Genomic DNA, 122,350 nt, shown 5'->3' on the forward strand with positions numbered 1-122,350 from the left:
AGGTTAAAATTTCACAAATTTTACATCCCCACCAAAGCTTGTCCATTTGCACTAATGCATCACTCCTTCACTATAAGAGCCACTTTCCTCCCTTCCTCCTCACTAAACACAAACCACACTACCACTCCTCCACTTTCCTCCCTTCCCTTTCCTTCCTTGCCGCTACTGCAAACTGTGACGTTGCATCACCACCGCGCTAGCCTCCGTTTCCTTCCCATTTCAAAAGTGGCAAGAGGTTTGTTCTCTCATCTTGCCTTTTGTTTTTCTGTTTCATAATCTTTTCTTCCTAATGCAAGTACTTTTTAATGCTTTTTATTTAATGTGGGGGGGCAAAAGGTGGTGGCTCTGTTTGTTGGTGGGAGTGCAGTAGTTTTGTGGTGAAAAATGCTGAAAAGGTAAGGATGAGAAGAAATTAAAACAATAATTAAAAAACAAAAGGAATAAGCTTAAGTTTCATAAAGAAATGGAGCATAAAGTAAAGAATAAACTTCAATTATAAACTAAAACATAAAGTCCTAACTTTTTTACCTCGTATGTTTCACTTAAATAATCAAAATAGAATTGCAAAAATAACCAATGTCAAAACGCATGCACTAATGGTATCTTACCTTATTAACCTTTAGTCCTATATAACAACACTTGATCACTTAAATGATTTTTTTCTATTTATCGATATTCCAACATCTCTAATAAATAATAAAATTACACGCATTCCATTTGACTCAATAATAAATTCTCAAGAATTTTATATAGGTTCATTAATAATAAAATATTTTAAATTTACATATTAACATAATTATACTTAATAAATTGATGAATTCCGTGTACAAATTCAAAATAACATGTATAAAAAGAGGATTTAATATTAATAAAAAAAATTCTTATTCTATTTTATGATGATAATAATAATTATTATTTTAATTGAGTACTTTAAAAATTCAAGTTATAGCATTTACTATATAATTTATTTTAAAACACGGCTATTATAATGGAGAAGGGTGATTCCATGCAACAACTTTCTTATTTTTCTTAAAACCTTTGAGTAAGTAAGTTGTATGACAGGTTTCTTTTGTAAAAATATCTGTGACAGATATTTGAAATTAGTTTTATTTTTACTTTAATAAATAAAAAAATTGTATTTAGTAAAGTAAATAATTGAAAAAAGTCTTCTAAACCAACTAAACAATTTCTCTAGTCAAAAATAATTTTTACATACATTTTTTTAATATCACGGTTACAAAAGTTATATTTACTATAAATTATATTGTTTTAATGTTTTCTAAATCATTCTTACAAAAAGAATATTTTTTTTTTTTGGGAAAACTGTATTATTTTAATGTTATAAAAATATAAATACAGAAGCTAATAATAATAATAATTATTGCTTGTTATATTAAACAGTAAATAGAAATTTTTATAATTAGTAAAAATTTACAAAGAAATAGAGTTCATTAGTTGGTTGACTAAGCACTTAAACTTTAATCTATACATAGTAAGTTAGGATCACTTAATATTCTACTATGTTTTTCAATGGTAAAAAATATCAATGCAGTCCTTAACTGCATCCCGTTTTGGAATTATAATTAAACAGAAAAAATGTTGGAAAAAGAAAAGTTGAAAATCTTGCTTCAACGTGAAAGTGCTTATATAAAGGAGGAACAGAAGAAGAATGGGTTTATGAGGTTAAAGGGTTTTGTGGTTGTTGCACTCAAACATATTCATCAAACCAAACATGGCCGATAGGATATGCGATTTACCTGACGAAGTTCTATGTCACGTTCTCTCTTTCCTCCCAACCGCCGCCGCCATCGCCACCACCGTCCTCTCCAAGCGCTGGAACGCTCTCTGGCGCACGTGTCCCTCTCTCACCGTCGACGACTCCGACTACATCTCCAACCCAACCAGACAATCCTACTCCCGCTTCGTCCAGTGCGCACACGTGGCAATCCTCTTGCGCGATTGGCATCAGACGGTGCGTTCGTTCCGCCTCAGTTGTCGTTCTTCTCTCTGCAACTACACCAACGTGACCGTGTGGATAAACACGGTGGTGCAAGTAGGGGTTCAGCACCTTGACCTCTGCGTCGGAAACTTGTTCAACTTGCCCAGCGCCGTTCCCACATGCAAAACGCTCGTCGTTCTCAAGCTGGAAAAGTTCTACATTAAGAATATCTCCACCTTTGATTTTCCTCTGCTCAAAATCATGCATCTGAGAAACCTATATTTCTCAGAACACCGAGATTTCGCGCAGCTTGTACGTGCGAGTCCGAATCTCGAGGAATTGGAAGCCGTCGATTTGGTTATTCATTGCCGCAAGGTGAAAGGGAGTTTTGAGTATTTGCCCAAGTTAGTTAGGGCAACTGTTCCGAAAGTCGATGTTCCGTTGGGAGTTGTCAGTAATGTTCAGTTTCTGCGCCTGGATTGGGTAATGAACACGGTGATTAGTGATTTCTCTGTCGTTTGTTTTGCTTAGAAGGAAAATGGGATTTGTTGTTCATCAAATTAACCTTTTTTTTTTTTCCTACAGATGGACGATAAATACAAACACATGGATCCAAACCGCGGGGTTACTGTGTTCCGAAATTTGATTCAGCTTGAATTTGGCTATATGAATTCTATTCAAGACTGGGTCGAGGTTTTCCAAATACTCAAGTGTTGCCCCAGCCTTCAAATTTTTGTCATTGACAAGGTTTGATCAGTTAGCCCTTCAATGGTGATTTCTCTTTCAGTAATTATAGGTTTGTTCATTAAAATTAATTTAGGCTTAATTAGTTTTTTTTTTTTAAGTTACTTAAATTTAGATAATTTCAGTAGAATTTATTTATTTTTTTAATTGAACCCGTGATCTTAGTTTGTCTTAAGACACTGTCAAAAGATATGAATCCACGTATAAAATCTCATATAATGTTTGTTAAAACGGACGGAGTCTTTCAGGGATTTAAAAGTTAATTAATAAACTAATTTGTAAGAAATTTAATTTTTAATTTGTACTTAATTTAATCTGTTACAGGAAAATTAACATGAATGCACATGTTGCATTTTATCCTATGAAAGTGATTGTTGCAAACATTGAACAAATGATCCGAAGGGTTGTCATAGAATTTAGTTTTTCTTTTTTTTTTTGTGATTTCAGATGTATCTTGATCCCTTGCCTCAAGCTAATAGTGAAGGAGCAGATTGGATATATCCAGGATTTGTTCCTGTGGGCATTTCGCTAAACCTTAGAAGATGTTGTTTTAAGAATTACAAAGGTTGGAGAGGTGAATTAGGGTTTGTAGAATATATGATGGGGAATGCAGAACAATTGCAGACCATGTCAATCTGCTGTAACAGTTATGCCAAAGAAGACCAAAAGTTCAAAATGATTAAAGAATTATCTCTGTGCACAAGGCGTTCTGCGAGTTGTAGACTTATATTTGAATAGTTTTACACCTCAACTGCTAGAATTATCAAATTACCAAAACCTTTTCTTGCTGTTGAATGCTTGCAATTTGAGTTGGCAGTTTTTTCACTTCATCTTTCATTTCTAAGCTGGAAAATGTTAGACGTTTCCTTCATTTCTTGGACCATATTATGAAATATTCATTTTTGTGATTAATTGTAATTTGTAATTAATGTTCAATTAAGTACAAAATGAGCTTGGTTGGTGTATCAGTTTTAAGAATTCTACAAAACTAATCGAGATATAAAAAAAATTATGAATAAATTGAATCCAATCGTTCCTACTTTGGTCTATTAGTTTGGGTTTTAAATTGATTTAGGTTGAGTTAACTCATACATTAATTGGTTAGGTTATTTTATAAAATAATAATTATATTTTAAAAAAATAAAGATATTGTGCTGGCTAGTTATATCTATTATAATAAAAATCTTAACATAATTCAGATTCAAGGTAATATAATATATATACTCATCATGACGGACTAAAACATAATTTTCCTTCTTTTCAACTAGTTAGGAGGATTTTCCCGATATGCAACCAAATGAGCTCCGAATCATACACTACCTAAATATGCCTTTCTAAACCCTTACATGTTGATCAAAAGTTTATGAAGGATCTTGAAAAGTTCAAGAAGGATCTTGAATATGGAAGATTTTATTTTATATTGAATTTTCATTATGAAACACTACGTATTATTTACTTACAACTTTCAAGGTTGAATGAGTTTGAAACATGCATATAGGAATGTTTCATGTTAAAATAGAAATCATATGCATCTTGGCTTTGATTGAAAATTAAGTGTTTTTAGAAAATGTTCTAAAAAGAGTTATAAAACAAACTAATTGATTTTAACTTAACATAATTAATTATCATTATCGACATAATCAATTATTGTTAGTATCAACTCATTATTTTTCATTAGTTCGAGTACGTAAAAATGTTGCGTATATTATGTTTAGACAACATTTTTATACTCGGAATCTAATTTAACGTTTCCAAAAGAAAAAAAATGGTATAGTGTAATCAATTATATGATTATCATAGTTTCTTATTGTGTTTTTAATATAGTGAAAAACATTATGAGAAATTATTCCTAAATTTAATTGATTAAGTTTTCTAAAATATTGTATAAATTTTTTTCAATGTTCTATTTGAAAAATAGTAATTATTTTGTAATGTTATTCTTTATACTACAAAAAAAAAATTGATATTTAGTGGGACTTATTCTATTTACGAAACTTCCCACATATTAACATGATTTAGGAGGGTTTGATGGGTTGTCTAATACGATAATAATAATAATAATAGAGATTTCAATTTTTTTTTTTCAGAACTTTATGACATGCACACATTATAATACATTTTTACTAAGGTACGTGAGCGACGACAAAAAGTTTTCGCTTTCTCACTTATATTTCATTTTCAGTTTTCCCAATCACCTTTTTCTCACGTTTTCAGCTTTCATCTTCAAATTAGCTAGCTCCACGTAGTTTCGTTCACATTCTCCTTTGATGTTCATATTTCCAAACCCCAGACACAATTCAAGGTCCCCTTTCTCCTTTGATTGAAAAAGTTAGAAACGTTTTCCAACTGATTGAGCCCAAATACTTGTTTTCAAAAAGTGGAGTGATGGGTAGTTAAAGGTGAGATGGTGGGAGGCCGTTGAAGTGTTTGGAGTGTTCGCCCTTATTAAACTGTAATGCAAATTCTAGAAGAGTGTAAAAACTCCTAAGTTAAAAGAATTTAAATCTAATACAAATTTTAGAAGGGTTAAATATGTTTTTAGTCCCTGAACTATCAAGCGATTTTGGTTTTAGTCCCTGCTCAGAACTTTGATGGTTTTTAGTCCTTATTGTTTTGAAACTCTGAGTAATAGTCCTTAAAATTGGACGGTGTTAAGTTTCAGTGGAGGTGGCAAACGGCGTTGCCACGTGATAACTGATATGCTCTATTCTCTGTCTGCCACGTTGGATGTTTAAGTGTTTGGACTGAGATTAAGTTAGTTAACCACTTCGTAATCTTTTATAAATCAGATCTGAAGAAAGTGGGTTCTTCTGGTGGCTGTCCCTTAGCGATGGCCAAAACGTTGATATTCGTCTACATAGTTGTCGCGGCAGTGCTGCTCTTGTTCCTCTCTCATTCACCGAAGAAGTACTCCGGCCACCGCCGCCGCCGCCTAAAGCTCTGCTCCAACTTCACCCTAGCACCGTCGCGCCACCACGCTGTGGCCTTCGACCCCTTGGTGGCGGAGCTGGAGCGGCACCGGGAGGACAAGGAGTGGGAGAAGGGAAAAGCAGAATTGCATTTAGCGTCTAATGATAGATCCAGATTCAACAACTAATAATGTTGAGTTGTTGAATCATTGTTATCGGTGTATCTGCAAAAGGGATCCATGACAATGAGACATATCACCTTTGGATGGAAAAAAACATGTTAGCGTCTAATGATAGCTTAATTACTGTGTTCTTCATTCTGCCCTAACTAAGCAATTAATTGTTACCTAAACTAAACATCATTACATTCTGGTGGTTTAAATATATGTATTTTTTACTTGTTACGTTGTAGAATTGGTTTTTGTGTTGACGATTTGGTAGAGAGAGAGAAGTAACGACGTTGAGTGAGGATAATAAATTTAAAAGTGACAGAAATACGTCACCTTCGTTTTCAATATGCAATTCTGCTTTTCCCTTCATCCCATTTTTCCAGTAATTGTTTTCAACTACGGAACAGAATAAATCCAATTGTATAAACACGTTTTGAAATTCTCTGAATAGGTTCTACCGAAATTCTGCTTTTCCCTTCTCCCACTCCTTGTCCTCCCGGTGCCGCTCCAGCTCCGCCACCAAGGGGTCGAAGGCCACGGCGTTGTGGCGCGACGGTGCTAGGGTGAAGTTGGAGCGGAGCTTGAGGCGGCGGCGGCGGTGGCCGGAGAGCTTCTTCGGTGAATGAGAGAGGAACAAGAGCAGCACTGCCGCGACAACTATGTAAACGAATATCAACGTTTTGGCCATCGCTAAGGGACAGCCACCAGAAGAACCCACTTTCTTCAGATCTGATTTATAAAAGATTACGAAGTGGTTAACTAACTTAATCTCAATCCAAACACTTAAACATCCAACGTGGCAGACAGAGAATAGAGCATATCAGTGATCACGTGGCAACGCCGTTTGCCACCTCCACTGAAACTTAACACCGTCCAATTTTAAGGACTATTACTTAGAGTTTCAAAACAATAAGGACTAAAAACCATCAAAGTTCTGAGCAGGGACTAAAACCAAAATCGCTTGATAGTTCAGGGACTAAAAACATATTTAACCCATTTTAGAATATTGTAGAGAAGCATAAGATAGAAAGAAAAAATCAAGAATATTTTACATAGGTAAAAGTTTAGGACATTCCACATAAGTTGTGACTAGCATGTTCTAGAATAATTTATATATGGGTCTATAAATACTCATGTATTCTACCATTTGATGCAAGCAAACATCAACAACAATAAGACAACTACAACACTTCTTCCAACTACTACTTCTATATTCTACTATCTCCATATTTTCTCTACATTTCACTATCTCTAAATTTTTTTCTACCCCATCAACTACTTCTTTTACAACCTCAAAACACTATGCAGTGGGTTCTTGGCTTCGATGTTGGAGTCGGTGGCTCTGATGAACACTATAACGGCGGGGGAGTTATAGTCCCTATTTTCTAGCCTTCTAGTGGTCTGTGAAATAACCTAGTAAGTTCACGAAACCCTGACATTTGCATAGGTTTATTGATCATCTGAAAGTTTATTGATAAATGTTTATGTATAAGCGAAAGGTGGTGTTTAAAGATCTATATAAGTTATTAGGCTTAATTACCTACTTAGTCCCCATGTTCGGAGGTAATTTGCTGTTTAGTACCCGGTTTTAAAAATGTAGGCATTTGATACCTATGTTTTGAAATTTGTATCAATTGAATCCTACCCACTTAACGCCGTTATAAATCTAACGTTTTTTCTGACTGTGTATGTGATTTGTGGACGAGCGGTTATGGACGAGCGTTCGCTTCGTTGGACGAGCGTCCTCTTCTGCCTGACTGGGCGTTCGCTTCGCTGGACGAGCGTCCTCTTCTGCCTGACTGGGCGTTCGCTTCGCTGGACGAGCGTCCTCTTCTGCCTCGCTGGACGATCGTCCTCGTCGCTCGTCCACAAACGCTCGTCCACAAATCACATACACAGTCAGAAAAACATTAGATTTATAACGGCGTTAAGTGGGTAGGATTCAATTGATACAAATTTCAAAACATAGGTATCAAATGCCTACATTTTTAAAACCGGGTACTAAACAGCAAATTACCTCCGAACATGGGGACTAAGTAGGTAATTAAGCCAAGTTATTAATATGAAAATTTTAACAATTTTAACGCAATGTTTTTACAGAAATTAATCTGGAAAAGTTATTAATAACATCCAATTCAAGAACATTTGTGTTTGATATTTATGGGGGAATAGTTTGATGGCCATGTATTCTGAGTGGGGATGTTATTATTGCCCATGTAGTCTTGATATTTGTTAGTTTTACGTAGTCTTGGTGTTCATGGTTAGTTTTAATAGGTCTTGATATTTGTTAGATATATTATTTTTATTTTATTTTTATCTTTTATCTTTAGTTATTTTATTATTATTCTTTATTTGTATTTTGAGCTTAGTCCATATTCTTTTATTATAAATAGATACATATTCAACACAAAGGAGATTAATCTTATACATAGTTTTACATTATATTCAGCATGATATCTAGAGTCTAGGGTTCTTTGGAAAAATGTTTGTTGCCCTTGCCCACTACAATCGTCGTCGTTAGAGCCAACGCTGGTGCCATTGTCACTATCAATGTCACTGTCATCGTTGTCAGAGCATCAGTTTCAACCAGCAACCACGGTTTTGCTCATCTCGGCCAAGCGACCACAATGCTGTCAAGATCGCTACCATCATAGTCCAGACACACTTTCACGATCATAGTTTGCTTCTGCCATACTTTCTAGCTGCTCTAGTTGCACACGTGTTGTTGTCTTCAGTGTCAACTACCTTCATTGGACTCATTGCAACCTCTTTCTCTAAATCTAGCATGGTTGTGTTGATTGGGCCTCTTTCAGGTTTTAGGTTTTTACTCTCTCTTGCTTGTTCATGGCTTATGACCTCTCTTCAGTCACTAGTACGTTTGACCCTGTCACTAGTGCATCTTACTTGTCCATATATATTAACTATGTCAATGTTCATTTATCTATTGATAAGTTAGATGACATTAATTATGCGACCTGGGCATCGCACGTTAAAATTTAGCTTAAGGGTCAAGGGTATGTTGATCATATTACTCAGAACGTTACAGTTATTGATTTCACTGCCCGTTGGTTGAAAATTTATGCTCAGTTATGCATTGTTCTCAAGGGTACACTTCACTCTTCTTTAAAACAATTTTTTCATTCCTACGAAACATGTTTTAAAATCTCGGAATATGCCAAATTATTATACACCAATAATATTCAACATCTTTAAGGTTTTTGTCATGATCTTTTCAATGTTGTGACTCTTCGGCATCAAGACTCTGTGGTTGATTATATTTGTAAAATTCATGTTCTGTTTCGTGAATTTAATGAATTATTTTCTCTCTCCAAAAAATAGAGCAATGATCAAAGTTCTTCATGTTATTAGTGTTGCACGACGTTGTTGATGAATATTCTCATATCCGTGATAAGATTTTGGGTTAACTTGTTATTTCCACTTTGACTTCTACTTGTTCTACTCTTTTTCGTATATCTAGTAAACACATCAATGATACACTTGTTTCCTCTACGTTGACATCTCAACATCATGATCGCAATCACTCTCGTAAGTCGAGAAAATGATGTCTCAAGTGTGATCATTGTGACAAGCTAGGCCACAAGATTGACAGGTGTTATGCATTACATGGTCTCCCTCTTAGATATGCTGCTATTGTTCAGACTACTTGATGAAGAAGAGAAATCCTCTACTAGACGTGAATATGCACAATTGAATGAAGGACACAACAAAATTAAGAATTGAAGCAAATGTTTAGTGGAAATGAAGATTGTGGTGTATAGAAGCAGTTTGCCTAAGAAAGATAAACCCTAAATAAGGGAAGAGAGCTAAACCAGGCTTTGGGAGACTCTTTGGCCAATGACTCTTGAAGAAGAGGGGATTGGAGTGATGTCAACATCAGAACTCGTTATCATTCAAAAGTGTCCATTACAAAGCAAGGAGCACTGAATTTATAGATTCATTCATCCTCTAACCATGCCTAGCTACCCTCATGATCATCAAGCATTGTTCACAGATCATAAGACACTAATACAAGCATGTTGTTGGGAAAGGTTGTCCGCTAGCGCTGAGTGAGGGGAAGAAGTCGTTGAGCAAAAGCATTTTGCTAGACTTGAATTGGCCTTTGGAACGTTGGCATTGGACAACCTCTAGTTACTGCTGAGTGTGAGCTCGTTGGGCGTGTAAACAAGCTCGATAGGCGAGTTTTGGTTACTCTATCTCTCTTATTTATAGCCTTCTTTCACCTTATTGAACCTTCCTTTTTGACATACTTCTAGTAAGGGGTCCATTGGCTGGACTCATTCCATCACTACTCCTCCATCCCAATCACCTATTGGAGATCCTCCTTCGTCTGATATTATAGACGACTCTATTATTTTCAATAAATTTCTAAAATGGTATAAGGATCAAGAACCTTCTAGTATGTTTAGTATGTTTATTATGTTGTTTCTTATGTTTAGTAAGAGGTTTATTATGTTATTTATTATGTTTAGTATGTTTAGTAAGAGGATCAATTATTGCTAGCAACATTTAGTTTGTTTATTATGTTGTTTAGGATGAAGTTATATCTGGTCTATTATAGATTTTAAGTAAGTGTGTATTAAGTTGTGATTATGTTTTAGTTTAATTACTTTTATGTTATTATGGTGATTTTTAGAATGAAATGTTTTAATGATATATATTTGAGTATTTTGGTAAAAGTTTGTTATGTCTTTTGTCACAATTAAAGTATTTGAAAGAATATTACAAATAAATATTGTTGACAAAAAAAGATAAACAGCTTAAATGGCAAGATACATTTTCATGTATAAGAGCTTATAATCACTATCAAATTATTGTTTTGAAGAGATTAAAAATAATGCAAACAAAATAAAGTAGGAAACTCACAACATAAATAATACAAACGAAGGTTTTAAATCCCTACAATAAAATAATTGAAAATAACGAGGTTTCAAACCTCCATCAAATAGTAATCACCCATAGGAGAGGTCAAATTATTTCACAAAAAATCCTCCACAAAATAAATCAGATATCATATATCCTCGTAAACCTTCACAAAAAGGGTATGACAAATATATTTGTGAATGTTTAAAAAATCTATACAAATTAATTTGCAAAGTTAAATAAAATCGCACAACTTGAAATAAAAACCTCTGCAGAATATTTTTAAATTTTTTTATTGTAGTGTTGCATACAAGCAAAAGGTGCTCTAAGAAATTGATGTTGTTTCTACTGAATGGGACCGGGGAAAGTTCCTGCTACCTCCGTCCGGAAACACTCCTCCTTCTCCGATCGGTCCTGCTCTTCTCGCACCTCTTCCTCACACCAATGGGTTGACCTGCAGCAAACACTCCGACGCTCAAGTCAGAATGGGCTCTTGCAAGTCTATATTTATCAAATGAACAGAGAGTTTACCTTCTCCTTTGACTGCTATTTATATGATTTTAGAGAATATTTCCCATTAATTTACCTTTTAATGGCTTTCAATGCACACTTTAAATACTCGACAATGACCGTTACCTCATTAACTACACATTCATGAGCATTCAACTGTTGTGTCCAGTCCACAATTTCATACATCTGCCCGATCGGACTCGTTGAGCCTAACATGTCCGATCGGACTTATCAGGCCAGAACACCCGATCGGACATATTAGCCTTGCTTCCACCCGCTCGACCTTATCCAAACCTTCCCGGTCGGTTGCCCGTCCTCGGTAGTAACACAAGTCCCCTAAGCCCTAGCAAAAATACTTTTTGCGTAGGGTTTTGAAGTGACCTCCGTTCGGCCTTTCTCTTTCTCTGTCTAACCAAATCTTTAAGACACTAACACTTGCTCTGGTGAGAACTGTAAAGTCACGACTGTAACTTTTAGGCGAGAAATGTGAAAAAACGAAACGTCTTACCGCCTGAACCGTCAGATTTTGCTGTCACCGAAACGTCACGTCCCTCAAGCCGTCAGATCTCTTGATGTTTGACGCTTCGGATAAACCCTTTGAGTTGGTTGTAATCTTGGTATAAATACCCCTACTTTTACCTTAATTTTTTACTTTAATCTTCTCGCCGTCGCCAGCCTCTCCTTCCTCTGAATCTTCCTCTGCTCCTTTCGTTCTCCACGTCTCAGGTAACCATGTCTTCTGATTTCTCCGGCGACGAGGGTAGGGGGTATGCTGATGATGACATTGCCAGTCCATCTTCTTCTTTGGTTGCTCTTACCGGCACCGGTGCTAGAGCCTCGCCTTCAGGGAATTCCTCCGATCTCCTGGTTGACAGTGATGCTCCTGAGGAAGTTGCCATCCACGTGGACTCAACCGACGCTTGGGATGGGAAACCCCGAGCTTGGCCACCTGTTCCCGGTTATGACTGGGTGCCTCATGAAGTTAGGCAACTTCCCTCTTCTTTTTACGATCGCCAGGCTTTCCGCAATCTAATTAACCACATCTGCCTGGTTAAGTCTGCTGTCGACGCCAGGCATTTCAAGCTAGCCATCTGTCAGAGGACCGAGCGTGTCTGCCACGGTCGAGGCAACTACCCCACTGACTTCTTCTACGTTTATGCCACGATGTTCAAGGATTTGAAGGTTCTTCTGCCCTTCTTTGACTTCCAGATGGGTGTATTGAGAACACTTAACGTGGCTCCCACCTAGCTTCATCCGAACGGTTGGGCCTTCATGCAAGCGTTCTCTGCCATCTGCTCCGGTTTAGCTCTCAAACCGACTCCTGCCGCCTTCCTTTACTTCTTACACGTATAGCCTCACCCGACCAAACCTTGGGTTTCCCTTCGGACGGTTGATGGACAAATTTATGAACACCAAAATATGATGTCACAAACTTGTTTTTCAATCGGCAAGTGTGACCGAATCGTTCAAGTAATAAACTTGGTAAGACCAAGTATCGTTCTTCCCAAAGGACTCACGGCCTAGTTTAGTTGTGTGGTTGTTTGATTAGCTAAGACTTAAAGACGAAATATTTGGATTGTTTATATGCAAAAGACGAAAATTAAATATGTATGCATGAAGTTTTGATCAATGGCAAAAAAAAAAAGATAAACACTTTCAATGAAATATATGTATGAATATGTTGTTGGGGGTCAATTTCATCTTATCCATTCTCATATATTTTAGGAATTCAACATTCAAATCATCATTGTTAATGCCACTCTCTAAGGTACCTTTCAAGAAGGCTTCTCCCTAATCACGAGTTCATACAATTCCTAGCATTCCTAATGATCAGTTCATAAGTGCAGGAGCTTAACGACAACCAATATAATATTGGGAGAAATTCCCCGGATCTAGACTTCCCCGTACGCGCCCGTATCGACAAAACCAATAATCATGCATCGAATGAGTTAAACAATGCAAGCATTACGCAAAGAGGAAAAACCCTAACTAATGATGAAAGAAAGCATAAGTCTTAATTAAAAGATGTAAAAACAGATTCCATATATGAGAGCTTCAAAAGATTACATTGATTCCCCAACAAACATACAGAGTTTAGTTCACCATATTCATGGTGAACCTAGATGAATTACAATGAAAGAATGAAAGATAAAACCCTAAAAAGGTGAAGAGGAAGCCTCAGCATCCAAGATTCTCCTTCAAAGGGGTGGAAGAAAGAGTGTTTACTTCGTTCCAACCAGAGATACAAACCCTAGGAAACCATAAAGCTTATATATTATTCGTAAATTACAGAAAATTAGGTCCAAGCCCATTAAAGTGCCGCTCAGCGGTAAAATACCGCTCAGCGGTAAGTGCGTGTCACGTTTCTTCCCCTCAGCGGCCATTTTGCCCCTCAGCGGTCCTCTCGTGAGCTCCTGAGTGCCGCTCAGCGGTAAACTGCCATTGAGCGGTGACTTCGGCTTCTCCTTTTGCACTTTTTGATGTCTTTTCTGATTCCATATCTCTCCTTCTTCACTTCTTTCACCAAATTCACCTTAAAACCCGCACAAAAACACTGAAATCAAGCATAAACCTATCCAGCTCTCTTATTTATGAAAATATGAAGAAAAGCATGATTTGAAGCTAGTTTCTAAGTATAAAGGTTGCTTTTAGTATCAATTTTAAGCATGAAAATAACAGTTTTTCAACTGTTATCAACGGTCGGGGACAAACATCTCTTAACCCTTTATAACAGCTCCTATAAGGACTTTAAGAATCACTTCTTTAAAGTCGTGCCGACGGAGACCGGATACCAGAGCTTCTGCTTTTCGGCCCAAGAGGCCAAGTTTCCTTTTTACTGGACCCGAGATCCCCGTAAGGTCCTTTCCTGGCCTAAGCCCAAGATGGCCCCCGAGGACCTGGACTTGATCAACCAGCTTTGTCAGCTGCCCCCCAATTCCTCGTTCCGTGTTCTGATCGGTTTCCTAGGCAGCAAAAACCTGCCCTCTAATGTGTTTGGTAAGCTACTCTTGACCGCCTTCTATTGAGCAGCCATTTGAACTTATCTGAATTTTCTTTTGTCTTGCAGATTATCTGTCCAAGATGGATCCCTCAAAGAACAGCACCTTCGCCCGCCTGTTCGCTCAGAGGGGGGCGAAGTAAGGAAACCGGGCGGGAGCTCATCCCCTACCCCGTCCACCGTCGCTCGGCCTGCCACTCCCCATCCAGTGCAACAAGCTTCCAGTCCTCCACCGCCGGTCGAGACTGTGGCCGAGCAAGCTCCTCGCGAGTCCCCCCCGAAGAAGAAGGGGAAACGAAAGGCCGCACGGGAGACTTCGGCCGAGTCTAAACACGCTAAGAGGAGTTTGCCCGACGGGCCTCCTCTCCCTAGTCTGCTGAGTCCAAACTCATGGGTGGCCAAGTGCATCCACTTCGACCTGTTCGCTGAGGAACAAACCCTGGTCAGTGCGATGACCGAAGAAGAGGCCTCTAGTATGGCACTGGAGTTGACCGCGCGGTCGGCTATGTGTTTGTCTTATGCCGCCCAGAAGAGAGCCTCCGCTTCAGCCGAACTTCAAGCTCTTCAAGAGAAGTTTGACTCCACCTTCAAGACCAACCAGGATCTTACCGTTCGGCTGGCCGAGACTGAGCGGATAGCAGCAGAAGACAAGAAAAAAGCTAGCACTCTGTTGGCCGAGGCTCGCACTACTCAGCGCCGTATGCAACGGTCTCTGGACGATGCTAAACTTGACCTCCAGAAAGCCAACTTCTTCCCTCACGAAGATGACGGCCGAGCGGGACTCTCTCCAGGATCGGGTGACAAAGTTGGAGGCCGAAAATAAGCTTCTGGGCGATGAGGTGGTAAACGAGCATGTGCTCGAATTTGACAAGGCCCTCGCCCAATGCAACCTTCTCTTTCAAGTGCCTACCGACGATCCTCGCTTGGATGTCAGCATGATGGTGGTGGATAAGCAACTAGTTCCCATCCACATTCCCCCATCCTCTTCTCCAGTTGCTCAAAATGCTGACCCTGTCGTCGAGGTGGTTGACAAGACCGGTGAAGCTGCAGGCCAATCCTAAGTGTTTAGACTTAGGATTTTACCGCTTTAGAAATTCACTTGTAACAAATGTTGACCGTTAATGAAAAATTCACGTTTCATTTGCCCTTTTGCTTTCTCTGCGTTTATTGCACTTTCCTGCTGCACTTGTCTTTTCGCGCATAGCTTTTTGTTTCATGTTTGGTTCACCTCATAAGGGTTCCGCTCGGTTTAGGTCTTAGGAACTCTCTAGAAGCGTGCCCTAAGACCAAGGTGAGAGTTCACGAAAGAAATCTGCCTCACCCGCTCGGTTTAGGTCTTAGGAGCTCTCTAGAAGCGTGCCCTAAGACCAAGGTGAGAGTTCACGAAAGAAATCTGCCTCACCCACTCGCTTTAGGTCTTAGGAGCTCTCTAGAAGCGTGCCCAAAGACCAAGGTGAGAGTTCACGAAAGAAATCTGCATCACCCGCTCGGTTTAGGTCTTAGGAGCTCTCTAGAAGCGTGCCCTAAGACCAAGGTGAGAGTTCACGAAAGAAATTTGCCTCACCCGCTCGGTTTAGGTCTTAGGAGCTCTCTAGAAGCGTGCCCTAAAACCAAGGTGAGAGTTCACGAAAGAAATCTGCCTCACCCGCTCGGTTTAGGTCTTAGGAGCTCTCTAGAAGCGTGCCCTAAGACCAAGGTGAGAGTTCACGAAAGAAATCTGCCTCACCCGCTCGGTTTAGGTCTTAGGAGCTCTCTAGAAGCGTGCCCTAAGACCAAGGTGAGAGTTCACGAGAGAAATCTCCCTCACCCGCTCGGTTTAGGTCTTAGGAGCTCTCTAGAAGCGTGCCCAAAGACCAAGGTGAGTGTTCACAAAAGAAAGCTGCATCACCCGCTCGGTTTAGGTCTTAGGAGCTCTCTAGAAGCGTGCCCTAAGACCAAGGTGAGAGTTCACGAAAGAAATCTGCCTCACTCGCTCGGTTTAGGTTTTAGGAGCTCTCTAGAAGCGTGCCCTAAGACCAAGGTGATAGTTCACGAGAGAAATCTGCCTCACCCGCTCAGTTTAGGTCTTAGGAGCTCTCTAGAAGCGTGCCCTAAGACCAAGGTGAGAGTTCACGAAAGAAATCTGCCTCACCCGCTCGGTTTAGGTCTTAGGAGCTCTCTAGAAGCGTGCCCTAAGACCAAGGTGATTGTTCACGAGAGAAATCTGCCTCACCCGCTCGGCTGTTAACACATGACGAGAATTTCGTGATAAACAATGTATTATTGATATGAAATAATAAGTACAAAGCTCTTACCTGAAATAAAATTTTAAATGAGACGCGTTCCACGTATTGGGTATAGCCTTTTTGTAAATTCTCTACAACCCTGAAGGGGCCCTCCCAATTTGCAGCTAATTTTCTCGTCGATCGGTTTCGTCGGGCTTCTGCTGTTTTTCTCCACACAAGATCTCCTTCAGTAAATTGTCATGGCTTGACCTTGGTGTTGTAGCGCCTCGCCAATAGTCTCTTTTTAGCCTTCGCTCGGATCATAGCCACCTCTCTTCGCTCGTCCAAAGTGTCAAGCTCCACGCGAAGCTCCTCATTATTATCTCGTAGACTTTGGACTTCCCTTCGAATAGTAGGTTCTCCTACTTCTACCGGTAACATTGTGTCCATTCCGTATGTTAAGTTAAAAGGGGTTTCCCCCGTGGTACCGTGCGGCATGCAGCGATACCCCCATAGGACCTCCTGTAGTTCATCTACCCAGAGACCTTTGGCTTCTCCCAGCCTTTTCTTCAACTCCGAGACTATTACCTTGTTGACCGCTTCCACCTGACCGTTCGTTTGAGGATGCTCCACCGAGCTCGTGACATGCTTAATTCCCAAATTTTTGTAGAATTCACCTAAGCCTTTATCAATGAACTGCCGCCCGTTGTCCGTAACTATGACTTTAGGAATCCCAAATCTGCATATGAGCGTCCACATAAACTTTTGAACCCTTGCGGCCGTGATCGTTGCGAGCGGTTCTGCTTCCACCCACTTAGTGAAGTAACCAATTGCCACTAGTAGGAATTTCTTTTGCGCTCGGCCCACAGGAAAGGGTCCGACTATATCTACTCCCCACTACACGAACGGCCACGGTGACACCAAGCTGTGCAATTCGACCGATGGAAGATTAAGGTTCTTGCCATGCTCTTGACATTTCAAGCACTTCTTCACAAATTCTTTGCAGTCTCTCTCAATCGTTGGCCAAAAATAGCCCGCTCGTATGACCTTGGCACGTAACGCTCGCTGCCCTGTATGCATTCCACACGCCCCTCGTGCAACTCCCTCATCACATACTCGGCTTCCTCCGAGGATATGCACTTCAACAGGGGTGAGGAAAATCCTCGTTTATATAGATCTTCCCCTATTAACAAGTACCGAGCGGCCCTCTTCGCCTCAATCGTCCGGACGTCCACACCGCTCTCCTGCCTCTTAATGATTTCTTTGATGTCTTTTCTCCAATCAGGGCGATCGGAGACCTCATGCACTGCCAGAGAATCTACCGAGGGGTTCATCATAACTTGCCTTATGACCGACGACAAGTTATCCTTCCCCTTACCCTTGGCGAGCTTGGATAAGACGTTCGCCCTCGCATTCTGCTCCCTCGGCACATGTTTAAATTCCACCGTCCGGAACTGCTTCACCAACTCCTTTACCTTGTGAAAATAACGAAGCAGCTGATCATCCCTGGTCTGGAAGCTCTCAGTTAGCTGCCCTACCACCAGTTGGGAATCCGTTCGGCATTTGACCGAAACAGCCCCCAAGTCCTTGGCCAGCTCGAGCCCCGCCAGTACTGCTTCGTACTCGGCCTGATTATTGCTTATCTTGAACCGAAAGACAATTGCCTGCTCCACCATAAAGCCGTCCGGTCCTTCCAACACAATTCCTGCTCCGTCACCAGACTTTTCAGAGGAGCCATCCACGTAGAGGATCCATTCATGATGCCCTGCTTCTTCCCAGGGTAACTCGACCGCAAAGTCGGCCAAATGTTGCCCTCGGATCGACCCTCTTGGTTCAAACTGGAGTCCAAATTCAGACAACTCCACAGACCATCCTACAATTCTCCCGGCCAAATCTGGTTTGCGCAGGATTTTCGCGATCGGGTGGTCTGTTCGAACTACCACCTGATAACTCTAGAAGTATGGCCTTAAGCGTTGTGTTGCTATTACAAGAGCCAAAGCGATCTTCTCGACCCGCTTGTACCTGGTCTCAGCGGGTTGCAAAGTTCGACTGACGAAGTATACAAGCTTGAACTCAGGCTGCTCTTGCACCAAAACCGAGCTGACTGTGTCCTCCGAGACCGCCAGGAAGAGTTGTAACGCATGCCCCTCCTCGGGTCGTCCCATAACTGGTGGGCTGACCAATATGCTTTTAACTTCATTAAAAGCTTGTTCGCACTGGTCGTCCCAATCAGCACCCGTACTCTTCTTCATGATTCTCACTATCGGCTTTATCCGCTCGGCTAACTTTGGAATAAAGCGGGATAATGAAGTCAACCTCCCCACCAGTCTCTGAACCTCCTTCAGCTTCTACGGACTTCTCATCTCCAATATCGTTCTGCACTTGTCGGGGTTCACCTCAATTCCTCTAGTTGTCAACAGGAATCCTAGAAATTTTCCCGCCGGCACCCCGAAAGTACACTTGGTCGGATTAAGGCGCATGTTGTACTTGCGAACTTGGTGGAACACTTTCGCCAGGTCTCTCACATGGTCTTCAACCGAGCGGCTCCTCACCACCATATCATCTACATATACCTCCATGCATCTGCCAATCTGGTCAGCAAAGACCCTATCCATCAGCCGTTGGTAAGTTGCTCCTGCGTTCTTCAACCCGAACGGCATAACATCATAGCAGTAATTCGCCCGCTCGGTGATAAACGCTGTCTTATCGCTGTCCGGGGGAAACATGGGGATCTGATTGTATCCTGAATACGCATCCAGGAAACTTAACACCTGGAACCCTGAAGCCCCGTCCACTAACGCATCAATACTCGGTAGTGGGTACGAATCCTTGGGACAGGCTTTATTCAGATCCGTGAAGTCTGTACACATTCTCCACTGCCCGCTCATCTTCTTCACCATCACAACGTTTGCCAGCCAAATTGTGTACTTGATTTCACGGATGAAATCTGCCTCCAACAACTTCTTCACCTCTACTGCTACTGCCGATCGCTTCTCTTCCCCCAATCTTCTCTTCTTTTGGGCCACCGGTCGGGCCTCTTTAAACAATGCCAGTTTGTGCGACATAACTTTTGGGTGGATTCCTGGCATATCAGCTACAGTCCAAGCAAACAAGTCTTGGTTTTTCTGCAACAAAGTGCCAATTAACTTGGCCTAATCCTCCTCCAACTCACTCCCGATGGTCGTCACTTGCTCTTCCTTCTGCCCGAGGCCGAAGGGCTTTGTCTCTCCCATCGGTTCTATCCGATCGTCAGTATTAGTCCTTGGATATAAGTCTGTCATGGCTACCTCCGATCGTCTTCTCCTCTGCCGGCTGGGTCGATCTGATGACGATGGCTGAACCTTTAACCCCGCCATATAACATTCTCGCGCGATCCTCTGATCGGACCGAACGGTACAGATACTTCCACTATCCAGCAGAAACTTAAGCGTAAGATGGGGTGTGGAAACAATTGCCCCAAATGCGTTCAGACATGGTCGTCCTAACAACACATTATAGGAAGTGTTCGCATCCACCAGCAAGAACCTGGTTTTCACCTCCTTGCTCCGCTCGGTTCCCAGGCATGTTCTGAGATCCACATATCCTCTGGTGTCTACTCTCTCCCACGAAAATCCTACTATCTGCTCGTTGTAGGGAGCGATCAGATCTTCGGATATGTCCATCTGTTGGAATGTTTTCCAGTACAAAATGTTAACAGAGCTGCCCTGGTCCACCAACACCTTTCCCACGCTATATCGGGCAATAACTACCGTTATCACCATCGGCTCATCCTCATTTGGATCGGGAGCGTGGAAATCCTCATCCGTAAACGTGATTGGCGGCATAGAGCGCTTTCTCACATCTACCATGTGGACGCTTTTGAGCTCCCTCAGGTTTCTCTTCCTTGCGGATGCCAATGACCCTCCCGCAAATCCACCCGAGATGGTGTTTATCGTTCCCCGCAGCGATCGGTCATGGCTGCGACTTCTACTCCGCCTGCGGTCGGGACGCCTGTCCTCTCTCCTGTCACTTCTCTCCACCCTAGACCTTCTGGGTGGACTTCTCACCTTTCGTTCCTCCTTGACAAATCTCCTTAGATGACCCGCTCGGATCAATTCTTCCACCTTATCCTTCAACACCGTGCAGTCCTCGGTGTTATGCCCTATGTTTAGGTGATAGGTGCAATGTTTAGTTCCATCTGCTTTAGGTGATGACCAGGAAGGTCTCACCTTTATCAAATCGGCATTCAAGGCTTCCTCCAGCACCCTTGCCCTCAGCATATTCAACGGGGTGTACCGTTCGTACCTACCCCCTTCGGGCCATCTCTAAACTTCTGACCCTTCGGTCGTTCGCCTGGAATGAACGGTTTCTTGCCTTCTTTCTTCTCCTGCCCCGAACTCGTGCCTTGCTCTTGCTGTTGTCTCTGGACCGCCCTCATTTCTTCTATTCTAATAAACCGAGCGGCCCTTTCCTGTAACTCGTCCAGGGTTAATGGGGGCTCTACGAACAAGTTGTCGGCAAACGGGGAAGGCCTCAGCGCGGTAGCCAGAGTACTAATGGTAAACTTCTTGCCTACACCCCGTACTTGCCGAGCGGTCCTATTGAACCTGTCCATGAAGTCCCTAAGACTCTCTCCTTTCTCCTGTTTTATGTTTGTTAACTCTAGATACGTCAGATTTCGCGCTCTACCCGCTGAAAACTGTCGTTCGAACATATCTCTCAAGGTGGCAAAATTGTTAATGGTCCGAGGTCTTAACAAGTGGAACCAAGCCAAAGCTTCTCCTTTTATTGACAAAGAAAAAACTCTGCACCACACATTTTCCCTGGGGGAGTAAATGGCCATCACGTCAACAAACGATCTCAAATGCTCCTCCGGGTCCCCTAAGCCATCATACTTTTCCAAAGCCGGAAACGCTCTATCCGGAATCTGCTCCTCCATGATCACTGCTGTGAACGGATGCAACGCTCTGGCCCGACCGGCCGGGGCCGGACGGTTTGCAGTTCGATGCGAGCCGGCCTCACTGTTCCTCTCCCCGATAATGACTATCAGAATTGGGATCTGTGCCCTCTTCCGAGTCGGACTCGGTTTCTGGCATCTCCACAAACGGCGGTACCTGAGCGCGTGCAAAAGCTAGACGATTAGCTTGCGCCCCTCCGGCCGCATCACACTCGGCCCTAAGGGTTTCAATTTCTGCCTGCATTGCTTCCATTCGCCTCCTCATCTCCTGTAACAAAGCTGCCGGGTCCTGCTCCATCCTTATGATCGTAAAGGTTGTCTTCAACTACCCTCGGCCCCACGGTGGGTGCCAAAATGTTTCTGCTGAATGGGACCCGGGAAAGTTCCTGCTACCTCCATCCGGAAACACTCCTCTTTCTCCAATCGGTCCTCACACCAATGGGTTGACCTGCAGCAAACACTCCGACGCTCAAGTCAGAATGGGCTCTTGCAAGTCTATATTTATCAAATGAACAGAGAGTTTACCTTCTCCTTTGACTGCTATTTATATGATTTCAGAGAATATTTCCCATTAATTTACCTTTTAATGGCTTTCAATGCACACTTTAAATACTCGACAATGACCGTTACCTCATTAACTACACATTCATGAGCATTCAACTGCTGTCTCCAGTCCACAATTTCATACATCTGCCCGATCGGACACGTTGAGCTTAACATGTCCGATCGGACTTATCAGGCCAGAACACCCGATCAAACATATCAGCCTTGCTTCCACCCGCTCGACCTTATCCAAACCTTCCCGGTCGGTTGCCCGTCCTCGATAGTATCAGATGTTATTACATCTTTGAGAATATGTTTTTACCATCAAGGCATTTGATTTTTTTGAAGTTGATTACTTCACTAATTGATCTTAATCTTTGGATATTCATTCAAACTTTTGTGCTTTATTTGACACCTTGTGAGATGTGTTTCAGTAGGTTTCATTTCAAACTCTTGTGTAATCCTACCACGTACGTAAAGTCATCCAAACTTTATGTTCTTTCAAAGGAGGAGCATGCATCTTGATGTACCACAAATTATATTTGTTTTTTCATGTTAACTTCTCAATCTTGGTTGTCTTTGACCATTTTCTTGACCACCTTTCTAAACTTTGAAAGAAAAGAAATAAATAAAACGAACTAATCTTCATCAAGGATCAACCATCTACATATGCAAAATGGAATAGAATCGAAAATCTAACACTCATTTATTGGGTATCCAACCAAGAAAGTCACATAAAAACGAGGAAAGAAACTTGACAAACTAGTGAATGTTGAGCATAAATGTATGAGGAAAGATCCAAAGATACAATGTGACGAGAATAATGAAAAGAAACGATATATTTGTAAACTTGTTCTTGATAAACATATGCAAGAACAAAATACAGTTATTACACAAATTGTATAGATAGAACACGCTTCAAATAAAAGAATAAATTATAGAGGTGAATTATACGAATTATAAAGTATGTATTAATCTAACTCTCAAAATATTCATGAGGCTAGATTATATGTAGAATAATTATAACGTGACTAAGTATATTACAAAATAATAGAAAGCCTAACTAAATAAATCGAGTATGTCTAATAATAATAAAGATCATATGTTAAGGCTTGAAATGAAAGAGACAAGCTTTGTAAGTAGTCTATTAGATGCTCAACAAGACACATGTCATTCTAATGCAGATGGCACACAATCTCAACAATTACTTTCAATATGGCAACAACATTTGCTTTAATATAAACATATACATTTTATGATCACATACTATGAATATAATTTGCTCTTGTTTTATTAATATAATGGTTTAACTATTTAAACTCAAATATTGCCAATGCAAAGTTAGCATATAATATTAGTGTAATCAACTCGACTTGTAAAACTTACTCTCTTAAAAAATATAAAATGCTTGGAGCTTGTATCATTTACCATCACAATTTGATATAATGTTTTTTAATAAAATCAAATAACCAAGTGACTAAATAAATCACGAAAAGCAAATTTCATTCTAACACAACTAATATTAAAAAAAAGTGAAAATTGCTGAACTAGTATGTTTGTCTTTAAATAATGTTTATATGGTATTCATAAGAAACTATTTATAAGAAAATTCAACAAGACTAACTCTCTAAATAGCTCACATTACACTATTTTATCAAATTATATTATCTCCACATATTGTAGAAAATGTTTTCTTCAATTTCATACATGTAAAAAAGGAACATACAAAATGAAACTTTATAACAAGATAAAGTACCATTCAAATTTATCCATTTATCTTTCGAAGTCATCAAAGTATTGACTCGTGTATTCTCACAAAGGATCTAATGGAGAAAAACCAACTTTTTATTATAGTGTTTTCAACTAATGTTTTCAATACAAGAAAAAAAAAACATGTTCAAAACGAGATGTATTATAAATCATAACAAGTTTAATATAGTAGATATCATGTTAACCAAAAGGCTACCAACTTTTGCTACATAAACTAAAAGATCAATACACTAGTGCAAAAACAGCGTATAACGTCACGCGTTCAACATTGAACCACTCAATAACCAACGTTAAAAATGACCGATAACATTTTTGTAAATAAATGCAATTATTAAACGTCGTTTGGAACTGTAATTCGACGTAAAAGGATATAAAACGTCGAATGCCCCAGCGTTAGACGTTAAAAGGTTAGTGAATTCAATAAAAATTTGAGCCGAAGATTGAAAATTCATTCACTTTATCTTAGCGCGCGAGACCCTCTTCTCTGCTCAATTTTTTCTCGAACGAAGTTTGATGACCATCAGATATAATCTTTCTTTCATTTTATACAAATGCATGTTAATTTACTACTTTATTTATGATTTTCATTTGTTTTAACCGATTATTTTCGTGTTCTTGTCCTTCATAGGCGCATTTTGCTTTCTCTCTCACTTGTGGCAACACTTTATTCCGATGAACTAAGGTTAGTTTTCGTTTTGAAGAACTTATTTGTTGTTATTTTTTGTTGAACTTGTTTCACTACAATAAAAGTACGTATCAGCGAAGGCTTATTACCGAGGGGCTTTGCCCTACGCTAATGCCTGCGATGTTTTAAGTTCAAAAATTTGAGTATTTGTTGCTCAAATTCCCCAAATTTCTCAAAAGCAGAACTATCTCCCTTATTCGTTGAACTCACTCTTGGCTTAGGGTTGCAACTTTGGTGGCAATCAGCCGGTTCGACGCTGCGGTTTGACGGCACGAGTTTGGTGGTGTAGACGCTGACGGAGGTTCGTTGCTGGGTGGCGCTCTTCCATTCCCTACTCTCTGTTTGAAGCGGTTCGTTGGTTTGAAGCTTGACGTTCTCGCCCTAAGGCAGTTTGAAGCGGTTGCTGTTGTGGACGCTGACGACGGTTCGTTGGTGGTTGGTTTGTGGCTAGGTTCGTGTTTTGATCCTTGTGAGTGTTGCGACAGTAATGGGGGTTGTTGGAGGTTGGCGTGTCGAGGGCGTTGCAGTGAAGTGGTGTTGGTTTGGCGACTTAGTTTGGGGTTGGGTGGTCGATGTTGTTGTCGGAGATGTCAAGGCGGAGAAGGAGGCGACGGGAGGATATTTGCTGCGGAATCTCGCCAGAGAAGTCATTGTGGGAGAGATAGAGGAGTTTGAGCGATTTTCGTGGAGGTCGAGGAAGCAGAGGTACACTAGTGGGGAGAGAGAATCAATTGGACCACGGAGGTTGAGGGAAGGGAGGAAGAGGCCCACCACTCTGCCGCTTGGGTTCCCTTCTCATATGTCTCCTTTTATGGATTCATTCGAAGCTTCGAATGATTTGTTTCACTCGTATTTTTTTTTGTTTGGATCTTTCTGTTATTTGAATCTTAGGGTTCCTCTCCTTATGATTATTATCCTTGATTGGATGCTTATGATCATCTGTAAAGCTCAAATTTTTATATGATCGATGTACTTGTGGCTGATTTACTTAAGTAGGTTACAACATCCGGAGGCAGTTCGCCTTTGTGGATTGCGACATTCTTTGTTCCCTTTGGATGATAGTTTTTGGATTTTTCATGGATGTTTTTTTATTAAAAGATGGTGTGGGATTCGTTCTCGTGTTTTCCTCTGTTATTTGATATCTTGATTTTGTTTGGTACTTTTTTTTCTTCTCTTTTTAATTCTTGGATGACATTTGGTTGGAGTTTTCTGTATTCCACTACTTTAAGGAAATTTATGCAACCTCGTTGTAGCTAAATGTTTCAAGGTCATATGTTCCTTGTCTATACAATTTTAACCCATTCTGATGAAAGGTAACTTATTCTGCTTCTATGAGGGAAGTTTAGTTTCTTTCTGATGACATTACCACTCTTGTGTCACTAGATGAATAATTTCTTGCAAAGTATTCTTGAATTTGTTATTCCTTAAGAAGATTTGTGTGTTACAGTTGGCCTAATATGCTGTTGTATGCTATGTTAATTTAGGGTTTTTGGTTTTGTAGTTTTAATTGAGCTTTGTGCATTTGTTGATTCTTTGGGTTATGCTCTTAGTTTTAAGGCTTACTTTTTCATGGGTTAATTGGTTTATGTTTATCTTGTCCAGGTTATGCTACTGATTCTAAAGAAAACAGCCTTATTCATGAAATTCCTGCAACTGTTGCGGCTGTTAAAAATCCTTCTTCTAAAAGTATATATGATGAACACAACCACGAGCGATTTGCTCATGGTGATCCAATCAAAAGGGCATTTGCCTACTTTGTCCTAACTGGTGTAACATCCCAAAATACAGTAATCACCATATAATAGAATTAATTACATTAAACAGTTAAGCAATGCAGTCTTACGCTAAAATTGAGGTCCAAAAGCCGAACGGCTTAAAGTACAGGACTAAATACATATTACAGATGTATTGAAAATTCAGAACGAACGGTTTTACAAAAATCAATAACCGAACGTCAAAACTAAAAACAACTAACTATCAACTAAACAACCGGACGCTCTATGGCTCGGCTTTAACTTCCACGTCGACCAAGTTCTCCTCTTCAAGAACATCCTCCAAAATAGCCTCGCCTTCTGCTCACATCCACACGGATGATCATTGCAACGACAGGACGAACGTACAAGGACAACAGACAACACAAGGAAAACGAAGGGTAAGCTTATGTAATTTAATTCATACATCAACATTTAACTTAAACATTACAAACAACACACAAGCATATAGTTCAACATGTATAATCATACTAAATCTATCACTAGACAGACCGTCCGGACTGTATGAATCTGTGTAGCTACAGGCGTCCTTGCACCCGAGTGATGTAGTAACTGGGATACACTCAACAGCTGCCACTCGAGGTTAGCCCTATCCAAAGTACCCCTAAGGACTAGGACCTTCTGCCGTTCCCACACATGACTTACCCCCTCTATGTGAGGATGAGTACTCACGGAACATCAGGATGGACTGCCAGCATTAGCATAACCACAGTCATACTTTACCAAATCCAATATTCAATATATATGAGTCGTTCCTCCCTGGAACGCTCGTCCAAAATCCATAATCGTATAATCAATCCATATCATAATCACCCTTTAAAATCTTATACTCTATTATCATTTTCATCTATAGTTTCAAAGACATAAAATAACGAACGTTCAGCCCTCTGAAGAACGAGGACGAACGATAAGAAAATGGACTGAATGAACTAAGAAATATGTAACGGACGTTACTTTCTACGCGGCCAGTTAAATGAACTAACTCGTTTGAATTTACACTGGTACTTAGAGAAAATTTTATTATGAAGACCTTAGACCGAATCCAATGTAAGAAGAAGAGCCAAGAATATTTAGAACTATCTTTGGAGTAATTCGCATACGGAAGTCCGATGCCAGTAAATGACCGAACATGGAAAAATATATTATTACAGTTGAACGAACGCTATTTTATCAAGGTTTACTATACAATAATACGAGCGCTTGGTATAAGACCGAGCACTATTTAGGACGAACGCTAGGTGTAAGACCGAGCGCTACTTATGACGAAGGCTTGGTATAAGACCGAGCGTTACTAATTTTAAAGTATAAGGATAGAAATGTATTATTACTTTATTTTAGATATACGGGTACCACTAGGCTGAGCCGAACGCTCAAACATAGTATTTTACAGGACGTTCGTTCTCGATCAGAATTCCTTCCAAATGAAAGAATTCCTTTTTAGGCACTTTTCTAGAAAACCGAACGGTATAAGACCGTTCGATGACGAACGTATATTATCATAGTGAGGATTTCATATTTCAGCTTTTCATCTATTTCTAATCTCAAGTTTCAACATATCAGCTCATACTTTATAACTTCATATCAAATATAAATTTACAAACTTTATACGATTCACATTTATCAACCATCAGCATACATGTCAACCAACACATACCATATTCATTCATTATAACAGCGATCGTTCATAAAACATACAGTATCAATTAAATCAAATAAGCTTCCCTTACCTGGATTCGTGACTGAAACGTCCTAACATATGTTCTTGGTTTGTCCACTACAACTTCTACCCTCAAGGTCACTCAACTCTTGTGAACTAAAACAATTTACAGAATCAAGATTTGATTCAGACAAAGTGAATGCATGCAACCAGGTTTGGTTTTGCATGAAACCTAAGAACAAAAGACTAAGGGAAGAAACTTACCAGCTTCAAACTTGAACTTGTTCGGTTTAATGGAAAGCTTATGACGTCGGGATCTCTTCTACGGTCTCTGAAATTTGATCGGAGAAAAGGAAAATGAGTTACGGTAGAGAGAAGATGGAAATGTTCTAGAGAGAAGAAGGAGAAAATGGATATTCAGAATTTTGGGGAGGAAGACGGTGCGTGCAGAAGAGTGTGGCAGGTTTTTTTCAGAAATCATTTTTGTTTGCCCCACACGAACGTCTTTTCCTTTGTAGTACTTGGTGCGGCTGTCTTCCACACGAACTGGTTGCAACTCCAGCGTTCGGTCTTGGTGAAGTTGAACGTCTTCCAACTCCAATATATGAGAAGGGTTGGCTATGTACTTCCGGAGTTGGGAAACATGAAAGACTGGGTGAAGGTTCGACAGTTGAGGTGGTAAAGCTAGTTCATACGCCACTGATCCAACCTTTCTCAGAATTTGGTAAGGTCCGACAAACTTGGGAGGTAGCTTCTTTGGACGAACGGCTCTGCCTACCCCAGTGATCGGATTTAGTTGAAGGAACACATGATCTCCTGAGGCGAACTCCAAGGGTCTTCTTCGTCTATCCGCATAGGACTTCTGTCTGCTAAGTGACGTCTTCAATCTTTCTTGTATTAGCTTCACCTTCTCAGTCGTTTGCTGGATAAGTTCGGGTCCAGTTAGCACGTTCTCTCCTTCTTGGAACCAACAAAGTGGCGTTCGGCACTTCCTACCATAGAGAGCTTCAAACGGCGCCATTCCGATGCTAGACTGAAAACTGTTGTTGTACGTGAATTCTACTAGCGGCAAGACTTCATCCCAAGCGCCTAAGTGATCTAGGACGCACGTCCTCAGTAAATCTTCGAGCGTTTGGATGGTCCGTTCAGACTGGCCGTCCGTCTGAGGGTGATAAGCTGAACTCATCTGCAGCTTGCTTCCCAATTCTCCTTGCAAAGATTGCCAAAACCGAGATGTGAATCTCGTGTCTCGGTCAGAAATGATGCTTGAAGGGACTCCATGCAAACGAACAATCTCCTTGATGTACAACTTAGCTAAGTTGGTCATCGACATCTTCAAGTTGACTGCCAGGAAGTGGGCGCTCTTCGTTAGCCGATCTACGATCACCCAAATTGAATCATGATTTCTGACCGTGCGGGGTAGATGGGTTACGAAATCCATGGAGATGTTGTCCCACTTCCATTTAGGAATCTCCAACTGCTGAAGCAAACCGCCTGGTCTCTGGTGTTCAGCCTTTGCTCGTTGACAAGTCAGACATGATGCCATAAAACGAGCGACATCATTCTTCATTCCAGGCCACCAGAATGATTGTCGGAGGTCTTGATACATCTTAGTCATACCAGGTTGTATGCTAAGACGACTGTGATGCCCTTCCTCCAAAACAATCCGCTTCAAATCTCCATCGTTTGGAACGCACGTCCTACCCATGTAACGTAATAGGTCGTCCGTTCCAGTATTGAATCCTTTAGCTTGATCTGAACCGAGCGTGTTCAAAATTTTTACCAGGTCTTCATCCTCTCGTTGCTTCATCTTGATTCGGTCAAAAACGTTACTAGATATTCTAAGGTTACAGCATTTGATGTTGTTCGGTTCCAACTCGAACTGCAACCTTAGATCTCTAAAGCTCTCCACTAGACTGAGTTCTTTCACCATCATAACCGAGACATGAACTGGTTTTCTGCTTAGGGCGTCCGCCACTACATTAGCTTTTCCCGGATGATAAAGCAGTTCAAAGTCATAATCTTTTAAGAACTCCAGCCAACGTCTCTGCCTCATGTTCAACTCTTTCTGATCAAATAGATATTTGAGGCTCTTGTGATCACTGAAGACTTGGAATGTGGATCCATACAAGAAATGCCTCCAAATCTTCAGGGCGAAGACGACCGCTGCCAACTCCAGGTCGTGCGTAGGATAGTTTCTCTCGTGAATCTTCAACTGACGAGACGCATACGCTACCGCTCGCTTCTCTTGCATCAGCACACAACCCAAACCTTGGTGAGAAGCATCGCAGTATACCTCGAACGGTTTGGCTGTGTCTGGAATAATCAAAACTGGAGCGCTCGTCAATTTCACTTTCAACTCCTGGAAGCTCGCTTCACACCGATCGGTCCATGCGAACGGCTGATCTTTCCGGGTCAACTGAGTTAGCGGAGCCACTATCTTAGCAAATCCTTCAATAAAACGTCTGTAGTAGCCCGCAAGCCCCACAAAGCTACGAACCTCAGTGACCGAACGGGGACTCTCCCATTCCAATACCGCTCGTACCTTAGTTGGATCTACCGAGATACCTCCAGCCGATACCACGTGCCCCAAAAACTGAACTTCCTTCATCCAGAACTCACATTTTGATAACTTGGCGTACAACTTCTTCTCCCTCAGTACGCCAAGTACAATTCTCAAGTGTTCCTCATGTTCGTCCTGGGTTTTGGAGTAGATGAGAATATCATCTATGAAGACGACCACAAACTTGTCCAAGTACGGCCTGAAGATGCGATTCATATATTCCATGAACACTGCTGGGGCGTTCGTTACTCCGAATGGCATCACCACGTACTCATAATGTCCATAACGAGATCTGAATGCTGTCTTCTGGATGTCTTCCTCCTTAACTCTGATTTGATGATATCCAGATCTCAAATCAATTTTCGAGAACATTGTGGCCCCATGTAGTTGATCTAACAAATCATCTATCATTGGTAATGGGTACTTGTTCTTAATGGTCAGCTTGTTTAATTGCCTATAATCTATACACAGCCGAGAGCTGCCATCTTTCTTCTTCACTAAGAGTACAGGCGCTCCCCAGGGTGATACGCTCGGCCTGATGAATTGCTTATCCATCAATTCTTCAATCTGCGTTTTAAGTTCAACCAACTCAGCAGGCGACATTCGATAAGGCTGAACAGAGATGGGTGCTGCCATCGTCACCAAATTAATGGTGAATTCAACTTCACGAGGAGGGGGAAGTCCAGGTATTTCTTCCGGAAAAACGTTCGGGAATTCATCCACAACCGATCGTCCCTTATTGTCACTACTGGACGATCGTTCTTGCTCCAATCTTCCGAATTCCTGATCTTCGTGCGTCATAATCAGGAAACAGCTGGCGCCCTCCATAATGTCTTCTTTCAGTTGGTCGAGCGTCACTGATAATTCTTCTTCTTCTTCATCCGGAAAAATTAACTTCTTCTTACCACAGTCTATGAGAATGCGATTGGTAGCCAACCAATCCATTCCTAAAATCACTTCTAACTCCTTTAAAGGTAAATAGATCAAGTTCACCTTATAACTACGCCCCTCAACCACAATAGGACCTCTAATGCATACAGTAGACGTCCTAATCTCTCCAGCCGTTGGGGTTGACACCACCAAGTCGAACTGCATCTCCCTCTCAATTATTCCCAATTTTTCAACACACGCCTTCGAGATGAAGGAGTGAGTCGCCCCAGAATCAAACAGCACACGACATGATATTCCATACAGCAAGCATTCACCAATGATAAGATTACCTGAGCTTGTTGCTTCCGCTCCAGTTATAGCATACACTCGTCCCACTGCTTGAGCTCTGCCACCTCTCGGTTGATTCCTTCCAGTATTTGGTGGCCTCATCACTACACGTCCACCCATGTTGCACTCATTCTCCAAGTGCCCATTCCGTCCACAACGGGTGCAGTGTTTTCCTCCCACTAACTGAGGACATGACGAACGGTAGTGTGGTCCTCCACATTGGAAACAAGTAACGTTTCCGTGCTGCCCAGACTGTCCGGCAGGAACCAATGCTTGAGACCCGCTTGCATTAGATGGTTGATTTGGACGAGCGTAAGGGATTCTCCTCTGATTAACGTTGCCTCTTGATACGGTTGGCCCCCTAACTACCTGTTGTTGCTTCTTGTGTCGTTCCGCTTCTGCCATATTCTTCTCTAATACCTTGGCTCTCTCAACCATAGCGGGAAATGACCGGATGCATAAACTGGAAATCAATACCTTCAGATCACTCCGCAGTCCGTTCTCAAACTTCCTACACTGCCACTCTTCACTGGTGGCCATCGTATTGAAACGGACGAGATGCTTGAATTTGTTGGTATACTCCGATATAGACATCCCACCTTGTACCAGCTGAAGAAATTCTACCTCCTTTGCAAAACTGACGCTGTCAGGGAAATATTCTTCATAAAATTTGCTCCGAAACACTTCCCACGTGATGGGATTTTGGGCGTCCGTCAAAATGGCTCTCATGCTCGCCCACCAATGGCTTGCTTCTCCGGTCAGCAAGTACTCAGTGAACGCCAACCTGTTTTCATCCGGGCATCTCTTGGCGTTGAAAATCCTCTCCATGTCTCTTAGCCACTGATCTGCCTCATCAGGGAGGCACTTCCCACTGAATTTGGCCGGATGGTGTTGCAGAAAACTCTCCAAGCTCCACTCGGTTGGATGGTTAGCGTTGGAAGAGGACGCTCCTGGTGTGCCTCTGGTGGCAGCGATAATTTCCATCAACTGCCTCTGGGTTGCCTCAGAGTTGGCGCGAGCGGCCTTCAAACTCTGTAGAGCAGCTGCGTTCAGCTCCATTAATGTAGTGTTTTGTTGTTGTAGTCTATCAATTACTGATTCCAACAACCTAGTGTTGTTGAGCGCATCAGGTTCATTGGGCTGTGGTGGAGGAGGGAGTCTAGGTGCCATTTGTTCTCTGGAAACAGAGAAAAACGAGCGTTAGTCATGTTCAAAGAGTTGAAAAATTAACTCATTAAACACACAGCAAAAACATAGTGCACTCATAACCTATAGTGTCCTTAAAAGAACAAAACTGCTCTGATACCACCAATGTAACATCCCAAAATACAGTAATCACCATATAATAGAATTAATTACATTAAACAGTTAAGCAATGCAGTCTTACGCTAAAATTGAGGTCCAAAAGCTGAACGGCTTAAAGTACACGACTAAATACATATTACAGATGTATTGAAAATTCAGAACGAACGATTTTACAAAAATCAATAATCGAACGTCAAAACTAAAAACAACTAACTATCAACTAAACAGCCGGACGCTCTATGGCTCGGCTTTAACTTCCACGTCGACCAAGTTCTCCTCTTCAAGAACATCCTCCAAAATAGCCTCGCCTTCTGCTCACATCCACAAGGATGATCATTGCAACGACAGGACGAACGTACAAGGACAACAGACAACACAAGGAAAACGAAGGGTAAGCTTATGTAATTTAATTCATACATCAACATTTAACTTAAACATTACAAACAACACACAAGCATATAGTTCAACATGTATAATCATACTAAATCTATCACTAGACAGACCGTCCGGACTGTATGAATCTGTGTAGCTACAGGCGTCCTTGCACCCGAGTGATGTAGAAACTGGGATACACTCAACAGCTGCCACTCGAGGTTAGCCCTATCCAAAGTACCCCTAAGGACTAGGACCTCTTGCCGTTCCCACACATGACTTACCCCCTCTACGTGAGGATGAGTACTCACGGAACATCAGGATGGACTGCCAGCATTAGCATAACCACAGTCATACTTTACCAAATCCAATATTCAATATATATGAGTCGTTCCTCCCTGGAACGCTCGTCCAAAATCCATAATCGTATAATCAATCCATATCATAATCACCCTTTAAAATCTTATACTCTATTATCATTTTCATCTTTAGTTTCAAAGACATAAAATAACGAACGTTCAGCCCTCTGAAGAACGAGGACGAACGATAAGAAAATGGACTGAATGAACTAAGAAATCTGTAACGGACGTTACTTTCTACGCGGTCAGTTAAATGAACTAACTCGTTTGAATTTACACTGGTACTTAGAGAAAATTTTATTATGAAGACCTTAGACCGAATCCAATGTAAGAAGAAGAGCCAAGAATATTTAGAACTATCTTTGGAGTAATTCGCATACGGAAGTCCGATGCCAGTAAATGACCGAACATGGAAAAATATATTATTACAGTTGAACGAACGCTATTTTATCAAGGTTTACTATACAATAATACGAGCGCTTGGTATAAGACTGAGCACTATTTAGGACGAACGCTAGGTGTATGACCGAGCGCTACTTATGACGAACGCTTGGTATAAGACCGAGCGTTACTAATTTTAAAGTATAAGGATAGAAATGTATTATTACTTTATTTTAGATATACGGGTACTACTAGGCTGAGCCGAACGCTCAAACATAGTATTTTACAGGACGTTCCTTCTCGATCAGAATTCCTTCCAAATGAAAGAATTCCTTTTTAGGCACTTTACTAGAAAACCGAACAGTATAAGACCGTTTGATGACGAACGTATATTATCATAGTGAGGATTTCATATTTCAGCTTTTCATCTATTTCTAATCTCAAGTTTCAACATATCAGCTCATACTTTATAACTTCATATCAAATATAAATTTACAAACTTTATACGATTCACATTAATCATCCATACTTATCAACCATCAGCATATATGTCAACCAACACATACCATATTCATTCATTATAACAGCGATCGTTCATAAAACATACAGTATCAATTAAATCAAATAAGCTTCCCTTACCTGGATTCGTGACTGAAACGTCCTAACGTATGTTCTTGGTTCGTCCACTACAACTTTTACCCTCAAGGTCACTCAACTCTTGTGAACTAAAACAATTTACAGAATCAAGATTTGATTCAGACAAAGTGAATGCATGCAACCAGGTTTGGTTTTGCATGAAACCTAAGAACGAAAGACTAAGGGAAGAAACTTACCAGCTTCAAACTTGAACTTGTTCGGTTTAATGGAAAGCTTAGGATGTCGGGATCTCTTCTACGGTCTCTGAAATTTGATCGGAGAAAAGGAAAATGAGTTACGGTAGAGAGAAGATGGAAATGTTCTAGAGAGAAGAAGGAGAAAATGGATATTCAGAATTTTGGGGAGGAAGACGGTGCGTGCAGAAGAGTGTGGCAGGTTTTTTTCAGAAATCATTTTTGTTTGCCCCACATCCAAACGGTCGTGCGCTCTTCTGTTGACACCTGCCCTCCACTTACTGACTTCAGAATGTTCCATTTTGACACTTGGCAAGGGTGCGTTAGAGTTTGTGAGTGCGTTTTTAAGGCACCTGAGCAGGGTTTTGGGAGTAATTAATGGGATTTGACAGGTGGGGTCTTGGATTTAATTTTCCAGGTCTTACAACTGGTGTTAGGTTTGTTTATGCCTCCTTGATTCGTCTCCTTGTCCTCAAGTTTGTGCTCAGCATGTCAGCAAGTAAGGATGTTCTTGCCCTGGCTTCACTTGAAGTTGATCTCTCCAGCATTGAGCCAAGCACTATTGTGACTGTTAAGTGGCGTGGAAAACCAGTATTCATCAAGCGCAGAACAAAAGATGATATTAAGCTGGCAAATAGTGTTGATATTGCATCTCTTCGTGATCCCCAGCAGGATGCTAAGAGAGTAAAGAACCCTGAGTGGCTTATTGTGATTGTGGTGTGCACACATCTGGGTTGCATTCCCTTGCCAAATGCTGGTTACTTTGGCAGATGGTTTTGTCCATGCCATGGTTCCCATTACGATATTTCTGGCAAAATTAGGAAGGGACCGACACTATACAATCTAGAGGTACCACGAACATTATACCCTTAATGTTAGCCTTTCGTTGAAAATTTAATGCTTTCACTAAGAAAACACTCATTGCCTTGCACAACACTAGGTGATTTCTCCTAAAAGTGTAAGCAGTGTTGTTCTTGATGCACTAAAGGCATGCAAGCTACTGAGTGTTGTTGCAATTGCTTTGTCAAATTGTTCAAGGTAACTATTGTTCCTTGTTTTTTAATGTTTAATTAGTTGAGAAATTTACAATAACTTGTGTGCATGGGCACATCTATTTTGCATTTGCATTTTATGTCTGACTACTATCAATTACTAAAGTGCTACTTGTTAGGATATTTGGGTTTATGTAGTCTCTTTTATCTTAAATAAATTACACTTGCGCCCTCAGTATTTATTTGAAATAAAGTTTCTCACATTCTTCCTGGTTCCAATCCTCTTCACTTGAAAACAAAATGGACATCTCAAAGTTCAATAAATTGACTATGCTTGGTGTGTTTAATTTGAAAAGAAGGGTGGGAGTTTAGATGGAGTGAGAAGGAAAACGTGGCATGATTGAAGAAGGAAAATGTGGCATGATTTGGTATATATGTGTTTAACTTCTCTCTGTTCAAAGTTTTACATTGATAAAAATAAAAAAATTTATGATAGATAAGGAAAACAAAACTCGTATATATATATATATATATATATATATATATATATATATATATATATATATATATATATATATATATATATATATATATATATATATATATATATATATTAAGTCTCAAGGTTTTATTAAAAATTGTATTAGGTCTCTTTTCACTACTGAAAATGATTAACTAATTTTTTATTCCAAAATCATGTGATTGGAGTAAAGTTGTTTGGATTTTTATTTGATGAACTTAAAGTTTCATAATCTTTAACAGGTTCTGCTACTAATAAAGTATTATATATTACATTATGTTCTTATAATTATTTTGGTATTAATAAACGTATAATAAACGAAAAAAAAATTAAAGCTATAGATTTTGGTATTAATTAAAATGTTGAAGGATTTGGGAACACTTTTACTTTCTCTTTTTATATAAGTGAGTTTTTTTGGTGCAGATGTTGCAATTTGGCTACAAGGAAGGGATGAAACACTTGTTTTATAAAAGGATGGGAAGGATTTAACAAGTCTTCAATTACTTTCCAAAATGTCACAGGTTTTTCAGAGCCCAAATCAGCTGGGTCTCTTTGAAGATAATCATATATCATTGTACTTTCCCTATAACAATGAAAATGATGCAATGGAATTAGCTTTGTCTTTGCAGAAGTTGGTGCTGAGAAACTTCGAAATGTGCATAGTGTAATGCCTTTTGAGCTGTTTTCTTATTTAGAAGTAGAATTTAAATGCTTTTCCTATGTACTGAAGTGTAAGAAGTTGTAGTGTTGTGGCAGCAAGTATCTTATGTAAAACACTACAAATATATTATGCAATATCATTTGATATCTTGTTTTCAACTATCCTTCTCCAGTAAAAATATCAGTGGTTAGTTTGATTTGATGTCATGAAAAATTTCATAATCTAAACTAGTGGAAGGAAAATAGGGCCTCTGTGCTTCGGTAATTATAGAAGGCTTTTGCTCTTCGGTAATTACCGACGGCCTTTGCCCTTTCATAATTACCGAAAGTCTTTGGCCTTTGGTAATTACCGAAAGTCTTTGGCCTTTGGTAATTACCGAAGGCTTTTGCCCTTCGGTAATTACCGAAGAGCAAAGGTCGTCGGTAATGGTTAGTGACAAACGATTTATCGACGGTCAATTGGTCGTCCCTAATCCGTCGATAATAGGCATTATCGACGGCTTTTTTGCTGTTTCCGATGGACGTGGGCCGTCGATAATGCCCTTTGTTTTTGTAGTGTTTGTTGTTGTTGTTTGGTTGAACTTGTTTGTTGTTGTTGTTTGATTGAACTTGTTTGTTGTTTGTCATTGTTGTTTATTGTTGATATTATATTACACGTTCATAGTTCATGATTTACAAAATACCAAAAACTGAAATTTGTTGTTTTTTTGCTTTACAAGTCTCATAGAGTTGTAAAAAAGATTACAATTAATTAAAAATATAAAAAAAAATTATTAACGTCGTTTATTGATAAAATTCGACATCAATTTAATGTCTCCCGATATGACGTCGTTCTCAAATTCGACGTGAAAGGCCCAAAATATTCGATGTTGTACGCTGTTTTTGTACTAGTGATACTCCATTCCCAACAGTTTTATTCAAAAGATTATATATAGAAGGTTTGTCATGCATAACTAAATAACAATTATATATAAATTGCCAACATATATTATGTGTGTCCTTATCCAAATTTGTTTAAGTGCTAGATTATAGAAATGTCTTACATGACATATAATATTGTTCTTTCCTTATAAAACCATCACTTTGTTAAATATTTCTTTCACTAAAAATTTTAATTTGTATTCCTTATAACAACTCCTTTGTTGATATTTTGGCTATTAAGTAGTTCGGGAATATTTTTCAGAAGAAAAAAACCATTATGTGGAAAGGGGATTCCGGAAGGGATAAGTCATTGTCTAGAAAATGGATTTTTGAAGTCTGCTTTTAAAAATAATTCTAAAAACATATTTTTTGCTGAAAACAATATTTCGGAATATACTTTTTACCTGCATATAACCAACGTCAAAACACAGCAAAAAATGAAGCTCTTGCATATCATACTAAATGATTTAACAAGAAAAATTATTGAATAGAGTTATGAACAGAGAAAACTATTGCGGTTAACTTTGTCCTCTTATTCAGAAAAGAGATCACTACTCATTCCCTTTTGAATGTTTAATATTGATAAACATATTTTCATTTCATTTTTGTAAAAAGAATAAAAATATTCTAACAAATTACACATCTTCTAGATTTGAGCATATTGCAGAATATTGAGTAGTTTCCAAGAAGAACTGCATTGATATACCAACTAATTAAAAATCAACCAGAAATTAGTAAACTAGTCATAATGAACCTGTTAGCTCTTAGTTGGACCAGAAAATTACATTCCAAAGTAAATCAGATCATGTAAGTTTATTTTAAACAATTCACATCTCCAACTTGTTTAGTCAATATAAACATGATGTTGTCATTCTGATTTATCATTTTATGCATAAGTGAAATTAAGAAAAACAACACGCACAAAATTTCAAATTGGAATTTAAACTTAATAAATTTGTTACCATCATGCTCATAATTTAGTGCTTACTCATTTCATTTCTATGATTTTATCAAAATTGGTATTAAGAAACTAAATGCTTTGCAACTATTATGGGTTGATGCTAACGTCTTTTCGTGGGAGATTCCTTGTTGTTTTTTTTAGTTTTGAAATTATTGTAGACTTTAGTTTTTTACAAATTTAATAACAATCAGAAGGGAAAAGCTATAACACAATCCTCCAATAAAAAGTCATCATCAATATCATCAATTATTTTGTTATTAAAGTGAAAAACAAATGAATGAACAGAGCAAGAATAACAAATAGCGGTATCGCGGGTTGCAATGTGTGGGTGAGAGAGAGGATGGAGATGAGAGAGAAACAAATGGGATAAGTAAGGAAGGTAGATTAAGGTAGATTAATGTTAGGTGGGTGTTTCTGATTTTTTTAATTAGAACTACTATAGGGATGACAAACAGAAGGTTGGAGTGAGAAAAATGAAAAAGAAAAGATTTAGAGGAATGAGGCATGTGAGGTGAGTAAGGATTTGGGGTTTCTTGTTTGTCTGTTTTTAGTTTTGAGAATTGAAATTATCCAAATACCCTTGACCTTAAACCTTAGAATCCATAATATATGAAAGTATTTTTGTCTACTAAAATCAGGTACACATTGCTAAAATATATCAATTGAAAACAATCGTATGCAATGCTTATGCATCTATATATATATATATATGTGTGTGTGTGTTTTATTAACATACAAAAACTTTTATATATATATATAAAAGATATATATATTATATATATGTTCGTATATATATACTAAAAAAAAGTTTTTGTATGTTAATAAAACATATATATATATATATATATATATATATATATATATATATATATATATATATATATATATATATATATATATATATAGGGTTTGTTAACATACAAAAACTTTTTTTAGTTGGTACATTTTAGCAAAGTGTATCGGGATTTAGTAGACAAAAATACTTTCATATATTATGAATTCTAAGTTTTAAGGTCAAGGGAATTTGAATAATTTTATTTCCTCAAACCCTTACTCACTTCCCTCATTTCTCTCAACCATTTCTCTTTCATCTCTCTCACTTTAACATTTTCTTTGTCATCCTTACGGTAGCCCCAAGTGAAAAAATCAGAAACACTCGCCCCGTTAAATAATTTGTCTTTGTAAAGAGTTGAGTCATTGGCATATTCACCTTCAGCCAAAGGTTCATTCAATATCTCTTCAATTTCATCATCTTCACTAACCTCTCTAATTTCATCATTTGCAGATGTTGAATCATCATTTCTAAAAAAAACCTCTAGGCCAATTACCAATTCTTTCGGATGTTATTATGCTTGTGAAAACTAGATAAAATTATATAAGACAAAAATTATAAAATGAAAACTCATTATAAAATCATTTTTTGTAAGAAATTGTTTAACGAGTGTTTCTGATTTTTTCCAGGCCAATTACCAATTCCTTTGATGTCATTATGCTTGTGAAAATTAGATAAAATTAGATAATACAAAAATTATAAAATGAAAACTCATTATAAAATCATTTTTTGTAAGAAATTGTTTAACAATGAGTATTTCTGATTTTTTTCCAAGTCAATTATCAATTCTTTCATATGTCATTATGCTTGTGAAAATTAGATAAAATTATATAAGACCAAAAATATAAAATCAAAACTCATTATAAAATCATTTTTTGTAACATTGTTTAACAGTCGTGTTTCTGATTTTTTCAGTTGGGACTACCATAAGATGACAGAGAAAATGTTGGAGTGAGAGATGAAAGAGAAAGGGTTGAGAGGAATAAGGGAGGTGAGTAAGGGTTTTGGGATTTCTTGGTTTTTTTTTAGTTTTAAGAATGAAAATTATTCAAATACCCTTAACCTTAAAACTTAGAATCCATAATATATGATCATATTTTTGTTTATTAAAACTCGGTACACATTACTAAAATGTACCAACTAAAAAAATAGACATACGCAAGTTAGCAAACTCATATATATATATATATATATATTTGTGTGTGTGTGTGTGTGTACATGTATAGATGTGTGTACATGTACATGCATACATGTATACATGTGTGTATATGTGTACATGTACATGTATACATGTGTGTGTGTGTTACACACACACACATGTATACATGTACATGTACACACATGTATACATGTTGTCAAAACTAAAAATCTTAAATTCCTACCACTCAGTTCCACTTGGTTCCACCTTACCGCTCGGTTCTCCATTCCATCACTTGGGTCTACCTTTCACTGATCGGTCCAATCTTCCACCGCTTAACTGTCATATCTCAATCCTAACTACCACCGCCTCACTACTCAACCGCTTCCCGTTATTTTCCTTTCTTCTGTATATATATAGGCATTGACTTATATCTTTTTGTAATAATTCCTACATTCATTAGAAATATACACATTTTCTCTTCTTCATGGCTTTCAATACTTTTCTCTATGAGTGTGAATATGAAGACAATATTTTGCCTCTCACTATTGCGATACCTCTATGATGGTATCATAGCTCTTCCTTTGAAGATCTTTGTTGCGCACATCAGATTGTGGTTTCTACTTCTTCTTCTTTCGCTTTCATGAGGGTTTTTCTTCTTCTCTTTTTTACTCTTCTGCCATGGCTAACGAACATAATCAGCCTTCAAGCTTTTTGTATCTTCACCCCAGCAAGAGTCCAGCCACCTCCTTGGTCTCACCCCTTCTTGATTCAACCAATTATCACGCATGGAGCAAATCCATGGCGAATGCGTTGAGCGCAAAGAACAAATCTCAATTCATCGATGGAATTGTTGAAGAGTCACCTCGTGGAGATTCCTCTCACAACGCCTAGAAAAGATGCAACAACATGATGGTTTCTTGGTTGGTCCACTCGGTGTCACCAGAAATCAGGCATAGCATTCTTTGGATGATGGAAGATGCTTAAGCAATTGGAAAGATCTCAAATCAAGATTCTTCCAGGAAGATTTGTTGTGCATCTCCGAGCCGTAAAGAGATACCTCTTTCCTAAAGCAAGGAACATCCACCGTCACTGAGTTTTATTTTAAATTGCGCATCATATGAGATGAGCTGGAGAATTTTCGCCCTGATCCAACATGCACATGTTACGTCCAGTGTTCCTGCAAAATGTTAAGAATTTATTATGTTAAGAATTTAAATTTATATTTAAGAAAATCTTAATACTATTATGTAGTTATAGTGTTTGTGTCTTGTGTAAGTATCATATGGCAGTTTTCATGGAGTTTTCTACTTAACGACATTGCTGATAGTTAAGGTGGAGAAGAGGAGGAAGAAACATTACTTTATTGAGGAAGGTGAGTACAGAGAAAAAAGCAATGGAAGAAATAAAATATAAAGAAAGATAGAAAAAAATATTCTAGACCATTCGATTAAAAAGGAAAATATCTTGTGGTTGACAAACCATCTTCCACGATTGGGGCTTTCCCATTTTTTTTTTCAATTATACCTCTAATTTAACGTTTAATGAATTTACATAATGTATTTATTTTGATATAAAAATAAAAAGGTAAAAAAATATAATTATTTTATTAGGATTAAAAGTATTTATCGAATTCTTTTTATTTCTACGTAAAAACATTAAAAGAGAAAAACAAATATAGAGATAATAGAAATCTTAATTTACATTACTATATATATTTAATCTTTTACATTTTTATGTTGCCATTCTATCCCATTTGAATGTAAAATTAAAAGTCATAAGTTTGCATATTTATTTTCATATATTTAGTTCTAAATGAAACAAAAGTAATTAATCGCTACCACGGCATGAAAATCTTTGTCAATCGAATGCATTTTCTATCATAAGGAGTAAATTAGATAGGAAATGACAAAATAATAATCTCTCTACAAACTAATATATACACTATTTGATTTGTCTACATCTATGTAATACTTAAAAAAATCTAATATATCTATTTCTTTAATTAATGCTTCTTAAATTATTAAGTAGGTGTAAAACAAAAAATAGAATATCCATGTATCATTACCCAGTTGTAGTAATAATAAGACGCCACTTATCTATATTGATAAATATAGAGCATATATATTTTATAACCATTTTTTTAAGTAAATTAGTTGTGATCATTATTTTTTGTCCGTGTTTTCTCTATGAAATATAAAATAAAACATTACTTAACACTAGTCCCTTTGTTTATGGCTATAATAAAGTTGTGAAGGCTGTATTATGAAGAGATCGATTACAAGAGGATCATCCCGCAAAGTTGGGAGAGATGTGCTTCCCCATGAAATTCGTTTTTCTATCCAAAACCCAACATTCTCTTCCACAACACACTCTCTTCTTTATCTCTCCCCTTCACACCATGCATCCCAATTTGCAATTTTACTCAACATACAATACAAGGTCACAAATCATAACATCCATTACAGCTACAACGACATCATCAACAACATTACTGCATTCTTTATCATCACAAAAGCAATGACATTGTGAGTCCCTCCCCCACCATCACCACCACCACCACCCTTTCTATTGAATCCTTTCTTAATTTCTCATTTCTAATCACTTTTTCATTCATCTATATATCATTCTGTTCCTCTTCATATTACTCACTGTTTTTCATTTGCAGGAATAAACTAATCAATTAATTCACAAATAGCACTGTTTGTATAGAGCTGCGACCTCTCTCTCTCAGTTTGCACGGGGACCAATCCAAGGTTTATTCTCTCTCTGTTTTTTTTTTTCATTACAATTTGCCCTGCCCAGAAAACGATTGAACATACAAAAAAAACGTTTCTATGCTGTTTCGTTTTGTCTTTCTTTCATTTTCCATGAAAAAGACTGTTTTACGGAGAAAAAAATGTTGACACATTACCCATCTAAGCACCATTAAACAGAAAGTTGCATTTCTCTGGAGATGGAATAGAACCCTAAAAATGTAAATCCAATATGCATGCATTAAGAATGCGAAGTTTCTCCTTCCACTATAATTAATAAGTATGGAAGAGTAGATGCGTACCTGAATCAAATTGAAGCATAGGTGTTTGTGTTATTGTTTGATAGAATTCGTAACGAACAAAATTGTGTGTTAGTGGGAAACATATTTGTGTGTATGTGTGTGATAGAAGGTCGCCGGAGGGTAACACTACATGAAGAAATGTCAGGTTCCGATAGCAGCCGAGCCCGTGTGCTAGCCGGCTTGACCCTCGACGACGTGTTAGCGAACCAGAAGAGACCTTCCTCGACGCCGCCCAGGGAACCACCACCGCCTAAGAACCGAACCCTTCTTGACATCATCAAAGACGACGAGTCCAACAAAAAGGATCGCAGGTATATATTAAAGCTCCTTAGTTCTTCTTTTCCTTAGCTTTAAAATTTTTTCTCCATCTAAGTATATTTTCTTAATTTGTTTAAGAAATTATATACTTTAAATTTTTAATTTGTCTATGATCTAAATTCATTTCATTCTCTTGGAGAAATTTGTTTGTGTTATGATGGTACGAGAGAGGGGCCTTAATTTTAAAATACTTAAATTTGTCTTAAAATGTTAAGACTCTATAATTAATAAATAACAATGTGTTTGGATAATTTTTTATTAATATTTATAGGAATAGAAAATAAAATAGTTGTTTTCAAAAATTAAAAATAAACTTATGTGTGAGCTAATGTATATGGATTTTTCTTCAAAAACTAGTTCTTAAAAAAAAAACTGTAATTGCAGATCTTGGAAAGCCTTCAAGGACAAGCTTAGGCTAAAGCGCGCAGGGTCTGCCTGGATATCCACAATTCATATCCCTACTTCGGATGTTCCTATTCCTAACCCGAATAGTAGAATCTTTACCCAGTTTGGTCGCCGTAACTCGGTCCGATTCCCCACTCAGACTACAACTCCGACTCAGTCTCTGACTCAGACTCCAACTCCGACTCAGACTCCATCTCCAACTCAGTCCGACTCGGACATGTCATCGCACTACATGACTCACCAGGTCGAGGACCTCAACCCCGCCACCGAAGACTCCGGTCCTCCGGCCACCGCACCCCCGGCAATCCGCCCCACGTTTAGCCGCCGCGGCTCCACCCGCTTCACCGGCGAAACCGCCGACAACAACACCGCCGGGACCCTGCGGCCGCAGCTCTCGTTGCGGAGTTCGGCCAACATGCCGACGGCAGAGCCGTACCGGCGGGGGAGGGTGGTGACCTTCCGCGACAGCTTCGACGACGAGGATGGGGAGGAGGACGGGGAGAAGCCGGGGGAGGGGAGGGCGCTGTCAGCGAGGGAGGCGGTTGCGGCGCAGGAGGCGTCGGAAGCGGCGGCGCAGGAGGCGGAGGCGGAGGAGGAGCAGGCGCCGGTGATGATGTCGCTGATGGACTTGTTAGAGGAGACTGACAGGGAAATGGGGCTTGAAGGATCAAGGTATATATTGAGTGATGAGGAAGATTTTGATGAGGATGCAGATGATGACGGTGAAGATGGAGATGGAGGGGGTTCCATGGAGCACACTTGCTGTATTTGCATGGTCAGGCATAAGGCTGCTTCTTTTATACCATGTGGCCACACTTTCTGCAGGATGTGTTCAAGGGAGCTTATGGTTAGCAGAGGGAATTGCCCACTCTGCAACAATTTCATTTTGGAGATTCTTGAAATTTTTTAACTTTTCTTTTTAATAATTTCTAACAATTTGTTGATTTTCTTTTTCTTTTTCTTTTTTTAACTTTTTTCTGTTAATTTTTCTGATTTATTGTTAATGTTGTTAATTTTGTTGTTATTATTATTATTATTTTGTCTGTTTCTCCCCTTTTGAGGTGTGAATTGCAGTGCTCACCTTATTTCTTTCCATGCGTAGAGATGAAGTTTTCTTATAGTTTGTTGCTGTGCTTCACTGGATCATATTTTTTCTTCTGTATACGATAGAAGATATGTAATCTCTGAGATTTTGTTAATGTAATTTTTCCCATTAGAGTCAAGTAATTTATCATACAGAAGAATTTCTATATTTCTTGCTTTTTCCATTCATGAATGGAGCTGAAGATTTGCCGTTGATTTATGATCCTGACTTGCTTATATTGCTTATATATTTTTAAATCCCATAAGTGATGAGAATGGAGATTGGAAAAGACATTAGACCTCAACTTTCTTGTAAGTTTCTATACAAGGACTAGATTGCTTTTTGTTACCAACCTTTCCACGTTATATATTGGCGATATTTCCAAACGTTAGGAACATATATATCATCATTGCTGGAGCTGTAGCCTGCAGGGAATTCAAATATCTGAACTTCAAAATCCAATAAAAGTAATTCAAAAATTCTAATTCAAATTTAACTCCCATTTGTTTAGATTATATTGCATTTCAGTCGAGTGTGCATAGTATTAGCAGCATGACATTGCAACCCCCTATTGGATCAAGGTTGAAATGGGAATTTGAACAGAGTTTCAAATTTTTTCACAAATAATCCTTAAAAAAAGAATTTGAAAATTTTTCCCAAATAATACTAGACGTTGTTTGTAAGAATTAAACTGTATGTACACAGGCTTAAATGCCTAATGATTTTTTCAGGCTTAAATACCTAATGATTTTTTAAAACATTTAAAAATACAATAAAAGATAACATATCAAAACTCATTTTTATACCGATTCACTTAATTTGAGTTGTGTTTATTTTTTTTTTCTTTTAACCATTCTTAGAGAGTTTTATTAACTTTAACAATTTATCTCGAATTAAACAAATTAAGTATTTTAAATCACTATTGATTATCCAAAAATAACAATGTGTTTTTAAAACAAGTACAGATGAAAAGTTTTCTTATAGAAGATATGATCGATACACAATGTAGATATGAGAAGATTTGTTACAAAGATATTTTCTCAAAGTTAGACGACACACTATCAAAAACAAAGAATTTTGATAGAATAAGAGTATGTGTAATTAATTCCTTGTTTTCTTCTTCATGCGGTCTTCAATTTATAAGCAATTTAAAAAAAAATGTTACTCTGGACCATTGACTTTGAGAGAGTTGTTTTAGTCTTTAATTAGTTGTCAAATGCTATTGTGCTTTTACAAAGGATATCGATGTACGAATTGGTAAAAAACATTGAATAAACATTCCTAGAATGTCTTTATATCTCTTAACATTCTACTAAATATAGCATTTGTCCTTAAAGGAATTGCACAAATAAAAAGAGATATTATGCAACAAACAAAAAATTATATTCGTACATTAGATCTAAAACATTAGATGTTTAGTATAATGTTTAGCGTAATCAGTGTACTATAATGTTTAGCATAATTTGTTTATCATATTATTTAAAGTGATTTGTTTTCTATGTGGTTTAAGATATTATTGTAGAGTTATCCTAAACAATCTTTTAAATAGACATTGTTTCAAAATAAAGAATCTTTAAAAATATTGTCTTAACAAAAATACCTATGCATTTTTTGTTGTAGAAGCTGACAATAAAAGAACAAAGATCATGAACATAGGATTTTCCGAAGCGTGTAGATCACTGTCCGTAAGGACTTATCCGCAGAATTGCGCAAGCCCCCAGGATACAACAAGAACTTCTCATAATTTCTAAGGATCACAAAACTAGCAAGGATCTCTAAAAAAAGTACAAAATAAACCCAGAATAATTTTAGAAAAAGAAGAAAAGAGAAAGAATGAAACTAATAGAAGAGAGAATGAGAGAAGAGTGGTTTCTAATGATGTATTTTGGAGTAAATGAAGTTCTCTATTTATAGAGCATGAAAAGGAGTAATCCAAGGAAAAAAAATCTTGAGGAAGAAGCTTCCCGAAACTAATTACGTGCCTTGCGAATGAGCGAAACCACTCTTTGAACGTGGATGATCCCGAGCGAGACTTGCGGATGAGTGGTTTTGACCACTTGGAGTTGCAACATTCCAATGTTTCTTGCGGAACATGAACAACTAAACCAGCTTAGATATTTTTCAATATTAGTATAACAACACTATAGCACTCCTTTTTATAACAATCGCCCACATATTTTTCAATATACACGCTCAATATTCATGAGTACTCTAGAGATCATGCCAAGATCTCATGCAAGCGACACCACTTGACACTCATATAGGTGATTTCATCAAGTGTATGCTGCAAATCATACACCACCCGTAAGGGATATGAAGCCATGCGTGGGTGTTTTTCTTAGCAGACTTTTGTATCTATCACATGCATGCCCCAGTGATTCTTCCATGCCCTGCTTAAATGAAGATATCTCTTGCTTGCCTTTTGTCACCTTTGATTGTGGAAAGTACTTGTTCAAAAACTTTGTTACCACTGCTTCCCACTCTGTGAAACTTCCTTCTGGAAAAGAGTTCAACCAAAGCTTAGCATTGCCTCCCAATGAGAAAGGAAACAAACTAAGTTTGATTGCTTCGTCTGGCACCCCATTGATTTTCACTGTGTTGCAAATTTCATTAAATGTAGTAAGGTGCTCATATGGGCTTTCATGAGATAACCCATTAAATTGATTACTCTTCACCAGTTGGATCAGTGCTGGTTTGACCTCCATATTGGCTGCATTGACTCTAGGTCTAGCTATGCTATTAAAGTGTTGAGGTCCAGCTATGTTGGTGTAATCAGCAAGAGTTCTTCTGATATTATTATTCTCCATATTTTCTGTGCTATTGTCAGAACCTTGTGGTGATGGTTGCAACAGAGTTTCCGGATGAGGGAAAAGTTCTCTAGATGTTCTGATTCTTCTCCTCCGTCTACTGTCTTCTAATCCTTCAAGCAGAGGTTCTGTTGTTTTCTTGCTCCTAGTTCGAATTGCCTCCTGCATACACAAGAACACAAAACCCTAGAAAAGATTTGGTTAGCACAAAAAGATATAAGAGAAGATATAATATTCAGAAAATAATAAAAAAATAAAAAACAGAAAAATAAAATAAAAATTCGAAATTTAAAAATAAAATAAAAAAGTAAGTCAAAGATAATTAATAATCACACAAATTAACCAGTTAAACCACGAGTCCCCGGCAACGGCGCCAAAAACTTGATGGACAAATTTATGAACACCAAAATATGATGTCACAAACTTGTTTTCAATCGGCAAGTATGACCGAATCGTTCAAGTAATAAACTTAGTTAGACCAAGTATCGTTCTTCCCAAAGGACTCACGGCCTAGTTTAGTTATGTGATTTCTTAATTAACTAAGACTTACAACCGAATTAATTGGGGTTTAAAATGCAAGACAAAAAATAAATATGTATGCATGAATTTTGATCAATGGCAAAAAGCAAAAGATAAACACTTTCAATGAAATTTATGTATGGATATGTTGTTGGGGGTCAATTTCATCTTATCCACTCTCATATATTTTAGGAATTCAACAATCAAATCACCATTGTTAATGCCACTCTCTAATGTACCTTTCTAGAAGGCTTCTCCCTAATCACGAGTTCATACAATTCCTAGCATTCCTAATGATCAGTTCATAAGTGCAGGAGCTTAACGACAACCAATATAAAATTGGGAGAAATTCCCCGGATCTAGACTTCCCCGTACGTGCCCGTATCGACAAAACCAATAATCATGCATCGAATGAGTTAAACAATGCAAGCATTAAGCAAAGAGGAAAAACCCTAACTAATGATGAAAGAAAGCATAAGTCTTAATTAAAAGATGTAAAAACAGATTCCATATATGAGAGTTTCACAAGATTACATTGATTCCCCAACAAACATACAGAGTTTAGTTCACCATATTCATGGTGAACCTAGATGAATTACAATGAAAGAATGAAAGAATAAACCCTAAAAAGGTGAAGAGGAAGCCTCAGCATCCAAGATCCTCCTTCAAAGGGGTGGAAGAGAGAGTGCTTTCTTCGTTCCAGCCAGAGATGCCTAACCCTAGGAAACCCTAAAGCTTATATATCATTCGTAAATTACAAAAAGTCAAGTCCAAGCCCATTAAAGTGCCGCTCAGCGGTAAAATACCGCTCAACGGTGAGTACGTGACTTGTTTTCTCCCCTCAGCGGCCATTTTGCCCCTCAGCGGACCTCACGTGACTTCCAGAGTGCCGCTCAGCGGTAAACTACCGCTCAGCGGTGAGTGCGTGACTTGTTTTCTCCCCTCAGCGGCCATTTTGCCCCTCAGCGGACCTCCCGCAAGCTCCTGAGTGCCGCTCAGCGGTAAACTACCGCTGAGCGGTGACTTCGGCTTCTCCTTTTTGCACTTTTTGTTGTCTTTTCTGATTTCATCTCTCTCCTTCTTCACTTCTTTCACCAAATTCACCTTAAAACCTGCACAAAAACACTGAAATCAAGCATAAACCTGTCCAGCTCTCTTATTTCTAAAAACATGAAGAAAAGCATGATTTCAAGCTAGTTTCTAAGTGTAAAGGTTGCTTTTAGTGTCAATTTTAATCATGAAAATAACAGTTTTTCAACTGTTATCACAACCCCAAACTTAGAACTTTGCTTGTCCTCAAGCAAACAAGATGTAACTCTATCTTCAACCAATTCATATGATGATTCACTCATTCTAAAAATCCTCTTTTTCAAGATAAGTAACAACTTCACTCAAACTTATGACCAAGAGTTCAATCAAGATGTGCACATGCTTTAGTGTTCACAAAGTCATTTAAATTCCAACAAATGCTATTTTCATGAATGATCAATCAATTAAGCATGGATGTTCATGTGTTCATGTAATATTTCCTCACTAAGTCAAGTGTTTCACTCACACTCAAGTGTATAAAAGATGATCACTCATTCACTCTACTATCACAATGTCACATAAATCAACTTTGCCTTTCATTTTACCACAATCAAAAACATTCACAAGCATGCATCATCACAAGGACTTTTCTATGGCTTATAACGTGGCTGGGCTAACAAGAAAATTAGTTTTTCTAGATCACAAAACCCTTGAGTTAAGAGAATCATACAACACAATCATCTTATTCTTTCCCAACTTTCTTTTGCCTTTGCATTGAGCTTTGCTTCTTTTTCTTTTCTTTTCTTTTTCTTTGCTATTCTTACTTTTTAGCTCTTAGCTCAATGCTTTTCATGTTTTCCCAACAACCCCAAACTTGAACACTTAACAATACCACACAAGATCTTCTACTTAACTCAAGGTAAAGATTTTCAACTAAAGGTTTTCAGTGTATATTCAAGGCTAAGGGTTCAAAGGATAGAACACACAGTGTTCTCTTTTAGTGGGCTAATTTTATGAATTTGGCCAATAAAAAGGTTTTCAACAAATGGCCTTGATCACATGATGCAAAACAAGCAATTGATTCAATCATAGAAAACCTGGGCAAAACCATTCATGCTTTCAAAGTAATAGCATTCAACAATAACAACTCTGGAGCTCAAAACCTCACATATAAGCTCATTCACATTTGACATACACATCCTGCTTAATTTCACAATCACAATCATGATATCCTGCATTTGTTCACAAAGCTTGTGAATCACCTGTATAAGCATTTTAATGTGCACATTATCTCAACATCAATCAATCATAAGCATCATTCAGAATTACTTATCACAAAATCACAGTTAATAGCAAACCATCATAACAAACCAGGTTTCAAATAAAGTACATCAAACCCTAATCTAAAAACAGAAAATACTTACAAAACACTGGGTTGCCTTCCAGTGAGCGCTTGTTTAACGTCACGAGCCTGACCCAAACTTTCAAGGATCAACCAACAACATCATTGTGGAAAATTGTTGCACCTCTCCCCCTAGATAAGGTTTGAGACGTTGACCATTCACCACCCAACTTCTTTGTGGATCAGTAGCAACTGGATTAAATATTTCAATTGCTCCATGCGGATGCACTTCTTTTATCACATATGGTCCTGACCATTTTGACTTCAGCTTCCCAGGAAATATCTTCAATCTTGAATTGAACAATAATACCTGTTGTCCTGGATTGAAAACTCTGTTCACCAACTTTCTGTCATGATAAAATTTAATTTTGTCTTTGTAAGCCTTGGATGAATCATATGCATGTAATTGCATTTCTTCAAGCTCCAAAATCTGCCGTTTGCGTGTGCATTTAGTTTCATAAGGATCGAAATTCAAGAATTTCAAAGCCCATAATGCTTTATGCTCCAATTCTACAGGTAAATGGCATGCTTTCCCATAGACTAATTGAAATGGTGATAATCCCATAGACGTCTTCATTGCTGTCCTATAAGCCCAAAGAGCATCATCCAATTTGAGAGACCAATCCTTTCTTGATGAAGTCACTGTTTTTTCTAGGATCCGTTTTATCTTCCTGTTAGATACCTCAGCTTGTCCATTGGTTTGTGGATGATAAGGTGCAGCTACTTTATGTTTTACTCCATAGTGTTTGAGTACTTTCTCTAGCTGATAATTGCAAAAATGAGATCCTCCATCACTGATCAACACTCTTGGAGTGCCAAAACGTGAGAATATCTGCCTCTTCAGGAATTTAATTACCGTGCTAGCATCATTTTTAGGACAAGCTAATGCTTCCACCCATTTACTCACATAATCCACTGCTACCAGAATATATTCATTGTTGAAAGATGGAGGGAAGGGTCCAACAAAGTCAATACCCCAACAATCAAAAACCTCAACCTCTAAAATACCTTGTAAAGGCATCTCATGACGTTTAGTGATTGTCCCTGCTCTTTGACATTTGTCACAATTTTTAGCATGATTATGAGCATCTTTAAACAAAGTTGGCCAATAAAATCCTGATTGAAGGACTTTTGCTGCTGTTCTTTCTCCATTAAAATGTCCTCCATAAGGTGAATCATGACAATGCCAGAGAATTCCTTCTGCTTCTTCATTTGTAACACATCTCCTCAGAAGATTATCTGCTCCAATTTTGAACAAATAAGGATCATCCCAAACAAACTGCTTGGCATCATGCAAAAATTTCTTTCTTTGTTGCCAAGTTAAGTCTTCCGGCATGACCCTTGCAGCTTTGAAATTAGCCATATCAGCAAACCAGGGTCTCTGCTGAATATACATGAGTGATTCATCTGAAAAAGATTCCCAGATTTCAGACTCCTTGCTAGTGACTTCATTATTGACTAACCGTGACAAATGATCAGCAATTAAGTTTTCACTTCCTTTCTTATCACGGATATCTACATCAAATTCTTGCAATAGTAAAACCCATCTAATCAGACGTGGCTTAGAATCTGGTTTTGTCAACAAATATTTGATAGCTGCATGATCTGTATAGACAGTTACCTTGGACCCAATAAGATAAGGTCTAAATTTCTCTAGAGCATACACAATAGCAAGAAATTCTTTTTCGGTTGTAGCATAATTCAATTGAGCATCATTCAGAACCTTGCTAGCATAATAAATTGGATGAAACTTTTGTTCTTTCCGCTGGCCAAGGACAACTCCTATTGCATAATCACTTGCATTACACATTAATTCAAAGTTTTGATTCCAATCTGGTGCTACAATTACTGGAGCTGACACTAACTTCTTCTTCAATGTGTCAAAAGCTTTCAAACAATCTTCATTCATCACAAAAGGTGCATCCTTAATCAAAAGATTACTCAATGGTTTAGCAATTTTTGAAAAATCCTTGATGAATCTTCTATAAAACCCAGCATGACCAAGAAAACTTCTAATCCCCTTTACATTTGTTGGTGGAGGTAGTTTCTCAATGACTTCTACTTTAGCTTTGTCTACCTCAATTCCTTTAGCAGAGATTTTATGCCCCAATACAATTCCTTCAGTTACCATGAAATGACATTTTTCCCAATTCAAAACAAGATTTGTCTGAACACATCTTTTGAGGACAGTGTTCAAATTAGCCAAACATCTTTGGAAAGAATTTCCAAAAACTGAGAAATCATCCATGAATACTTCAATGCATTTTTCTAAAAGATCCGCAAAAATTGCCTGCATACACCTCTGAAACGTAGCTGGAGCCTTACATAATCCAAAAGTCATCTTTCTATACGCAAAGATACCAAAAGGACAAGTAAAAGCCGTCTTCTCCTGGTCTTTTGGATCCACCACAATTTGATTATATCCAGAATATCCATCTAGAAAACAATAGAAAGCCTGCCCTGATAACCTTTCTAGCATCTGATCCATGAAAGGAAGAGGAAAATGATCTTTCCTAGTAGCTTTATTCAGCTTCCTGTAATCAATGCACATACGCCAACCAGTAATTATCCGAGTAGGAATAAGTTCATTCTTATCATTATAAATTACTGTCATCCCACCTTTCTTTGGAACCACCTGTACTGGACTCACCCATTCACTGTCAGAGATTGGATAGATGATACCAGCTTCTAACAGTTTCAACACTTCTTTTCTGACAACCTCCTTCATAACAGGATTTAACCTTCTTTGTGGTTGAGCACTTGGTTTATAATCTTCTTCCATAAAAATTTTGTGCATGCAGTAAGTTGGGCTAATACCTTTGAGGTCTGATATTGACCACCCAATTGCTTCTTTGTTGGCTTTCAGAATTTCTATCAATTGCTCTTCTTCTTGTAGAGATAAAGAGTTATTGATGATGACTGGCTTTGTTCCATCTTCTTCTAGAAACACATATTTCAGATGTGATGGCAATCTTTTTAATTCTGGTGTCTGTGTTTTGACTGTTCCTTCCTTATCAATTATTTCAAATATTGGATCTTCCTCTGGACTCTTTTTCAATGTTTCCAAATCCATCAGACATTCATCAATCAATTTCTCTTCTTCTTCATCTAAATCTTCACATGCATCAATGAGAGTTTTTTCCAATGGACAAATATTTCGCACCATCCTTTCTTGCACCATACAAACTTTGTCAAGTTCATCAAATTGAAAACATGCTTTGTCATCATTTGGATATGTCATGGCCTTGGATACGTCAAAAGTGACTTCTTCATCATCAACTCTCAATTTAAGCTTACCATTCTCTACATCAATCAAAACTCTAGCAGTCTTCATAAAAGGTCTCCCAAGAATAAGAGGAACATCACTAGTTCCTTCCATCTCCATCACAATAAAATCCACTGGGAATACAAATTTGTCAACCTTCACTAGAACATCTTCAACCACTCCATATGGATACTTAAGAGACCTGTCCGCCAATTGAAGAGCCATTCTCGTTGGTTTAATTTCCAGCCCCTGAATTGTTTTGCACATGGATAGCGGCATTAGATTAATGCTAGCTCCCAAATCAATCAATGCTCTTCCAACTTTCACATCTCCTATGGTGCATGGAATAGTGAAGCTTCCTGGATCTTTAAGTTTAGGAGGTAGTTTCTGTATGATTGCACTGCAGTTGCCCTGTATATTGATAGTTTCCTTCTCAATATACTTGTGTTTCTTTGTGAGGAGTTCCTTCAAAAATTTCGCATATGCTGGCATCTGTTGCAATGCTTCAGAGAATGGTATAGTGATCTCCAACTTCTTAAACAATTCCATGAATCTTTCCAACTGCTTTTCTTTCTCCTTCCTTGAATAACTCTTTGGATAAGGAAGTGGCTTTTCATACTCTTTTTCTTTCTGTCTCTCCTCTCTCTCTTCTCTCTCTTTTTTTTTCTCCTCTCCTCTTCTTCTTTTTCCTTTTTCTCTCTCTCAACTCTTTCTTTCCACTCACATGTTTCTTTTTCACTCTCATTCTCATTTTCTTTCTCTTCTCTTTCTTTTTGTCTCTCCTCTAACACTCTACCACTTCTAGTCACAACAGTTTTACACTCCTTTCCAAGATTATCATGTTTCATCTCGTCAACTATTCTCTCAACATAAACCTCCATTTTTTTAAATGCAACATCCACATTATGACAATAAGACGCATTCGTCTTCAAGAATCTTTGGAAAGTCTCTTCAAGCTTTGTTGTTTTCTCAACTGGAGTAAATTGCATCTGCCATTTTGGTTGTTGCACTTGAACCATTGAGACCTGTTGTATTTCCTGTGGTATTTGAGAAAGTTTCATAGTTACTTCTTCAAGCTGTTGAGAGATAATTCTATTTTGAATAAGCAAAGCCTCATTTAATTGTAACAACTCCTTCTGACTAAAATCTCCTTTTTCAATGTTGAGTTCATTGTCATTAATAGCCATATTTTCAATAATTTCAGTTGCTTCCTCTGGAGTTTTCCATTTAATGTTTCCTCCTGCTGAGGCATGAAGCATCATCTTAGCTTGTGAACCAAGACCTCCAAGGAAAATTAGGACTACTTCTTCTTCTTTGAAGCCATGCGTGGGTGTTTTTCTTAGCAGACTTTTGTATCTATCCCATGCATGCCCCAGTGATTCTTCCATGCCCTGCTTAAATGAAGATATCTCTTGCTTGCCTTTTGTCACCTTTGATTGTGGAAAGTACTTGTTCAAAAACTTTGTTACCACTGCTTCCCACTCTGTGAAACTTCCTTCTGGAAAAGAGTTCAACCAAAGCTTAGCATTGCCTCCCAATGAGAAAGGAAACAAACTAAGTTTGATTGCTTCGTCTGGCACCCCATTGATTTTCACTGTGTTGCAAATTTCATTAAATGTAGTAAGGTGCTCATATGGGCTTTCATGAGATAACCCATTAAATTGATTACTCTTCACCAGTTGGATCAGTGCTGGTTTGACCTCTATATTGGCTGCATTGACTCTAGGTCTAGCTATGCTATTAAAGTGTTGAGGTCCAGCTATGTTGGTGTAATCAGCAAGAGTTCTTCTGATATTATTATTCTCCATATTTTCTGTGCTATTGTCAGAACCTTGTGGTGATGGTTGCAACAGAGTTTCCGGAGGAGGGAAAAGTTCTCTAGATGTTCTGATTCTTCTCCTCCGTCTACTGTCTTCTAATCCTTCAAGCAGAGGTTCTGTTGTTTTCTTGCTCCTAGTTCGAATTGCCTCCTGCATACACAAGAACACAAAACCCTAGAAAAGATTTGGTTAGCACAAAAAGATATAAGAGAAGATATAATATTCAGAAAATAATAAAAAAATAAAAAACAGAAAAATAAAATAAAAATTCGAAATTTAAAAATAAAATAAAAAAAATAAGTCAAAGATAATTAATAATCACACAAATTAACCAGTTAAACCACGAGTCCCCGGCAACGGCGCCAAAAACTTGATGGACAAATTTATGAACACCAAAATATGATGTCACAAACTTGTTTTCAATCGGCAAGTATGACCGAATCGTTCAAGTAATAAACTTAGTTAGACCAAGTATCGTTCTTCCCAAAGGACTCACGGCCTAGTTTAGTTATGTGATTTCTTAATTAACTAAGACTTACAACCGAATTAATTGGGGTTTAAAATGCAAGACAAAAAATAAATATGTATGCATGAATTTTGATCAATGGCAAAAAGCAAAAGATAAACACTTTCAATGAAATTTATGTATGGATATGTTGTTGGGGGTCAATTTCATCTTATCCACTCTCATATATTTTAGGAATTCAACAATCAAATCACCATTGTTAATGCCACTCTCTAATGTACCTTTCTAGAAGGCTTCTCCCTAATCACGAGTTCATACAATTCCTAGCATTCCTAATGATCAGTTCATAAGTGAAGGAGCTTAACGACAACCAATATAAAATTGGGAGAAATTCCCCGGATCTAGACTTCCCCGTACGTGCCCGTATCGACAAAACCAATAATCATGCATCGAATGAGTTAAACAATGCAAGCATTAAGCAAAGAGGAAAAACCCTAACTAATGATGAAAGAAAGCATAAGTCTTAATTAAAAGATGTAAAACCAGATTCCATATATGAGAGTTTCACAAGATTACATTGATTCCCCAACAAACATACAGAGTTTAGTTCACCATATTCATGGTGAACCTAGATGAATTACAATGAAAGAATGAAAGAATAAACCCTAAAAAGGTGAAGAGGAAGCCTCAGCATCCAAGATCCTCCTTCAAAGGGGTGGAAGAGAGAGTGCTTTCTTCGTTCCAGCCAGAGATGCCTAACCCTAGGAAACCCTAAAGCTTATATATCATTCGTAAATTACAAAAAGTCAAGTCCAAGCCCATTAAAGTGCCGCTCAGCGGTAAAATACCGCTCAACGGTGAGTACGTGACTTGTTTTCTCCCCTCAGCGGCCATTTTGCCCCTAAGCGGACCTCACGTGACTTCCAGAGTGCCGCTCAGCGGTAAACTACCGCTCAGCGGTGAGTGCGTGACTTGTTTTCTCCCCTCAGCGGCCATTTTGCCCCTCAGCGGACCTCCCGCAAGCTCCTGAGTGCCGCTCAGCGGTAAACTACCGCTGAGCGGTGACTTCGGCTTCTCCTTTTTGCACTTTTTGTTGTCTTTTCTGATTTCATCTCTCTCCTTCTTCACTTCTTTCACCAAATTCACCTTAAAACCTGCACAAAAACACTGAAATCAAGCATAAACCTGTCCAGCTCTCTTATTTCTAAAAACATGAAGAAAAGCATGATTTCAAGCTAGTTTCTAAGTGTAAAGGTTGCTTTTAGTGTCAATTTTAATCATGAAAATAACAGTTTTTCAACTGTTATCAGTTACCATCACTTGTTTGTTAGTTAGTGGCTTAAGTCTCGTTCCCCTCGATTTTCTAAGATCATATTTCTTTCCAAGGGTTTTGTCAGAGGATCTGCTAGATTCCATTTCGACTTCATATAGTCAATGAAAATAGTTTCACTCTTTAGTAGCTACTTCACCAAATTGTGTCTCAATTGTATATGTCTACTCTTTAGCTATAGCTATTGCCGATTGGCAATCACAGTGTATTGACATTGATGGGGTTGGTTTCATTCCTAGTGGAATGTTTGCTAAGAAGTTTTTCAACCACTCAGTCTCACTATCAATCATCTCAAAAGCGACAAACTCATATTTCATTGTTGATCTTGCAATTATTTCATTGTCTGGCTGATCTCCATATAATCGCATCACGTCCAAGTGTGAATACATAACCACTAGTAGATTTTGTGTCATCTGAATATCAGAGATCTAGTTAGCATCACTATACCCTTTTGGTACAGCGGGAAGTCCAGTATATTCAATGGCATAATCCATTGAACCTCTTAAGTATCTCATAAGCCTGGAAAGTACATCCCAATGTTCTTGATTTGGACATTGAGTGTACCTACTCGGTCTACCTACTACATAAGCAATATATGATCTAGAAAAGCTCATCAAGTGTAGTAAGCTCCCAATTATATAGGCAAATTGAGACTGACATATAGATTCTCCTCTATTTTTCATTAATTTAGAGTTAGCATCATAAAGGATACTCACAAGCTTGAAATCATAATATCCAAACTTCTTAAGAAGTTTCTCAATGTATTGTTCTTGGGATAGAAATATATTATCTCCCTTCCTTATGATTCTAACACCTAAAATTACATTGGCTTCACTCATGTTTTTCATTTCAAAGTTCGATCCTAGAAACAGTTTAGTTCTAGCAACAATTTCATTGAATGTACCATAAATTAACATGTAATCCACATACAAACATATAATGACACAATCACCATTTTCAAATTTAGAGTACACACATTTATCAGCATCATTAGGTGAAAAACCATCACATAGCAATACATTATCAAGTTTTTCATGTCATTGTTTTGGTGCTTGTTTCAACCCATACAAAGATTTTAAAAGTTTAAATACTTTATTCGCTTGACCAGGTACAACACACCCTTAAGGTTGAGTCATATAAATGTCCTCCTCCAAATCACCATTCAAAAAGACAATTTTAACATCCATTTGGTGTATCATTAGCATATGGATGGCTGCTAAGACTAACAATACTCGAATAGATGAAATCCTAGTCATAAGGGGTAAAAGTGTCAAAATAATCTATGTTGGGTTTTTGAGTAAAACACTTTGCTACTAACCTTGACTTATACTTCTCTATAGAACCATCAGAATGATACTTTTTCTTAAAGATTCATTTACAACCAATGGATTTTGCTTCTTTAGGCAAATCTACTAAGGTCCAAGTATTATTTTTCTGAATTGATTTAATTTCAGTCTTAATGGCTTTATCCCATTGTTTTGCATCAGGAGCATTAATAGCTTCTACAAAGCTACTTAGATTATTATCAACTAGATAGGTATAGAAATCATTATCAAATGAAGTTTCCTTCCTCTATCTTTTACTGCTTCTTAATTCCTCACACAAGGCATCACTATTATTATTATCTACAGGTTGAGACGTCTCACTAACCTTTAAAGGAAAAACATGTTCAAAAACCTCAACAATTTTCGTCTTCATTATAGAATTACTTTCAAGTATATCACTTTTAAGAACTAGAAACCTATAGGCAACACTATGTTCAGCATAGCCTAAGAACATGCAATCAGAGAGGTTTTAGAGCCTACTTTCCTTTTCTTAGGATCAGGTAACATCACCTTAGCTAGGCACCCCCATACTCTTATATATTTAAGGTTAGGTTAATAACCTCTCCATAGCTCATAAGGAGTTCTACCAGTTTTCTTATGAGGTATTTTATTTTGTAAAAAACATGCAGTAACAAAGGCTTCTCCCCAAAGGTTATCAGGTGCACTAGAACTAATAAGCATCACATTCATCATCTCCTTAAGAGTCTTATTCTTTCTCTCAGCTACTCCATTAGACACAGGTGAATATGGTGAGGTTACTTCATGGATCTTACCTTCTTTAACACAAAAGTCATTAAATAACACATACTCACCACCTCTATCTGATCTAATCCTCTTAATTTTCTTATTCAATTGATTTTCTACTTCTGCTTTATAGGTTAGAAACACATTAAAGGCTTCATCTTTATGTTTGATTAAATACACTTTAGTGTATCTAAAATAATTATCTATAAAAGTTACAAAATAACTTTTACCTCCTCTAGATATGGTTTGTATTAAATGAGTTAGATAACTATGAATTAGCCCTAACAATTCAATTTGACAATCTACAGAATAACATGTTTTCTTGGTTATTTTAGATTCTATACATATATCACATTTACTACTCTGTTTATCATGCATATTAATTAATCCTAGTCGTTGTAATTTCATAACATACGAAGAATTCAAATGTCCTAATCTAGCATGTCATATATCATATGAGTCAACAATATAAGCAGAAGAAGAGGATTCATTAATATTTTAAAAAATTTTAAGTACAAAGAGACCTTGATCACAATATCTCTTCTCCACAAAAACATTATTTTTTGTCATTATAATTTTGTCAGACTCAAATGACACTTTAACCCCACTTTTCCTAGTAGTGCTATAGAGATTAAATTAACTCTTATTCATTGTACATGTAGCACATCACTCAAGGTCAGAGTTTTTATAGATGTGAGTTTGAGAATAACTTTCCTTTTTCCCATAACAGGAATGGTCTTGGAATCACCAAGGTAAACGTGTTATTTTCCATCCCCTACACTAGTGTAAGAGGTAAAAACACTTCTGTTTGCACAGATATGCCTGGTAGCACCAGAGTCTCACCCACTTGCTCACATTGGTTATCAGATTTACTTGAGAAATAATCGCGCAATAATGTCATCTCCTTCTGTTATATTTTCCCTATGATGATTGTCGTTTCTTGCTTTACGCCTGCACTGTGGTGCATAATGGCCCAACTTCCCACATACGAAGCAATTTCCTTTCTTCTTAAAGGTGGAGTTAGATGTGTTGGGACGAGACTTTTGAAAATAATTTTTTCCATAGTGATTAGGTTTATGTTCGTACCTTTTTGGAGCAGGTCTGTCTTTTACCATGTTTGCTTTTGCAGACAAAGCTTTGGCCCTCACAACAACACACTCTTTCATGTTGGTATCTTCAATAATTATGTCAGTGATCAGCTCTAAAAGTGACATTTACTTGTGTTTGTGTTTCAGTTGTTGCTTGTAATCAGTCCAGGAAGGCGGTAGTTTCTCGATTGGAAGCTCTAAAACAAATTCATCTAGTAGAAGAACATTCTCCGTTTTGATATCTTCGAGCAACTTGTGGTACTCATTAATTTGTGACTTTATGTCATTGTCTTCAACCATTTTCCAGAGATAGTAAGTCCCAATAATGAACCTTTGTCTGACAATACCATCAACAATGTATTTGAGAATTAATGAATCACAAATGTCTTTCGCTTCCTTATAGGAACAATACACATCGAACAAATCGTTAGAGAGTGCACTAAGTAAAGTATGTCAGCATATCTTGTTTGCATGAACATAATCTTCAACTTGTTTCAAATTTTGAGGGAGACTAGAGTTAGGTTTTGAAAATGAAAGAGCAAAGACTTCATACATGTCTAAGAGGGTTGACACACGTTCTTGCCAACGTCGAAAATTCTGACCAAAGAAGACTTCAATTTTTTATACATCCGAAAAAGGTTTCGAGAAGACCGTCTGCGTTTCGAAAATAATATTTTGATTCTCTGGATTGAGTTGTTATTATCAGCCACAAATCCTTAAGATTGTTGTAGAAGATGAGAATAAAAGAATAAAGATCACGAACAAAGGATTTCCTAAGGATCATTGTTTTTAAGAACTTATCTGCAGTGTATTGCATAAGCCCCCAAGATACAACATGAACTTCTCAGAATTTCTGACGATCCCAGAACTAAGAAGGATCTCTAAAAAAAAGTATAAAATAAATCCAAAAAATATTTAGGAAAAGAAGAAAAGAGAAATAATGAAACTAATAGAAGAGAGAATGAGAGAAGAGTGATTTCTGATGATGATGTATATTGAAGTAAATAAAGTGCTTATTTATAGTATGAAAAGGAGTGATCCAAGAAAAAAAAATCTTGCGGAAAAAGCTTCTCGAAACTGATTTCGTGTCTTGGAGATGAACGAAACACTCTTTGAACATGAATGATCCAGAGCGAGACTTGCGGATGAGTGGTTTTGACCACTTGGAGTTGCGACCTTCCAACATTTCTTGAGGAACGTGAACAACCAAACCAACTTAGATATTTTCCAATATCAATATAACGGCAGCGTAGGCACTCTTTTTTATAACATTTTTCACTTTCATTTTATCAAAATACTGAGGATTTACGTTACTTTTTGTTAAACATTCTGAACATTGATCGTTACCAAAAAAGAGTGTTGACCTACGAGTGCTAGGTAGCATATGTTAATGCTAGTGACATTTAGCGCACTTTGTGGTTTCCACAGAGGTTAATATTCAGCTGTTGTGACATATTCATTAATTACACCAAATGAACTCCTTGTGCCTCTTAAATCGAAGTAGTAAAATCTCCGCACACACTCCGAGGAACAGCACATATATCAGGTTGTCTCACTATGTAAATTTGATCCCCAACTTCCTTGTACGAGTCCTGATTACGATACCAAGTCCACAAAGCCCACGTTTCATTTTTGACCTGCATGACACATTGAAACACCACAGATGAGTGAAAATTCTGATACTTTCTTCAGCCAATTTGCGGTTCCACAAGCTAGTAACGCAAATGCCCTAAGAGGTCAAAAAATTAAAAAAATATATACAATTTGCAACTATTTGACTCCTCTAAAGTGAGGGAAGTACATTTTAGAATATAAAGTACAATAATAACCCTTTATTAAATATAAATTGTTGAGATTGTATTTATCTTCAAATTTTGTATAGTGTATATGATTTTATCGTATTACTAAACAGTTGATTATCCGATCAATGATTGTGAGTATGCTTTATTCAGAAAGTTTATATATTTTTCATTTAAAAGAAACCAAATCCAGTGTAATACAATTTTGAAAGGTTGTATAATCTCAGAAGTGTTATTTAGCTTTAGCAACACAGTAGCATTCTAGCGTAACAAACGTGATATAAAAAAGCTTTATACGTGTAACTATCCACCAGTTCATTAATGTTTAGTACGCACAACTGCTAGTATGGATTTATTGAATATAAATGAAACTTGTACCACCATGCTTGGGGTGAGGTAGGAAAGGAGTGGTACCTCTAAAATCCCATAGCCAAAGCTAGTTTCTCTGAAAGCACTGTAATCTGGCTGGTGATCCCAACAGAACTCACTCTCTTGGTCAAATGTAAAATTTGTTGCACAAAAGCCACCCATAAAATGATCAGGAGTACTTAATGGATCAGGACAATGACCAGGCTCGTCTGCAAATTTGATTGCCATCTTCTCTCTGTTACCCCCATCCCCAACTGCAATATGCACAGGACCACAGGGATTTAAACTGTAATTGTAAACCCGATTGGACCTCTCATAAGCATGAACCTGTAATTCAATTTAAGTAAAAAGCATAAGCTTAGGCTTAATTCATATATGTTTGACTAAGCACACGTGCATATATGCGTTAAGCAGATCAGACAATACGTATTCCAATTTGATTCAGAAAAAACAATCATTAATCATTTGATAACCAGATATTCAGATTGCTTTTATTTAATTATTATATGCTGCAATACGAACACAGGTTAAGCTTTTAGAATGTAAAAGAACAAACCAAAATTGATTATCGTCATTTAATTTATTAGGACTAAGGATGACTCACATGTCCATTAAATACTATATCCACACCATGCGAGTATAACAGGTTTTCCATCTCCACCCTCATGCACTCTGCTTCTTTATAATGAACTTCATAAGAACTATACCATGGTGGATGCCAAGTAGCTATAAGCCAGGGAGTTATTGATCTATCAACACTTGCCAGATCCCTCTCCAGCCATTTGTATTGTTCACCTGCCATAGTAATAAGCATCGCAGGTAACACGCAGCAGGAAATAAACGAGTCAACAGCACTTGAATTGATTACAATGTAAATTTTAAACACATTCAAGCACCATTTAATTGTTCTATCCACTATCACTGATAATTTATACTTGCCTATATTTCTACATCTTATATCTTCTCCTTGTTCGCTTTGATTGTAACTTGTAATAACAAAATCACATTGCTGCACTTTCAAATTTTAGGCCATGTGTTAGGCTTCTTTTGATTGAATTTCTGAATCAAGGCAAGAGTATTAGACAAGAAAATTTTCTTCCACATTCAGGTTAAAATGTGCTTGTCATTCATATCATACAAAATACATGGTCAATCAAAGTAGTTTTACTAGTAGTAGTACGTAAGTGGATCCAAATATATGACAAACTCAAATTACATTCCACATTCTTGAGAAGCAGGGGTAAAATGAAGTTTCACAAGGGTCATCCTCTTAGCTCGTTATCTTTTCATTTTCAGTTGTATTTACTCGGATGGTCCAAGTTTAAAAGTAACGTACAATGAAGTTTCACGAGGGTCATTCTCTTGGCTCGTTGTCTTTTCATTTTAAGTTGCAGTATCTAATCTGGTGGTGCTAGCTTAAAAGTAATTGGCCCACTAGTGTTGACAATTAACGGATAGGAACTTGGGTATTATGGGTACTCAAGTCCCACATCAAATAGCATGGCTCTGGTACAGTATTTAAGTATTTGGTTCATCTTCTTTTACTGGTTAACATTTCTTGCAATATTGTATCTGATCTGTTGTCTCTCGAACAAGGACTGAAAAGTGTGCCTACTGAATCAATAATACTAAGAAGTGACAAATCAATAAATCAATTAAAACAAAATTGACATCACCGTGTAAAGGGGTAGAACAAGGAAATACCGTTTTTATAATAATTAATATAAGCTCCGAGCATAATAAAATGAATGCCCCCAGCATTGAAAGAGTAGTATAATGTGGATAAAGATCCACTTTCTTCAGAGGGGAATGCAAACCTAGAACTGTAGGCTACAAATGTCTTGTTATCGGCCTGTTCTTCTGTTTCATGATTTCCTTCTACCACCATTATTGGAACTTTAGAAATTAGGTTTTGCATAAACCTGGAATCATTCAGTTATGGTACCATAAGAAGATATAATATAAAATATAATGTCACGGTGTTCTTTTGTCAGCCTTAAACTATTGTCTTGAAATTATACAATTTGTCTACGTACCTTCCCCAATAGTCCCATCGAGGCTGGTATGATTCATGTATAGGACTTTGTGGAAACGTGCATTTATAACAGTCCGCGCCAGTTCCATTTGTGAGATACAGATTCGCATAGGATACATCACCAATCAATAGAAGAAGATCAGGTTCATTATTAGTCAGGTGACCTATGGTAGTAGTTGTATTATAAGTGAGACCAAGATCTCCTACTATAGCTACTTTGCCAGGGTAGCTATGTGGACCAGAAATTGGCATGGTCCTGAAATAGTTTATATCACTCATGGCTTGGAGTGAAGGATCTCCACATTGATAATAGTACAGTGTGCTTGGTTCCAATCCTACATATACAGTAAAAAGTACAGTAACATATAGTAGTTGTATTTAAGTAAGAGCACGCGAAACTTGCATACAATTAGTTCAAGAAAAATGGACAAAGTTCTTTGAATAACATAATACACAGGGTGTATAGACAACACATTACTATAATTTGACATAAAAACACTGAAATAGAAACAATGATATGGACAGTCCCTAAAATTGAACTCTTTCTAGGAAAGAAATGGGGAAAAAATATCACCTATGAGTCGAACGTGATGGATAATTCCAGAAGTGTAATTCCGAAGGCCATCGAAAGGATAGAGCTGGTTGTAGATGAGAGATTCACCTCTAGCTTCATGCACTAAATCAAATCTTGAAGTTCCATATTGGACGACACTTGCGACAGTCTTTGGGTCTAAAGGCTTGATGTCGAAACCAATTTGAAACTCCCCTGTTATTATCATATCACCATCAAGAAAACCATCATGAATTACACCACCCTTGGATTAAAAATATCCAAACCCAATTTACTTCATGTTCAATTGACTTATTATGTGTGTTTCGAATTCGCGTTATATGACTCAAAATCACACAAAAATACAAGCTAACATGATCTTAGATGAAAACCCACATTAAATTCTTCTCAAAAAGTTGATTCTACCCTAAGAACTGATTTCAATGTTAAACAGATTTAGATAGCCTTTGAACTGGATAAACTAAACGTATACTCAACTATACTACGAACTTCTTATTATGATAGCATTCAAACATAAATTACACACCTAAAATCAATTATACTCGCGATCATGAACTGCTTTAGACTCTTTTGCAGGTCGAATTCGTCCCTAGACTTCTTCATTTATCATGATTTAAAATCATAGCTATATTACTATATATAGTCTATCCCGAGATACCTGTAATCCATGAGATCCAAACAGAGTCATGGGTGGTGGAGAGAGACAGAGAGATCTGTTCGGGCTGGAAACCCTGAACGCGGCGGCGAACGCGGGGATCGGAGGGCGGCAAGTCGACGGCGCCGAGCAAGGAGCGGTCGAAGGGAACGGTGACAGGATGAAAGGGACCTTCGAGAGTGGAGGGAACGCGGCAGTAAGCGAAAGCTGCTAGGAGATTGAGCAGCAGAAGAAAAGAGCGATTGAAATGAAGAAAGGAAAAAGCAATTGAGGACATTGCAGAATCGAAAGGCTGAACGAGTTTCCATCGGCCAGAAGGAATGTGATAATATTTGTAATGGTGTTGAGTGTGGGGAAGAGTCAGAACGTGGTAGGAGCGGAATATTTCGGAACTGGGAGTGAAGTACTTCTGATATTTCAGTTAAAAGTAAAGAGCAGTGTAAACAGCTTAGAATATTTGTTGTATGCAACATGTTTTGTTTGAAAGCAGTTTCGTACACCTCCCGATTTTTATCTTGGACCTCTAAAACATTAAAAGTGTCATTATCAACTTGTGCACCTCTAAAATACTAAAAGTATCAGCGAAAGCCAATTAAAAAATTTATTTAATCGGTATTTGAATACAGTTAAGGTTTTTTTCTTTTTTTTTTCTTTTTATTTGTTAATATTATTATTAATAATAATAAAACATATTAAAAATATTAAAATTTAGTATTTTAAATTAAAAAACTAAATTAAGAAATTATTTATTTAAATTTCATAATAAAAAATTATTGTTTTAATATAATAAATATTTAATTAATTTAATATTTTTCATACAATTAAATATATATTAATATTTTAATTTATAAAATATTATTTATTAAAATAAATAAATAAATAATATTATAAAATTAAAAACAAAAAAACCTTTAGAAAAAAATATGTTAACCGTATCTACAGTTAACACATTCAATTTGAATTATTCAATGCTAACCGTATTTGAAAATATTATTAACATATCTTTTTCAACTTTTTTTTTAATTTGTATTATGTTTTTCTTAAATAAATAATATTTTAATTTAAAATATTAAATTTATTTTTTAATTTTTTAATATTATTATTTTTTTATTATGATTATTAAATAAAAAAAAGTTAAAGAAAAATTAAAAGAAAAAATTCTTAAACGAAAGGCGGTTAAAGGTTTTATCGTTTTTTAAATTTTATATATTTTATTTATTTTTTTATTATTATTATAATTATTATTAATATTATTATTATTATTTTTAATTACTATTATTATTTTTAATTATTATTATTATTATTTTTAATTATTATTTTTTATTATTATTATTAAATAAAAAAAGTAAAAAAAAAATTTGAACGCCTGTAAATTTCTTATTGGCTTTCGAATAAGTAAATTTTTTGAACGTCGGTGAATATATTTTTGATATTTTGAAGTACAGGATAAAAATTTAATTTGAAGTGTAGGAGGAACCGCTTCTTGTTTGATGTATATTAACTAAATTAACAATATATTAATATTATTATTTTAATAAGCACTAGTGTCAATACTAACTATTTCTATAATATTATATTAGTATGTATACTTACCAATTAATATTTGAGTAGAGACCAAATAAGATTTATGTTTACAATGTGTTTGAACTTTTCTTTAATATATAAAAATATTGGAATCGTGAATGGTATGTTTATAACATTGATATTTGGGTTAAATATGTTTTTAGTCCCTAAATTATTGGCCGTTTCTGGTTTTCGTCCCTCTTCCAAAGTAAGGTACAATTTGGTCCTCATTCTTTAGAAAAACGTTCGTTTTAGTCCTCAAAATTTTGTTTTTAGTCCTCAAAACGTTCGTTTTTTCGACTAAAACGAACGTTTTTTAAAGATTGAGGACCAAATTGTACCTTACTTTGGAAGAGGGACGAAAACCAAAAACGGTCAATAGTTTAGGGACTAAAAACATATTTAACCCTTGATATTTATAATATCTCATTTTAATATTATAAAACTATTAAAATAAACATTACATATATGATGATAGAACAAAAACTACATATTTCTGATGAACAAATTTTTCTATTTGAAGAATAAAAGAAACTATCTATATTGTTATTTCACTCTCGACCTCACGTTGAGACAACTAAAACAATGTTCTCCGTAAGCTCACATCATTCAAGGTGATCATCGCAAAAGAGAAAACACAGAGAGACAAACAACACAAAATTAAGGTAAGCTAGAGTAAACAACAACATTATAAAACAATTATTAAATTAATCATGAAATACAATTTCAATACAAGGAATCACACACATAATACACATTTAACTATCAATAGACTTGACTCATGCAGATATAATATGAATGTCGAGTTACAGTGGTTCATGCACTTATGGTGACGTCCAACAATACCAATTCAAATCCAAATTCAAACACCAACCTATGTCATCCACAAGGTTAGTCTGTCAACACCTATGTCCCTGACTGGCGACCATATATAAACTAGGACCTTCTGCTACTCTCTACCACATAACAATCTATCTCTACTTGAGATTGAGGTTATTCAGAGCGTTAGAATAAACCCCGGATTAACTTCATACATTCATACAACAACAATAATGCAAGGCACCACTATGTAACCCCTCTACGAGGATCATGGAATTACGTCTGTTACTATGCACTTGCACGCAACCGATCGGTATTGGTATATCAGCTTCTCAGCTGGTCGGTCTCGGCAAGCCTCTTGTCGTTCGGTCTCGACAGTTGTTGAGCAGATTTAATGCACAAATAAATGTGATAACGGCTACCGTTAAACAATTAAGGTTTGCATTAATGACCATTAAGAGGTAAATTAATTTAGATTCCTTTAAACTCTATAAATAAGGGTTAGGTTTGAGGTAAAGTCAGATTCAACTGATACTACAATACGTCCTATTAGGACTTTAATATCTAACTGTAACAAACAGTTCATAAAACCACTCCTAACTTGAGCGTCAGAGTGTCTTTTGCAGGTACCTCCCCTCTTTTACAACCGAGCGGCCAATATTGAAGGTGACCGATCGGTCTAAACTGGAAGAAGACAAGCGAAGCGCACCAGTCGAAGGTTAGTGTCTCGGTCTCACAATTCACACCGAAACATTTTGGCGCCCACCGTGGGGCCGAGAGCAAGCTGAAGACACCCAATGGTGACCACAAGAAATATGGGGGAGCAGAGCACCAGAGATTTAATAAGAGAGTTACAAGCCTAGATTGAGGCATAGGCGCAGACTATACAAGCGCACGCGCATGCGCAGCAAGAGATGCGACGGAGGCATGAGGAGGAGATGAGGGCGCTAAGGGCCGAACGGGAACCTCCCGAGCGGTCCGCCTCGAATCGGGAGAATGCTAATGAGGCAAGTCATAATCACATCAACTCGAACAGTCGGGCTAGAAGGGAACCAACACCCCTGCAGACCGTTCGGCCTATCAGTTTATTGCCCTTCACGGCGACCATCATGCAAACCCCAATGCCAGAAAAGACTCCCCCCGTGTTGGATAAGTATGATGGTTCGGCTGATCCAGATAATCACTTAAGGACGTTCGGTAATGCAATGACATTCTATACAGACAGCGACCCGGTCATGTGCAGAGCCTTCTCGTTATCACTTAAGGAAGAGGCATTGGAATGGTATAACACTCTTCCTCCCAACACAGTGGATTGCTTCGCTACTGTGGAAAACCTCTTTAGGAGACAATACGCATCCAATCGGAAACAGGAGGTAACACCAGCGGATTTGGTAAATACTAAGCAGGAGAAAGGAGAAACTTTGAAGGCTTTTATGAAGAGGTATACTGAAACCTCACGACGGGTTAGAGAGATAGATCAATCTTTTATTATCAATATGCCTTCATGTATGAGACCAGGATATTTTGCGGAAAAATTGTATGCACGACCGCCAAAAACTATGGAGGAGCTACAGGAGCGAGCAGCTGAGTTCATCCGTATGGAGGAAATGCGATTGTCACAAAGGAAACGACAGCAAGAGGCTGATGTGGGCGGAAGTAGAAAGGATGGCAAACGATCGTTCGACAATAACGAAAAGAATAGGGAGTTTCCCCGGCCATTCAAATTTCACCATTATACAACCCTCAATGCACCTAGGGCAAAAGTTCTCGAAGAAGCCCTTAGCACAGAACTTCTCACACCCCGAAGGAAACCATCTCCAAGAAACGCAGATGAAAGGAAGAGTTGCCGGTACCATCAAAACCGTGGACATACTATAGAAGACTGCATCACGTTAAAAAATGAAATAGAAAATCTTATCCGGGCGGGACATCCCCGTAGGTTTATAAAGGAAGCAAGATACAGCCTCCCCAAGGAAGGATATTCGCGAAGAAGTCCCGAGCGGGCGAATAGGAAAGACGAGCGAGGGCGGGGCTATAGTCGCAGTCCCAGTCGTCATCGGGAACGGTCGGTTCGTGGATTTATCAACTAAGGAGAAACCTCCAAAACTCTATTAATGTCATGGTTATATTTTGTTTCACTTGATTTAGACTTTTGTTATTGTCCTACGCTTTCATTATGGAATAAATAAGGCCAAGTACTTGGTGCCCAATCAATCGTTCCCAAACGTTGCTAAAGAAGTGCATATCCAGCGAAAAAAGTCTCTATAAAGAGTCTGAAGAAAAAGACCGAGCGGTAAATCCCGCTCGGTCGAGAGGTAAACCCTCTCGTCAAAATTGAAGATAAAGACCAAGAGGTTAATTCCTCTATAAATATTTGAAGACCGAGCGGTAAATCCCACTCGGCGAAGAGGTAAATTCCTCTATAAAGATATGAAGACCGAGCGATAAATCCCGCTCGGCGAAGAGGTAAATTCCTCTATATAAAGATTTGAAGACCGAGCGGTAAATCCCGCTCGGCGAAGAGGTAAATTCCTCTATAAAGATTTGAAGACCGAGCGGTAAATCCCACTCGGCGAAGAGGTAAATTCCTCTATAAAGATATGAAGACCGAGCGGTAAAACCCGCTCGGCGAAGAGGTAAATTCCTCTATAAAGATTTGAAGACCGAGCGGTAAATCCCACTCGGCGAAGAGGTAAATTCCTCTATAAAGATATGAAGACCGAGCGGTAAATTCCACTCGGCGAAGAGGTAAATTCCTCTATAAAGATATGAAGACCGAGCGGTAAATTCCACTCGGTGAAGAGGTAAATTCCTCTATAAAGATTTGAAGACAGAGCGGTAAATTCCACTCGGCGAAGAGGTAAATTCCTCTATAAAGATTCAAAGACCGAGCGGTAAATCCCACTCGACGAAGAGGTAAATTCCTCTATAAAGAATTGCAAACCGAGCGGTAAAACCCGCTAGGCGAAAAGTACAGGTAACAGGATCCGGCAAATCACAACCGAGAGGTAAATCCCTCTTGTCAAAGTTGAAAACAAAGACCGAGTGGTAAATCCCACTCGGCTGAGAGGTAAAACCCTCTCGTCAAAGATGAAGCCAAAGACTGAGAGGAAAATCTTTCTCAACCGAACGGTTTTTCCTCTCATCAACCGGGAAGCTCTTATAACAAGGACTATCAAGTACGCAGCCAGATTCAATACATGAAATCGTTCGGCCTAAAAAGGATATAACGACTTGAAGCACATGGAGAACAATATGTTCAATACAACGAGAACAATCTCCCTGAAACTCATAAGTCCTATAGTTAACCGTTCGACTAAAGCCGAACGATTAACTCGGACTTGGGGGGCTTATGTTACTATGCACTTGCACGCAACCGATCAGTATTGGTATATCAGCTTCTCAGCCGGTCGGTCTCGGCAAGCCTCTTGTCGTTCGGTCTCGACAGTTGTTGAGCAGATTTAATGCACAAATAAATGTGATAACGGCTACCGTTAAACAATTAAGGTTTGCATTAATGACCATTAAGAGGTAAATTAATTTAGATTCCTTTAAACTCTATAAATAAGGGTTAGGTTTGAGGTAAAGTCAGATTCAACTGATACTACAATACGCCTATTAGGACTTCAATATCTAACTGTAACAAACAGTTCATAAAACCACTCCTAACTTGAGCGTCGGAGTGTCTTTTGCAGGTACCTCCCCTCTTTTACAACCGAGCGGCCAATATTGAAGGTGACCGATCAGTCTAAACTGGAAGAAGACAAGCGAAGCGCACTAGTCGAAGGTTAGTGTCTCGGTCTCACAATTCACACCGAAACAACGTCCATCAATTATCCAATTCATTCACAAACTACTCATCACAATATTAATATACATCATTTTCATTCTCATATACATCATATATATATATATATATATATATATATATATATATATATATATATATATCCATTTAGTTCCACATTGCATACCAAAACATGAGACTGTTGATCATATATTAAAGAATTAGAAACACACCTACAAATCATCAAAAATCACAAAATAACACAATTTTCTTCATAGCATCTTGATACCCAAAGTAGGCAAGGAAAATGGCTTGGAAACCCTCACCAATAGCTCTAAAACGGTACAAAACCCCTAAAACGACCTAAAGAATGTCCAAAACTGATACCCGGAACCTCAGATTTGGTATTTCCAAAACTTGAAAAAGAAACCAAAATTGGTGCGGTAGCTTTCAACGCGCAGAAGCTACCCTTCAATGCCAGAGCCACTAGAATGGTGGCGCTCAACGCCAAAAAACTACCCCTCAACGCCATATCAGTTGATAAGGCACTATTTTTATGGACTTTGACACACTTGAGACTTGTTCTAATGATCAAATGAATTCCTTACACACTAAAATTGATGCAAAAACATATTTAGAATTAAAAAAAAGTACCCATTTGATTATTAGACCCAAAATTAGGTGCATTAAGTCCATTTGACAGCTCCACAAGTACCTAAACTCAAAACAACACTTACTAATCCTATGTCAGTTTACCAACTGCATAACCAAGTCTAATTATGCTTTTTAGCACCTCCAACACCTTAGTTTCCTTCCAAACTTGTTACCATAAAGCTAAAGAGCATAAATTTTGATGATGTCTTAAAGTCAAGTCTTAAGTGCTCTTGTTACAGGAAGATATTCATGAAGACTTGTTTTTATATTAAAGCTTTGTATTTTAGTATATTGAGACTCTCATTCTAACATACAAAGAATAAAAAGTAAAGTGTATTTTTGAAATTTTTGTCTACAGTGTGTGATGATAAGTTTTCTAGGGTTTGCGGAACCCTTGTGCTATGGCTTTGAGAACTTGACGCATTGGCATAGAACGAGAACTTTCACTAGAGTGTGATTGAGTATTGTTGTTGTTGTTGAGTTGAAAGCTTGTCATCCTTTGTGAAGATTCAAAGGAGGTATTCATCCTTTGTGAAGATTCAAAGGAGGTGTTCATCCTTTGTGAAGATTCAAAGGAGGTGGTCATCCTTTGTGAAGCATTCGGAGGAGGTGTTCATCCTTTGTGGATTACAGGAGAAATGGGTTTCATCTTTTGGGGGGTAACAAGAGAGGTGTTCTAGCCTTCAACTTGTTTATTTTCTTTATGATTGTAACAGTTTGTTGGTTTATGCTAATGAAGCATTAATTCTCAGTTGAGATTAACAACTGGATGTAGGATCTATTTGACCTGAATCAGGATAAAAATTACTTGTGCAATTTTCTCTCTTCCTTACTCTTTTAATTTGTTTAAATTGTTTTAAGGAATTTATATTTACTTTGAGAAAATTATTAAAAGAACGATTTGCGATAAGAAACCAATTCACCCCCTCTTGGTTTGTTGAACGTGTTAATCATTCCGCTACATCACTCTGACACTTGCTATTTCAAAATCTCACCATACAAAACCTCATTTTTTACCAAAAACACTTAACCACTCATCCTATAAACAACATTAATCATTCTACACTAAACTTTTCTCATTTGACAAGTTAGACAAGTCCTAATATGTCTCCTAATACACTCCCAACTATCAAATACAGTCCCCACTTCCTATCTCAAATTCTCATTAGTCAAAACCTCTTTTTTACATTAAATATACCTCCAACTTCAACAATAACCCCCTTACATGTTTCATACCAGATTTCATTCAATTAAACAATGCTAACAAGTCTAAAATAACCTCATAACAACATTCAAACAGTTCCTTCATCACTTCAACACCTACTTTTAAAATTCACCTATCAAAACCCCTATTTTAACCTTAAAACCTAAGCAGAAGAACACTTCTTTAAACCAATCACTTTGCATTCACTTCCAAGCATTAAAATAACTTCATTACACATAATCAATACAATTTTAAATATCACAAACATACAATTCCAACATACCAACAAAACATGTTCAAATCATCAACTACATATAATCTTTATAAACCCAAACATATATAGAAATTTCTCAAAATTTAACTACTATACACAAAGATACAAATTCTTATAATATAATCACAAACTAAAACAAAAGTTATAGCTTCCCTTACCTAAGAAAACTTCTGCAGCTCTGAAAACTCCAATCGTTGTTTCCACTGCAAGAAATTCCTAGAAAGGTCTGCAAATCACCGATTGGTGATTGAAGACAATTTTTAGAACCTCGATTGAACCAAGAATCAAGGGGAAAACACTTTTGACACATGCAAAATAAATTTCCTTGCATGATCAAGAACCGAGATTAAAAGGAGAAAAGAGATAGAAACTTACCTGCTCTATGACACAAAATGATCGGCTAGAAATGTAGACATCGTCGCCGTGATCAATTAGACACCTCCTAATTGTTAAAGAGATGACTTATGAGTCAAAACTCTTAGAGAGAAGATAAAGAATTCTAGATAAGTAGTTTCTAGAAAAATGATATGTTTTAACATAATGAAACTCGTTTATAACAAAATTATTTATAATAAAACTATTTAATATTAAAATAACCGAGTCTCACTATTTTTAGACTACCACCACTTCTAAAATACCATTTTATGGAATTTTACAATATTTCATCAAAAAATAAAAACTATTAATATAACAAATAATTCTTTTTACTAATTCTATTATTAGATAAAATAAACATACAAAGAAAGATATTTTACGTGATAAAAAATATTAAATTATATAATTTAATTTAAGGATAACAAATACATTTCGTGGAAAAAAGTTTTATTGTCGTTAAACAAATTTAATATAAATAAAAAAACAAGTATTTAATATAATTAAATATTCAAAATTGAAGTTAAATATTATTAATTTTAATTTGAGTTTTAAAGTAAAAAAAACTACAATTTCTTTTTCTTTTTCCTGTTTTTTTTTTCGTAATTGTCTTCTACTTTCCGTCTATACCTATAATTAGTAAGGGTTAAAACTAAGTAATAATAAGATGAAGAAAACGAAATAAAATTAATAAATGAATAAAAATGAGAGTAATATTAAAACTCTGAACAATTTTGACAATAAATATTATCGAGTTAAATATGTTTTTAGTCCCTAAACTATTAAGCGATTTTGGGTTTCGTCCCTCTTCGAAAGGTCTGTTTATTTTAGTCATCTTAGTTTTGAAACTCTTATGTTTAGTCTTTAAAATTGAACGACGTCAAATTTTTGTATGAGATGGCTAAAGGTGAGCCAGGTGTGTACCACGTTTTTTCTTTTTTTTTTCTCAAATATTTGCCACGTTTTTCTCAAACCCTTCCTTCTTCTCTCCCAATCACTCAAAACGTCCGCTCCTCTCTTTCACATTCACTCCCAATTGTAGGAACTGCCAGCGAATAACTTATATTCTTTTGAGTGAAACATTCTGCGCTGTTAACCCCGTGAACCCTACCGTTATTATCTTTCTCTATTTTCATCTTCGGTTGCAGGAGTTGCTGCTCAGTATTGTGACCAATCTGCAACCTCCAAATCTCGAACTCAGGCGCGCATTTTGTTTCGATTTCGACATCTCTAACTGCTGGACGATCCTCGGAGATGCATTCCGTTTCCGATGAAGGATTCTTCATAGGAGCATTGGCAGTCGCCGACGGCCGCTTATCTAATCCGAAGAGAAAATCTGGATTTGGCGATGTCGTATGTAACACCCAAATAATTTAAAGGGTATTACTAGTAGTAGAGACTAAATTAATTTGGTATCTGATATAAACAATCAAACTTTATTTCAATTCCTCCAAAGTATAATTCCAAACTTACAAACTTTAAACAATATAGTCTTCACCACTTAACATAAATTCGAAATTCAACTTATAAGTCTTACCCAACATATTTTTCCAATACAAATTTATTCTTTTTACAAAAATCCCTGAAAGTTTTTCCCACATCTCTCTCATCATCTCTAAGCTTTTTCAACCGCATCTGCAACATTATCTGTTCACATATAACATGAGTTATATGATCACAGCACAAACAAATAAGGGTAAGCCAACCATATCATATAATCATTAAACTTACTTATAATATAAATGTTTCAATCATGTATTTCTGCAATTTATAAATACCATTATCCCGATGTCATTAATTCATCATCTTTCTCATTTTCATAAACCTTCCAAGTATACCATGCTTACTCACGAAGCCTTATGGTCAGACCGCTCTCTGCCTGCTTCCTTAAACCTTACCTGTATACTATGTCTTACTTTCTGAAGCCTTATGGTCAGACCTCTCTCTGTCTGCTTCTATAAAACTTACGAATCATATGTTTATGTCAAAGCCTTATGGTACCACTTTCTGCCTGCTTTCATAAACCTCGGGTGTTACTTTGCTCATATCAAGCTCTCATGGTATAAACCGAACATACTACTCCAATAGTAAACATCATTTCATAAGTAATGATTTCTTATATCCACTCCAACATTTCATCAAATCAACAATTCATACCCTCTTATCCACCTAACTCAATCATGTTTATTCTTTAATCATAAATTGACAATAACACATTTTGGTGTCAATAAATTAAACATATTGCCAGATATCATACTTCATATTATAAACTCATTTTTCCCATAACGAGTATAACTCAACATATTTTCACCAATCAAAGGTCATAGATCAGCCAAAATACATCAATATATCTTAGGAACTACATATTAAAGTTTGGGCTCAATGTAACGGTAAATGAAATATATATGAAGTTTTTACCATGATAACTTAAGAACAAAAAATATAGTGTTCATCATACTTTTCAAAACTTCAAAATTTATTTCTCAACACATAGACTTCTAATTACGAATCCGAACGGTCAAATTATAGTAATATATCTTACGAATCATATATCAAATTTTCAGGTTGATCTAACGGTCAAATAGAACAGAATCTATATTTTACCGAGAGGACTCAGTAACACAATAACAGGGGTAATTAATTTACTCAAATATGCAGAACTTATTTCTCCAAGTACAGACTCTTAATTAATGATCCGAACGGTCAAAGTGAAGAAATAGGTCTTAGGATTCATATATTAAAATTTTAGCTAAATCCAACGGTAAAAACAATTAAAAGGAATGTTTTACCACAGTAACTCGAAAATAAGAAACATTATAATAATGAAAACTAAACTTACACAAGTGAATAGATAACTACCATTACCAAAATTTTAACATGTTCATAACTCATATTCATGATCATAATATGTATAAATATCATATTTAAGAAAGGATTAGCTCCCCTACCATCAAAATAATCTTAATATAAAAATTTAGGGAAAATAAGAAGTTGAATCTGGCAGAGCCGGTTAGACAACTTCCCATCCTTCCAGAAAGATGCAATAAAAAAAATAGATAAAACAATAAAATTTTTGGGGAAACAAGAAGTTGAATCTGGCAGAGTCGGTTAAACAACTCCTCATCCTTCCAAAATTGCAAAAGGAATAACTAAATGTTCTAAGTAATAATAACGTACAATTAGCATAACAGAATCAATATCACGTTTTACAACCATCAAACTTGTGTCTCATCACAGAAGCATGTTCTCATTCAAAATTCAAGATCATCCAGAAACAAAATACTCCATATTCAATATTTAGGATTAGACAAAAGCAAAGTATTGTATACTCAAGATTCTAGAGTGACTTCCCTTACCTCTATTACGGACTTAATCTCCTCGTTCCCCAAAAACTTCCCGAATGTCCCCTTTGCAACTAGAAATTCTTCCAACTCTCCTCTCAAAATTTTTCTAAGTTTTTGGTGTAAATATTCAGCCTTCCCCCCTTGGCTATTTATAGCAAAAAATTTTACTATTCATTTTTACTATTCATTTTGACTATTCATTTTTCTATTCATTTTACTATTACAAAAATAATTTTTTATTCACAATTTAATGAATTCTGATCTCTTATGACTCAAGGCAATGTGGAATACTTATCCCTTCCACAAATTAATTTTTTTTTTACTATTCACTTTTTACTATTCACATTTTACTATTCACTTTTTACTCTTTTTTTTTAAATCTAGTATCTGAATTAAAATATTTTCAAGGATCTTACATCGTATGCAGCGGCGAAGAACCTTCGACAAGCGGAACCTGAACGGAATCCAGAGCGTCGACGAACCACTGCCGCTCGGGTTTGAGATCGGTGAGTGCAAAATTGATGTTGTTGTTGGTGTTATTGTTGTGGAGCGAGAACAGAAAGAGGCAGAGGCGTGCAGGTCTGGGCGAGGTGCGGGTCTGGGCGAGGTGCGGATCTGGTAGCTCTAGGAAACAAGAAGATTCAAATGGAAATGTTACTAAGATATGGATCTTCTACCAGTTTTAATACAGGTTGACATTTTTTAAATTGATCAATTGCTTATATTTTGCTTCATAGATTTTTTAAATTAAAAATATAGTTGAGATAAATTGCTTTATTGCTTCCTTATTTGTTTTCGCAAGGACAACTCCAGGCAAGGACAGTTTCTCAAATTTTACTGGTTTCATAATTCTCTCAGTTTACTTTTATGGTTGTTCTGTTACTCCAATAATGACATTTTTTTTGTATTTTTCATTATACCTTCTTCTGGTCCTAAAGTTTTTAGGTAATATCTAGCTTTGACCATCAAGCAATCACTTGCAAAGACATTATGATTTGACAAGGACAATGTGGTGCAAATGTTGCACACCTCCTACAAAATGTAAAACTTCTTAAATTATTGTGTAGTTATGAGAATGATGAGTCAAATATATTGTCTAGTTGATTTACTTAAAAAGATACCCAACATTGAAAATCTTGAAGTGGTTTGTAGCAAAGTATTTTGAGAGCTTAAAAACTTACATTTGAAGAGTCTCCCACAACTTAATGTCATAGGATTAGAGCACTCATGAGAAAAATGGCCTAAAAAGCGCGAGAAAACCACGCTCCATGATTGTTTCAAAACCATTGACGAGACCCTCGGACCCTAGGCTGTCGTTGGTGGGGAGGCAGAGGAGGCGGCAAAGGGGCGGTGAGATCGGGGTTGTCCTCTTGCATGATCTAAACCTGCACCATGAGAATCCCCAAATGGATGAAAATGGAGACTCAGGGGAGGGAACAATGGTGGGTGTGAAAGAGATGAGAAACCCCAAATGTGGCACGCACCTGACTCACCGTTACCCTCCTCGTACAAAAATTTAACGCCATTCAATTTTAAGGACTAAACATAAGAGTTTCAAAACTAAAAGGACTAAAATGACCAAACCTTTTGAAGAGGGACGAAACCCAAAATCGCTTAATAGTTTATGGATTAAAAATATATTTAACCCAAATATTATCCTTAACAAATCAGTTAAGAATTATATTATTAGGGATAAAATCACACACACACGCACCCACACACCCACGCACACACGCACACGCACACACCCACACCCACACACCCACACCCACACCCATACACACGCACACACGCGCACACGCACAAATGCACACACCCACACCCACACACACACCCTCACGCACGCACGCACGTACCCACCCACACGCACACACCCCCACACGCACGCACAAACACACCCCTCCCCCCCAACGCGTAAATAAAACATATCTATATCTTTTACGTTTTCTTGATTTTAAATTTAGTGAAAACAACAATATATATTTTTTAAATAACAAAACAACCGTAAATTTATTTTTTTATAATATGTAAGCATCAAGAAAATATTTTTTATTAAATATTTTTAACAAAATTAAATTTATTTATATTTATATTTTACATTGAATTTTATTTCAAAAAAATTAAAGTTGTTAATAAAGGTAATGTTAATAAAAAAATTAAAATTAATTTCAACTACATTTCATAAAATAAAATAAATTTATCTGCTTTTTCAATTCTTTTAAATCATTGTATATTTTTAAAATATGTAAAAGTTAATAATTTATACACAAATATTTGAGTTAGTTTAAAAATAAAATTTTTATAAATTAAAATATAAAATTTTAAAATAAACAATTTTATAATAATTTAAAATAATTTTAAACAATTTTATAACAATTTAAAATAAATAAATTTAAAATTTAAAAATAATTTTAAATAAAGTTCAAATGTAAAATATAAATATGAATAAACTTATTTTTGTTAAACATATTTAACAAAAATATAAGTTTTAAAAAGTTATATTTTATTTTAATTTGACCATACACGAGCTTGCTCTATTTTTTAAAAAAAAATTGAAACTTTACAATGTAAGTTGGCATGACCGTGACATGGTCACTATCACAGTCCGATCGTACTGTCTTTTACCATCTATATCTTTCATAGTGTCAAACTTTCTAGTTATTGTAAACAACTGTATACTATATAAAAAAAATAAACACAATAAAAGTAGTTGAAACAAAATAAAAATCAGTAAATCTTGCTTAAAAAAAGAATTAAAAGACACCAATAACAACTAAACAAAAGGAAAAAAAAAGTAATAAGAAAAAACTAATAACAAAACTAACAACATATTAAAAAATACAAGTACAATAAAACGAACAATACCTGAAAATTATAAGAAGGTGGACACAATAAATAAAAAGGATTTCTGAATATTGTTTTTCATATACAGGACTCCTGAATTCATATACAATACTCCCACCAAGCAGTGACATATCACTTCACCTATAGAAAAAAAACCGAGGTATGAGAAACATAATGACAATAAAACCCAATAAATATACCAGTGTCATTATTTCATATGGGACATTTTTGGAATTTTCCCTATAATGTTGTTTTCTGGAATAGATAGTTCATACGGATGGGTGGTTGCTGTCAAGAAAAAAATTTCCAAAAATATTATTGTGCAGGAAGAAAAAACGAGGGGTGTAAGCAGCAATTCCCAAAATCTAAAAGTTTATGAAACAGTTGAATCTCAGGTCCAACCCGTCAAGTTGAGAAGAAACCCTGAATAAGAAAACCTTAATAGGAGAATTAAGGGAAGCTATATATACACAATGTTCTATATATTTTTTATTGAAGCTTTAAATATGCTTTTGTTTCTTGATAAATTATTACATTTTTTTTTATTTTCAATATTTTTAGTTTTCATTTCTAACTAATTTATTATTTTGTTTTTTAAATGATTGTTTTTTAAATGAGAGGACATGGAATGGTCAGGGTATACCAGTGGTTTCAGAGTTTGTTTTCAAAAAATATGTAAACGTTAGATATTAAAGACAGGTGCCAATAAGAAAGGGCTAAAAGTTCCCACCATTCCATTCACAGCTATAGGTACAACAAAAGTTTTAAAATCGTATATATATATATATATATATATATATATATATATATATATATATATATATATATATATATATATATATATATATATATATAATGTTGAAATGCTGATAACTTTACATAAAATTGATTATTTTTGTCTACCAGTTAAATTATAATTTCTTGTTATTATGATTATTTGTCAATTTTGTAAAAAAATTTAAAAATTATAAATTTTTCCAAGTTTAAAAACTATATCTTTTTTTATCTATATAAACCATGCATCGAATAATTATAGATTGATACAAAGATGTGTATATATAATCTATGAAAAATGAATTTTTAATCTAATAGTAAGTTTTAAAAAAATCATAAAAAATAAAAGTTATTAATTGTTTCTGCAATCTGATATAAGGTTTTTGGTTTATCCTTTTTCATAATATATTTGTAACTATTTGTAAAAGTAATGCCATATGCTTTTAACATCATATGTTTTTAGTCTCATTGGAATACTCTTTCCGCAAAAAAATCTCAATATAAGGGAATAATTTATTAAAAGCATGATTCAATTAATAATATATTCAATGATTAAATACATGGTTTTTTATGAACTTTTTTAGTCCTTAAAATTTTAATTCTCATCAAGCACCTAGTGATTCATGTCTTAACTTTCATTTGGCTTGCATTTAGTAGAACTTTCATCAAGCATTGATGTTTGAACTCTTAAAACATCTTAGGTTCAAGTTCTAAAGCAAGTTTCCCATTCTTATATCAGCATAACATAGCACATCAAACTGAAATTCTTCTCATAGCTTACAAAATAAAATTCATTATATGTACAAACACTGATAAATTCATTAAACCAACCAGGATTTTATATATTGATATATCAGAATATAGGATATTATGAGAGTTGATCAAAATTTTCATAATAGAGTTAGCTTGAACAAAAGTATCAACCAAGAGAAAAGCCACTGAGTGATCTAGATCCTCAACTAGGACGCAAACACTAAGGTGGTGTTATCATGGGTGCAAAATAAGAACAAAAAATTGCAATACCAACTATTAAATTACCAAGGTATTTTACATGCACAAAATGAAGCCAAACCCAACACAAAAGTTAGTACTAAACACTTAAAGTCTTAGCCTTTGGTTCTCATAATTGTGATGCTACCTTTTCCCCCTTCAGTGTGAATTTTTGTTTTTCCAACAACAGGCTTCCCAGAAAAGGCTGATTTTGGGTAAGTTGATGGATCTTCCACACCTAGTTTGGATTTGAGAGGAGGTGCAGACAGAAGACGCTGATTTATTTCCTTCAGAGTGACATCTCCATCAGCACCACTGGGTTTAATGAAGGCAAATGGATAGGCCACAGAAGCAGATAGCTTTGTGGGTTTTTCTACAAATGATTTTTCCCCTGTACCTGTTAAACAAAGTCAGAATTTTATTTCATCTCACAAAAAGTTTCATACTATTATGTACTATTGTTTCTGGTTAAAGATTATTTAGCATTTGACAGAAACTATAGACCACAGTTTAAGAAATAAAAACACAACTATGAGCATCATTTAGTTTGTAAAAGTATGCTAGTTTTTCCTGTCTTGTGAGTCTTCTTTAGCACATAGGAGAATTCAGTATAATGAGTCTTTTTGGATAAACTTCTCAATAAATACTCATAGGAGAAAAAAATAAATGTGAAAGTAACATAAACTTCTCCATGAGACAAAGTTGGCTTATGCATTACATCAATCTGCAGAAAGTTCTCTCATATTAGCTTTTTTGAAAGATAATTTTTGTATTATGCATATAAGTTAATATTGGTATATGCAGAAGCTTATTTTATTTTTCCTCCCCTTTTTTTTTTCTGCTAGAAGTGTTTCTGCAGAAGTTTGTTCAAACAGCCTCGTCTCCTAGCAACTTGGATGACATTATTAGATGAGATATTAGGCAAATATACATTACAATTAAAACAAACAACAGACTGTATCAAGAACAAAACAAACCTTTGAAGACAATACTTTTGGGGATTTTAGTGGCACGATGCTGAACCGTATTTTGTTCGCACACAGGTTGGAAGTTGCACAGATCTAAGGAAGCATATAACGTTTTTCAAATAAGTCAAAGTTTACAATAAAGAAGTAGGAAAATTAGAGTAAATGGCAGGCAGAAAAATTCCTACCTGCAACATCAATGTGAACATCATCAGCCCCAGAAAAATTCCTGAGTCAAATAACATAATCATAAGATTGTTTTGTATAAACAGATATATGCCATAATATATTAATGGTGATCTTTAGAAGCATACAAATCATCAGGACATAATTGCATTTCAGCATCCGCAAAGCAATCTGCTAGCCACCCTTCAGCTGATTCAAAGTCCTCATAACTGGAAGCGGATGCACTTCCTAATGCATGTTTCATTATAACTGGTTAAAGATATCAAATCCATGTAAAAAGGAAAAGAAAAAAAAAAGCAAAAAATTTGCAAAAGGTAAACCTGATGCCCCAGATACCCAGTGCGAAAATTCTGAGAAAATTTCTTCATTTGGGTCCTCCTTCCCCTATATACATAATGTAACAGTTACACAATCTGGCAAAAGCCGCAACTCTAGCACAATTATTAACTCAAACAACATTTCATTGATATCCTTCAGTGATGGTTTCTGGTACCAACAATGTTCATTGCAAATCATGAAGCCTTGAAGGATAGAAACAGGATTGTTGATCAACTCAAAACAAGAACACCAGGTTAATACTCATCTCATTTTCACATTTTAATAGTCCTCACAGTAGTCTAAGTTAAAACAGGCTCTATTATACTAAGCCGTCTTCAAATGGCTACAGAAAACTTGCAGATGAGACAGTTGACTAAGTTCTACTTCCCAGATGAGGTGATATAAACCAAGATGGCTGAACTAATAATTTCAGAAAAGCATAAATATGAAATATAGTATAAAAAAACAGAAATCTTCCAAAAATAACAAGGAAAAGTAGAACAAATTTTAGCTACCTTAAGACAAAACATATTCCTACCTTAGTCAGCTATATCATGTGGAATATATTTAAGAAAAAGACGTATTTGCTCAAATTAAGTGTACTTGTGTTCTCGTTTTATCATGTGGCCTGACCAATTATTATGCCATTATGGGTGTGAAAAATCACTCTCAAGGTAAAAAAGCACTGACCTTTACTTTCAAATATGCTGAAGACATTTGTTCGTTGGAGGGGTAATGACACCCATTTTGAGTATTGAATTGTAGCATCCTCCGTCTCTTAAATTGATAAGAAGTCTTCAAACATTTGTCTGGTTCATTTTTCAGATCATTTGACTCTGAAATCCACCGTGTTAGAGTTAGAAAGGACAACATTATATAAAAAAAGCACAGCAGGAATAACAATAGTAATAGAAAGTAAAGTTAACCTAACACATGATGCATAAAGCTATATCCCTACAAGTAAAGCTACAATTTGGTTCCAGGATTTAAAATCGTCACCTCAATATCACAAGGCAATAACCCTAGCATTTTTGTCAAGTTTACCCTCAATAATAGAAATGAAAAAACCAAGTTTCATATATTGATTATTTGACAACATATAAGTGCATGCCAGATAGAAATACCATACCACTATTATTGACATTGTATGAAAAATCCCCACATGCCTTCACCGGTGTTGTTTCATCATTGAACACACAAGACAGATCTTCATTTTGAGGAACCTCATTCCACAGTCCTTGCGAAATTTCTGCTCAAACAAGAAAACTTTCTCAGGAATCAATTATTTTTAGACTAATCTAACTTAGAACCACAAGTCAGAGTTACCATAATTGAAACTCTTCTGGAGACAGTAGTCCTCCCTATGCCAATCCCACGGCTCCCTAGCACCATTTAACATGGAGAAAAAAGCAAATCATTGACATGCAACAACGAAAAATGAGCAAAAAGACACTCAGAAGAAATCAATTCTAAAACCAGTTTGGAAGAATCACAAGGGATACATTGTAGACATCATGATTTCAACAATAAACAAGCCAACCGAAAGTACATAAGTAAATTGCAGCACAAGTTACAAACCAAACCACCACACAAATAAAAAAGGAACACAGTCCTTAGTTTCTGCAGAAAAAAAGGGCAAAAGAAGAGAAAAGGGCCAAATAAACAAAAAATAAATAAAAATCAAGAGAAAAAATTGAAAGAGGGAGAAATAGTAACCCGCCAACATCACCGTCACTACACCACCATCCTCCCTTTATCCACAAAATCTAACATGAATCAACCATCTCAAGAGCTAATGAAAACCAAGAACAGAAAACTACTGAACCGGCCAAAGTTTACAGATGAAAGGTGCAAAAAAATAGTAAACGGTGGCCAACAACCTCATACATGAACGAACCAAAAAACTAGAAAAACACTTGTCAGAAGCAAAATCTCATGAAAATCCATTTCACGTCCCAAATAAAAACACAGAACAAAAATTGAAGAGCACGAAAAAGTACATGTTGAAAACGAAATGCAGTTCCCAAAGGTGTGGCTTTCCCAAGAGAAGAGACAGACCCAGAAAAAGAAAAAGACTGAGGCAAAGGAAAGGGCTGAGAAATATAAATATATATACTTGTAATCGCTGTAATCCATTGCAGAAGTCGCAATTTCAACCAAAAAACAGTAGTCACTGATGAGTGTCCTTTCTCCCCTCCCGTTCACAAAAATAACCGTTACAGAGAATTTCAAGACGCTGCTGCATGAGATGCAAACTATGCCACATAAGAAAGGAACCCAAAAGAAAAGAAACTACCTTTCTCTCAACATATGTGTTTGTGTGTCTATCTATATATACAAACACCCACACACACATATATGTGCATATTCTTAGTGATGTTTTGTCTTCCTGTCTTGTTTTCCATTTTCTTGGTTTGATTATTATATATTATTTTATCATCAATATTATTATAATATAAGCTGTTATAGTGTATGGTATTTATGATTTATCAATGTACTTTGAAACTTTAAGAATATCTAACCACATAATCCAAGAAGGGAAGGTGGAGAGGGACAAGAGGGGTCCACAGGAGCACGACCTCACGAGATACGGCAAACGTGCTTTTACTCACTATGACCCACTCCAGCCACTACTCTCTTTAAAACAATGTTCATTCTGTTTGGATTTTTTTTGGTGCAATTGGGTTTGGAAGGGAAGAGAGAGAAAACCGATTCTGTCTTGTTTGTTCACCAAGTGTTGTGTTTGGCACAAGGACAAGGAAGTTGTTTATGGTTGCTTCCCACCAAATGGATATCCTAAAATATGGGAATTACTTTTTAGGAAAATGTTTTACTTTTGAAAAGCATATCATCGTGTTAGTATTAAACTACCTCATATGAAAAAGAAAACATTTTTTTAATAAGAATAGTGTGTTACTACTACTGGTTCAATTCGAAAAAACCTGTTTAAGTATTTTAAAAAGTATTTATGACAAACCAAACAAGATTTTGAGATGTTAAAAAATTAGAATTAATTTAATTTGGTCTGTAAATTAAATGTTGTGATAAGATTATAAGAATTTAATTGAACTTTTTAAAATCTAGAAATAAATTGTTTCACTCCATAACTGCTATGACTATTAACAATGAAGTGTAACTTCTTTCTTTATATATATATATATATATAACCTATTTTATTGATTTTATTATTTTTATAAACAAATATTCATAATAAATAATAGTTATCTTTAACATATGACTATAACATTGTAAAAATTACTAAAATATTTTTGTTTTTTTTTCTGTAATTTCTTTTTATATTAATCTTTTTATAATTCAATATAAATTTTAATATTATATTGTCTAACTTTTTAATTTTACTTTCTAATTTTTTATATCATCGAAAGGTAAATACACAAGTTTCCGGTAGGTTTTAGAAACTTATAAGATTTGGTAAGATTTTAACTTTATTTTGACGGATAAACAACGTATTTGGTAAGTTAATTAATCATGTCAAAGAAAAAAGTAAGTTAATTAACTAATAATTTTTTAATGAATTAAAATATGATAGTCTATTCCTGTATTAATTTAACATCTTGTTTGTTTGTAATTCTTTTTTAAAATGTCCTAATTGAATATTCATTTTTTAATATAAAGTCATCTGTGTTAAGAAAATGTGTTTGAAGAAATTTATAAAAACATAAGTTCTTCATAAAAATTAGGAAATTCCATTAATATTCTGTTCGTACGTTAAAATTTACGACTTTAAAAACTTACGCAATTGTTTTTAGTAAAAAATAAGTATTTTTAATTTATCTAAACTTAAAACTTGAGAGTTTTTTTATATTAGAAATTCTAATATTTTCAGTTATATTGATGAAAATGCAATAATTATAAAATGGTAAAATGGATGTAAAATAATATATTTGAATATAGTAAATAAGTTGTAGAGAAAACATTTTTAGGTTTTTCAAATTAAGTAGTAGAACTAAAATGTCTATATGTTTTATCTAATAAACAACTTTGGATTTACATTTCAACTCCACATAAAAAACAATCCATAAAAACAAAGACAAATTATAGATACAAATACTTAAATATAAACAAATGAAATAGCTAAATATTAAAAAAAACTGTAGAGAATTGATACAGAAAATCAATAAATAAACACAATATTTAAACTTATGTAGAGAATTGTTTTCGTTTTATGATTTTCGTGAAACTTATTTATTTCTTTTGATTCAAAATCATGGTAACCTCCTTATATATATCACCCATAAATACCTTATTAGTCTCTACGTGATACTTCTTAGAAAATAAAACATATCTATATCTTTTACGTTTGCTTGATTTTAAATTTAGTGAAAACAACAATAAATATTTTTAAATAACAAAACAACCGTAAATTTATTTTTTTATAATATGTAAGCATCAAGAAAATATTAAAGGGTAGCAATGGTTTTAAGAGATGGCATGGATTACTTTAAAACATTATATTAAAAATAAAAATTTTATTAATTAAGTTTTATTTTATAAAAAATATTATTTTTTTAATTTTTTAAAATTTCTCTTTTTATCTTTAATTTAATTTTTTAATTGTTTAAATATTTTAAAGATCAAATATCATGGGAAGCATTCTTGCAAAAAATTCTATATTTTCAACTAGTCAAAATACAAAATATAATAAGTTTACTTTTTTTCTTTTTTAGATAATGTATTATTTTGAGTTCTATGTGTCTCTTTGGTCTATATATATGACTCAAAATAATTCAAGGTGGATTTCTGTGTTTTGATCATGATGATGTGTTATGATATATGATAAGAGTTTTCTTTGCACGTGAGAACTAGAGCTTTAGAAGAAACTTTTGAATCAGGAGCTTTTATTCTAGGTAAGTGAAACTAGTTTATTTATAATGATTGATGTGTTTTAAATTGATGAATTGATTATGATGATGAAATTGAAGTTGTTGTGATAATGATTTGAGTTGTTGATTTGTTTGGATTTGAAATGTTGTTTGTGGAACTAGTTTGATGATGTTAGGATTATCTCATTTGCTCAACCTAAGGCCTTTTTGAACAAAAATAAAGTATTTTCAACTAAGAAAAAGATAGAATTGCCTAAATAGACAATTTGGATAACTTATCTTAGTTAGATGAGGAGTTGAATTTTTTATACAACGTTACGCAGATGGGGGCAACAATGAAGAGTTTTTAGAGTGACAAAAAGCATAAAAAGAAATAACATATGTTTTCTTAGGCGTGTATTTTGTCTATTCTAGTTTCTAGTTTCTTTCTCTTATTTTGGTTGTAGAGAAGCTTATAAACTCTTCTTTTCTTTAAAGTACAAGCAATATGGGACTTCGCATAGTTTGGACTTAAAAGAAAAAAAGAATAAATAAGCCTTCTCATTTTGTTCTTGTAGCGCAAGTTAATCATGCATAATTTGTAGTTTTAATTTCTAAACTAGTTAGGAAGCTTATAAACCCTTAAGAAGTGGAAGAATTGAGAGATATGGGACTAAAATCACCATGAGGTGCTGCTGGTCCAGACTTGGAAGCTTTCCAAGTCTCACATCCTTTAATTCTCTTCACTTACTCCATACTTAAGGCTATATAAGCAACCTTTTATAGACACCTTTAATTTGAATGAATTTTAAGAGTGATTTGCATTATTGCTTATCTTCTTTGAGATAGAAATTTATCTCTAAGTCATATTTTTGGATCTTATCTTGTGAGAAGCAAGTGGCGATCCAACCTTGGCCCTCATCTTGGATCATTGCAAGTGGCGTGTCCTCAAGTTCATATGTTCTCTCATCCTTATCTCTTCCATTTTAAATCTTTTCAATTTTCATTTCTTAATTGTCATCAGGCTAGTTCTATCTAAGCATGTTATTCCATATCAGTTACACAATACCATACCAAACAAAGAAATCCAATTAGTGAGCTCACGATTTCTAGGGTGTTAGGCATTAATATGAGACCGTTGGACGCTCACTTGGCAATGAGTTTCATTGGTTTAAGGCATTGGGTGTTACCTTGGGATCATTAGGTGCTCACTTGACAATGACTTTTGGGTGGTTTTGTGCTCGACACCATAAGCTAAGCGTTGAGCGCCACAACCCTTGCATTGATAACCTCATTCTACGTGTTGGGCACCATCTAGAATTTAATTCTAGGGGTTCCTCGAGCTTAGGGCATTGGGCACTAGGGAGCTTTTGTCGGGCACTATACTTTGTATTGTTATTTTCATGTTTAGATGTTTTAGTTTAAACATATATGTCAAATGATTTATAATGATGAGTGACTTAATATGAAATGTATGATATTTTGGTTGTACGTAAGATGATAGTATGGTCATTTCCAAGGAGGAAGTATTACATTCATCATGAGTTAGAGTTTATTGAATGTTGATTAAGTAAGTAGTGACACAAGTATTTTTAATACTAGTTCGTTCAACCTAAGTTATGCCCATCTCCCTTAAGAACTCTTAAGGGGTTCCATTAATCTTATCCAATATTATAGTTGAGTATAACCCACTCCTGGTTGCAAGTATTATCAAACCACTCCTGGTTCATCTAGTAAACCTAACTAGTTGAGTATTCTAGACCACTCCTAATTCCCCTAGTCAACCTGACTAGTCTGAGTTTACCTACTCTTGGTTGTTAGTATTATAACAACTCCTAGTACACAATCGAGTATTGTCAACCACTCCTGGTTCACTAGTCAATCCTAACTAGAACTTTTCGCTCAATATGATAATTTAATACAATCACATTCAATATTTGTTTACAAATACAAATAACTTTCAAGGAGAGGATCAATACAATATGGTACAATATGTAAACATATGATATTCTTCATCTAAGGTTTAAAAGTATCAGACGATATATGTTTGAGGTAGAGTAGAGATAGTGTTTAATGATCTCTCTTGAGCATGTTCTCTCTCTCTCTCTCTCTCTCTCCTTTTCTCTCTTTCACTTTCACCTCCCTCAACTTCAACAACATATTCTCTTTAGTGGATCTTCTTTATATAGCCTTCTTGAGAAATGATCGTTGGACACATAGTTGACTTTTGGATATACTTCATGGCCTTTTTAGGTAGCAGGTCAAACTTAGTTCTACATTGCAACACAACAGTGGTTTATTATCCCTTTCATTCAAATGTAGCTTGTACGACCTTTTAGTGTAAAGCTTGAGGAAACATCCTAAGAAAGTCTTTTTATCTCTTAACGTCTTTTTGTTTCTGAATAAAGCTTTAGTATTGACATATTTTGCATAGATAATAAAAACAAAGCATGCATCAAAGAGGCACTCTTTTATACAACATTAAATGTTTTTAAACGTTTATGATTGTTAAGCATGTTGCGTGTTCAAAATTTTTTGTCACATGTCAACAAGTTTTGATAAATGCATTGTTCAAAGGTGAAGTGCTTGGTATGTTATGATATGATCTTTTAAGCCTTTTGTTTGATAGTCCCAACTAGGCATAAATATATCGTCTAGCATGCTTAGCGTAGCTTGATGTTCAGATGCCTAATATTTTTGTTTAAATGCAATGATGATTAGGCACTCAGTTAAGAGTTTTATAGTGTTTCGAGCTCTTTATGTCTTAGGCCTTGGGCATATTTGAGATACCAAATAATTGTGTACCTCTTGATGGCATTTAGCACGTTCTTTCAAATGTTTGGCGGCTCACCACATATGTATGTTGAACTTTTAAGCATTAATGTTTAACTCAACATTCACATATATTATGGTTCTATTGTATCAGGCATTGTTTTAATTTAGACAGAATTTTACTCCAAGTATTGTATTCTCTATAAGCCTTTATCTTTACTGGATATATTATTATATTTGATAGGCACATATTTAATCCAGGATAGTCCCTTAGTATAACTAATCATTTAGACATTATATCTTGTGATTATTATTTCATTGAGTGTTGTTTTCTAAACCTGAGTTGTTGGACAATCTAGTCTTCCTAGATGATCTTGTACCAACATTCACCACCAACATTATATCAAAAACTAAAGATGAATATGGACATTGTTAAGACTTCGGCAAGTGTACCGAATCGTATCAAGTAATATAAAATGGTAAGACCAAGTATCATATCTCAAAGGAATCACGACACTAAATAGTTGTGTACTAGCTTAACTAATTAAGACTTAAGAAGAACAATTTTTTGGGGTTTTGAATGCAGATGTAATAAAAATAAACATGAATGCAATTTGATCAATTGAGGCTAAACACAAAGATGAATGGATGATATTAAAAATATGAGATGAATATGTTATTGGGGTTTAGATTTCACGTAATCACTCTCATGCATCTAAGAATTCATCTTCTTCATTAATGTCAATGTTACTTTCTAAATTACTTAAAACCGATTCCTCGACGAAGAAAGCCTATCCTTAATCATAGATCATAATGTCTTTCATCATCCCTAATAATTAATTCTTACAAACAGAAGCTTAAGACAACCAAAACTCATATCCCCATTCCTGGGCGATACTGCTTTTGGGAATAATTCTCCAGAACCTGAATTGTAAGCTACCTTTCGATACTCATGCAAATCATACATCATGCTAATGAATGAATTAAACAAAGCAAGCATTAAGTGAAGAAGAATTACCCTAACAATTAATGAAAGAAGCATATATAATTAAGAATCAATTCAAATTCATGAGAGTTTACAAAGGTTTACATCATTCCCCAACAACAAATAGAATTTAGTTCACCATTGGCATGGTGAAACTAGATGAATAATGGAATGAAAGAATGAAAGAGATAGAAGAACCATAGAAAGAGAAGAGGAGAGCTGTCACATCCCCAAATCTACCCCCAAGGGGTGAAAAGTGTGTTTCTGTTCTCATGCCATCAAAAGATACAATCCCTAGGAAGTCCTTAAATAGAACATAAAAATAACAGAAAATGGGTCCAAGCCCACTTCGTTGGCGCTTAGCGCCCTAAGTGGGGCGCCCTTCTTGGGCGCTCAGGCGCCCTTCTTTATTACACAAACGGGCGCTCAAGCGCCCTTCCTTATTACATAAACGGGTGCTCAGGCGCCCTTCTTTATTACACAAACAGGCGCTAAACCCCGCTCAAGGGCGCTCAACCCTGGCCATAGCATTCCAAAACTCAATTTTTTTGCTGTTTTGCTTGCTTTTATGGCTGATTTAGCTCCATACAACTCTATATATTGTTGGAGATTCTTCCAGGCACATTATTAGCTACAAAATAAAGGGAATTTTGTGATAAAATCATAAAGTATAACCTCAACTCACTTATTTGCAACACGAAAGAAAAAACATGAGTTCAAACAAGTTTCTAAGTCAAAAAGGATGCGTTCAGTATCAAAATTATATCACAGATAACGGTATTTTCAACCGTTATCAGACATCAATTTGTTCAATTGGTCTTAAATTAGTTTAAAATAACTACTAAAAGTCAATTATCAGACTAATATGCCCATTGCTCATTATTCTAATATTTAATTAATCAATTTCACTCATACGTTATGTTTAAAAAAAATCTTTCACAATATAATTTCACTCACTGCTTAATTTCAATCAATCAAAATCACAACCAAGTAATCATACCATCTTATTGGTGATTAACACAGTATAATTTAGCATTCATTAGATGTTAAATTTAATCAATCAAAATAACAATCAAACAATCATACCATCTCACCGGTGATCAACACACAGGTTAAAGCAAGTATAATCAAGTTTAAGATATTACTAACTTCTTTTACTTGATACAGAGAATACTCGACTTGTCAGAATCGCATAATGGAATATTAACGTTATACTAAGCCCTTCTATTTTCTTCCACAGTGCATTATAAAATTGGATTTAGTTCCTACAGGTAATTAACAATTATTGTAGGCAAATATGGCCATTCAAAACAACATCTCACACAACTATATCAACAAGCTCAAAAAATATTTGCATCTTTACTTTCTAGAAAGGATAATTTTCTCTCATAAAAAGAGGAGGTCTATTAATAGACACCTTCTACAGAGCTTTGGTTTTGTCCCACCATTTTTGAAATTTTTGAAAAACTATCCAAGCAAGTTTTGATACCAATTGTTAGAATTGCACAAAGAAATATTAGCATTCGGACAAAAACCAAGAGAAGGGTGAATTGGTTTACTTAAAAAAATTGTGCCTTTTAAACAAATTCCGTTTTTAAATCAGACTTTACAAATTAATTTGTATCCTTTCAAGAAAAATAAAGAGTATAGGGAAAAATAGAATTGCACAAGTAATTTTATACTAGTTAGGATCAAATAGGTTTTCAAACTAAACAAAGTGTTGTATGGTTTAAAACAAGATCCCAAAACTTGGTATGAATGTTTGAGTTTGTTTTTGACTCAAAATGGTTTTTCTAGAGGAAAAGTAGACACCACAATCTTCTGCAAATGTCTTAACCATGATTTCATCATTGTTCAAATTTATGTCGATGATATTGTTTTGGGTGCTACAACGAAATCTCTATGGCAATAATTTTCTAAGATAATGTAGAATGAGTTTGAAATGTGCACGATGAGAGAACTAAAGTTCTTCCTAGGGTTGTAGATCAAACAAGAGAAAAATTATATATTAATACATCAAACAAAGTATATGAAAGAGCTGCTAAAAAAGTTTAACTTGAACGACACAAAGGAGATGAAGACTCCAATGCATCCAATAACCAGCTTAAGGCTAGACGAGAGCTCTACAAAAGTGGACAACATCGTCTATTGTCATATGATAGGTTCACTTCTATACCTAACAGTGTTTTCACATGATATAATGTTTAACGTTTGCTTATGTGCCATATTTCAATCTAACCCTAGGGAAACCCATATGACTACCATTAAATGCATTTTTCGTTATCTTATTATGACAAGTTGTTGAGATTGTTGATAGGGGGAGCAAAGGTTCAACTTAACCCACAATCTCAATGATATCTATGTTTTTGACGATGACAACACATAATTAATAATACATGTGTATTTTGTGTTACATCGCTAGTACAAAAACAGCTTATAACGTCACGTGTTCAACGTCGAACCATTGAATAACCAACGTTAAAAATGAGCGGTGACATTTTTGTAAATAAATGCAATTATTAAACGTCGTTTAGAATTGTAATTCGACATAAAAGGATATAAAACATCAAATGACTTTTAAATTCAACGTCAAAAGGTTAGTGAATTAAATAAAAATTTGAGCGGGAGATTGAAAATTCATTCACTTTATCTTAGCGCGCGATACCCTCTTCTTTTCTCAAACTTTTCTCGAACGAAGTTTGACAAGGATCACATGTAATATTTCCTTCATTTGATAAAAATACATGTTAATTAATTACTTTATGTATGATTTTTGTTTGTTTTAACCGATTATTTTTGTGTTCTTGTCCTCCATAGACACATTCTGCTTTCTCTCTCACTGTTACGAAACTTTATTCTAACGAATCCACCTTTTGAATGTTAGTTTTCGTTTTCGTTTTGAAGAACATATTTGTTGAACTTGTTTGTTGTTTTTTTTTGTTGAACTTGTTTGTTTTTTTTTGTTGAACTTGTTTGTTATTGTTGTTTAGTTGAACTTGTTTGTTGTTGTTGTTTGATTGAACTTGTTTTTTGTTGGTTATTATTGTTTGTTGTTGATACTAAATTACACGTTCATAGTTCATGCTTTATAAAATACCAAAAACTAAAATTTGTTATTTTTTGCTTTTCAGGTCTTGTAGAGTTGTAAAAAAGGATCACAGTTAATTAAAAAAACAAAAAAAAAATTATTAACGTCGAATATTGACAAAATTTGACGTTAAGTTAACGTCATATATTAACAAAATTCGATGTTAATTTAACGTCAAATTTTTTAAATTCAACGTAAATTTAGCGTCTCTTGATATGACGTAGTTTGGAAATTCGCCGTTAAAAGCCCAAAATATTCAACGTTGTATGCAATTTTTGTACTAGTGCATGTTCTATATTTACATGTTATATGCTTTTGATCAATGTGTTAAATCTGTTTAAGCATATATGTGAGCATGATTATGTTGTTCATTGCATATCACTGTGTTACATATGTCTTTTTATATGAGAATGCATGACATATGATGTTGAAAAGGGAAACCACAAGCACTTATGTTGAACTTTAAATGTGTGGCAAAATAGCAGCTTTAAGTCGATTTCATTATGGGATGAATCGTTAAAACTTGTGACTTTACACAAACTATTTTCAAGTGTGTTGTGAGATTTTTTAAAAGAGAAAGTTTTTCAAAACTATGCTTAACATTATTACTTAGTCGATTGTATGCATGTTGTATTCGATTAAGTCTGTTATTGCTTTGAAATTTTGTTAATGCTTGACACAACTATCTAACGGTCATATTTTTAATTGTGTTGACCAAGCATTAAATGATAGTCGACTGCATTAATTGTGCATTTAATTAATTACCGTGTTTGTTGCTAACTATTATAACATAATTGTGATATTCGATTACTTTAGTAGCTTAGTCGATTAACTTGCGTCTGAGATATGTTATTTTATAAATTGACTCGAATTTGATTTCTGTAAAAATTTCTGGAAAATCTAATAGTGTGATATCTTTTACAGAAAGTTGTGATCTTACAAGAAGAGAGGAAAAGCTCCAAGAAACAAGAGTGGTCGTGGTGATCAACTACTTGTGATTTCTTGAAGAGCAAAACTACTGTTTTTTTCAAAGGCTGATCAACTTGCACATTTGGGTGTCATTAAGCGATCAGATTCTGCAATCTTTTGAAGATTGATTTGAGGTTCCCTGTTGTGATTACAAGAAGAAGAGCTTGTGGAGTTCTTGACTTTGAGAGTGTCTCAAAGGGTTTAGACGGCAGGAAAGGGGATTCTTGTTGCTGGTCTAGTTTGTGTATTGCCTATATTTTGATTAGAGGGTTAGATATGTGTTTTACATTTTTGACGTGAGGTCTTCTGTAGAAACCTTGTTGTAAAAACCTTGATCATTATAGTGCATTTACTTCCTGTAGTTGGAAGGACACTGGATGTAGGCTTGGCCGAACTAGTATAAAAACACAGTGTTTGAATTTTCTGAACCTTACTCTTTTATTCAGTCGATTGCAATGTTTACATATTCGATTAAGGTTCCGATGCATTGCTATTTGATTATCTTGCAATTCAAGAAAAGTAAAAGCATCAGTTTTTTGTGAAAAATATTTTTAAAGATTATGTATTTTACACTACACCAATTCACCCCCTGATAACAGTTGAAATACCGTTATTTTTATACTTAATTTTGATATTAAAAACACCCTTTATGACTTAGAAACTAGCTTGAAATCATGTTTTTGCTTAAGTTGTGAGAATAAGAGAGTTGAAGGTGGTATTATTGGTTTTATGCTTGGTTTTCCTTGTTTGACAAGAATTAAGATGAATTGGATGAAGAAGTTGAAGTAGCAAGGAGTTGGAGTCAAGAAAGGCTGGAAAAGTAGCACATAGAAGAATCACAGATAACGCTGAGTGTCATTTTGGGGCGCTAAGCACCAAGTTCTTCTGTCTCACGCCTGAGCACCACCGTTGAGCACCAAGTTCTATTGTCTCACGCCTGAGCGCCATCGTTGAGCGTCAGTTTAGTGCTGCAACCACTGTCTCACGCCTGAGCGCCACCGCTCAACGTCAGTTTAGTGTCGCAACCACCGCTAGGCGCCCTTTTTGGGGCGTTGAGCGTCAACGACGTAGGCTTGGACTTGTTTTATGTTATTTTTATGAACTATTTAAGGTTTTGGAAGACCTAGAGACTGGATCTTTTGGCAGAAAGAGGCACAGAAACACTCCTTTCATCTCTCGGAGGCGGATTTTGGATGCGGAAGCTTCGATCTTCAACTTTTAGGGTTTTATCTTTCATTCTTTTCTATATTTTCATCTGGTTTCACCATGTCTATGATTCATTGTTGTTGGGGGGAAATGATGTAATCCTTTGAAACTCTGATGTGTTGAATTGATTTATATTGTAAATGCTTTACTTCATTAATTGTTAGGGTTTTTCCTCTACGCTCTATGTATGCTTTGTTTAACTCATTCAATTGCATGATTACTGATGTTGTCGATATGGAAACATATGGGGAAATCTAGAATTGGGGAAATTCTCCCAAAAGCAATATTACCTAGACATAGGGATAGGAGGGTTGGTTGCTTTTAAGCTTCTGTGCGAATGTAATGCATAATTAGTTGCTAGGGATACAAGACATTATGATCGAGTTATTAAGAGTAGGCTTTCTTCACTGAGACATCGGATTTAAGGTAAATTAGAAAGTGGCATTAACATTAATGAAGAAGATGAATTCATAAATACATGAGAGTGGATAGGACAAGTCGGAAACCTCAACAACATAATAATTCCATATTTTATACACCAATCATTTGTGCATTCTTCAGGTCAATTGATCAACACTTGCATTCATATTTATTTTCTGTATTATAAACACAATGGTTTTGTTTACAAGTATTAATTAATCGAGAAACCACATGAATGTCTAGGCCGTGAGTCTCTTAGTAAACGATACTTGGTCTTACCATTTATTATTACTTGATATGATTCGGTGGACTTGCCAGAGTGTTAACAAGTTTTTGGTGCCGCTGTCGGGGACTCGTGTGATTATTGATTAGCTTTGACTTGATTTTTTTATTTTAGTGTATTTTTGTTTTGTTTTTTTTAAAGTGTTTTTTAGAGTTTTGTTTTCTTGTGTATGCAGGGTATAATTCGAACTAGAAGCAAGAAAACCTCAGAACCTCTTCTTAAAGGATTGGACGAGAGTAGAAGGAGAAGAAGAAACCAAATATCTAGAGAATTATTTCCTTCTCCGGAGACACTGTTACAACCCTCACCACAAGAATCTGACTAGAGTACTGAAGAGATGGTTGGAGAAAATAATGACAGACGAACTCTGGCGGATTACACCATTGTTATTGGCCCTCATCACTTTAACAACAATGCAAGGCCGAGGGTCAATGCTACAAATATGGAGGTGAAACCGGCATTGATACAATTGGTGAAGAGTAACCAATTTAATGGACTGTCTCATGAAAGTCCATATAAACATCTGACCACATTCAACGAGATTTGCAACACTATGAAGATCAATGGTGTGCCGGATGACTCTATAAAGCTTAGTTTGTTTCCTTTCCCATTGGGAGGCAATGCTAAGCTATGGTTGAATTCTTTCCCGAAGGATAACTTTACTGAATGGGAAACTGTGGTTTCAAAGTTTCTGAACAAGTACTTCCCACCGTCTAAAATCAACAAGGGTAAGCAAGAAATTTCTTCTTTCAGGCAAGGCATGGAGGAGATGTTAGGTCAAGCGTGGGATAGATACAAGAGTTTGCTGAAGAAGACGCCCACACATGGCTTTGATGAAGCAACAATAGTCATTCTTTTCCTTGGAGGTCTAGATTCACAAACCAAATTGAGGCTAGATGCCTCAACTGGAGGTAATATTAAGAGTAAGACTCTAGAGGAAGCTTTTGAATTGATTGACAACATGACTACTAATGATAACGAGATGCATAGTAAAAGAGGAGCTCTACCTCAACAGAAGGGAGTTCTACAATTACAATCTCAAGATGCCTTGCTTGCAAAAAATAAAATTATCACTCAACAGTTGGAAGAAGTGACAAAGAAACTTTCTCTACTTCCACAAGAGATACAAAATGTTTCACTGGTTCAGTGGCAGCAACAACGATGGCAGCAACAACCTACTCCATCTGAGAAGACCACGAAGCTTGAAGAAACCATCCAGCAATTCATGAAAATGAGCTTATCTGATTGTAAGAATATGGAGGTTGCATTTAAAAGTATGAAGATGCACATTGGGCAATTAGTCAACAAGATGGAGGGTTGTGAGAGGAATGCAAAAAGTAATCTTAGGGAAGAGTGTGAGACCATTGTTACTAGAAGTGGCAAAGATAGATGAGTGAAAAATAGAGAGAAAAGAGAAAGAAAATGTGAGTGAGAAAGAAGTAATTGAGCGGAAAGAGAGAACAGAGGGAGAAAAAAAGAAAGAAGAGGTAGATGAGAGAAAAAAATAAAAAGATGTTGAAAAATCCCTTCCTTATCCAAAGACTTATTCAAGGAAGGAGAAAGAAAAACAGCTTGAGCGGTTCATGGAGATTTTTAAGAAACTGGAGATCATCATACCTTTCTCTGAAGCATTGCAACATCGTATGCAAAGTTTTTGAAGGAGCCCCTCACGAAGAAAAGAAAATACATTGAAAAGGAGACCATTGAAGTGCAAGGTAATTGCAGTGCAATCATACAAAAATTATTACCTCCTAAGTTTAAAGATCTAGGAAGCTTCACCATTCTTTGTGCCATAGGAGAGTTAGAAGTTGGAAGAGCATTGATTGATTTGGGAGTTAGCATTAATTTAATGTCGCTCTCTATGTTCAAAAGAATTAAAGGTTTGGAACTCAAACCTACTAGAATGGCGCTCCAATTGGCGGACAGGTCTCTTAAATACCCATATGGGGTGGTTGAAGATGTGTTGGTGAAGGTGGATAAATTTGTATTTCCAGTGGAGGAGAATGGAGGTTTGCCTCTCATTCTGAGGAGACCATTTATGAAGACTGCTAGAGTTTTAATTGATGTGGAGAATGACAATCTTAAAGTAAGAATGCAAGATAAAGAAGTGAATTTTGATCTATTCAAAGCCATGACACACCCTAAGGATGATAAAGCATGTTTCCAATTTGATATGCTTGATGAAGTTTGTATCATGCAAGAGAAGATGGTGCGTTATTCTTCTCCGTTAGAAAAAACTCTCATTGATGAATGTGAAGATTTGAATGAAGAGGAAGAGAAATTAATTGATGAGCGTATGACGGATTTGGAGGCATTAAAGGAAATCCCAGTGGATGAGGCTAATTTTAGAAGATTGATACCAAAGAAGTCAAAGAAAAGAAGTTGGAATTAAAGATGTTACCATCATATTTGAAGTATGTTTTCTTAGAAGAAGATGGAACGAAACCAGTTATCATTAGTAATTCTTTGCTTCCTGAAGAAGAAGAAAAGTTGGTAGAATTATTGAAAGCCAACAAAGAAGCTATTTGATGCTCAATCTCGGATCTCAAAGGTATAAGTCCAATTTACTGCATGCATAAAATATTTATGGAGGATGACTATAGACCAATTGCTCAACCATAAAGAAGGTTAAATCCTATGATGAAGGAGGTGGTTAGAAAAGAAGTATTGAAGCTTCTGGAAGTTGGCATTATATATCCAATCTCTGACAGTGAATGGGTGAGTCCAGTACAGGTAGTGCCAAAGAAAGGTGGGATGGCAGTAACTTATAATGAGAAGAATGAGCTCATTCCTACTAGAACAGTTACTGGGTGACGGATGTGCATTGATTATAGGAAGTTAAATAAGGCCACTAGGAAGGATCGTTTTCCCCTTCCTTTTATGGATCAGATGTTGGAAAGATTGGCAGGTCAGACTTTTTATTTCTTTCTAGATGGATATTCTGGATACAACCAAATTGTGGTAGATCCAAAAGACCAGGAGAGGACGACATTCACGTGTCCATTTGGTGTATTCGCTTACAGAAAGATGCCATTTGGGTTATGTAATGCTCCATCTACGTTTCAAAGGTGTATACAGAAAATTTTTGCGGATCTCATAGAAAAGTGTATTGAAGTCTTCATGGATGATTTTTCGGTGTTTGGAGATTATTTCCAAAGGTGTTTGGCGAATCTAGATATTGTCCTTAAGAAGTGTGTTCGAACAAATCTTGTGTTTAATTGGGAGAAATGCCATTTTATGGTAACAGAAGGAATTGTGTTGGGTCACAAGACTTCTCGAAGATTGCTAAACCATTGAGTAATTTTCTTGTTAAAAACATACCCTTTGTGATGAATGAAGAATGTTTAAAAGGTTTTGAAATCTTGAAAAGCAAATTGGTTTCGGCCCCAATGATTGTAGCTCCAGATTGGAATCAAAATTTTGAACTAATGTGTGATGCCAGTGATTATGCAATAGGTGTTGTGCTTGGTCAGAGAAAAGAGAAGGTATTTCACACTATGTATTATGCTAGCATAGTTTTGAAGGATGCCCAGTTAAATTATGTCATTACTGAGAAGGAATTTCTGGCTATAGTTTACCGCTTGGAGAAATTTAGACCTTACCTTATTGGGTCTAAGGTGATCATTTACACGGATCATGTGGCTATAAAGTATTTGTTAACAAAGCCGAATTTTAAGCCACGTTTGATTAGATGGGTGCTCTTATTACAAGAATTTGATGTGGAAATCCGTGACAAGAAGGGGAGTGGAAATTTGATTGTTGATCACCTATCTCGGTTAGTTAATAGGGAGGTTACAAGTAAGGAAAAAGAAATTTGGGAGTCTTTTTCAGATGAGACACTCTTGTATATTCAACAAAGGCCATGGTTTGCTGATATGACTAATTTTAAAGCTGCAAGAGTAATTCCGGAGGACTTGAATTGGCAACAGAGGAAGAAGTTTTTGCATGATGCAAAACAGTTTATTTGGGATGATCCTTACTTGTTCAAAATTGGAGCAGATAATCTTCTGAGGTGGTGTGTTACAAATGAAGAAGCAGAAGGAATTCTCTAGCATTGTCATGATTCACCTTGTGGGGGACATTTTAATGGAGAAAGAACAGCAGCAAAAGTTCTCCAGTCAGGATTTTATTGGCCTACTATGTTTAAAGATGCTCATAATCATGCCAGAAATTGTGATAAATGTCAAAGGACTAGGGCTATTTCAAGACGTCATGAGATGCCATTACAAGGCATCTTAGAGGTTGAAGTCTTTGATTTCTGGGTATTGATTTTGTGGGACCCTTTCCACCATCTTTCAACAATGAATACATATTGGTGTCGGTGGATTATGTGAGTAAATGGGTGGAGGCCCTGGCTTGTCCTAAGAATGATGCTAGCACTGTGATTAAATTTTTGAAGAGGCAAATTTTCTCACGCTTTGGAACTCCAAGAGTACTTATTAGTGATGGAGGTTCTCATTTTTGCAACTTTCAGCTTGAAAAAGTACTCAAACATTATGGTTTGAAGCATAAGATGGCGACACCTTATCATCCATAGACAAATGAGCAAGCTGATGAGTGCATATTTATGCCCACATTTATGCTTTAAAATTTAAATTTTTGATGGGATAATTGTGCTTAAATGGTTGATTTTAAGTGAATTTGTGATGATTGGAATTGTTGGGTTTGGGAAATAAAGAGACCTAAAAAGTGAGTTTTAGCGCATAAATTATTCTTGGATGTTCTAATGTTTATTTGTGCAGCTGAGAATATAAGTTTTATTAGTCCAAATGGCAATTCAAGGCCCAAAATCATATTTTATTTGGAAAATTCAGAACGAGCTAAAGTGCAGATAGAAGAAATTTCAGGGTATTTGTGCAATTTTGGAAAATCAGAAAATCTAAAAGATAAAATTCAGTTGTTGAATTTATTTGGGAATATCAACAGAAAATATCTTCAAAATATTTTTATCATTATCTAAATCTTTTAGTTATTTGGAAGATATAGGATATAAGATAATTGAGTTAATATCTATCAAATATTCTTTAAAACTGATTTAATCTAATGAATATTTGAAAGATATAATATATCAACAGAAAATATCTTATCAACAAACTATTCAGAGTTAAAGCCCAATCAAGCCTATATAAAGAGACCCAAGGGAGGCAGAAAAAGGGGACTTCACTTAATTCATTCTCTCATACTCCTCTCAGTTTTCTTTCATCTTGTATTCAACTCCATTCATAGAGAGCTAAGCATCTAGGGCTATTCTGTTGTAATTCCATGACGGATTCTGAGATTACGTTCAGTTAATGCAATTGTGTACTTTGATTATTGATTTAAGTTGTTCTCTCTATGTCTTTCATCTCTCTATCTTGTTAAAAGCAAAGATTTTTGCATCATAATATGTTTGAATCTACCTGCATATTGATTATATGAGTTTTAGGGTTTCTAGGTTTAAATTGAGAATCTACTTTGATTTAATTTAGGAACTTTCATATGATTAAATGGTTTTTACTATCAATTGAGAATGTACTTTGATTGATTAGTAATAATTTCAACTATAATCAATTGAGAATTTACTTTGATTGATTAGCTTTTAATTTGGTTAGGAGATTTAAGAATAGACATGATTAAACACAATAGAATTTGATTGAGAATGTACTTTGGTTGAATTTATTGTGAATAATCTAGAAAGGTTTTGCATTTGATTGAGAATTTACTTTGGTTAAATGCATGATCGCCCTCAAATTAATTAAGAATGTACTTTAATTAATTTGAAACTTAAACAATAATCAATTGAACAATTATCCGTGAATAACCGATGATGAATCTATCTTGGAAAAGCAGTGGAATTAGCCTATTTCATCGTAACTGTTTTTAAGTTTCTTATTTATTCTTTAAACACTCTTCAACCATTACTTTTATTCATAAGCATTGCATAGCATTCGTAAGAGTCACAGATATTCAAAAGCAATTCCGTGTTCGTTGGGAGACGACTCAGGGTTACTTCAACCCTGTCTACTTTCTTGAATACTACTTGGTAATACTGAAGTTGCCTTGAAAAGTAGTATTAATTTGATAGCTTCAACGACAGCCTATCACAAGCTGAGGTGTCTAACAGGGAGATAAAGAGGATCTTGGAGAAAATAGTTGCTTCATCAAGAAAGGACTGGTCACATAAATATGATGATGCTCTCTGGGCATATAGGACGGCAATGAAGACATTTATGGGTTTATCACCTTTTCAGTTAGTCTATGGGAAAACATGTCATCTGCCAGTGGATAGAGCATAAAGCTTTGTGGGCTCTAAAATATTTAAATTTTGATCCCTATGATACTCAAAATAAACATAGAAGGCAGATACTGGAGCTTGAAGAGATGGAGTTGCATGCATATGATTCATCTAGGAATTATAAAGAAAAGGTAAAATTCTATCATGACAGGAAGCTGATAAAAAGGGTTTCTAATCCAGGGCAGCAGGTGTTATTGTTCAATTCAAATTTGAAGTTGTTTCCTGGGAAGTTGAAGTCAAAATGGTCAGGACCATTCATAGTAAAGGATGTGCATCCCCATGGAGCAATTGAATTGGTAGATCCAGCTGCTACTGATCCACAAAGAAGTTGGGTAGTGAATGGTCAACGTCTAAAGCACTACTTGGGAGGAGAAGTGGAACGCCTTTCCACAACTATGAAGTTGGTTGATCCATGAGCTTATTGGGTCAAGCTAGTGACGTTAAAGAAGCGCTTACTAGGAGGCAACCCAGTTTTCTAAACTTGTCTTTTTATTTTTGTGAACTTTATTTGCTTTTGTTTTTAGAATAGGTGTTGATGTACTCAGTTTGAAACTTATATCTGATGCGATGGTTTGATATTGATTTGTGTGTGATGAGTATTGCTTGATGATGCTTTAATATTGATTGATGTTGAGATGTTGCATAAGATGCTGATATGCAGGTGGTTGTTCACGAACTGTGTGAAAAGATGCATGATGTTTTGATTGTGATTATGATGTTAAGCAGGATGTGTATTTGGTGTATGTGGAACATTGAATTAACTTATATGTAAGGTTTTGAACTCTAGAGTATTTGTTGTGAATGATTGATATTCTTCTGAAAGCATGAATGATTTTGTCCAGGTTTCTATGATTGAACTACTTGCTTGCTTGTGTCATATGATCAAGGCCATTTTTGATTACCCCTTTTCTTAGCCAATGTATGATTTTAGCCCAAATGAAAGCGAGCACGAAGTGTTCAACCTTTTTGAAACTTAAGCCTTAAACAGATTATAAAACTCCTTTGTGAAAATCTTTACCTTGAGTTAAGTTGAGAATCATGGTGTGATATTGATAAATGTTAAAGTTTGGGGTTGATTGGGAGAATTGAAAAAGAAAGTAATGAAAAGCATTGAGCTTAGTATTGAGCAAGTATGAAAAAGAGAAAAGAAAATAGAATGTAAAGAAAGAAAAACTCAATGTAGAAAGGGGAAAGTTGGGAATGAGTGAGATTGTTTTGTCTAAAGAGAGATTGTATTTGAATGATAAATTTAGGAATGACTCTCTTAACTCAAGGATTTTGTGATGTTGAAAACCAATTTTTCTTCTTAGCCCACCCACGTTACAAGCCATGGAAAGTCCTTGTGATGATATTGGTCTGTAATTATGTTTGATTGTGGTAAATGAAAGGCAATTTTGTTCTATGTGACATTGGGATAAGTAGAGTGAAGGAGTGACCTCTATATACACATGTGAGATTGAGTGAAACACCTTGTCTGGTGAGGAATAGTTCCATGAATACATGATTACATCTATGCTTCATTAATTGATCATTCATGAGAATAACATCTGTTGGATATTATGCGATTATGTGAACACCATGATGAGTGATTTTAATCAAGGCATGTGTACATCTTGACTGAATTCTATTTAATGAGTTGATTTGAGTAATTACTTGTCTTGGAAGAAAGAGTTTTTGAATATGTTGAACCATTGTATTGATTGATAGAAGACTGAGTTATATTTTATTTGTTTGAGGACAAGCAAAGTTCTAAGTTTGGAGTTGTAATAACGGTTGAAATACCGTTATTTTTATACTTAATTTTGATATTAAAAACATCCTTTATGACTTAGAAACTAGCTTGAAATCATGTTTTTGCTTAAGTTGTGATAATAAGAGAGTTGAAGGTGGTATTATTGGTTTTATGCTTGGTTTTCCTTGTTTTGACAAGAATTAAGATGAATTGGATGAAGAAGTTGAAGTAGCAAGGAGTTGGAGTCAAGAAAGGCTGGAAAAGTAGCACATAGAAGAATCGCAGATAGCGCTGAGCGTCATTTTGGGGCACTGAGCGCCAGGTCCTTCTGTCTCAAGCCTGAGTGCCACAGTCTTTAATCACTCGACTAAAAAGATGATTATTCGCTCAGCGCACCAAAACAATTCGCTAAACAAATTATGGACAGTTAAAGGATATGCAATGGATTATTCGCTCAGATAGAAAGAGAACAACTTCTGAGAGAAGTTCCGGATAGAGGAAAGAAACGAAAACATCTCAGAAACTTTAGGAGACTATTTCAAGGCATCAAGACACCATTTTTGCAAGGGATTGCTTCAAATGTGTACGTTCTAGATGACTAGAAGTAGTTAAATTTTTCTTTCGTTCCTGTTCAACGTAATGAAACTTAACTCCAGCGAAGTTTCTTTTAAATATAAATTCCTTGCACACCAACTCTTTGATAAAATACCAAAAAGAGTTTCTTGTGTTGTTTTATGCATTTTGATGTCAAATTGAGTTATGAAAGGAAGAACTGTCATTGTTGCACAAGTCCCTTGGGAGAACGATACTCTGAACTTACTCTTTATTACTTGGAACGATTTAGTATACTTGCAAAAAGGTTATCAAGCACCACCAACCCAAACACCACCACCATCTCCATCTAGGCCATGATGTTTTAATTTCGAACTCTTTTGATGTTTATCAAATAAAGGGAATTTTAAACGACTTTTTGAAAAATCTCGTTAGGTCTAAGGGAGATATTTTAGTCAAGGGGAGATTTTTTCTTCATACACCTGTACATGTTTTTTGACATATTATAATGCTTTAATTTATTAGACTTCATTTCTTATACCTTAATACTATGATGATATATTGCTCTAATAGTGTTATTCATATATCCTCTAATATGATTCTTTCGAATGTTATTTACTCTAATATGATGCATCTACATGATTTGAACAATAATTTATGACCTTTTTTTATAGCAACATTTAAATTGTTAATGACACAGTGCACAAGTTGGACAACTTGTATTACATGGCCTATTTTAGTATTACTTGTTATTATGAATATATTGTGTAACATGGATTTTATATTTCAATAAAATTAGGGTAACCAAATCCCTAACTCCTAAATTCGTCACTCGTACTCTATGGTTTAATGATTTGGAGGAGATTGCTAGTGGGTGAGGCTCGGTTGGTGGTGGGTTTGGTCCCCCCTTACTTGTGTTTAAAATCAAAGGGATTAACCATAGAAAAGGTTAGTTGCAATCCATAATTTATGGTTTTCAGTTTCAATTGTGATTTGTTTACGTTGTTGTGTCCCATTAATTAAAATTTTTGTGTTTATCAATTTTTTGTGGTGGGTTTGGTTCCTCTTTACTTTTATGTCTTTTTTAATGTGTTTGTGGTCCCCATTAATTTGAAGCTTATTTATATTTGTTATGGTTTTATATATATTGTATATATTATTGCTTGGGATGTTAAAGGTCAGACTCAAAGTTGTGGTCTACAATAGTGGAAAATTTGAAAGTAGTGGGCCATTTAAATATAATGATAGGGAAACTACTCATTGATTTTGTAACCCTGATAGATGGAGTTACTTGGAGGTATGTGTGTCACTTAAGGATGTGAGGTGTATTTTTTATTAAGGAGTTATGGTATTTTGTTGACAACATGATGCACCTCTTGTCATTAGACTAGGGTGCAATTAATGTGATGAAAGTCGTGAGGTATTGTGGTAGTGTTAACTTGTTTATGGTGCACGGAGTGGAAGAACCAGAAGTTGTGGAGAATGTATTGGATTGTGAAGTTGGAGTATGTCATGGAGATAGTAGTCATGTTGGCCTTGTACTATATATTGACAAAGGAGGCACTTGTGATGGTCATCACAATGGTTTATGTGAGAATAAGTATGAGAGTGATGATGAGGTTGAGGCAAAGCCTACAAGTGAGGTTGGATTTGTGTGGGTCGGGATGAATTGTTACCTGTAGTGGGTTGGGACGCTAACGATCAAATGTTGTCAATAGCCTATGCCATTGTTGAAGTTGAGAACAAAGAAACATGGACATGGTTCTTACAATTATTGATTGAAGACCTTAAAGGTCTTGAAGTTTTTGGGTCATGCACTTTTATGTTTGACCAACCAAAGGTACTTTACTGACTTACTTTGGTCACTTTTATGTTACTGACTTAATTTTGTTCATGCCCAAGGTTTGCTGCTTACCATATAGGAGCTTTTACATGGGGCAAAGCAAAAATTTTGCATGTGGCTTTTGTATGAAAATTTTAGGAAACAATTTTCAGGTTGCAAATTAAAAAATATGACGTGGAAAGCTGTCATAAGCACACACTCATTAGCAAGGGAAAGAGAAATGAGAAATATTAAAGAATTTAATTATGAGGCTTTCAAATATTTATTAGTTATTCCACCGAGGTTTATATTGTTTGAAATATTCTTATTAGTATTATTTCAAATATTTGATTTGTATTATATCTTTGTCATTCACTCATGTTTTGTTATAACATGGTTTGGTCCATATCTCTCTTTACAAATCAAGCCATGCTTGAAACTCTAGTCAACAACATAAGTGAGGCCTTTAACAATGTTATTGTTAAGGCTAGAAATAATCCATTGTAACCATGTTGGAGGAAATAAGATTGTACATGATGAATAGGTGGGCAACCAACAAATCAAGGGGTTCCTTTTCATGGTTCAACCTATCCTAAAATTTACAACAAACTTTCAAGGGAATCAAACAAAACAAAATATTAAATCCCAAGATACCTAAGTTGTTATTTATAATGTAAGCTATTATTTTGTATTATTGATATGTGTATAGTGAATTGACAACTAGTATGGAGAAAAGTTGTTAAAAATAAGGCATGTTTCAATGATTGGGGATAAGTATAGTGTGAACATAGACACCCAAAATTGCAGCTGCAGGAAATGGCTCATCATTGGTATCCTATGCTACCATGCAATGTTGCTAAGAAGTTCCTAAATTTGAGTGCAGAAAATTACATCCCACTTTCATGTCAACAACCATCTTTTATGGGAAATAACATCCTTCTCTGATGTGTTGCCACGACATCGAAGAAGACTACCTGGGAGACCAAAGAAAAAAAAGAAGGTTGAAGGCTTGTGAATTAAAGAAGGATGACACCCAATTAAGAAAAAATGGCCATAAAAAAAGATGTAGTGTTTGTTGTGAACTTGGGGCAAAACAAAATTCATTGTCTAACACTCCCTAACTCACAACAACCATGTCAAGAAAACCCTACTACAAAATTGATAAGCCATATGAACCACCACTAAAACAACCATATGAACCACCACTAAAACAAACATGTCAACAACCTCTTGAATAATGCCCACCATCACAAGCAAGCCAACAATGTCATGCATCTATAGCAACATATGGCATGAAGAGGCCAAAACTGCAACTGCGAAAAGGACGTGCGTCATTCTTTGGAACTTTTTATATTTGTCAACTTTTAATGTATTTTGCTAGAACAAAAATCTTAAAACACTTAGTATGTTGAACTTTAATGTAATTAATTTTTAATTTTTGAATTATTGTTATATACTTTGAGGGATCTTTAGATTTATTTTCTCAATTTTTCAATTTCAAATGATTCACAAGTTCTATTTCAATAACTTTGGATTGCACTTTTCAAAATGCATTTTTAAAAAGAACTAAATTAAACAAAATACACCAAAATTGAGACTAAATTGCATTCATTCATCACAAACATTACAACATAATGATACATACTTAACATGACATAATCAAAATCCTAACCTTATGAACACAATTAAAACACACTATGGGAATTAAAACCCAATAATTTTTAAACATTTGTGACACAATCACTATGTTGATTACAAGAACAAAACGTTCGAACAATAATTACACCCATTTATTTAAAACCCTCAGTGAATTCCCTAAAGTAACGATTTTCCTCCTTTGTCTGACTATAATGGCATCTCGTTCATCAACACCATCTTCATAGCACCATTTGAAAAAATTACACCACACCACATCTTCACTCCCTCTATGTTATTAAAATAAAAGAAATTGCCTCCATTATGTGAACATTACCCGAAAAATTGATACAAAAATCTAACCTTGTAGTTTGCTCAACCTCAAATTTGTTTACCACAATTCTTTGAAGTTCTTGTTATTGTTAAAACTACAAACTCTCCACAATCACAAATTGGTGTTAAGCCCATATCCCTAGACCCACCAACATGACATGAAATATAACTTCGTTGTTCCCAACTACTATCACAAGAGGAAGAAGATTAGCCACAAGAAATACCACATCAACAAACAAAGACATCTTCAACTGTAAGTGGTAGGTCAACTTTTTTTTTATGTTGGACAAATTCTTTATTACTGATATTTAAAACCCAATTAGGGATTAGAAACCTTAATTTTAATTGAAATATAAATTCCATGTCACATGGTATATTCACAATGACACATAATACAAAGACGGGACACGTAATAGAAATTGTCACACTTATGCATTATGTCGTTAACAATTTAAGTGTCGTTATAAGAAAAGACTGAATTGAACAAATTTAATATAAATTAGGACTTAATTGAACAAAAAATTGAACGAAAACCAAGACTAAAGTAGTATTTTAACTTCTTTTATTATTTATATTCTTTATTTGATTTTTTATGATTCCTTGGTTTAGGAGCAATCACATCGATAAGTGCACTCGTTTATTTGTAGTACCAAGTATCATATTCAAGAGGATTTGATTAATTTTTATCAGAACTTGTGATGATATTTGGATTTTTGAATTAAATGTTTGGTTATAAAATAGAGAATGATATAAAACTCACAATCAATATTTAAGAATTTTAATAAGATAAAATGTGTTGGGATTGAGTTTCACAACTCTTTACTTAAGCTTGGTTATTGTTTCATTGATTTAATTGTTCCTGGAAGTACAATAAGGTAATCATAAACTCATGTCTGTTACCAATAAGGAGTATTGGTAAAACCTGAAGATGTGTTTTGATGATGCTGCAACTTATAGATTTTGGATGTAGTAGGAAAATATTTAAAAAAAGCAACTTGTAGATTTTGAATGTAGTAGGAAAATGTTAAACATTGTAATTTTTACTAGTATAATCGATTATGGTTAAGCAATAATCGATTATCACAAGACATACTTGAATAATCGATTATCACTTCATATAATCGATTATCACTTTTTTGAAAACTCTGTAATGGACTTGAATAATCGATTATCACTTACAATAATCGATTATTCATGGCAGTTGGGAGCTGACCTTTGGCATTCAGTGTACTTGGCTATATAATTTGATTTGGAGAAATCAGAAGGTAATGTTTTTTTTGAACTGAGAAAGCTTAGAACACTGTGTGTCAGAGGAACGTTCTTAGAGAGCTTTTTGTTCATTGTTCCCTTGCTTGGTCTTGTGAAAGGAGAGGCTCGCGTATCGTGTGTCGATAATCGGAGCAGACTCTCTTCAAGTTAGCAAGGTACTCTGCCTGGTCTTGTGAAAGGAGAAGCTTGCGAATCGTTGGTCGATTGCCAGAGCGGTTCTCTTCAAGTTGGTAGAGTGGTTCTTTTCGTTTTATTCCTGTTCATTTGATTGTAATCTGTTAAACCATTTTTAGTGGAACTGTTAATCACTATTTATAGTGATTAACGACTGGACGTAGATTCTATTGAATCGAACCAGTATAAAAATATCTGTGTGATTTTTCTATTCCCTACACTCATATTATTTTACGTATATCAACTGTTTGATTAATTTTCTGAAAGAAAATTATTTTTACTAAAAGGACCAAATTAATTTTAATTGTGATCGAACACGCTTTCCGCTCTCTGAGTTTTAATTCCGCTGCGCTATACTCTTCGAAAAATACCCCCTCCGATACCAACAATTGGTATCAGAGCTTGCTTTGATAGTTTTTCAAAAAAAAATATTTGCGAAAATGGCCGGTCACAATCAAAACCATGTATATGTTGAGGGTGCTTGCATTAACAGACCTCCATTGTTTACTGGTGATAACTATGCTTTTTGGAAAGTGAGAATGGAGATTTTTATGGGGTCTGTTGATAGAGGTATCTGGGAAGCTGTACAAAATGGCCCTTATATTCCTATGAATACTGTTGATGGTGTAGAGATTAAAAAACCTTATTTTAATTGGACTACTGAAGAAAATAGACGAGCTCAGTTTGATATTAAAGCTCGCAATATAATTTCATCTGTTGTTGTACTTGATGAATTTTATAGAATTTCAGTGTGTAAGACATCACATGAAATGTGGGAAGTCCTCAGAGTCACTCATGAAGGAACAGAGGATGTGAAGCGCGCTAGGAAGAACACTCTCATTCAGGAATATGAGATGTTCAGAATGCAACCTGGAGAAACGATCTCTGACGTTCAAAAACGATTCACTCATATTGTGAATCATTTAACAGGGTTGGGTAAGACTTTTGATACTGATGAACTTAATGTGAAAATTCTAAAATCTCTAGACAGGTCTTGGCAACCAAAGGTGACTGCCATCTCGGAATCTCAAAATCTTACTCAGATGTCAATGCCAATCTTGTTTGGAAAGCTCCGTGAGCATGAACTTGAGCTGAGGAGATTGACTGCTGAAGAGGATCAAGGCAAAAGGAAAACTCTAGCTTGCAAGTCTGAAATATCTAAAGGAAAAAGCTCTAAGAGGATCGAAGAAGATGATTCTGATGATGAAGAAAACATGAGCTTGATGATAAAGAAATTTGAAAATTTCATGAAAGCAAAGGGAAAGGACAAGTTTCACAAAGATAGGAAAGAAAGTCAAGAATCTCCATCAAACGTAAAGTGCTTCGGTTGTGGAGAAAGAAGGCACGTAAAATCTGAGTGTCCAAAAAGCAAGAAAAGTGAAGACAAGAAGGAAAGAAAATTTCAAAGGAAAAAGAAAGCATACATAGCTTGGGAGGATAATGCCTCTAGCTCAACGAGTTCAAGTGACACAGAAGAAGAAGCCAATCTATGCCTTATGGCAGATTCTGAAGAAACTGGAAGTCAAGTAAGCGATTCCAGCTTTGAATCTAGTGAATTATATTTACAAAAAGCTTTCTTTGAATTGATGAATGAATCTGAGAAACTTAATGCTGCTCATAAAAATTTAAAAAAGGGAACATAATGAATTGAAGTTAAAATATGATAAACTGCTTGATGATGAAGTTGTTCTAAGAAATAGAGTTAATACCTTAGAAATTAAATTATCAGATGCAAATGCTACTGTTGAACCTGTTGAATGCTTGTCATGCAAAAGTTATATGTTTGATATTGATATACTTGAAAACTTACTTGCTAAGGCAACTAAAGCTAATTCACATGCTAAAACAAACCTTAAAAAGAGCAATGGAAACATGCATCAAAATTTTAAATCCAAGGTAAGAAGAACTCGAAAAATTTGGGTTGTTAAAGGAACTTTTATTAAAAATAAAATTAGTGATGTATGTTGCTTTTTCTGTATGAAGCATGGTCACACATCAAACAAATGCAATATCAAACATGTTGGTGTTCCAAGTGGCAAATATGCTTGGGTTAAAGCTGTGACATGATGTAAACTTGCAAAAACTAACCCCAAGGACCCATATTGAGATTGGGGACCTAAAATTCTTGCTAACTTGCTTTGTAGGATCAATCTAAGTCCAAGAAGTCACTATGGTATCTTGACAGTGGTTGCTCAAGACACATGACTGGTGACAAGAAAAGATTCATCTCTTTTGAGAAGAAGAAGCAAGGATTTGTAACGTATGGGGATAACAATAAAGGCAGAATAATGGGTACTAGAAACATTGGAGGAGGAAACACTTTGACAATAAAAGACGTCTTATACGTTGAAGGCCTCAAACATAATCTTCTAAGCATAAGCCAACTATGCGACAAAGGTTTCAAGGTAACTTTTGAGAGTGACAAATGTACTGTTTATTTTAAAAATTCTGCTGAAATTGCTTTGCAAGGTGTTAGGCATAATAACATATATTTGATTGATATTGAGAGTGAATCTAGTCATAGTATAACATGCTTAGTTGCTAAAGAAGAAAATCCATGGCTATGGCACAAAAGAGCTGCACATATTCACATGCAACACTTAAATAAATTAATCTCTAAGGATCTTGTGATTGGTTTGCCTAAACTAAAATTTGAGAAAGATAAACTTTGTTCTGCATGTCAAAAGGGTAAACAAACCAAATCTTCATTTTCATCTAAAAGCATGATTTCAACATCAAAACCTTTAGAACTTTTGCATATGGACTTGTTTGGTCCATCTAGAATTAAAAGTTTTGGTGGAAACTACTATGCTCTTGTAATTGTTGATGATTACTCTAGATTTACTTGGACTTTCTTTTTAACTCTGAAAAGTGAAGCTTTCAAAGCATTTAAAACTTTTGCTAAACGTATTCAAAATGAAAAAGATTTGAAAATCAAAACTTTGAGAAGTGATCATGGTGGTGAATTTGAAAATGAATCGTTTGGAAAATTTTGTGAAGAATTTGGCATTGCACATAATTTTTCTGCACCTAGAACTCCCCAACAGAATGGTGTTGTTGAAAGGAAAAATAGATCATTAGAAGAATTAGCTAGAACACTTATGAATGAATCTAATGTGCCAAAATACTTTTGGGCTGATGCAGTAAGTACTGCTTGTTATGTGTTAAATAGGATGCTTATTAGGCCAATTCTAAAATTAACTCCATATGAACTGTTGAATGGTAGAAAACCAAATATATCTCATTTGAAAATTTTTGGATGCAAATGCTTTGTCTTAAATAATGGAAAAGATAATCTTGGAAAATTTGATGCAAAATCTGATGAAGCAATTTTTCTAGGATATTCTTTGACTAGCAAAGCTTATAGAGTGTTCAATAGAAGAACACTGATAATTGAAGAATCAATGCATGTTGTCTTTGATGAGATTGTAGACCTTGAGGTAAATCCTCTTGAGTCAAATAGACCCATTGCAGGTGATGAGGATTACTTAAAAGAAGCCCTTGAGGAGATGTATCTAAATGAAAATTATCCTCTGGAGCTTCAAGAAACACCCCAAGTCGTTGATTCCAAAAGCTATCAACAACCAAGAGGACTATCTTTGGACAACATCATAGGAGATATATCAAAAGGGGTAACTACTAGACATAATTTAAATAATTTTTGTCTAACTGTTGCTTTTGTGTCTCAGGTAGAACCTAAAAATATAAAGGAAGCTCTTCAAGATGACAAGTGGTGCATTGCTATGCAAGAAGAGCTAAATCAATTTGAAAGGAATGAAGTTTGGGAACTTATTCCAAAACAAGAAGAATTCCAAGTCATAGGAACAAAATGGGTATTCAGGAACAAGCTTGATGAGGATGGAAACATCACAAAGAATAAAGCAAGGCTAGTTGCTAAGGGATACTGTCAAGAGGAAGGTATAGATTATGATGAAACGTATGCACCGGTAGCCAGGTTAGAAGCAATTAGATTATTACTTGCATATGCATCTTTGATGAAATTTAAACTATATCAAATGGATGTAAAAAGTGCTTTCTTAAATGGTTTTATAAAAGAAGAAGTGTATGTTAGTCAACCTCCTGGCTTTGAAGATTTTAAATTTCCTGATCATGTTTACAAGTTGAAAAAGGCCCTTTATGGTCTTAAACAAGCACCTAGGTCTTGGTATGAAAGACTTAGTACCTTTTTATTTGAAAATGAATTTTCTAGAGGAAAGGTTGATTCAACCTTATTCATTAAGAAAGTAGGAAACACATTTTAATCGTGCAAGTTTATGTAGATGATATCATTTTTGGGTCAACTGATGATTCTTTGTGTGAAGAGTTTGCAAAAATAATGCAAGGTGAATTTGAGATGTCTATGATGGGTGAGTTAAACTTTTTCTTAGGACTACAGATAAAACAAATGAATGGTGGAACATTCATCTCCCAAACTAAATACTGTAGAGAAATTCTTAGGAAATTTGGTATGGATAGCTGCAAGGAAGCTAATACACCCATGGGTACTTCATGTTATTTAGATAAGGATGAAATTGGAAAAGGAGTGAATGAAACCATGTTTAGAGGCATGATAGGATCCTTGCTATAGTTAACTGCTAGTAGACCAGATATTATGCAGAGTGTTTGTGTATGTGCTAGATACCAAGCCAATCCTAAAGAATCTCACTTGACTGCAGTTAAGAGAATTCTAAAATATCTTAAGGGAACTACTTCATTTGGACTTTGGTATCCCTCTGATGCCTCACCTAGTTTAATAGGATACTCTGATGCAGATTATGGTGGCTGTAAAATTGATAGAAAAAGTACTAGTAAACCTGTCATTTCTTGGGATGTTCTTTAGTGTCATGACACTCAAAGAAACAAGCATGTGTAGCCTTGTCTACCACCGAAGCTGAATATATTGCAGCTGGAAACTGTTGTGCCCAAATTTTGTGGATGAAACAACAATTGGAAGACTTTGATATCTTCCTTGACAAAATTCCTCTAAAATGTGACAATACTAGTGCGATAAATTTGACCAAGAACCCCATAATGCATTCAAGAACTAAGCATATAGAAATTAGACACCATTTCTTAAGAGATCATATTCAAAAGGGGGATTGTCAAATTGAATATGTTGATATCTTTACCAAGGCTCTACCTAAAGATAGATTTTTTGAGCTTAGAAGAGAGTTAGGAGTGTTAGACATATCTTAGAATCAAAATCTATGCAAATTTTTGCATTTTTCGTAAACTTAACGCTTCATAATCGATTATCACTAAGTTCTAATCGATTATTCATGCATAAAATTCAATTCTGGAAAATCTTGAGCAGATAATCGATTATCATTATGCATAATCGATTATCATGCAATTCTGGGCAGTAATTATTGAACTGATAATCGATTATCACGAGCCATAATCGATTATCGCGCTGACAGTTTAAAAAATAGAGCCGTTGGAGCATCCCATAACGGCTATAAACGGCCATAAATGGCTAGTTTTTCCATTTTTCTTATAAATAGCCCCCCATAATCGATTATTAGACACTCCTTTGCACCCAAATACTGCTGAAATCAAATCTAGAGCTCAAATCTTCTTCATTTCTCTTCACCTTCTCAAAATCTCATTTTCCCATTCTTCCTCCATGGCTGACTCAAGAAGGCACCGTCGCAGAACAGCTGGAGCCTCCTCTTCTTCTCAACCACGTCTTGCAACATAGATGGATGGATTTCAGATCAAGAGAAACATGCAAACTTTGTTAATTCTTGGCAAGAAAGGAAGATCATGGCGGTAAAGTTTATTCGTCTTGACTTTTTCCGCTTCTATGGCTTTCAATTTCCAAACACTTTTGCTGACCAGGGGTTAACGCATCTGTTAGAACAAAAAGGATGCATTTATCCTGATCTTATAAGAGTCTTCTACTTCAACTTGCGCTATCGAGATGGGATAATATCTACTAAGGTCAAGGGAGTACGCATCATTTTAGATGATGACGTATGGACCAATGTTGCTCAACTTCCCATCTAGGATGATGCTGTCAAAGTCCATTTAGGACTTGAAGATTTCAACAGGATGATGACTTTTCAATCCTTCCTGCGTCATCCTGAACGGCAAACCAATAGAAGGCAATTACTGGTTGGAGGTTTTAAAGTTGAAGAAAGGATGATCCACTACTTGATTGTCTGGATTTTATGTCCTAGAGCAACCAACCATGCTCAATGCTCTGAGCAGGATTTACTTCTGTTGTATGGGATTCTAAATCACATACACATCGACTGGCCTGCTCTCATTGCTGACACAATGGTAAAAGCCAAGAAATCCCATTCATATCAATTTCCCTATGCTCTTCTTATTTCTAGGATTTTAGAATTCAAAGGTGTACCTGTTGAAGGAGAACTCGTTCAAACTATTGAAGTTGTGGGATCAGAAATTGGAGATACTACCTTTCGTCAAATGGGATTCATTACTAGAGGCAGAGTCCTTATTCACAAAGATGATGACCATCCTGATGTAGATGAAGATGATGACATGGACACTCATATGGCTGACCCAGTAAGTGCTGCTGCTCCGTCTGATGTTGGACCATCCAACATACCCTCCTCTTCCTCAACTTCTATGGAAGAACATTTTGCAAGGTTATCTAAACAGTTGGAGGATATGAGTCTTGCACAAAAGACTCACTTTGAGGAGATTTATAAGTGGCAGCGATCTGTTGATGAGTACATGGTTGATCAATTTCTTGATCTTGATGTTCGCTTATCTAACATCGAGGGTCATCTTAATATCCCACCTCCTGAACGTTCTCCTAGTCCTGAATTCTAGGTTTTAGGCCTCTAAGTTTGATTTTATGTTATTTTCTTTATGGTATTTAGTTTCTTAATCTTTATGAATTTCATGTAATTCCTTTCTGTTCTTAACATAATGAGCTTTTATTTTGTGCATATATTCCATTTTTGAGGGGGAGCTCATATTATGGGGGAGGTTATTACTTTATTCTTTTTGCTTATGATAAAAAAGGGGGAGAAGAAATATAAGGGGAGGATTAAAGAAAAAATTAGTTTTTAATTGTACAGGTACTGCTAACTCTGTGGTTGTCCATTAGTTTATATATGTTGCAGGTAAACCTGAGTTGCTTTTAAAAAGAGAGTTTTTGATCATCATCAAAAAGGGGGAGATTGTTACCAATAAGGAGTATTGGTAAAACCTGAAGATGTGTTTTGATGATGCTGCAACTTATAGATTTTGGATGTAGTAGGAAAATATTTAAAAAAAGCAACTTGTAGATTTTGAATGTAGTAGGAAAATGTTAAACATTGTAATTTTTACTAGTATAATCGATTATGGTTAAGCAATAATCGATTATCACAAGTCATACTTGAATAATCGATTATCACTTCATATAATCGATTATCACTTTTTTGAAAACTCTGTAATGGACTTGAATAATCGATTATCACTTACAATAATCGATTATTCATGGCAGTTGGGAGCTGACCTTTGGCATTCAGTGTACTTGGCTATATAATTTGATTTGGAGAAATCAGAAGGTAATGTTTTTTTTTTTGAACTGAGAAAGCTTAGAACACTGTGTGTCAGAGGAACGTTCTTAGAGAGCTTTTTGTTCATTGTTCCCTTGCTTGGTCTTGTGAAAGGAGAGGCTCGCGTATCGTGTGTCGATAATCGGAGCAGACTCTCTTCAAGTTAGCAAGGTACTCTGCCTGGTCTTGTGAAAGGAGAAGCTTGCGAATCGTTGGTCGATTGCCAGAGCGGTTCTCTTCAAGTTGGTAGAGTGGTTCTTTTCGTTTTATTCCTGTTCATTTGATTGTAATCTGTTAAACCATTTTTAGTGGAACTGTTAATCATTATTTATAGTGATTAACGACTGGACGTAGATTCTATTGAATCGAACCAGTATAAAAATATCTGTGTGATTTTTCTATTCCCTACACTCATATTATTTTACGTATATCAACTGTTTGATTAATTTTCTGAAAGAAAATTATTTTTACTAAAAGGACCAAATTAATTTTAATTGTGATCGAGCACGCTTTCCGCTCTCTGAGTTTTAATTTCGCTGCGCTATACTCTTCGAAAAATACCCCCTCCGATACCAACAATGTCTATAGCCTAGGACCTAAAAGCATTATAACTTAGGATGAATTATTTGTCTCGATGAAAAGGCTTTTGCATTAAGATTATGTATATTTAACTAGGTAAAGCATATAGATGCATGTCTGTCACCTAACAACATTAGATGATTCAACTGGATCTATAAAATGAATTAGCTTTCGTCTAACTGAGTTTTATATTCTTTGAATAATTAATCAGTTCATCACATATGAAATGCGAATTGAATCATTAACATATGAAAGAACATTGATATAAAATAATAAAACACTATCAATACAAAAGTTCAAAGTGCTATAGCCAATCCCAACATGAGATTCAACAACTCATGTATTCTAATATTTAATCCTAGGAGTTCTTGTAACCTCCTCATATCTCTCCTATTTTAGAAGATTTTACAAGTGAAGTGTGAGAGAGACCTTAGAAAGAAGTCTAAGAATCTGATTATATTCTGCATATGAAAATAGGGGGTTTACCCTTTAATTTATAGACTTTGGAAAGTTGGTTGTAGCTCCAAATATGGTGGTCATTCTTCAGACCTTTTCTTTTATGTTTAACCAAAAAGTTTTCTTTCAGTGTGGGTTTCCTCCATAGTTAAGCTCCAAAATTAGGTTCTTAAGGTTATTTCATGGTGAAACTTTTCTCACATGGCTTATGCACCATCTTTTATGCTCGAAGTGTGGAAGCAAAATCTCACATGCTCCAATTTTGATTTTCGGCCTTATGAAATTTCTTCTAAAATTACTTAAATTTATAAAAAATTACATTAATTTATCACACATATTTATATCCAAATGTATTTATTAAATTCTTAAGTACAAGAGGATAATCTCTCGATGATGTAACAAATTATAACGAAATAATTACTAACATAAATTATTTGATGTAACAAATTATAACGAAATAATTACTAACATAAATTATGAGTAAAATAAGTATTTATCAATTTTC

The 122,350-nt window shown here is 35.9% G+C and overlaps 7 protein-coding genes across 7 annotated transcripts; 4 read left to right on the forward strand and 3 right to left on the reverse strand.

The window, feature by feature from the left end:
- The first annotated feature begins 1,732 nt into the window (after positions 1 to 1,732).
- Positions 1,733 to 5,780, forward strand: LOC124847014 (F-box protein At4g09920-like). The gene is made up of 4 exons (XM_047324397.2): positions 1,733 to 2,422; positions 2,525 to 2,686; positions 3,131 to 3,257; positions 5,473 to 5,780. The coding sequence occupies exons 1-4, from the start codon at positions 1,733 to 1,735 to the stop codon at positions 5,778 to 5,780; spliced, it is 1,287 nt and encodes a 428-aa protein (XP_047180353.2).
- A 23,569-nt stretch (positions 5,781 to 29,349) lies between these two features.
- LOC124822251 (uncharacterized) lies at positions 29,350 to 32,669 on the reverse strand. The gene is made up of 4 exons (XM_088115577.1): positions 30,810 to 32,669; positions 29,883 to 30,416; positions 29,502 to 29,786; positions 29,350 to 29,418 (listed from the first exon to the last, which is right to left on the reverse strand). Exons 1-4 carry the CDS (start codon positions 32,667 to 32,669, stop codon positions 29,350 to 29,352), a joined length of 2,748 nt encoding a protein of 915 aa, XP_087971703.1.
- A 2,455-nt stretch (positions 32,670 to 35,124) lies between these two features.
- On the forward strand, positions 35,125 to 36,513 carry LOC148197580 (cytochrome b-c1 complex subunit Rieske-4, mitochondrial-like). Its single transcript, XM_088115578.1, has 3 exons — positions 35,125 to 35,595; positions 35,687 to 35,784; positions 36,501 to 36,513. The coding sequence occupies exons 1-3, from the start codon at positions 35,125 to 35,127 to the stop codon at positions 36,511 to 36,513; spliced, it is 582 nt and encodes a 193-aa protein (XP_087971704.1).
- A 6,541-nt stretch (positions 36,514 to 43,054) lies between these two features.
- Positions 43,055 to 45,739, forward strand: LOC124846204 (uncharacterized). Its single transcript, XM_047323421.2, has 3 exons — positions 43,055 to 43,298; positions 43,439 to 44,139; positions 44,531 to 45,739. Exons 2-3 carry the CDS (start codon positions 43,922 to 43,924, stop codon positions 45,459 to 45,461), a joined length of 1,149 nt encoding a protein of 382 aa, XP_047179377.2. The 5' UTR covers positions 43,055 to 43,298; positions 43,439 to 43,921; the 3' UTR covers positions 45,462 to 45,739.
- A 16,684-nt stretch (positions 45,740 to 62,423) lies between these two features.
- PAP15 (purple acid phosphatase 15) lies at positions 62,424 to 67,283 on the reverse strand. Its single transcript, XM_047304968.2, has 7 exons — positions 66,863 to 67,283; positions 66,208 to 66,399; positions 65,635 to 65,968; positions 65,303 to 65,520; positions 64,203 to 64,393; positions 63,644 to 63,925; positions 62,424 to 63,067 (listed from the first exon to the last, which is right to left on the reverse strand). Exons 1-7 carry the CDS (start codon positions 67,134 to 67,136, stop codon positions 62,921 to 62,923), a joined length of 1,638 nt encoding a protein of 545 aa, XP_047160924.1. The 5' UTR covers positions 67,137 to 67,283; the 3' UTR covers positions 62,424 to 62,920.
- Positions 67,284 to 70,155: 2,872 nt separating this feature from the next.
- On the forward strand, positions 70,156 to 71,331 carry LOC124831074 (uncharacterized). Its single transcript, XM_047304963.2, has one exon. It carries the CDS (start codon positions 70,156 to 70,158, stop codon positions 71,329 to 71,331), a length of 1,176 nt encoding a protein of 391 aa, XP_047160919.2.
- Positions 71,332 to 83,311: 11,980 nt separating this feature from the next.
- LOC124831075 (protein XRI1-like) lies at positions 83,312 to 87,336 on the reverse strand. Its single transcript, XM_047304965.2, has 9 exons — positions 87,070 to 87,336; positions 86,280 to 86,335; positions 86,083 to 86,202; positions 85,644 to 85,789; positions 84,956 to 85,019; positions 84,764 to 84,863; positions 84,638 to 84,678; positions 84,462 to 84,545; positions 83,312 to 83,881 (listed from the first exon to the last, which is right to left on the reverse strand). Exons 1-9 carry the CDS (start codon positions 87,087 to 87,089, stop codon positions 83,601 to 83,603), a joined length of 912 nt encoding a protein of 303 aa, XP_047160921.1. The 5' UTR covers positions 87,090 to 87,336; the 3' UTR covers positions 83,312 to 83,600.
- Positions 87,337 to 122,350: the final 35,014 nt, after the last annotated feature.

This window comes from Vigna umbellata, chromosome 5, assembly GCF_029865625.1.
Source record: "Vigna umbellata cultivar VRB3 chromosome 5, Vumbellata_1.0, whole genome shotgun sequence".
In the NCBI taxonomy this organism is placed as follows: domain Eukaryota; kingdom Viridiplantae; phylum Streptophyta; class Magnoliopsida; order Fabales; family Fabaceae; genus Vigna; species Vigna umbellata.

Coding starts and splice junctions, on each gene's coding strand:
- LOC124847014 (XM_047324397.2), top strand. CDS start 1,733: ATGGCCGATAGGATATGCGATTTACCTGACGAAGTTCTATGTCACGTT. Junction 2,423..2,524: donor AGTTTCTGCGCCTGGATTGG/GTAATGAACACG, acceptor TTTTTCCTACAG/ATGGACGATAAATACAAACA. Junction 3,258..5,472: donor GAATTACAAAGGTTGGAGAG/GTGAATTAGGGT, acceptor TTTATAAATCAG/ATCTGAAGAAAGTGGGTTCT.
- LOC124822251 (XM_088115577.1), bottom strand. CDS start 32,669: ATGGCACCTAGACTCCCTCCTCCACCACAGCCCAATGAACCTGATGCG. Junction 30,417..30,809: donor AGCAATTCATCAGGCCGAGC/GTATCACCCTGG, acceptor TCCAAAACCCAG/GACGAACATGAGGAACACTT. Junction 29,419..29,501: donor AACGAGAGGATGAAGACCTG/GTAAAAATTTTG, acceptor TTACATGGGTAG/GACGTGCGTTCCAAACGATG.
- LOC148197580 (XM_088115578.1), top strand. CDS start 35,125: ATGGGATTTGACAGGTGGGGTCTTGGATTTAATTTTCCAGGTCTTACA. Junction 35,596..35,686: donor CGACACTATACAATCTAGAG/GTACCACGAACA, acceptor GCACAACACTAG/GTGATTTCTCCTAAAAGTGT.
- LOC124846204 (XM_047323421.2), top strand. CDS start 43,922: ATGTGTGTGATAGAAGGTCGCCGGAGGGTAACACTACATGAAGAAATG. Junction 44,140..44,530: donor TCCAACAAAAAGGATCGCAG/GTATATATTAAA, acceptor CTGTAATTGCAG/ATCTTGGAAAGCCTTCAAGG.
- PAP15 (XM_047304968.2), bottom strand. CDS start 67,136: ATGTCCTCAATTGCTTTTTCCTTTCTTCATTTCAATCGCTCTTTTCTT. Junction 65,969..66,207: donor CCATCACGTTCGACTCATAG/GTGATATTTTTT, acceptor CTGTATATGTAG/GATTGGAACCAAGCACACTG. Junction 64,394..65,302: donor TATTAATTATTATAAAAACG/GTATTTCCTTGT, acceptor TTACTATGGCAG/GTGAACAATACAAATGGCTG.
- LOC124831074 (XM_047304963.2), top strand. CDS start 70,156: ATGCGACGGAGGCATGAGGAGGAGATGAGGGCGCTAAGGGCCGAACGG.
- LOC124831075 (XM_047304965.2), bottom strand. CDS start 87,089: ATGGATTACAGCGATTACAA. Junction 85,020..85,643: donor CAGCATATTTGAAAGTAAAG/GTCAGTGCTTTT, acceptor TTATGTATATAG/GGGAAGGAGGACCCAAATGA. Junction 84,864..84,955: donor CTGGGTATCTGGGGCATCAG/GTTTACCTTTTG, acceptor AACATGCATTAG/GAAGTGCATCCGCTTCCAGT.